This window comes from Nomascus leucogenys, chromosome 18 (genome assembly GCF_006542625.1).
Source record: "Nomascus leucogenys isolate Asia chromosome 18, Asia_NLE_v1, whole genome shotgun sequence".
NCBI classification, from domain to species: Eukaryota; Metazoa; Chordata; class Mammalia; order Primates; family Hylobatidae; genus Nomascus; species Nomascus leucogenys.
Genome location: NC_044398.1, coordinates 33,498,491 through 33,642,669, shown reverse-complemented (window position 1 = coordinate 33,642,669; position 144,179 = coordinate 33,498,491).

Below are 144,179 nucleotides of genomic sequence, written 5' to 3'. Positions count from 1 at the left end.
TTGCTTCCCCTTCCACCATTATTGTAAGTTTTCTGAGGCCTCTCCACCTGTGCTGAATTGTGAGTCAATTAAACCTCTTTCCTTTATAAAATACCCAGTCTCAGGTATGTCTTTATTAGCAGTGTGAGAATGGACTAATACACTTCTCCTCCTAGCCAGCACGTAGTTGGTGCTCAGTAAACACTGGTTAAACAAATGTTAATACTAATGATCATTCTCCAGAAAGCAGAGCCCACCCCCTGTGGCAAATATTCTATTTCTTAGCCTGGAAAGTAAAACCATAAGCTAAAGCTAATACCAGTCCCTCCTGAGCTAGCATGACCAGAAGAAAACTAACCAGCCTCCTACAGGACATTTGAGAGACACCCCAATCAAGGAAGCCCAGGACTTTCATTTGTACACCAGGCTTTGTTTATGGGATAAACAGGGCCACTAACAATGCATTCTGGCCTGGTTTAAGATGAACTTCAGGTCCCCCAGCAAGGGTGGATTTGTATTGACATGCAACACAGGGGACCCAGGTGGCCTTCTAGGACCCTGGATTGGTGCTTTGTTTGGGCTTCCCCCAACCTTACACTAGCCCTGTAGATATCCAGATGGCTGGAGCCTGGCTTCCATAGGGTCTCACCTCTCAGGGGCTCAGCTAAGAGCTGTGTGGGCTGAGTTGCTGAAGGCAGTGAGAGGAAGGAGGCCCAGGTACTACAGGGGCTTGGATGCTGAGGTTCAGCATGAAAGATTCTCCTTCTGCACCAGCAAACATTTGCAAACCTCTTTCCTTTATAAAATACCCAGTCTCAGGTATGTCTTTATTTAATTTGCAGGTTAATTATTTTTCTAAAGAGCAGCTTTCATCCTCTTCCACCCTCTGCCATTTTACCCATCTGTGTGAACTACCAAGTTTAAGGGGAAAATAATGCTAAGAGCACAGGAACAATGCCATCTCCAAAAGGAGTGGGCTGCAATTTTAATATACAGATGCTAAATAAAACCTCAGTTTTTCAGGACATAAGGGTTTCCTGAGCTTCACAGCTGTTAGCAGAGATGGCCAGGCATTTGTTTCATTTAATTGTGCAGTCCAGCTTCTTACTGCCCACTGACAGCCCATTAAAGGAAGCTGCACCTGCATTTATTAGAAGAGACAGAAGGAAAATTCCAGGTCTCAGTGCCTTCACTGCCAGGTGGAGGAGCTGGACTCTTAACAAAAGAAGCTGAAAACAGGCTAACAAAGAGAAGGGCTCACAGGCTAGTGAGGGAGGGCCAAGGGCATGGTGAAGGCTTTTACAGAGCACCTGAATCCTGAAGGGGATGCGGAAGTAATAGGAATTGTACCTTATGTTCCCTTGGGTATTTCAATTATCACGGCAACATTATAAGGCAGACATTGCAAGCACCATTTTTCAGATTACAAACTGAGATCCAAAGCACAGAGAATTTGTCTGCAAACTTCATGGCAGAGCCTGGACTCAAACATTGCTTCGTGTGATTCCAAGTTCGGTATTCATGTCCTCATGAAACCGTCACCAGACGTCTCCCATGTGCCTGATCTGCATTAGGTACCAGTTGCATGAAGAGGTGAGACCCCATCTCTGACCTCAGGGGTTTCTGGTCTAGAGAAGAATGATCTAAATACCCACACTATGAGGTTGGGGCTGGGAGCTTGGAGCTGGGGCCTGGGATTTGAAAGATGCCTGGATATCTGCCAGGGGACTGCGGCAAGGGCACTTGAGGTTTTAGACACAATTCATGAGCAAGGTCACAGAACATGGAGCTGGACTTGAGGTGGGGTGAGGAGGAGGAGCATGCATTTGGGATGGGTAGAGAATAATGAGAGCTAATCTTTACTCAGAGCTTGTTATTTTCCAGGCATTGCTCTAACTGCTTTTCCCATGGTGGCTCCTTGAATCCTCACAAACCTCTCAAATAGTGACTGTTATTCCCTCATCTTCATTCATACAGGGCCTTGCTCTGTTACCCACGCTGGAGTGCCGTGGTGTAATCATAGCTCACTGAAGCCTGATCACAGCTCACTGCAGCCTTGACCTCCTGGGCTCAAGCAAACCTCCTGCCTCAGCCTCCTGAGCTGGAATTACAGGTGCCCACCACTAGACCTAGCTAATCTAAATTTTTTTTTTTTTTTTGTAGAGATGGTATCTCACCATGTTGCCCAGGTGGGTCTCCAACTCCTGGCCTCAAGTGATCCTCCTGCCTTGGCCTCTTATAATGTTGGGATTACAGGCATGAGCCACTCTGTCCAGCCTCATTCCCTCTGCTTACTGCTGGTGGAGCTAGAGGCACACAGAGATAAGATGACTTGCTAGATTAGGTCTCTCTGCTAGTAAGAGAGGGAGCCAAGATTCACACCTGGGTGGTCTGGCTTCTGAGTCTCCCCAGCCCTGTGCAGAGGAGAAAGTATGTCCAGGAAGGGCAGCATCCACCAAGCATGAGAGCTGGCCAAGACACAGCACAGGGGCTTGCTCATTCTGCAGTCAATGAACATTTTCCAGTCTAATGTGCCAGGGGTTGTGAAAGGGAAAAACAAAGGAAAATAAGTTAAACTCTAGCAGAGAAGAAAGTACTTTCAAGAAAAATAATGACAGAAAGAAGAATGTGAATAGCAGCTTGAGGGAGATAGAAGAGGCGCCCACACCATCAGACCCTTGTTTCATGCTCATTGTTTTATTTATCCCAATTCATTCCCAGGCTCTGTTTACAAACTCCCTGTTTTTCCAGAGAAATTCTATGCCTCTCTGATGCTTGATACAGTGCATTACACCAATAACATTTTTTAACAAATGAAGGCCTCTCTGAGCACCCTCTTTGCACACTGAGGGGAAACCTGCCTACCCAAGACTTCTGCACTAACCCATGCTGCCCTGCTTGGGACCACAAGAATCAGCCAGGCCCCTTCCACTTGGCATCCTGTCAGATGCTCAAAGAATGTGATCCTCTCTGACTACTATATAAGCTAAAAAATAGAGCTTCCTCCTCTATGGCATCGGTTGAACCTGTCTGTGGAGTCACACCCATTCGACTAGGTTTCTTTCTCTTGGCCACTGCTTCCAGTCTCTTCTGCAGGTGCATTTGCCTCTGCTCAGTCACTGCATGACAGATTTCTACAAGATGAGGCCTGATGCCTCCTAGATATTTACTCTATTCTTTCTGCCTGGGAGATTTTATCCATGTTCATAGCTTTAATGACCACCTTTAAATATGTATCATCCAAATTTATATGTCTAGTCTGAGCCTTTCCCCCTTTGCTCCAGACATATATACACCTGTATCCTTTAAAGCATTTCTTTCCCCTCTGGAAAATTTTAAGCACATATCAAAATAGAACAATTTAAGGAACCACTAATAATTAGAATCTAGTTTCAGCTACTCTTGACTTTGTGCATTTTGTTTCTTCTATCTCCCTGCTCCTCCTCATCCTCTGCCTGGTTGTTGTAGTTTGAAGATGATCCAAATCATCACACCATTTTGTCTGTAAATACTTCAGAATCCACTAGCCTTCTAAATATTTTCCTTTGGCTTTCTCAAAAGTATCTGAAGATCAACTCTTTCAAAATCAAATGCAAGGCTTTCCTCTTTAGAATTGGTCGTCTTCCAGTGTTCTCCAACTCAATGAACATCACCACCCTACATCCTGAGAATTATCCTTGATACATTCCTCTTCTCCCTACCCACTGTACATCACCAGCTTCCCTTATCTTGAGCTCTCCCTCTCTATCACCTTACTCCAAACCATTGTTTCTCACCTGGACCATTTGTGATAGTCTTCTGGCCATCTGCCTTTCTCCACTGTGGTCCTACTCCATTTATTCCCCTCCACATTACAGACAAGCGATGTTTTCTTTTTTCATTCAGCAAATATCTACTGAATACTTACTGTGTCCTAGGTATTATAAACAAGATGCTGGCTATGTATTGGTGAACAGGAACATTTCTTGTTTATGAAACACACACAGACACACACAGACAATAATATATGTAATTTGAAGTGCTATGAAGGAAATAAAGCTGGGGCTAGATAGTGATAGGGTGCTGTCTTATATAGAGTGGTCTAGAAAGGCCAACTGTGCAAAAACTGATGAATATGAAGGCATTAATCACACCCAAGTACAAGGGTAGATTATCCCAGCCAGAGAAAACAGCAAGTACAGAGGCCCTGATATATCTTATCTAGCAACTTAGTTTTTTTCTTGTGAGAGGGAGTTCCTCAATTTTTTAAAAGACTTTACTTTTTTTAGAACAGTTTTAGGCTCAGCAAAATTGAGAGGAAGACACAGAGATTTCCTACATACCAGAGACTTGTGTCTCTGGCTCTGACCTTGACCCAATTCCCCACTGTGTTCCAGGCATATGGGCCTGTCTCCAGGCCTTTGGGCATCCTTCTTACTACCACAGAGGCCTTGTACAGAATCCTTGCCTCTGTTTGGCATATTCCTTTTCCCGCTCCTGCTTCACCTTGTCCTAGTTCAGGCTTCGAATCCTTGGTTCCGCCTGTTTTAATTGGTTCAGGCTGCTGTAAAAAAACACCACAGACTGGGTGGCTTATAAAAAGCATACATTTATTTCTAACAGTTCTGGAGGCTGGGAAGATCAGGCTGCCAGCATGGTCAATTCTGGTGAAGGCCATTTTCTGGGTTGCAGACTGCTGACTCCTCGTTGTATCCTCATATGGCAGAAAAAGGGTGAGAGAGCTCTCTGGGGTCCCTTTTATAAGTGCACCAATCCCATTCATGAGGGCTCCATGCTCATGATCTAACTACCTCCCAAAGCTCTTACTTTCTAAGGAGGTAAAGCTTTCAACATAGGAACCTTGGGGGGAACACAAACATTCAGACCATAACACCTCCTTAATAATTACTTCCTTAGTAAAGTCCCAGCCCCCGTTCTCCTCTCTCACCCCTCCAATCCTGGTTAAACTTGCCTTGCTATAGCCACCATGGCCTTCTTTTGGCTGTTCAAATGCACCAGCCAACTTACCACTGTCAGCCTCTGTTTTGGGTTTACCCTGCCTGCAATGCTCCTTCTCTTGACCTCACAGCTGGCACTGCTCAGACCTCAGTTGAACTGCCTCAGAGCAGCCATCCAAAGCCACCTAGCCTAAAGTGGCCATGCAATCTCTCCTTCTCATATCCCTCTTTTCTAGTTCTCTGCTAATATTTTTCTTGATTGACTGATTTGATTGATCTCTCCCACTCCACCCCAAATATAAGCTCCAAGACAGAGGAATATTATCTTTCTCCTTCATCCTGCATCTCCAGGGCCTGAAGTGCATGGTAGGTGTCTAACGACTGTTAAGTGAATGAAGGCATTATATATTTGTGAATGGGGAAGTACAAGATGAAAGTGATGCTTAAGGAGGACTACAGATCAATAACATTCAGGGGGATAAAGGAGAGCTTAGGTGTAGAGAAAGGAAACCGAAGGAGAATACAGTTCATGGTGTTTCTGTCAATTAACATCCCTCCACCACTTGAATGAGTACTTGTGAGGGTGGGGCCCCCACGTACGTATATTTTACAAGCTCCTCAGGAGATTCTGATCCTCAGCAGGGCTGAGAACAATGAGGCTAGATGAGATATAACGGTGCTAGTACTTATAATAAAAAAGTAAAGAAAAATCCAACTTGGTAAAATTAATTTTATAGTATATTTTATTTAACCCAACATAATCCAAAATATTATTTCAGCATGTCATAAATATAAAAATTATCAATGAGATAGTTTGTATTTTTTTCATTAATAATCCTTCAAAATCTGTGTGTAGCTCATGCTTATAGCACATTGCCATTCAGATTGGCCATAACCTAAGATCTCAGTAATCACGAGGGGTCAGGGTCCTGTACTAGATGGTGCAAAACCACAGGTCCCTTCTGGCTCTGGTGTCGAGCACAGTGAGGAGACTCCTGTAATTCCCAAAGCAGCCTGGCATGTACTGGGGATCACATTTCCCCCTTGTTCTTATTAACATCTCTGTTCTCTCAAGATCTGCTTTGTCTTGACTCTGGATTAATTTCTCTTTGCTATCTGTTGGTAAATGAGAATCCCCAGCCTAGATCAAAGATATCTTGCTAACCTGTTTCTTTTCTTGAGTGAATATGTTGCAGGATCTGATTTTTAACCAGTGGATGTCACTGTTTACTCAAAGAGGGTCGTTGGAGGAGACAGTGTAATCCAGGGATGAATGTAAAAACAGTAGTCATTGTCTCATCTTCCCTTCTATTAGTGTTTCCCTTCTAATTTGAAGCTGTGTTAGGTTTTTAGGAAGGGAAATGTAAGTGGTTAGTGCTGGTTCACTTGTGCTGTCTAGAGCGTTTGTTGGTCTTAGAGATTTGAAACCTCATTTAATAAAAGCTGCAGTCTTTTATTACTGCATAATTACATGGCAAATAGTAACAAAGTAGGCTGGGTGCGGTGGCTCATGCCTGTAATCCCAGCACTTTGGGAGATCAAGGTGGGAGGACCATTTGAGCCCAAGAGTTTGAGACCAGCTTGGCCAATATAGTGAGACCTCATCTCTGCGAAAAAATCAAAGAATTACCTGGGTGTGCTTGCATGTGCCTATAGTCCCAGCTACTTGGCAGGCTGAAGCAGGAGGATTGTTTCAGTCCATGATATCGAGGCTGCAGTGGGCTGTGATTGTGCCACTGCATTCCAGCCTGGGTGACAGAGTAAGACTCTATCACAAAATAAATACATAAATAAAAAAACTGGCCTGGCACGGTGGCTCATGCCTGTAATCCCAGCATTTTGGGAGGCTGAGATGGACAGATTGCTTGAGTTCAGGGGTTCAAGACAAACCTGGGCAACATGGTGAAACCCCATCTCTACTAAAAATACAAAATAATTAGCTGGGCATGGTGATGTATGCCTGTGGTCCCAGCTAATGGGGGGCTGAGCTGGGACAATCACTTGTACCTGGGAGGCGGAGGTTGCAGTGAGCCAAGATCACACCACTGCACTCCAGCCTGGACAACAGAGTGAGACCCTGTCTCAAAAAACAAAACAAAACAAGATCCTAAGTTAATTATAGTAAAAAAAAAAAAAAAATCCCTGAACTGCTCTTTTAAAAAGAGGAGTTCTGTATTTCTGCAAAGCAGAGGTCACAAACAGCCTGTAGCCAAGTCTGCTGCTGTATGACCAGCACAACGTTTGAAAAACAATTGAGCTAACATTTGCATTGGAGGGCGATGCAAACATTTGACTTCTGTCTTTGCCTCAAATATGAAATCTGGCCCTGTTAGACTTATACCCTACAAGGCCACAGCTGGGATGATGCTCAGTTGCTTCTTGTAAATTGTCATGTCCTCTTTTTCCCACAGGCCTCACCACTCCCAACAACTCCCCAAACCAGGTCACTTCATCCATTCAGGTTGGCAGCCCAATCTCTGTTGGCATTTGCAGTTTTGATTGCTGTTAAAACCTGTTTCTTGGAGTAGACACAAATATGGAGGCATTAATTGTTTTAGTAGGCATCTGAAGGGTGGGATGATTTGGAAACAAAGACAACAGAAGATTGGTTTTATAAGATCTTTTTCTGACTTTAGGTTTGGAGTTGAATAATTCTTGGCTCAGGTTAGGACTAGCCAGCCTGTTGCTTGAACCTACCTTCAGAATTACAGATGTCTGTCGTCATGAGCTCTCCAAGGTAGCCCAGGGTATGGGAGATGGAAGGAAAATGGGTTAGCCAAGGTAGGACCTTTGATGCCACTGTTGGGGGTTGGGTGAGGATTGACCCCAATGGCCTCCCCTCACTTTCAATCCCATAAGTGGCAAGCCAGGATCCTCTTTACCTTTGTCTAAGGTGATAAGTCTCAAACTTGAGTGAGCCTCAGAGTCACTTGAAGGGCTTGTTAACTACAAGCTGGGCCCAACTCGCAGAACTTGATTCAAGAGGTCCAGTGTAGGGCTTGAGAATTCACATTTCTAACACAGTCTCAGGATATGCTGCTTCTGTTGATCCTGCAACTACGCTTTGAAAACACTGGTTTCAAAACACTGGCTTTTGAGGTCAAAGTGAGATTGTTTCAAAGGCAAAAGAGGTGTGTGTGTGTGCGTGTGTGTGTGTGTGTGAGAGAGAGAGAGAGAGAGAGTGAGAATAAGACAGAGGATATATTGAAAACAAGCTCTTGATTTCTGTTCCAGAATACATGTGATACAAGAGTTAGTACATTCCCAAAGACTGAAGAATGAATTCAGGCACAAGCAACACTTCTGAGAAGGTCCTGGCTTTTTCTTATCAATGCATTTGATACACTTCTCAAGAAAGAAGACACTACCATTGGGCAGCCTCTACCTCTAGGGCTGATTACCTGACAGTGAATGAAGTGACCTTTTTCTTAAAAGGACGGCAAACAGCAACCACTGGCTGGTCTTCTGCTGCTTCTGCCACTGCCTCTGACAGTGCTGCTTCTGCCACTGCCTCTGACAGTGCAACACAGAGGGAGGGGGCGAGGCTCTGGAGCAGGATGAGTTGACATTTATTGAGTGCTTCCTGTCTGCCAGGAGCTCTGCTATATGCTTACTTGCAACATCTCATGCAAATCTTCAAACCATTCCAGGAGATATGCACTGTATATCATCCCATTTTATAGTTGAAGAAGCTGCCTCAGAGCTGTTAAGTAACATCTCTAAAGCCACACAGCTGGTGGGCAATGCCCAGGGTTTGATCCAGGACCATTTGACTCTACAGCTGGAGCTCCCAACCATGGCTTCTCAAGCTAGAAAAGGCTTGAAGTGTAGGAGTGCCTCTAAGAAGCTGTGGGAAAGGATAACTTATTTTCTCCTTTGTGTCTTTAACTCCCTCTGCAGCAACATGGAAACAAGAATACTACTTCCTAGATTATTGTACAAATTAAATAGGGCACGGTCTGTATGTCATCAATATATCTCTGTGTCGATGAGTATTAATATACTTCCTTCTTTCCATCCTTGTGTCTCTTGAGTGATTTGCCCTAAGCCTCAAAGCATGCACTCATTGCACATTCTTGTGCACCTACTGTGTACCAGCAGATGTGGTCCCTGCAGAATGTTGGCAAGAAGGAGCCACAGATTGATAAGCCAGTGGTCAACTGTTCATCTCCAAATGCAGATCTTCCAGGTTCCTCACATTCAACTTGCCTCCCCACCTGTTACTCTCCATAGATGCTGGTATTCCCTGTTTTGACTGGCAGTGCCACCTACCATTCTATGAGCTAATAGCCTGCCTGCAACCCCTCACCACCATACATCTCCTTCAGATATCAAACTCCTTATTTGAGCAGGACTTAAGTTTTATGGAAAATTCTACCTGAACAATCTCTGCCTCCTATGGGATGGTCTATTTCTCTGCCAGTCTTGATCCTTCCAATACAGTCTCCATGTGGCTCTGAGAATGAGTGTTCTGTTCTGAATGCACCTTTGCACCCATTGTCACCTGTGCCAGGTTCTACAGCAGTTCCTTCCTGATCTCAGGCCCGTGCCCAGCCTCCAAAACCCCCAGCCTCCCAGACACACATCCTCAGTGGTGCCCAGCCCTCTCTGGCCTCACTCTCCAGTGACATCATCTCATTTCCTAGCAACCTCAACCCCTTGGAACCTGTCTGCTCACTTTACTAGCTTGTGCCTCCATGAATTTTCTGAGGATACTGTCTTTGTCAGGAATGCCCCACCCAGCCCTGTCCTTGGCTCACTCCTACTCATTCTTTCCCAGTAGCTCAGGAGCCTGCCTTGGCAGAAGGCCTTTGGACTTCCCAGTTTGGGTCAAGTTCTTCTGTGCTCCAGACATGCCTTTATTTCTACATTCAAGTTGAGACTAATCAGCCATGGCCTGGGCTCCCAAGAGCTGGGCACATGGAAATGGGCAGGGGAGCTGGCTGGGTGGAGGTCTCCTGGGGTGTGGGGGGGGTTTGGAGCATTTACAGCTGCAGTGTCATGCACCTGTGAGCACCTCGGCTCGGCAGGAGGGCCTCTGGGGTGGCCTTTGGTGCTTCAGGGCTCAGAGGCTTAAAAAGCTGCAGGAGAGGTCAGCATCTTTATTTCAAGACCTTTCTCTCTGACATTTCTACCCTGAAATGCTGCTTCTAATGCACCACATGGAGACACATGTCCAAGGGGGCTTGACCTACTCAGAGTCCTGGTGATCCATCAGAGGGAGGCGAGCTGATCCTGTCTTCCAGATGGGGGCCCCTGGACAGTAGCGAACATCGGCTGCAGGCCTGTGCTTGCCAGCCCTGCTTCACCCTGCCTGCTTGCTGGCCGTTCCCTTCTCCCAGCTCCCTCTCTTGCACAAAGACAAGCCATTAATTAAACCAGGACCTTTGTTTCCTGAGCCCCTCCCTCCAGCTCCTTTCCTAGCAGGCACCTGAGGGGTCCCTTGTGGCTCAGTGGGGGTGCTGGTGACAGCACTGGGAGTTGGGGATGGGGTATGATGGGGACCTCAGCAGTGGCTCCTGATTCCTCTTCTATATCATGGGCTTCTGGGCCTCTGAGACAGACTGGAGGGCTTTCTTATTCTTAGAGATCTGGGAAACGTTGGTATATTTGTTTGACAGGGGTTTCAGGCCCCACAGTCAAGTAAAAATGGCCCCAGGACTCCTTGTAGGGAACCAGGCAGGGTTGGGAGAAAGCTCTCTTTCTTGAAAGGGTATATATATATATTTTTGAAAGCAGCTCCCTGCTGTTTTGTATCCTGTTAACAGAACCAAAGACGATACCCATTGTAGACTGAATCAGCTCACAGCCACGTTTTTCCATCTCTCACTTAATTTGATTCTTTACCAACCCTGTGAGATAGAGGGGCAAAGACAGGCCATAGGCTCCCTCCTTTACAGATGAGGAAACTGAGGCACAAGGAGTAATATTTGCTGAGTGTTTGCAATTTGCTAAACATTTGCATGTAAATAGTCACATTTGATTCTTACAAACCAGACTCCAAGGTAAGTAAAGGATATGTTAATAACATCTTCAAAAACTATTATTGCATTTTTGTATATGCTTGGCACCATTTATGATAATTAAATATAATGTCATTAGGCAATAATCTTATTGGAGATGTTATTATCCTCAACTTGGCCAGCACTCACTTAGACTCTGATAAATAAAATAACTACCTCTGTGACACAGGGGGGTCTATGTCAGAATTGGGACAAGAACTCAGACTACCATGTCTTCACTGTAAAAGTCTGTCTACTACTGGTCCACAGCCGTGTGCTTGAGCTCCCTTCTAGAATTCTTTCTGGTACTTCTTTAGTCTTTGAACATGAGCAGACTTTCAGTTATTGCAGGAAGAGGATTCTCTGCCCCCCAGTCCCCGACTCCACCCTGCTAGAAGGCTGGGGAGGAAGGTCGATGGTGCCTGGGACAGAAAGACTACACGTCCACTCCTATGTGAGAAGGAGGTAAAATCTGGACAACACTCCCAAATGTAGGAGGGTAATGTCTCCACTGAGCAACTCATTTTGCCCTGGGAGATACTTTAGTTTTTATCCCAGGCCTTTTCTGGCTCCCAGATTTGTTTGCTGGGAATTAATATTTGTTAAGCACCGAAGCCATTGCAACTTCATTTTTAACTCGAATTTTCTGCTGAGACAAGTAATATTATCCTAAACTTATAAATTAAGACTTTTGAGATGTAGATAAGTTAAATAATTTGCTTCAGTTCATGCAGCATGTTAAATCTGTATGTTGCATAGCAGGGATTTGAATCTCAGCCTTGTTGACCTCAAAGTCCCCCAGATAATCTACTTTGTTATATCACTGAGGAGCTGAAAAGCTTGCAGTCTATACTATACAGTGCCTTTGAGCAAATTAGGAAAAAGTGTCACCCCTGGGCACATGAAATTAGAAAATAGGTGTCAATTCAAGGCACATCCCCAGGACATGTGGGTCAGGGAGCCAAGGCAGAGGCATCTCTTCCAGGCCCAAAGCACAGCATGAACCGGAGGGATGGGCTAGATTTCCATCTCACTGGCTACCTCAGCAGGTGCCACTGTGTACTGCATAACCTGTGAACTGGAGAAAATGGTTCCTTCTGGAGCCTTAGCCTATAGTGGTCAGAGATAGAAGGATCATGCTTGCCTTCACACAAAGGTGTTCAGGCATCCTGGGATATCATCAAACTGGGTTTGAATTCTGGCTCTACAGCTCTTCGAAGTCCTGCCAACCAGGATAAATCATTTAACCCTCTGTACCTCAGTCTTCCTCCCAGAGCTGTTGTGGGATAAGATGATGTGGGATAAGATATCCTCCCAGGGCTGATGTGGGATAAGATATCCCTTATCATGTGCATGCTCCGTGCAGGCCACACCAGCTCTCAGTGTTTGCTGTCAGCATAGGAAGCATTGTCTGGGGGGTCCTTTCAAATCAGTTACCAGTGCTTTGTCAATGAGCCTGCTTTCCAGACTTTCTTTTCATCAGCTGCTTTGGCATGGTAATCAGAGGCCCATGAGGATCTAATTGGAGACGGATAAACACATCAGGGAAAGAACAAGACACTCATTGTTGGTGAGTGCACTCAAAGTTTTCATGAAGCTCAGCTCTCCTCTGTAGGTACAAAGCACAGATGGAAGTATCTGAGAAGTGAGTTCTTCTGCCTCCTATCTCCATAGGGAGCTTCTATTCATCCTTCCAAACCCCAGCTTAAATGACTCATCCTTCATAAAGTGTTCCATAATCCCTGATCCCTTTGATACATTAAATCTTCAGTTCTACTTTAGGACATTTTTGCATATACATCTAACATTTATTTATTTATTTGCTAATTAATTCAATTGTTTATGCAACTAGTACTTAATGAGTATAATGAGCATAAACTACCACTACTACAAGTACTACTACATAGTACTACTATGGGTATTTAATGAGTACCTGCTATATGTGCAAGGTATGGGGGATGTTCATAGGTGAAGAACTTTGGATCCTCTTTTTTCTTGTCATTTTGGCCCCTGGCTATCTTAGGTAGAATGCACATTCTGTTCCTGAACCTAATCCAAATCTTGGAACTCGCTCATCACTGCCCTCTCTCCTGCAGTAACTTCAACAGCATAGCTGAGGATACCAGAGGAGCCATGAAATGAGAGTGACCATCTTACTGGTCGAATTCACATGCAGGAAGCAGCAGAGGCTGGCTGCGAGGTGAAGACTGAGGGAAAATGGGCACATGAGCCATGCTGGGAAGGCTGGCAGTCCATGGCAGGGGCTCAGACCTGAGGGTCCATGGACCAGGGCTGTGAGTAGGGCATACAGCAGCTGATTGTGCCATCCCCACTCCCCAAGTGTTAGTGCTTCCCCTGGCTGGGAAGGCTTTAGTGCAGCTGCTCTTATGGCTCTGCATGTAGGTGTCTGTGTAACAAGGAAGAGAAGCAGGAAGGAAAAAAACCCCACAAAAACAGAAACAGCTGGTGAAGGAGGCTAGCTCAGCAATAAGGGCATCGCTGAAGCAACCAATAGCCTTGACCTACAAGGAACATTAAACCATCTTGACAGCGACCATTTTGTGCTGCAAAATACAGAGAGACACTGGAGAGAAGGCAGCTCCAGGAGGGGCCTGGGGCTAGATGGGTGGAGAATTTCTGCATATCATCAGGATTTTTATTAGTAATTACCTTGCAAGGGAGAGTACCAAGGACAGAGGCAGGCCAAGGAAGGCCATTTGGGAAAGTCCATAAAGACAGCAGTCCGATGTGGTAATAACTAGCCCGAGATGAAATCTCATTTCATTCTGCAGACAAATCTCCATGGAACTGAGTCCCAGCTTTGCTCTCATTCACAATAGAACACACCTGGTTTGAATTCCAGCTCTGTTCTCACAAGAGGTGGGATCCTGAGCAAGTTATTTAATCTCTCTGGAGCTATTGTTTCTACCTCTGCAAAATGAGAGTCCTAATAGCTGTACGGGATTAGAGACAATATATATAAAACATCTTGCACAGTGTCTAGCAGGGAGTAGCCACAGCTCAATAAAATGTAGCTATTATAATTTGTGAGAGTAATAGTGGTGTTAGTATGAGTGTACACTAGCTGTTGGAACAAAGAAATCCCAGTCTCAGTTGCATAAAACAAGAAAAATCTGCTTCTTGCACATGTAACAATTCAATGCAGGACTGAAGGTCAGAGAGTGTTTTCTTCTATGTATTGACTCAGGGACCCAAGCTCTTTCCTTTTGTTGCTCTACCATCAGATCCCATAGCCACAGCTGGTCACATGGCTTCTTGGAGAAGGGGTGGGAAGCTTCAGCAATGACTGAGAACTCCCTCCCAGAAAATACTGCATACTGTTGAAGAAGGTGCACATATTTTGGGTGGATTGTTAGCTGGCCCTGCACCAGTAGTAGCAGAAGAGTGACAGTTTAGGATGAAGTAGATGCCTTAGGACAGAGCCAGGCTCAAAATTGTAATTGATTGGCAAACCCCCCCAACGATTCTGAGTAACCTGGCTAGGATTAGCTCTGTGCTAAGGCATCGGCTTCATCCTAAACTGTCACTCCTCTGCAGAGCTAATCCAACAACATTGACATTATTCAGGACCTTGTTTGACATGCAAAATCTCAAGTCCCACCCCAGACCACCTGAGTCAGAATCTGCATTTAGGATCCCCTACAGAGATTCTGATTTAGGAGGGCTGATGTGGGATTCTGCCTTGTTTCTAACAACCTCTCAGGGGACACCGATGTTGCTGGTGCATGGTTACACTTCAGTGGCAAGCACGAAAAGGAACTGATTACAGAAACTCAACTTCTCCCTGGACAAAATGAGATTCTCTGGTGGTTATATGGAGGTGAGAGGTGGGCCTCTCACCTCCCCTCCTTGTGCTTGTGGTCATCTACTATGCTAGGGTGGGTGGCATTTCTGCAAAAAGAGGGTTAAGTAGTATTCCTAGTTCTTGTTTTGTCTAAGAGAGGTGGAAATCCTGAGACCACCCACAGAAACCCTGCAGCTATGTATTTACTCTTATCTGGTGGCTGAGCAGAGAGACACTCGCTCTTTTCAGATGTATAGTTAGAATCCATCTCTGATGGACATGAATCTCTATCTAGCTGAGATTTACTTGCAATTGTCTGTAGTGAGAAGTGTTAGTTAATGAAGCCTGTGCTACAGTCACACAGGTAATCACCCTCTTCCCTCTTCTCACTCTTCTTTACCCCCACGACAGTTCATTCTTTTGGAAAAATTCATTAACCTGCAGTAACACTATTCACCAGTGACAACTCTAAGAAAAAGCAGGCTCATGTTTCTTCTTACAGAGTATTCTCTCAGCTCGCTGAGAATTGCACACATTTTACAAGAAAAAAATATCCTTGACTTGAGATCAGTGCTTCTCATGTAAATGCTGCCTAGAAGTCATTCTGGCCTGTATTACAAGCTGAAGGCCAAAGTTTTCACCCTGAAGCTGCAGGGTGAAGGGTAGAGAGAAACATAATTTACACCCCTCACACACTGTTGCACCATGCACTGTACTTTGAACATGTAGCTCTCTAATCTTCTAAATTACCCTGCAATTAAGGGAAGGGAACTGATATTTATTTTACTACGTACTCTGCTTTGTGCTAGGCACATTGACCATCTAATCTGTTTGCAGTTCTAAGGACTGGACATCTGTGTGTGTGTGTGTGTGTGTGTGTGTGTGAGTGTGATCATTTATTTTATAGATGAAGAAAGTGAGGGTTGAGGTTTGACTAAGTAAACTACAGATCCAGGGTTTAAACCCAACTCTACCCACACCGAAACTCACCTCTCTTTTGACTTCATTACAATGTCACTGTAAATAAAGAACAAGCAAAGACTTTTAGAAGGGTGGGTTGCTCTTCTGTAGTTCCCAGATCCATGGGACTACTCAGCTTAGGGGTCTAGGAGCAGTCTAGTATGGCAGCTAAAATTGTGGACTCTGAGTCAATCCAACTGTGTTTATAATAATTCCTGCCTCAACCGGGAGTTATAATCAAATCCTTTAACCTCTCAGAGCCTCGGCTGTAAAATGGGAATAGCAATAGTATTGCTGTCATAGGAATAATGTGAGGAATCATGGGACATCAGCTTAAACGTTTTAGTGTAGTGTCAGATACAAAATAAGAGCCCAGCAAATGCTAATAATTGTTAATAATGTTAGTATGATTAGAGTCAAGGTCCTTTCACTGAAAGGGACAGACATCACTCAATTCAGATCACATGACTAGGGCAGGGTTGCTGCAGAGCCTGCATGGAAAGTTGGACCTGGAGGCTCCTTTGCCCATTTCCCTGGGGTGCATGTCATCCTCACATCTGCATCTCTCAGATCTGGGTCACCCTTCTCTTGGCCAGTGTCCTCTATTTACTCCCCTTGCTCTATGTCCAATAAGGCTGCCTAAGTCCTAAGTCTATGTACCATGTTATCCTCAGTACCTGCCATCAATTACTTATAGATTTCCAGGATGTAATTTAAAATTAATGAGAACATCTGATTAGTCAAAGGCCAGCCGATACATCGACATCTTCGGTCTGGGGTTTGCTGGCTGTGTTGGATGAGGTTTACTCTCTGCTCTACGGACTGGCTCCCCATGAAAGGGCTAAGGGTGAGGTGAGCAGTAAAGTATCTAGCATAGATATATGGATTATTTCTTTCAATGTGTTCTGGAATCTTCTATTTTCTTTTTTCCTGTCCTTTAACCTATTCCTCACTTTAACAATTAATTGGCTTATTGAAAGATAAGAATTTGAGGTAGTACCTAAGGTATGAAAACCATTTTCCCAGAAATGATGACTTACTAAAAACAAGCATAGAGGGTATTTGCATATGTTTGGGCTTTTACTAGAAGGACTGACCTGTGCTTTAAGGCTTAAGTGACTTCTTTGGAACATTAGACTCTGTACATTGTCTGGGCAGACCTCATAGGTGATTCTTGGTTTCTGTCAGTTTCTTAAGACTTTAGACATAATTGCTGATATTTTTCATTAAAGAAGAATTTTCTTGGAGAAAATTACTTTCTTATCGTTTTGCCTTTTTCATGACCTGAAGGTCATTGGCACATTGTGAATCCTGAATTTTGTTTTTCAGTTTCAGGACCTAATTCCCTGACTGAGATTAGAGGGTAGAGCATTAGAGAATAAACCATGCGAGGTTAGCTGATATTTCCAAAATTCAGGAGTGACTGATTAAGGAGCTCCAGTTTTTGATCTTAAAGGAAAGGAGCCAGCCATGTGGCTAATCCTAAATCTTAAACTAGGATTTTCTATTTCCTTCTATACCCACTAGGCTATGTGAAATGGCAGTAGCAATTTTGATATTTAGAATTCTGCTACTAAAGGACACTTAAGTCTCTGAAGCCTCAGAAATTATGTTTAGTTATGCTTAGAGTCAGCATCATCATTAAGAACTTGGGCTTTGAAGTTGGAATTTTTGGGATTGCATTTTCACTCCACAGTTTACCAGCTCTGTGACTTTGGGGAAGTAGCCCATCTTCCCCATATCTCACTTTTCTCATGTTTAACATGAGGATGATAATGTGTCCATGGTAAGTGATAACATGTGCTCAGTTTAGTTTTGATTTGTACTTTGACCCATGACTGACATGCAGTGAGTTCTCAGTAACCATTAGCTGCTGTTTGTACCGTTATGAACATCATTCAGCACAGCTCTGGGGAGTTTCTACTCCTATTGAAAAATTGTTTATTATAGTACACAATTTCACATCTGTGGCTTTGAATAGAGATGACACCATTTGCTCTGTCCCCTGCCACCATAAAAGGCACAAACCTGTTTCCAGCCACAGACTTCACTGAGTACTGTGGCCTCTGAGAAACTTCCTTCAAATGTAAGGAAATGTCTTCCTGTGCCTACTGCCTAGTGTGTTTGTTGCTTTGTGAAAATATGAGGTAAGGAGTTTTTTCTCCATGGAGCTTTGACTGTTAATTTTAAGCTCACCCATACCAACCTTATTAATACACATAGCTGATTTACTTTGTTCTTTTGTTTTTAAGTCTGTGCGTTCCCTGTTTATTTTTCATTAGCTGTCTTAGTCCGTGTTGCTATAAAGGAATAGCTGAGGCTGGGTAATTTATTAAAAAAAGAGGTTTATTTGGCTCACAGCTTTGCAGGCTGTACAAGAAGCATGGTGCCGGCATCTGATGAGGGACTTGGGCTGCTTCCACTCACAGGCAGAAGGTGAAGAGGAGCCAGCGTGTGCAGAGATTACATGGCAAGAGAGTAAGCAAGAGAGAAAATGAGGAGTTGCCAGGCTCTTTTTAACAACCAGCTCACACAAGAACTTAACAGAGTGAGAACTTCTGAATCCCCTCCCAGAGAGGGCCTTAGTCTGTTCAGGAGTCATCCATCCCCATGACTCAAGACACCTTTCACTAGGCCCACCTCCCCACACTGGCACACTGGGGATTAAATTTAACATGTGATTTAGAGGGGTCAAGCTTCCAAACTATTGCATTACCCTTTCACAATTTAGCTTACATTTACAGAATGTTTGCTACAAATTAGCCACTGAGGTAAGGATGGTTTAGGCTTTATCTCATTTAATTCTCTCCAGAGAACTGTGAGGAAGGTGTTAGTATTGCCTTCTTTGCAAATGCAGAAACTGAAGCTCAGAGAGATTAAGTATCTGGCTGAACTGGAACTTGGTCACACTCAAATACTCATGTCTTAGCCCCTTTCCAAACTCCCTGTTAATAGTACAGATGTGCCTTCTGTAAACCTTCCCAACCTTTTAGGAAAGAGTTGGCTTTATGTACTTTTCACCAAAATAACAACACAGTCATTTGATTTTACTGCCACTTCTGCTTTCCATCTTTCTGTTCCTCTACATTCCTGCTTCTCCTCCATGTTCGTCCTTTCTCCTGCTCTTTGTTTCTTGGAGGAAGTCTACAATGACACACGACCAAAACAGGCAGAGCCCCCACTGCCCTGAGTATGTGCCATCCCTCCCAATTATCATCTGACCTCCTGGCACCAGTTGCTGTGTCTACCACCTCTCACTTCTCCAAAGAAATGCTCATCAGTTCACCCAGAAATATTTTGGTTGACCAAGGAGATGGTAGTAACATTATCATGGCACAGCTATTGGTGAAAATGTGGAAAGAGCCAAAAACTGAGAGAGATTTAAAGCTGGAATTATAGTTTTCCAGGTTTGAGGGCCAGACTGACAGTCATATAGACCAAAGTTTGACCCAGTGATTTTTCAGTTATTTGGCCTTGGTCAAAATTCTTTACCTGAGTGATGGGAATGTCAGCAATGCCTGCCTGGAAGCCTTGAGGGGCACCAATAAGATGATTATCAGAAGAGGCTGTCACAACTCCACACATGCTATTCCGTCTGCACCCCTTAAATGCTGAGGAGCACTTTCTCTGGGAAGCAAACTCCATTATCTTTGTATTATAAAAACTCAGGATATTAACTCAAAGGTGCTGGGTCAAGCACAGCACTGGATCACCAACTGTATGCACTTGGTCAAACTGTTTGCCTAGTAAGCTTTGGTTTCTTTGTGTATTATGTGCCTAGAATAGAATATTGCACAACCTACTTACACAAGGCATTTTAGAAAACCCCCTTGACATGGTTAAAACATAATATTTCTCTTTGGTGTTACCAAGAAATGTATGCAAAAGTTTTTTCTGATACTCTTCATACCATTCCATCCCTCATCTTGTCTCAGATTCCCATCCTGTGTATGTGTGGAAGAGGGGAGAGAGGGTGAGTGGAGATTATTAACTATGAAGTAAGGCTCAGGAATAGGGAGAAGATCTCTCTTTTTTTAAATACAATTAAATAATAAATCAAAACTTTGCTGTGCAGAAGCCTTTTAGTTTGATGCAGTGCCACTTGTCTATTTTCACTTTTGTTGCTTGTGTTTTGGTGTCACATTTGAGAAATCATTGCCAAGACCAACACAAAGAAAACCATCAAGAGTGAAAAGGCAACCTACAGGATGGAAGAAACTATTTGCAAAATGACATATCTCCTAAAGGGCTAATATCCCAAATATATAAGAAATGAACTCCTATGGCTTGATAGCAAAACCCCAAATAACCCAATTTAAAAAATGGGCAAAGAAATGGAATAGATGTTTATCCAAAGGAGATATACAAATGGGAATATGTATATAAAAAGGTGCTTGACATCACCAACAATTAGGGAAATGCAAATCAAAATTACTATGGGGTATAACCTCATATCTGTTAGGATGACTAGTATCAAAAACATAAAAGATAACAATTGTTAGTGAGAACATGGAGAAATTGGAACATTTGTATGCTGTTGGTGGGAACATAAAATGCTGAAGCCACTATAAAAAATCGTATGAAGTTCCTCAAAAAATTAAAAATAAAACTACCATATGATCCAGTAGACCCACTCCTGGGTATATATCCAAAGGAAATGAAATCTGGATCTTGAAGAGGCATGAGAGCTTCCATGTTAATTGCAGCACTATTCACAACAGCCAAGACATAGAAGTAACCTAAATGTTCATCCATGGATGAATGGATAAAGAAAACGTGGTATATACAAACAAAGAAATATTATCCAGCCTTTAAAAAGGGAAATTCTGCCATTTGCAACAACATGAATGAATTTGGAGGCCATAATATTATGTAAAATAAGCCAAATGCAAAAGGACAAACACTGCATGATTTCACTTATATGAGATATCCAAAAGTCAAACTCAGAAACTGAGTAGAATGATGGTGGCCAGGGAAAGGGAAAGGGGGAAATGCAAAGTTGTTCAATGAGTACAAAATTTCACTTATGCAAGATGAATAAATTCTAGAGATCTGCAGTAAAACATTGTGCCTATGGCCAATAATACTCCATTGTGCACTTAAAAATTTGGTAAGAGGTTAGATCTTATGTTAAGTGTTCTTACCAAAATAAAAACAGAAAAAAAATCCTAAAATATTAGCGATTACTTTAAAACATTAAAAAATATCTCCTTGTCAAAATAGCAGCATTGAAGATGTTGCAACAAAGTCAGCATAATAGCTATGTCGTGTCCATGGATCCAGTTTATAGAGTTGTATGAAGATATGAGAATAAAATGAGACCACCTGTGGTACAAAGTGTCACAGCAACTGCGAAGTGTTATTGTTGTAAGCCAGTGTGCCTTTGCTTGAAAAATACTGTCATTTGAAACCCACTACCATGCAATATCCTAATCTCTCTAAGTTGACCAGTAAACTGATTCCATACAAGAGGGTGGCAGGATATGGAGAAAATTAATACGTGCCATATGGAATAAGTCAAAGACAGCTCTTGTGAGGAGGTGAGCCAGGTCTCCCAGGCAGTGATCAACATGGACTAGCAGAGACAAGGGGGTGAAGAGCTCTCGGGGCCGGAGGTGGACCTGGCAAGCCCCGGGCAGGACCTGAGCATCTGATCGGTGTACTCTTCTGCTGCTGGCAGGAGCGCCCTTTGCTTTTTGTGAGAGAATGTGAATGAGTTCTATTAGTTCAGCTACGTGGGAAGAGCTCTTACCCTACGATCGATCTCCACGCTGTCAGCAGGCAACGGAGATGTTTGAAGCAGATGGGCAGCCAGCCCCTCTCTCTCTATCCGCCTCTGCCTTCATAGTCAAGAACCGAAAGACATCCCCTTCCATAAATCATCTGCCTGGCCACACCCACATGGAAAGATTGGAGCGTTTTCTCTTTTCATGATTATTTTTTTGAGCCACTCACATTATCATGTTTTGTAAGCACCCTTAGATTTCAGAGAGTAAATCATTAATATCCAATTTGGGAAAGTCAGTGGTATGTAGCCGCAGCATTGGCAAAGCAAATGGAAAGTGGAAGGCTATGAGCGGGGTATTAATTATCCTGTGCCGCAGAGTGCAGGCAGGTGTTTACGGGTTCCATCCAGCCGGCTGCCATGGCTGTGCTGGCTGTAATCAGGGAGATTCATGCCTGTGGGGCACATCTTCCCGTTCCCCGCTGAGCAGCCCCCTAACTTTGCATTATGTTTATTGCAAATTCAGAAAAAAACGAGTCTCTCTTGCTTATGATACGTGAAGGGGATAGACCCTTAGAGAGTCACATGTCTTCCCCGCAGGCAGGTTTCGTTAGCATGACCATTCTGAACATGTCTCAAGCACACACTTAAGGGAAAATGAGAACAAACATCACTAGGGAATTCCATCAAATGGATCTGGAATGGCGGTCTCCCCTGCTTACATGGGGATCACTAAATGTATTCTCGATGAATGAATAGTAACCTATATATGAAATGATGAGAATTTAAAAAATCAACTCTGAGATAATTGGTATCCTCACATCTTTTATCTTCCAATCTGGACCTGTTGATTCTCAGTGTTTTCCTAATCGTGCTAGGCTCCCTGGCAATTTTTATTCTCATTTCAAACATTTAACAACTGCTATTGTTATTAAAGATGCTTTGTGAGTAGCATTCTTTTGATGTTATTGTACTGAAAGACCTCTTCCACCACAGTAGGGGTGGGGAGAGGCAAGGCCACAGGGGGCCCTGGGGAAAGATCCTGCTACTCTGCCATGAGGAGTCTCTTGGGCTTAGGAAGTGGGAGTCATGAAGACCATCTCAGGGCTGGTGATGAGGCTGCGTCTTCCTGCTGGCCCTGGGCAGACCTGGCTTTATAGCTGTGTGAGTTGAGGTTGACAAGCTTTTTTTTTTTTGCCAGAGACAGGCTGCTGTCCTGGGAGATGGACTCGAGGGTCTGGGACAGGGGTGGCCAGCTCCCATTTTTAAGGGAGCCTACTCTCCTTTCAGCCATACCTTCGTTAGGCCTGCAAAGGCAAACTCCTATTCAGTGAATAGTTGGGCAAACACCTAGACATGGCATTTATAGAGTTGCTGCACTGCATCACGTGACAGTGGCCTGTGTATTTAGAAAAACAAAACAAGCAAAACAGAACAAAACCTCTCTGGGTTAACAGGATGTACACTCCTAGAATGAGGATCACAGCCTTAAATGAAGCAATATCAACATGTGTAGCTACATGCATACACATCTTTTTTTAATTTATAAATTTACTACTTTTATTAGCAGTTGTAAAAATAATCTTATATGAGTGGAATAATTAGTAATTTATTTAACCATAAAGGAATTTTTAGATGTCAACTAAATACTTCTTCAACACAATACATGTTAGTGCCCAAAATATTTCTACAAAATCATGACAAAAAATTCTGAAGGATAGTAATAGGATAGTCTCTTTCTATTTTTTTTGACTTGAAAATAAATTTGTTTTTTTTTCTATTTTCATTGTAATAAGATATACATAAAATTTACCATCTTAATCATTTTAAGTGTACAGTTCGGTAGCTTGCAACAAAGCTCCAGAAGTCTTTATCCTGCAAAGATGAAATTCTGTACCCATTAAACAGCAACCCTTTATTGCTCTCCCCTGGACCCCCTGACAACCACCATTCTGCTTTCTGTGCCTATGGTTTTGACTATTTCAGGTTCCTCATATGAATGGAATTATATAGTATGTGTCTATTTTGCACACACATCTTGCTTCTGTTATCTACTTCAAGAACAAAGTGGTATTTTCTGACTTAACCTGGCATAGGATAAAAAGTATAATATGATTTTATTTCCTTTCTTTCTGTATTTTCTACTCCATCTCTCCCTTCCCCATCACATTCCTTGAATTTGTTCAAATAGTTTGGGTCTTTAGATTGAGATTATCATTAACACATTTATTTCTTTGTAATGATAATAGCCAACCATATCCAGACACTGGTCTAAGCATTTTATGTTTAATACTCAAAACAAGATTTACTTTTGACTTTTAGCTTTGTAATCCTATTAACAATAATTCTTTGGAATTATTGTTCTACTGATTTTATTCTTCTTGTATGCTGCGACATCCCCAGTTCTGATTTCCTGGTTTCAGTTCATCTTTTGGCCATGTGGAGTGTGCCTATTTTCAGAAAGTATGAGACATACAACAAAGAGACTTGGGACGGCTGAGACTTTCTGTTGTCCTCTTATATGAATGGAAGCTCGTCAGAATCTTTAGTCTTAAAAATCACATACAATTAATTCATTGTTTTAGGATTTTAGGGAAGAAGTCATCATCCAGTCTGGTTTTTGTTCCTTTAAAGTGGTATGTTTTATCTTTAGATGCTCACAATTTTTTTCTTTAGTTTTGAAATTAAAAAACAAAAAAGGTCACTAGGATAGTCAGGTGTGGTCATTGTTTTATTATTTTAGCCTTTCATTCAGGGATACCTTTTGATTTTCTGACTCCAGTTAACATTAAACAGGCAGATAGTTGGCATTTTTCCACATGAGTATAAAGGAGGGAGAGAGGTAAAAGAGATGAGGACCCTGCCAGGGAGTAGTTATAATCATGAACTATGGGAACCAAGTTGGGCCAAGCAGATAGTGAGACAGAGGGTGGGGGTAATGGATAATGCCACAATGGAGGGAGTCAGTGGTTAGAGGCCTTGATGAGGATAAACAGTTTCTTCATTGGGAATGCTAAAGTAAAGAACTAGAAGACGGGAAGGACTGCTGAGAGAGTGGAATACCTGCAATTGAGATTGTGTCATGGTCCCATTTCATGCCTCTGGGATGGTAGGGGTGGAGATGGGATGGAGTGGGGGATGGTGTGGAGGTCAAGGAACCAATAGGCTAGATGGGATCTGGGATAGGTTATCCATTCAGATGTTAGATTCATGATGAGGATGTTGAGAGCAGAGGTGGAGAGATAGACTATGATTCTAGCAGTCTAGAGGGAGTGCACGGTGTGACTGGGAGATCAGGAAACTATATGCTTGGGAGAGGTGGACAGCTGCAGGGCATGGCCTCTAAGCAGGGTGGAGAGGAGACTATTTGGAAGCACAGTGGAGGGTGCGGCGAGGAGGACACCTACTCCTATCTCACCGGGAGAGGTGAGAGGAAAAGGCAACAGCCTCAGCTTGACAAGGCTTCAGGTGAGGCAGTGGCCCCAGGGCACAGCTGGGTTAAACGAGAGGAAGAGGAAGTTTATGGGGGAGGGGGATCTTTCTGGCTATAGTTCATGTGCTCCAGAGAGTATAGTTCAAGGGTGGGGTGGGCCAGAGTTGCAGATGTTAAGACTAATATAAGGGTGATGACCTGGGAGGTGTTGGATGATCAAGGAAGTGAGATTTTGAGTAGTCACCAAGGTAAATAGGGGCGAAAAGGAGGCAGGGCAGGTTTCATGGATGCATGACCTGTGCAAATTACACAAGGTTCCATGATTAGAAAGGCTCCATGCTTGGTTTAATGCTCTGCTGTTACCCTTTTACAATTCTTAATGTTTTTTGAATAAGGAGCTCTGTATTGTCATTTTTCTCTGGGCCACATGAATGATAATTTGGTTCTGGGAAAGGGTTTAGTTGTGGCTGTCCTTTGAAGGGGAGTGCAGTCCCCACACTGGCTGACTGCTTGGGGTTTCCCAGGTCTCTGTTCCCTGCCCAGCAATGCTGGTGCAACTATTTTTGTCAATCAACTGTCCTAAGACCCAGCCTCACTTCCTTCCCATGCATCTCCCAGTTAAGAGTATTTGAGGGCGTCTTTTATTCTCTTTGTGGCTAATTGGTGGAAAGGAATGGGGCATATCAGTCTTTCTTCAATTCAGACTGTTCTATGAGATATCTTATAGAAGTTTGTAAAAGTTTCTAACAAGAGAATGTCCCTATTTCTTTGTTTCCACCAGTGATAATAGGTTTTCCTCTAATATTATATATACTTTGACCACTTAATGAGGACTGGGGGCAACAAGGAAGAAGAACTATAGTTGTATCTGATCAAATTGCCCCTATAAGAGAAGATTTTTCTTTCTCTCTCTCTTTTAAATGGGATAACTCTTTTTAACGAATCAGGGCATATATCCTTGACTTCCAAGTCCTTTTTGCTTTGAGAGACATTTGCATCATTAGACATAGCAGATAGCTGAGTATATTATTTAATTTTGGTAAGTTGCCAGTGCTTATTGCTACCCAACTATTAATACAAGGATTCAGAACTATTGACTACATGAAAATCAATTCAGGGTTGATGTAGTAGCAACTTATATAGTATCAATAGGTTACTTCCTCCTGAAAAGAAATTACTTTTTCTTTCTTTCTTTTCATTTTTTTCTTTACAACCTCTATTGACCACGCACTCTTCCAAACACCGACATCATCCATTTATTGCTGTATTTCACATTAAGTGTGTGAGGAAAAAAAAAACCTCAACATAGCAGAGATTAGTTTCCATGCATTCAAAATGAGATCTAAATAAGCAAGACCTATGAGGAAAATGACCTTATTTATCTTGTTCATTCTTCACATTTTATCTCACTTAAGGAAGAAAAAATTCAAATTCTTTTTGCTTTCTGACATGCAGTGTGGCCTGCATAGCCCATGACAGTTATGTATATGAAGAGGAGGATGTGTGGGGGCTTTTGAATGTCATCAGCTCAGCCAAATACCATGGCTTTCTGTTTATTTCAGCAGAGAGCGTGGATGCCTAATAAAGATGCTAGCAAAATATTAAACAAATGAGCCTACTATTGGAAGGGAATGGGGGTCAACGGAATTTATTACACACCTACTGTGTGTTAGCTGTCAGCTTGCTACTTTCGTTTGTTATCTCAGTGGATAAAATGACAGCCCCATGTAATTTATTTCTCATTTCTTATATAGTCACTCACCAGCTAATGATGTTTTGTCAGCTTCATACTGCATATATCAGAGTGGTTCCATAAGATTATAACACTGTATTTTTACTGTACCTTTTTAATGTTTTGATATGTTTAGAAACACAAACACTTACCATTGTGTTACAGTTGTCTCCAGTATTCAATACAGTAACATTACTATACGGGTTTGTAGCCTAGGAGCAATAGGCTATATACCATAGAGCCCAGGTGTGTAGTAGGCTGTACCATCTAGGTTTGTGTAAGTACACTCTGCGACGTTCTCACAGCAACAAAATCACCTAATGATGCATTTCTCAGAATGTATTTCTGTTGTTAAATGACACATGGCTGTGTAAGGAAACAGACACAGAGACATTAGGAATGTTGGTCCAGTGTCACAAATTGTGGCCAAGCAGGTCTAGAAATAAAGCGTGTGCTTTCTCCAGTTCTCTTATATTATATTCTGAATTCTGATATGTGGGGATGGAAGATCAAGTTCCATGGTGGAAATGGATGTTGAAGCAAGGTTTTTGGAGAGATCCTCTGGCCATCTGGAGGGAGGTGCGAGCTTGAACACCCACGAGGAGAACACTTGGCATGTTGAAGGACCACTGTATAATCCATCCTGCCCTGCTGGTCTTCCCCAATATTTCTCTCCACTCCAATTCCTATGTGTGTTTAACTTTCAGGCTTTGCTTGTGTTAAGTGATGTGTGTCTCTGTGTGTGTGCTGTGGCTGCACAAAAATGAAAATATTTATTATTTGGCAGATAAACATTTCATCCATGGGCATTAAAATTGTCATTCTCCAGCAGGAGTATGAACCCCAATCTCTGTCTTAACAACCTTTTAGTTTTTTCTTTGTGGATAAATGAGAATATTGAAGGAAAAAATATGTGTGCCTTATCTTTCTTAAAAGCTTGTTTTTTGTCCCCAGCAAATTCTCTTGGCTACTCTACTCTCTTCTCCATCCAGATCTCTTGATCAGAAGGTTTGGAACCACACTTCCATTGCTGTGATTATCTCCCGGGCAGCCTCCCTTTGACCCAGGTGCACAATGGGGGATGCATCTTGGCATGTTGATGATGGTATTATCTTACCAGTGGCCTTTTAACCCTGTTAAGCCTGGTGGAATTGGTTAAAGGTCTTAGATTTGTGGGACAATTATAATTTTCTAATAAAACACCTGGCTTCAATACACATGAGGCAGTTGCCTAATGTGTTGGAAATTCCATTTGCTGTTCAGAAAGGTTATATTTCCACAACATCCATTTTCCCTGACAGCTTAGAATTCTGTTCACCCTAACATTATGGGATATCTACCCACATAAAGGATATAAAACATATTACTTGTGCTTTCTGCACAGACTATCTTCTGAAGTTACAAACTAATGAACTTCCTTCCTTTCTCCCTTCTTTCCCTCCTTTCCTTAATACTAGTGAGCAAAGTATTTATGCCAGAGCTAGAAATTCAGAGACTAAGAAGACCCACTGTGACATTAGGTAGGGAATAGGCACGTAAAGTACCAATTATAACAAAATAAAAAATTATTACAGGTCAAAGGCATTAGAGAGAGTCTTACAAAAGATGTTCTCTTTGAGTAAAAGCTAGACAAGTGGATATAAATTTTCCATGCTGAGAGGGCAGGAGAAAGGGCGCTTCAGGTAGAAGGGGTCACATGAAAGGGTTTGGCTTGGCTGGGAAAGAATATACTTGGGGCTCAATATTGACTAAGAATATGGGGAACAGCAGGAAGTGAGGTGGAAAAAATTATGGGGCTATTGAAGGCCATAGATCTTAAATGGCATGGAGAGGAGTCTGAATGCTATCCTCTAGGTGATATGAGCCACTGACAGTTTTAAACAAGAGGTTTGCCATATGCAGATTTGTATTTTAGACTAGAACAATGACGTGTCAATGGTGGATTGAGCTGGATGGGGATGAAAAGGGACACGAGGGCAGGAGAACACAGCTGAGGCTATTTTGCAGGTCTAGCTAAGCACCTGTGTTAGGTAACTGATGATGAGAGTAAGGAGAAGCAGTATACTTAGGTGACATCGTGGAGACTGAGGGACAGGACTTGGTTACTAATTGGGGTCTGGAGACATGGGAGGAGTAAAGCATGAATAATAGTCCCCGATTTCTAGCTTGGACAACTGAGGCAGATGGTAGCACCCTTTAATAAGGGGAGGGAGATAAGAAGAGGAGTGGGTTTGTCCAAGGGATGGTGAGAAGGAGAAGGACATGTTAATTTTGAGGCACTCCCCTTTTTTCAGCACTGGTAACATTCAGTGAAGAACAAATATACCCCAGGGAGAAGCTCGTGGAGTTTTCCCTCCGTTTCCACTGACCCTCCAGGCTCACCAGCACACTGCCACATAGGGAGGTATGGCATCTTGAGTTCTTCATCTTAACCAATGCAGGCAAAGCTAATCAGCAGCATTACAGATCCATCGGAGGCAGCAAGGGGGTGTTTGTGGCTCAGGCTGAATGACCAAGGCAAGCCAGAACTTTCTCTAATGCAATGTGACACAGTATCAGGCCAAAGCTTGCTGTTAATAAATTTCAGCATTGTCCCTAAGTCACAATCACACAGTATGCAAAAAAAGCTACCTACAAGCAGCTTCTAAACCCAAGCCGAGTGCTCAGAGCCATTAGGTGAACTCTCTCTTGATGGCGATTTGCATTTCTCAGTGCCTGGCATTGCCACCAGTGATTAGAGGACTGACAATATCCTGGCCAAAATGTTCTCTTGGGGAGTCACTCTGCACCTGTCTGGGTAAATAGATGTGGGGAGCAAAGTAGGCAGATATGGGCTGCCTGACCAAACACAGAAGATATAGAATGGAAACTCTAAAACTTTGTTGAACCAGAACACAGTATGAGGAGAAAACACATTTTCTGCTAATTATAAGCTCTGTTTTATGCAAGGAGCTTATATTGGCCAACTCTTTCAAGAATGCTTAAAGTGCGTGCAGAAAGCAGTCAGGATTGATGAAATGCCCTGACGGTGTCCTCAACCACTTCTTGGGGGTCAGGGAATGTAATAGAAAATAGTTATTGTGTGCCCCCTATCTGAAATCATTAAGCAAGCTTCTGGAGGGCCACCCTGTGCTTGGCAGGTCCTGCAGTCTCCCATCGGCAAAATCTGGGGAGGAAGCTGAAAAGAAGAGGCATGAATCATGGGTCAGGCAAGTTCAATCCCCACTCTCTGAAACATGGAGCTCCATCAGCTCCCCATGATCCATAACATCCCTGCCTGTCCTCTGCACTCATAGTTACTAATGAGAAAGGAGGCTTTGCAGTTGACCGGCCCAGGGCCAGCACAGCCCATCAAATTTTATCTGTGTTCTCTGTGTAAGGAGAAAATTACCAAGCAGAAATCCAACTGAAGGCAGGAGCAATTAATGTGGAACATGCACAGCTGAATAAGCTATTTAAATGTATGGCTACAAATTCCCAGGTCTGCCCATTTGGAGGGGGGCCAGCAGCAGAGCCCCCATCAAATGTTCCAGGACTGGCTGCCAAGCAGATAGCTAAGTGTGAAACCCCAGAGAGGTTGTCAGATGTTTATGAAATATCTTTATGAAGAACTTGTGAGGCTCCGTGGTGGAGGGCTCCAAAGATGATCCAGGTGGACAGGTAGAATACTGGAATTTAGGGAAGACTTCATCATTCCCCAGTTCCCCAGATGGAGTTTAATTTGGCCAGAAAGTGTTTACAACACTTTGTAAACCAAACCTGAGCATTAGCTTAGCCCAGCTTGGATTCTTGGTTTTTTGATTGCCTGGGTAGTCTCTGAATAGGCCAGTTACATTCATCCTAAATGTCAGGGGAAGCTAAAACAAAGCAGGCTCGAAAACGTAATGTTCTTTCTTCCTAGAAACCTTTAAGGTCATGTCATATTGCATGATATAGGGATGGCATGCTATTTGTAGTGATATTCAACTTTGAGTAAAAGTTGGAAGGAGACTGGGAAATTGGCTGTCTTAGACTAGCGGAGACCACAATTACAACTGTTGACTTGGAAATTTTCCTAGATACATGAGATAAAGGAAATAGTTTTATCAGCTTCTTTCAGGAAATCCCTTGAAGTTCATGAATTTTGCTTCCTTTATTCTAGACTAAGAATCTATCATGTTATTAGAGGGCACAATTTTTCAGATCATGGCTTTTCAGATTATTCAAAATCAAGGAATCTCTGTATTAAAAAATTATTCAAAATATAGAAAATTTGATGATCCATTTCATGAAGTTGTCCTCTTTGATTCCTCACACAGCCCTGGATTCAACTGAGGAATAAACACCCTGTTATAGAATTAGTACAAAATTATCATTAATAAAAGAAAACCCTGATTTGGAAATATTGCTTCACAATCTCCGTATATGAAAAAGAAAATTTTTAAAAAAACTTAAAAAAAACCCAACAAAACTCCTGCCAGCTATTTCTTATCTTTGTTTGGGAATCCTTTCCAGAAGTTTTTAGAGATGTAAAATGCATTGGAATGGAAGTCAAGAGGCTTTATCATTAACGTACAACCTTGGGCAAATCACTTAAGCTCCTGGCTTCCCTTTCCTCATCTGTGTAATGAGGTTTGATGGAGTGATCTCTAAGGGTTGGTTTTCATCACCTATCTCTTACCAAATGTAACTACTGAAGGCTTAAACTTTGCTACTCAGGTGCTCATGGTGTGTGTCCTGGGACCAGCATCATCTGCGTCACTTCCCGGTGCTTGTGCAAAATGCGGTATCTCAGCCTGCATCCCAGACTTACTGAATCAGAATCTACACATTAAGAAGACCTCAGGTGATTTATATACACAGGAATATTGAGAAGCACTGATCTATAAACTGAAGCCTCCTTTCTTTTGCACCCAGTGCTCTTGTTTGTGTCTACCAGCCTCCTTATCCCTTGCTGTGTTAATTTGGTACTGGCTCTGAGAACTGCTTCCAGCGTTCTTGTTTCAAGGGCAGACATTACCAGACAATTATGCTATGATTATATGGTAGTTGATTTTCAGTTTTCAAGGTCAGGATTATGTAGAATAAATATAGTGCAAACACAACATTAGAGTTTTTAACCTTTTTTTTTTTCTACTGAAAGAGAAAATCATTTTCTCCTGAGCTTGCTGAGCCAGCTCTCTGCACAAACAGAGGCCCTCTCCTGTTATCAGTCATTGCTGGAAATGGGAGAGGAGGCTGCTGGACCACAGTGGGTTTGGCTACCATCAGAAATGGGACCTCAATTAGCCTGAGGACGGCACTCTTTTGCTTGATGAGTTCAGATTGATATCAGGAATAATTTGTATAGGATGGGAAAAAAGAGGAGGAGGCCCAGGACCAAGAGGGTTTGGGTCCATAAGAGAACACTTGTTTTGGATGAGAGACTTTGCCGTATTCACAGTTAAGAGTAGGATAGCCAGACTCTCTAGGAAGACAGCTCTAAGATTGTGAGGCTTCCCACCTTATATCAGAGATCAGCAAACTATCGCTCTGCCAGCTGCCTGTTTTTGTAATAAAGCTTTATTGGATCACAGCCTTCCTCGTTCATTTACACATTGTCTATAGCTGTGTTCATTCCAACAGAGGCCATATAGCTGCAACGCCTACAATATTTACTATCTGGTCCTTAACAGAAGAAATTTTCTGACACCTGCCCCATAACCATTTTTATTCCTGAGTTTTAAATATTGTGGGGGGAGGGATGATGAGGGATTCCAGTTAAGATCAACAATTTTGATGAAACCTACCCTGCTTTACTGCACACTTTTTTCCTGAACAATAGTTGAGAAGCCCCACGGGCTTAAGGCCTCAGTAAAATGGCCTGCTGTTCTGATGAAATATCTGGCAATCCATCCTTCAAACACATTGAGCTTCTTCAGTCACACCTTACAGCCACCGCAGAACTTCATTTTTTGGTAACAATGCAGCATACAGCCATTCTCCCCCTCTGGTCTCTCCCGGTATACCCAATTACTGCTTTCTGAAGTTTACGTATTCTTTGGTTACCTTGCTTACATTTGGCACAAGTCTAACTTCTACTTTCTGGCTTCTGGGCACTGTGTACCCAGTAGGGGTAGGGGCATGGTGGTGGTTAGGGGGTGGGAGGTGAGCCTTGGAGCATCACCAGGTCCTATGGTCTGAATGTTTGTGTCTCCCCAAATTCATATCCCCAAGGTAATAATGTTAGGAGGCGGGGCGTTTTGGGAGGTGATGAGGTTATGTGCATAAGTGCATGAATGAGATTACTGCATTTATAAAGAATGCCTGAAGGAACTTCTTTGCCTCTCTCACCATGTGACGATGCAGCAAGAAGCCACAGTTTATGAGCAACAGGCCCTCACCAGACACTGAATCTGTTGGCACCTTGATCTTGGACTACCCAGTCTCCAGACTGTGGGAAATTAATTTCTGTTGTTTATAAGCCACCCAGTTTATGGTGCTTTGTTATAGCAGCCGGAACGAACTAAGACATCAGGGAATCATGGAAAACAGCACTGCTGTGTGTCCTTCTGAATCACTTTGAGGTCACTCAGATCATAAGCTCAGAGCTCAGACCTCCTGTGGATTATGTACACGGCTCTAATTGCAGACAGTTTGTGTCGATAAGAAGTCCTCGCTTTCCACTAAGGCTGCAAGAAACATTTAATATTTTAAGTAGAGAAAGAGCCATCAAAATGGCACTAAAGAGAACTACAAAACTCTCTTTTTTTCTTTTTCCTTTTAAATTTAGAAGATAAAATATACAGTAGGTCTTTGAAATTCTAATTGTCAAAATTCCAGGGGATGTTACCTTGTTATGGTTTTATTAATTTAAAGTCAATTAAAAAATTGAAATTCTATTACAGATATTTCTAGCTTTTTGGTTTCTAGCTTTTTGGTTTAGACATTTTGATGTGAGCACTGGAAAAGATTAGGTGAGGTCTCCCTCCTCTTTCTTTATGAAGAGCAGAGGGGGAAAGTGTTAAGAAGACATCCTGGAGGAGACCGTGGATGGCAGGAATTATTTTCAATATTTCACTTTGCTGACTCCTGAATCTCAAAAGCCTTTAATATGCCATTGCCACAGTGTAAGGCAGTTAAGAGTAGAAAGCAACCTTTCAATTGTGGCTTGGGAAATTCCAGGTTGTATGCCAGTAATTATATTATGATAAGCCTCCAGATTCAGATTCTCTAGGTCAAAAACAACAAAACTCTGATTAGTGCCAGGGACAAGTCAAAGCAAAGTTAACTTAAACACAGTTGGCCTTCCTTATTGGTGGGCTCCGCATGCACAGATAAAACCAACCATGGGTCAGAAATATTCAAAAAATAAAAATTACGCTATTCTGAACTTGAACAGATTTTTTTCTTGTCATTATTCTCTAAGCGATGCAGTATAACAACTATTTACATAGCATTTACATTGTATTAGGTATTATAAGTAATCCAGAGATGATTTAAAGTATGTGGGAGGATATGCATAGGTTATATGCAAATACTGTGCCATTTATATAAGACCTGAGCATCTGCAGATTTTAGTATCTGAGGGAGGTCCTGGAACCAACTCCCCATGGATACCAGAGGACGAATATACACATTTTTATTTTTAAAAATTTTCTAATTTTGTAAAATTTTTATAGATTTTGGGTACAAGTGCAGTGGTGTTACATGAACATATTGGGTAGTGGTAAAGTCTGGGCTTTTGGTGTAGCCATCACCCAAATAATGTACATTGTACCCAATAAGTAGTATTCAATCTCCCACTCCCCTCCTATCTTCCCACTTTTCAAAGTCGCCAATGTCTATTATTCCACTCTGTGTACACACTTTTAAAGGAATAGTTTTTAAGTTTTTCTTTTGATTTGTTTGTTCCTCCAGAAGATCTAGGTTGTTCCTCATCATAATAAAACAATTGAATAATTGCAAAGAACTGGAAAGAGCAGTCTTTAGAGTCAGAAGAGGTTTTAGTTCCTAGCTCAGTGGCCAGTTCACTATGATCTCGGACAAGTTAATTCATCTCAGTCTCTGTTTCTTCATCTGTAAAACAAGTTCAGCAATAGCAACCTTTTGTGTTAATAGATGACGGTAATTCAAAAAAAAGAAAGAGGAAGGAAGGAAGGAATGAAGGAAAGAGAAAGAGAAAGAATGAAGGAAAGAAAGAAAGAGAAAGAAAAAAAGAAAGAAAGAAGAAAGAAAGGAAGAGAAAGAAAGAAAGAAAGATTTTCTGCCCCTGCTCTTCAAAAAGAAAGAGGCAGGAGACCTCACCTAATCTTTTCCAGGGCTCAAATCAAAATGAATGAAATAACATCTTTAACATTTCAAGCCCTATCCTGCACATTGGTAGGTTAGAAAATTACTAAAAAGTAAGTTAATAGGTTAGTGAATAGCTTAGTAAGTTTTTAAAATCATGTTTATCCGAATACTTAAAGGAGAGTTAGATCAAATTCCGTGTCATTTTGAGTCCAAGCAGCAGAACTGGCTGCCGTCTTCATCTGAAGAACTTATTTTTAAGCTGGATGGTTGTTTTGAAAACTAAGCTACTGGAGGATCAGAATAGTGAGAAATTAAATCATGGTGTAATTTCTGCCTGCCAGATACATCTTATGCACCTCCCTAGATACACGTGCACCTGCCTGCCTCTTGGGCCTAGACTGATTCCCTGGAAAGCCTGGGCCAGTGTCTTTAGCTCTTTGATTCCTGACACTCCTGGTTGTCTCAGCTCCTCCTAGAGGCCAAGACTGGGCCTCAGCAATTGCCCGTTGCCATGGTAGCACCAATGTCAGGTCCAGCTTGACCAGATACAGAGATGCAGAGGCACCTGAGTGACACAACCTGGAAGCAAAGGGTGCTTTAACCAATAAAAACGTTCCACAGGAGATGGTAAGGAGTCAGCAGATAGATTATTCACTCTTCTTCCCCCTGAAGGATGTTCTGAGACACAGTGAGTTTACACAGACTCTCCAGAGACATGCTAACTGACGAACAACCAGCTGGTTTTTCTTATGAAATTGTTTCTGGTTCTATAATAAACTGCTTTGTGTTTGCTTCATGTGTTCTTATCTTTGCTTTCCATTTTCCTCACTCATGCTTCCCTGGGATTGCATATCCAAGTAAAGAATTGGCATGCAAACTTGGCCTCAAATTCAGTTTTCTGGGACCAAGATGATTGGTACCAGGGGTGACTCCAGAGGGCAGACCTTCTGGATAGGATTCTGGAGTGGGATTCCCCACGTATCTGAAGTCCACATGGAACATATTGCTGGGGTGCCAATCATACTTGGCATATGGTGGTACCACAATGACTACCAGCATGAGGAGCTGTGTTGGGGGAAAAAGTGACCAATGAATTTGATTATTTGGGGCAATGATAATGACAAGGATTTTGGTTTTAGTTTGCTGTTCATGGTAGCGTTAGAGACCTTGCAAATGTAAAATTAACCAAAGAAAGAAAGTTAAAATTTAATTGAATGGGACTTTTAACTGTCACCTTAAGGCACATTCTGACAGCTACAGGCTGTCTATGGCACTTTAAAAGGAGACGGTCATATCTGGCAGCTTCACTGTAGAGTATGCTGGACATCTGATTATGATTATGGCAGCAAAGGAGGCCAAGTATACAGTCTTGACAGGCATCCCTTGTCAGAGTCAGTGCTTTGCAAGGGAAAGATAGGAGGTCCAAGAACTAAGCATACTTGTTTGGATAAGCCTAGAACCTTAAAATCCCAATTTTCCAGAACCTTCTTGGCTGGCAGAAGCAGTCCCTTCCTGTTTGCCAGAGGAAAAGAGTCTCTCCATGCCTGTAGATCATGCAATCATGCCTCACCTGAGGCAGGTATCTCATAAGATGATGCTTGTTCTGTTCAAGATCTGACTGCATCTCCACAGATGTCTCCAGGCTAACAGCAAGGATCATGTCTCAGCAGGACTTGAGCAAAGGAGTACAAACCTTGCTATATAAGCAAAAGTCACACAGCAGAGGAATTGCAGGGACTTGCTAATCATGCCAGCGGGAAACAGGAGAATACAAATGGAAGCAGATCCTACATGCAAGAGACCACGGTGCATGGAATATGTCGAACAGGGGAGGGCATATTGGCATGAGGTCCTTAAACACTTCTGTTAAAGTCACTGAAACCGACCAACTGGTTTCCTGGAATGGCTTATTGAAGCTTGGACACAATATGGCCTGTGGTGAATGAGGTGGAGATGCCAGTAACTCCTTTGGCTTATTGAGGAAGGAATCAGAAGGATTAGGAGGTAAGAACATTAGACTGGGTTTACCATAGAAGACCTGAGAACCCACCACCTGACTGTGTTCTCTAGGAGACCCCAGGAAACAATGAGAGAAAAAGAAATGCCCTGTTGTGAGGTGGCTGGCATTGCTGAGAAGGGTAGTGGTAGCTGATGGCTGGTATTAACAGTAGGAATTTTTGCCATGCAACTGGGATACTCACTGACAATAGAGATAATGTGATTCTGGAATGACAAAAGCCAGGTGGTGTGACCTAATCATCAAAGGCCAGGGGGCATAATTACAGTGAAAGGTCAGGGACCCGGAGGGTATCTTGTCTTGTAGGGTGTGTATTGATCCATGTAGATAATAGATCTTGGTTTTTACAGGGGTGAGGTAGATGGCCAGCTGACTACAAATATCACTCTATTAGAATAATAAACATTTTGAGGGCTGAAGAAGAGACAGTTTATGCCAGAAAGCACAGAGGAAAATTGTATTTCCTTACCCAATTTCCAGATTAATGTCACTTCACTAACTCAGAGCCCGTTGATTAAAGTCAAGTCTTGTTCTTTAGGGCAGGACCTTGAAATACTATTGCAAATATTCTTCAAAGGGATATCCTTCCTCAAAGGGACCTGTGGCAATCCTTCACCAGAATCTGAAGGTCTAAATATTTAATTGGTATACACACACACATATATATATATATATATCACATTATATATGTGTGTGTGTATACACATACATATACACCATATACACACTCAGATTGTATATGCTGTCAGAAGTCTCACATTGTAAGGGCTTTAGTATATAAAGCATCAAGTAAAAGCCATGAGCTGCCCTCTCTCTAAGCCAGATGATAAATCAAAGGCAATACTATATTCCATGAGGAATGAAGAGAATAATGCCACTGTTAAAAACCTGAAGTTGCAAGGGTGTTTTTTTAATTAACCCTGACTTCTGTGAAATAAGATGGATTACAGCAGATAGTGATGGGCTACTTAAACATAATCAGATGGCAGCCTCAACCAAAGATGCCACAATGGGAACATTTATTTACTGGAGAGGAGCTACACACTGTGCTTTGTTCCTTTGTATGAGGCTACTGATTTGGTAAATGCTTTCCTCTTGGTCCCATTCAGTTTACATTTACATGACAAGGGCCACAGTGTACTTTTACTGTCTTACCTCAGAACTATGCAAACCTTCCTGTGTTCTAATAAAATGGTCTGTAGGGACCTTGACTGTCTTGACCCTACACAGAACATGATGCTGATCCATTATCTTGGTGTTATCAGGTTAACTGGACCTTGCAAGCAAAAAGTTGCAAGTGCTTTAGGTGCCCCAGTAAGTGCATATGTATTAGAGGGTAATATAAACCCTGTGAAGATTCAGGTGCCTGCCATATTGGTGATTTCAGAAGTTTAGTGGTTTTGAGTATGGTGAAACATTTCTTCTAAGGTAAAAGAAAAGTTGTTATATCTCCAATTCCCATCACTTATAAAGAGACACTCTCCTCAGCAGGCTTCTTTGGATTTTTGAAGAAGCATGTATTATACTTGAGATTATCCAGTGACTAAAAGGGCTTTCAGTTTTGAGTGGAACCTAGAGTAAGAGAGGACTCATCATTTTGTCTGTCTCCAGTAAAAAGTAGCCAGCAGATGTGATCACGCTGGAGTTGTCTGTGGTAGGGTCTCTGGCAAGTCCCGTTGTTGCAGCAGAGACCCTTAGGTTCTTGAGAGGCCATAACCTTGGTTGCAAAGAATTGTTCTTTGCTTGAAAAACAGGTTCTGGAATTCTACTGGCCCTAATAATGACTGGACAAATAACTATGGGAAACCAAGAGACTTTGCAGTTAAACGTGTCTATTAGACATGATTTTTATTGGGCACATTATATGTTGAATGTGGGACTTTAGAGATCAGACCGGAGCAGGACTGGAAGACATAAATAAACAACAACCCAAACAGGTAGCCCAGACCCATATGTCACCAATTCATCTCTTTCAGTTTGCACCTATGGACACGTCAGGGGCTCCCTACAACCAACTGGTATGAGAGGAAAGACTTCAACCAGATTTACAAGTGGGTTGTGGTGATATGTTGGAAATGGACTCCTGCTACATTTTAGCTGCACTCACTGGTTGCCCTGAAAGAAAATTCTTTTAGTTGGTATAGTATGCTTGGTCAATAACTTTGTATGAGGGAAATTTAGGCAGAGGTACCTAAGTTATGGCTATAGACTAATGCCCAGTCAAGTCGAATGACTTGGTAGTTTTGTCAGGAAAAATGGTAGATCCATGGCAGGGAGCTCTAGGAAAGAGACATGTGGATGGAAAGACCTATAGGGAGTAGACCCAAAGCATGAGCATTTTGGTGTCTCACTCAGTCAACACCCACCAGGGTGCGCACTAAGAGGGCTTTTAAACACCAGGCAGACAGAATGGTTCATCCTATCTACCAAAATCAGCAGCTTTTCTCCTTGGCTGTTCCAGAACTTGCCCAATGGACTCATGAAAAATTGCCCTTGGTGCTAGGCAAGGAGGCTATGCATAAGCACAACAAGGTTGCCCTCTTGTCACTGTGGCTTCTGTAGCTAACGTCGCAACTGTGTGTTCAACTAATGCTGGGCTCTTGAACGTGACACCGTTCCTTGGGGAGGTCAATTATAGCAGGCCATTTAAGTAAAGCTTTAAAACAAGTAATGCCATATGTATTTAAATAAATGTATGTTTATATGATATTTATATAAAGTGAAATATTAAGCCTGAAATGGGAACGATAAACAACAAGTTCAGTATAGTGGTTATCTCAGGAAGTGAGGGAAGGGCAGTGGTATTAAGGAGTGCTTCAACTTCATTCATAATTTATTTTTCACACTTAGTGACATATTCACAAGTTTTTATTATATCATTTCCTTTTTCTTTTTACAGGTATAAAATTTCATATACAAAAAGAATTGTGAAGATAATGTTAACTCTAGTTAGTAAGACAGGCAATAATTTTACACAATAATAAGGAGGTTCAATGTGAGAAATGAAGAAATGAGGTAAAGTAGAATCATAGAGGCTTCCAGAGGTAGAGCCAGGCTTGCATGTGGATCTTCTTCATTGAAGCCCTGAAGTCTGTCATTGCAGGACAATTGTGCTCTTAGCCTGCACTCTGTAGAGGATGTGCACTGTAACACAGCATCCTATGAAGCAGGGGTTGGGAAACTTTTTCTGTAAAGGGCCAGAGAGTCAATATTTTTGGCTTTGCAAGCTATGTGGTACCTGTTGCTACTACTCAACTCTGCTGTTGTAGTACGAATGCAGCCATACACCATACATAAACAAGTGGGCATAGCTGTGCTCAGGACTGACTACATGATGTGTGGGGGCCAGTGCAAAGTGAAAATGTGGATCTTCTGTTTAATAGTTAAGAACTTCAAAATGGCAACAGCAGTTCATTAAACCAAATGTGGGACCTTCTTTTTTTTCTTTTTTTTTTTTTGTTTGTTGAGATGTAGTCTTGCTCTGTTGCCCAGGCTGGAGTGCAGTGGTGCAATCTCGGCTCACGGCAAACTCTGCCTCCTGGGTTCAAGTGATTCTCTTGCCTCAGCCTCCTGAGTAGCTGGGACTACAGACGCCTGCTACCACACCCGGCTATTTTTTTAAATTTTTTAATTTTTAGTAGAGATGGGGTTTCACCATATTGGCCAGGCTGGTCTTGAACTCCTGACCTCGTGATCTGCCCGCCTTGGCCTCCCAAAGTGTTGGGCATTACAGGCATAAGCCACCATGCCAGACGAAATGTGGGATCTTGTAAGTGTGAGGCCCTCTGTGATGACACAGGTTGCACGCCCATGAGGCCAGTCCTGCTGGTGTCCCAATAAAATTTTATTTTCTCAAATAAGTGAAGAAATGGATTCAACCCAGTGGCATATTTGCTGCCCCCTGCTATACAGGATCAAATAACAGCAAGTATTTTTGACTGACAAAGAAGATTCTGAATAGGTATATGCCTACAATTCTACTGCTCAGCCATTCCTCAATTTTCTCACATTTATATGCTATGGCTCAAAGTCCATATACTGGTCCTTGACTTAGAATAGTCCCTTAAGGAAGGGTGGTCCTGGCCTTAGAGGTTAGCAGACCAACAGCAATAGCCTCTTTTCTAAGTGTTCCCAATGCTGCTGTGTATTAGTCCGGGACTGGACTAATCAGATAGATGTATACATGAAGGGGAGTTTATTAAGGAGTATGGACTTACATGATAACAAAGTGAAGTCTCATAATAGGCCATCTGCAAGCTGAGGAGCAAGAAAGCCAGTCTGAGTCCCAAAACCTCAAAAGTAGGGAAGCCGACAGTATAGCCTTCAGTCTGCGGGTCTGTGGCTGAAAGCCTGAGAGCCCCTGGCAAACTACTGGTGTAAGTCCAAGAGTCCAAAAGCTTAAGAGCTTGCAGTCTGATGTTTGAGGGCAGGACACATCTAGCACAGGAGAAAGATGAGGGCTGGAAGACTTAGCCAGTCTAGTCCTTCCATGATCTGCCTGCTTTGTTCTAGCCTCGCTGGCAGTTGATTAGATGATGCCCACCCAGACTGAGGGTGGGTCTTCCTCTTCCACTTCACTGACTCAAATGTTAATCTTCTTTGACAGCACCCTCACAGACACACCAAGGACCAATATGTTGCATCCTTCAATCTAATCAAGTTGACACTCAGTATTAACCATCACATGTTCCTACCTGGTTACTTCTGGGAAGATGAAAGAAGCCTTTTTGTTTTTGTTCATTTTTACTCCAGGTAACTTTGTGTTGACTGTCCCTGGAAGTGTCCTTGACTTCTGAAACACCTTCAAAGACCACTTTTGACATAAACACACAATGATCTTTTTAGAAGCCTGCCAGCCTTTGATTAGCTCTTGCTGACTTTCTAAGAACATGTCTCGTCACTTTTGAGTTTTCAGGGAGGCCTTTGTAGTGTCTGGAATATTATTTTTTGTACGTGTTTTCACTTCCCCAAATCAGGACTGGGCTTCTGGTGAGTCCCTGAGCTGGGCCTGCTGGTTTCCGTCTCAGCCTGCCTTGGTCTTTCCTGCTGGAGAGACCTCAGCCCTTTCCGATGCTGATCTTTCTCCAAGTGGCTGTAGACTTTTAAAAACTCCGTGGTGACATTAGTAGGGCTACTACCTGGAGAAATAATTTGGTCTGTATAATTGGAAAGAACACCTGGGGCTTATTCCCATTGCCTATCTTTGGGATTTGCTTTTATATTTGAGGCAAGACATGGATTCCTCTGACGGATTCAATGTGATATGAGAACATTGAACAAAAACATGTGCTAATGGGAAGCTCCAAGATACACAGCTTCTGCGAGGCACATAGTTGTTAAGTAGAGTTCATATCAGGCCTGGATTGATCTATCCATGCCTGGGAGAATGACCTCCAACTTGTCTCCTCTCAGCCTGATTCTCTTAGAAACTATGAATTCAGGGTAAATTTGGAATGTTATATCTGCTTTGTCTGCAGTGGGGAACTGTGCTTGGCTTGGGGAGCTATGAGCTGGCCTGCTCACGTCTGTGTGGCTGGAAAGATTGGTGAGAAACAGCATGCAGCCCTTCTGCATCAAGGTCATTCCCACAGAGCTTGGCCCTTGTCCAGGACAGTGGCACCTGTGCCATGCCGGTGAGGATGTAAAGGTAGTTGCTCAGCCTTCTGATGAGTTGAGTACTTGCTGCATCTCTTGTCTGGTGTCCTTGAATTACCCTGTCAGTCTAGCATTAGAGTAAAGCCTATTGTGTCTCTTAGGTCTGGTAGCCAACCTGAACTCATAATAACCACTGTGGTGGTAGATTTAACACTGACCACCTTTAGAACCAGCATAGCATTCTGATTAAACACTGGAACTTTGAGTGATGACCTGAGTTTGAAAACTGACTCCATCACTTACTTGCTCTATCTCATTGGAGAGGTTATTTTACTTTTGACCCAGTCTCATTTGTAAACTGGGAGTGGATAGAAGGGGTTAATAGATGATGGATCACAGAGCTATGACTAGCACAGAATGGGGTAGATGGAGCTGCTTTGTTAGTACAAGTTACTACAGTTATTACTGAGAATAGCCTGTTTCATATGTGAGGTTTCTTGTCAAGAATATCTTCATCATTGTCACATATAAATGAAAGTTTGGATTGATACAGTAGTCTTTATTCATTCATTTCTCTTAATAAATATCTAATAATAGTATTCTATATATATATATATTTTTTTCTCCTTCTTGGCCTTTGTTTTTGTGTATTCTATATTTTCACGCTGATTTCTGTATTATAGTTTTCCTAGAACCCAGTGAATCACTTAATTTTTCGCTCCATAGCTACTGAGGTATCATTGACAAATAAAAATTGTATCCATTTAAGGTGTACAATGGAATGTTGCATTTTAACTTTCAGTATCTCTTCCTTTTTAATTTCTGGAATATTTTCTCCACTGATACGTTTTGATAATGATTCTGTTCCAACTGACATACGATAATTTAAATATTCAAGAATTTAGCAATTCCTCTTAATATTTCTCTTTCTTCATTTTCTTTTTTCTCTCATTATTCTTTTTTCTTTTTTTTAGAGACAGGGTCTCTCGCTGTGTTGCTGAGGCTGCTCTTGAACTCCTGGGCACCAGCAATCCTCCCGTCTTAGTGTCCTGAGTACCAGGGACTATGGTGGCGCACCCCCATGCCTGGCTTAATTTCTTTATTATTCTGTTTGTTTGAGTTGGTATTTTATTTAATAATCTGAACTTCTGCAGCTCTTTTATCACTTTTAATTCTTGTTTTTTTTTTTTTTTTTTTTTTTTTTTGAGACGGAGTCTCACTCTGTCACCCAGGCTGGAGTGCAGTGGCACGATCTCGGCTCACTGCAACCTCCAGCTCACTGCAAACTCTGCCTCCCGGGTTCAAGTGATTCTCCAGCCTCAGCCTCCCGAATAGCTGGGATTACAGGCATGTGTCATCACGCCTGGCTAATTTTTGTATTTTTAGTATAGACAGGTTTCACCATGTTGGCCAGGCTGATCTCAAACTCCTGACATCAAGTGATCCACCCACCTCAGCCTCCCAAAGTGCTGGGATTACAGGCATGAGCCACCACACCTGGCCTAGCACTTCTAATTCTTATTTGTTCTCCTGGGGAAATAGTTTTTTATTCTTTTCGTTTTATGGTTGCAAAGCCCCTTTTGGTGACCAAATAATGCATGACAGTGTACGACAACTTTCTTTTTTATCCTGATATTTGATACAAGATACATTTCAAGTGTTAGGGTTATCTGAGACCCTTTCCTGCCTTTTTAAATCAGAGTTGTTAAACTTTCTGATTAGGATAAGTCTTCTTATTTCTGTTTACTTGTGGTTTTTGGTGGATATTTTGGACATTATCAGGGAAGGGGTGATGGGGACGTTAATATACGTTCCATTCTCCCCGTTTAGTCAATTGCAGGCTTCCCAACTTTGATGGTGCAATTCCAGCTGTCTGGAAATAATAAGCGTACTGGAGGGAGGTTCCTGACAGAGTGCTTCTCCTGAACGTGGGTCTGAGAATTGCACCATGTGGAGATGGTCCCACAATTTTTCCAAACTACTCAAACCTCATTAGAAGTAGAAGTTGATCAGTGAGGGTGAAGTATCCCACTTCAGCCTTGCAGGCTCTGGCAGAGGGAGCCAGAGGTTGAACATCAGGCTGGTTGGGGGCACCTTACTCATGCAGGGACTGTAAAGGCTATCAGGTTATATGCATGATTAACACAAGTGCCTGCAAGACTGCTTTGCTTGATGTGGAGGCAGAAACACTGCAGCACAGCTGCCTGGGTCGGACTGGGAATCCAAGGGAATAGAACCAATATCTGAACGAACACTCAGCAAGAGCACAAAGAAATAGCCCTGAATTCCAGAGGGAACATGCAGTGCCATGACAAGGCACATTTGCAAGTCAATCTGTGAACCGGGTTAGAGATGTTATTACATTTGTACTCCCTAGACACTCTGGATACAGCAGAGGTAAATTTTTTCTGGCTGCTGCTGGGTAGCTCTGGGTTTTCCTGCAGTGGACAGCTTCTTGCTCTTTGAGGATTTTTAATTTGAGTACAGACTGGGCTGAGAGTGGAGAGACAGGACTCACTCAAGATTACTCACAGAGGTGAGACAGGTTTCCTTTGAGTTTGTAGGACGACGTCATGAGAGGAACAGGGCAGAGGGGATCATGCGCTGCATATTTGCCTTCCTATCAAGGTGCATGAGGGTGGCAGCCACTTTACATTTGTAAGTGATGGGAGGAAAGACATTCACTTCAGAGATGACAAAGCAGGCTTGATGAATAGGTTCTCCAGCCCTGTGATCCAGAAGGAGTGGTATCATCAGTGTCCTCTGTCCTTGTTCCACCAGAAATCTGTAAGTGGTAGCCATGTCAGAAGTCTGACATGATCAAGGGTTAGCACAACTGCATCGTCTGAGTGCTTCTTCAACCAAGCAGGCACACAGCTGGCTGCTAGGATAATGGGAATGGGGATGGAAAGGGATGGCATGGAAGCAGCACTTGGGGACATGTGGGCAGCAATGGGAAAGGCCTGAGAAGCTAGCTTGGCATCCATGCTTAGCTTGTCTTTAAGAAGGGCTAAAGGGACCCAGGATTGTCCAAGGAGGATACTCACATCCTTTTTCTAGAGTGCACCTAGATGAGGAAGATGGACACATGGCTACTCATGCCAGGACATAATGGGAAAAGTACTTCTGGACAATAGGCTTGGAAGGTTGAAATAGAAAGAGCAGCAGCAATGGAGTTGTGATCAGCCTTTCTACATCCTCTGGAAGCATTCACCTGGACCCTTCTTGTCCCCTCTTCTCAGTATCCTGAGCAGAGTTTTGCAGAGAATGTCATCAAATCATCATCAAAACAATTCCAATATTGTCAACATTCTACCATTTCCGTTAATAGACATGTTTATGCATATGTGGCAAATATGTTTTAAGATACGGAGATAAGATTTTAAAGGCATGAGAGAATATGACAGTTTTGTTCTCCTCTTTAGATCTAGCTCTGCTTCATGTAGTGAAAAACAGGTGAGAAACAATATTAGAATATCTAACAACAAAACATACAATAATGGTATCAACAATAAGAGCTAACACACACACACACACACACACACACACACACACACACTCTTTGTCCATATGAATTTGTCTACTTCAGGTATCTCATATAAGTGGAATCATACAGTATTTGTATTTTTGTGACTGGCTTATTTAATGTTGTAGCATGTGCCAGAATTTCCTTCCTTTTTAAAGGACAAAAATGTTTTCCATTGTATGTATCTAGCACATTATCTTTATTCATCAGTTGATGGATATGTGGGTTGCTGCCATCTTTTGGCTGTTGTGAGTAACTGTGCTATAAACATGGATGCACTAATGTCTGAGTTTCTGCTTTCAAAACTTTGGGGTGTATGCCCAGAAGTGGAATTGCTGTATCATATGGCAATTCTTTTAATTCTTTGAGGAACTACCATAATATTTTCCACAACGGCTGCATCATTTTTACATTCCCACCAGCAGTGCCCAAGGATTCCAATTTCTCCACATCCTCACCAAACTGAAATGGGAATTTTGAAGGTTACTAATAGCAACTGAGATATATTTGCCTCTTCATTTAGAGGAAAGAAAAGGAAGTAAGATGCATTATGTGTATCCTCACAAGTCCTGTTGTATAAAAGCCTGGAGTGGGTGAACTGTTTCCCTGAAGAACCTTGCCAATGAGCCTAGGAAGTTTTTGAGTCAAAGGAAGAAGGAATGTGGACTTGAGTGGGAAGACCACAGTACTGGCCCTGCTTGGCACTATGCACAATGTGACACTGCATAGTCACTTCTCTCTCTGGGCCTCTGTCTCCTCAGTGGTAAATAATAGGGTTCAGTCTGGAGGATCCCTTCCTACTTGGAGAATGGATGTTGTCCCTGTGAGAGATTGAGAGGTGGGATCTCGTGAGAATTGGGGTTGGACACTGGCTTGAAGACTAGAGACCATCTGAGTCCAACAGCAGCTGTCAGAGCTGCCTGTGAGACCACATAGAGCGGGGGCAATGGCAGATGGGGGACAGATGGGCATACCCCTTCTAAGGGAAGCAGCTGCTTCTTTCATCTGACTGACTGCTGCCTCGTGGGAATGTTAGCCCAACGTGGCCAGATCTGATTTTTCAAGAAAGTCCAGACATCCATATTTTTTAAGTGAAAAATTTCAATTAGTAAGTGTTGGCAATGAATTCAAAACTGAAAAAATAAAACCACTGTGAGAGTTAAACAAAATATTCTCAGGCAAGATTTGGCCAGCGGGTCATTGTTTGTACCTCCTGATCCCAAGTAGTGGGCTACAGATGCTGGTCTGGGGACCCAGGGAGAACTGTGAAGAGGCTTCACTGACCTCAGACGTTATTCACAGACAAGTCTGTGACTCCTGCCCGAGCTCCAAACGGTGCAGCTCACAGAAGCAGTGGATGTATAGTGGTCTCCCAGCACCACCCCCCCTACCCTTTTTCCTTCTTTGACAGGAGAAGCTGGAAGACATAGCCAGCCACCTGGAGGTTCTGGTTTCTTGGCATAGTTCAGCTTCCCCAGAATATTTCAAATTGAGCAAAATAGCATGTGTGTTTCCTCAATTTTGATGCTATGTACATTGATTTTTTTGGTCAATATACCCAAGTGTTTTGACAACGGCTATGATGAAATCAAAATGCTGGCCCAAATTGACATTCCAGTGCCACTTCCTGCTACATCATTGAACACACTCCCCAGATGGACAAACCCATTAGCATTTGCTTGATATGTACATCTTCTGTGTCTTTGTTTTTAACATCCTTTCTCTTTTTCTTTACAGTGTGTCACATTAGCAACATATATAGCTGGATGTTTTTTTTCAACCCAACCAATGAATTAAGGGGGAAATAAAGCCAGTCAAAAAACTGTGTTATGATTTCCAAAGTTTAAACTCATTCTGCCACCTTGTTTTTTCTGTCTGTCATTTTTTCTCCTGCTCCCTTTTAATCCCCCTGACTTGATTAAGTGTTCCTTGCCTCATTTTCCCCATTTTGGAGCTGTGTCCTTCAGAATCTTTAACTCCCTGATAATCCCTCCCTAACATGACGTTTTTCTTCCTTCTCTTCCTAGCCTCATATTTCATTTGAGATTACCCAGGATTTCAGTTTCGTAGAGTTATTTGTTAACTCTTTTTTTCCCCACATTTTGGATCAATGGTCATTTATACTTAACTACAAGTTTTAGTGATTCATTTTCATTTATTTCTTATATTTCACATAATTTTTTAAATTTGTCTTCATTTTTCTAGTATATACTCAATTCTTTCAGAGATATTCTGTGAGGAGATAACATTTATGGATCCTTGCCTGTCCAGATATACCTATGTTTTACTTCCTTCTTCAATATTAGTTTGGCTGGATATAGAATTTTAGGTTCAAAATAACTTTCCTCAGAATTTTGAAGATTTGCCTGTTTATTACTATTTTCTTTTTGGTATAAAATGCTTCCAATGAGAAATCTAATGCCAGTCTGATTTTCATTCCACTCTGGGTGAGTTTGAAAAAATTTATGGAATTTTTTGATGAATTTATATTTATTTATATATGTAAATACATACATATATTTATATCTATATCTAAATATCCGAAATATGACCATTGTGTTGTAGGTATGCGTTTTTTCTTTCCAAACTGCTTAGTCTTCAGTGAGCAACTTTAATATGAATATAATCTTTCTTCAATTACGAGAATTTTTCTTTTTATTTCTTTGGTTACTTTACAGTCCCCACTTCCCCTGCCAATTCTCTCTAAATGCTATTTCTGAAACTCATAGGTATAATCTTCTGGTTTCAACACTGCATGCCCCTTATTTTCCATTTTTTTCTTGTAGTTTTTCCACATGACAAACTACTGCAAAATTTAGCGGCTTAAAATGACAACAATTTATTATGACTCATGATTCTGAAGCTGCCTTGGCTGTTTCTGCTCTATGTCACCTTGGCTGGGCTCCTTTGGGCACCTGCGTTCAGCTGGGAGCTCAGCTGGGGCACCAAGTTTCCCTTTCCTGTCGCTTCTTTCTCCACACAATGTCATCCTTCAGAGCCTCTCCACGTGGTCCTTTTCTCCAACAGGGTTGCCTGAATTTCCTTACAGTGGGGCAACTGGGTTTTGAGAGAGGGCATTCCAAGAGTTGAAGCCTCTGCATCAACCCTGCTAATGTTCCATTAGCCAAAGCGAGTGACATGGCCAAGCCCAAATTGGGAGGTTATTCTGCAAGGGTGTAAAAGCTAAGAAGTAGGTGTTTTTTTTGTTTTTGTTTTTTTTGAGATTAACAATGTAATAGTCAACCAAAGTTGGGGTGCTAGTGGCTCATCTTTTGAATGAAAGATTTTTACTGTCTCCTAGGAGGCTTAATTCCTACCGGAGACACTGCCCAGCTTCTCTTAGAGCCCTCATTCTCTGGTCCAGTCTTTGGGGGTTGGGTGCTCACCTTCTTAGCTGCCCTGCCTTGAGCTTCCCAATTAATCTTCCTATTGAGTGCTTTGTAGTTCTCTTGCTCTTCTGCTGTCTTTTGTTTCTTAGACTCACAGTATCCCAGTCTTTACCTGCTTAGTTTTAGGCACCAGTGTCCTTTTTCTTAGCTGTACCCATCTTAATCTTCTGCCCTCCTTTTCTCTCCCACTGGAGACGTGATGCTCCTCTTTGAGAAATATAAATTGGGTTTTCTGCCAGAAATAGGTTTACCTTTATCTCTTTTTCCCTAAAAGGTGTGTCGCTAAGTCTTTGTGATTTAAATAATCACGTTTAAATTACATTTAGCAAATGTTTGCTGAATGGCCCAATTAATATGGAAGAATTTCTTGGTTGGGCTTAATGAAGTCTGTTATTGCAAGCATTAGTGATGACAGCACCCTGGGAGGTCACCTAGACTCTTAAACATTGCTTAAATCCATCAATGGCTTCTCATGGCACTTACAATGAAGTCCAGCTTTCTTGGTATTTCACAACTGACCTTTTCTGGTGTATAAAGTGCTTAATTCCAAGGCCCCATCTCCTACTCTCACTGATTTCCTCTTTCATTTCCCACTGATCTTTATTCAGCTCTTCAAATGCATCACTGTCTTTCAATTCTGGCTTTCTGTACATGGAATGCTTTCTACTCGGAAGGGTCTCCTCTCTTCAGTAGCTAGTTAACTCTAACACATCCTTTAGATCCAGTGTTTCTGAAACATCAGCCACGACTCCTCCACATTGCCAATGCTGGGTTCAAATCCTCTCCGATAGGCTATAAAATCCTCCTGTTGGAGCACTTATCATACTGCATTGTAACTGCCTATGTCTTGCCTGGCTCACCCAACTGGCTATACATTCTAGGAGGTCAGAATCTGTGCTGGGTGTCCAGCCTGTAGCACATTGTTGAATACCCTGTGTATTACTGTGCCTGGCACATGGAAGACATGTGGGAACTATTTATTGAATGAATGATTGCATTAATGTGCTTCAAGCGACTTTTACAAAATTTGGAGAAAATTTTGCATTATTAGCCTACAGTTAAACATCATGAGGAACCTCTGTAATGCCTTCATATACACTAGTTTCCCCTTACCCATGGTTTTGGTTTCCACAGTTTCAGTTACTCAGGGTATAGTACAATAAGATATTGAGAGAGAGAGAGTGCACATTCACATAACTTTTATTACAGTGTATAGTTATAATGGTTCTACTTTATTATTAGTTATTGTTGCTACCCTCTATCTGTGCCTAATTAGTAAAATAAATGCAATCATAAGTATGTATAGGAAAAAACATAGTATTATCTGCAGCTTCAGGCATCCACTGGAAGTCTTGGAATCTACCCCCCAAAGATGAAGGGGGACTACTGTACTAGGGTTTGAAAAAAATTTCCAATTGAAACAGAGTTCTGTTATTAAAAGAGTTTGAAAATCCTGGCCTGGAATCATGCTTTCATTTCACAGATATGGAATGGATTCCAGTACAGGAGTGACTTACAAAGTCTCACATCCTCATGAATGGGAGAGTTGAAGCTAAGCCGTCATGCTGGCTCTTCTGTGACAGAGTCTTTTTGATGGGCTGGGTAGCATCACTGCCCCATCTGATGCCCCCTTTTCCTGAGATGCAGCCTTCAATATTCAGCCCTTAGCCCTCACGGTGGTACCCACGCAACCCCCATTCCTCCCTGACCCAAGCAGGAATGAAGACTGTTTCCGAAAAAGTTCTCTTATCAGTGCTATTTTTTAGGATGCCTGATCACCGAATCTTAATGGGGCTTGTCCAGAAAAAGCTCAGCATGCCTACCAATTTCATGTTAGTACTTTGAAGAAGGCTTGTTCTCTGTGTAGCGGATTCCAAAGCCCTTGCTTTGAGGGTATCAGACATCTCATGAATATCCCACCACAGATAAAGAGAGGCAGGAAGCATAGTTTTTCCCATCTGTTTTATAGTTAAGGAAACTGAGACCAGATGGGTGATGTGAGCTGCTCAAAACAGGACACAGACAATGAAGAGAAGAACCAGGAAAGAACAGGTATACATTAGCATCCTTCCTGGGGCTTGTGCTGCTGTTAACTGATCAGCTTAACAAGTACCTGATGTTCCTCTTCACAAGAGGCGAACTACAACAGAAATCAGCACAATACAAAAAGTGCTTGTTTTTTGGAGAAGGATGTTAAATGGGCCTTCCCCATTTTTGACATGCAGTGGGAGATATTGTGGGTGCTGTGCTGGGGTGCACCACTCAGGCCCCCTTCAGGACCAAGGCACTCAGTCCCCCAGCTTCCTTCACAGCAGCATCCTTCTCTGGAGACTCCTTTGGATGGAGGGAGCTTCCTTGTTCAAGTTTATGTCTCCTCCCTGCGGACAGCCTGCAGCCAGGGCTGGTGGATGCAGGTGTACAGAGACCTGTTTCCGTGGCCTTTGTATGGGAAAAATCCAGTTTGAGAGCTCCTTGGGAGATCAGCTGAAAGATGATGCAACTGCACAGAAATATGATTCTCCCTTTGCCCAATCCTGCTCTTTCACTTCTTCTAAAATTTAATTCACTTTTAAAAATTGTACATATTTATAATGTACAACATGTTGATATGATGTATGTATACATTGTGGAATGACTAAATCAAGCAAATCAACATATGCACACACTTATCTTTCTTTGTAGTGGAAACATTTAAATTCTACTCCACAATTTGCAAATATACAATATGTTGTGGCCAGGCAGTATGGCATACACCTATAATCCCAGCACTTTGAGAGGCTGAGGCAGAAGGATCACTTGAGCCTAAAAGTTTGAGACCAGCTTGGGCAACACAGTGAGATCCATCTCTACAAAATATGCAGTACACTGTTATTAACTATAATCACCATGTTGTACCAAAGATCTTCTGAACTTATACTTCCCGCCCAACTGAAATTTTGCATCCTTTGACCAACACCTCCCCATTCTTCCCCTCCTTTTTTAGAATCCAAATATACGTGAGATTATGCAGTATTTGTCTTTCTGTGGCTGGCTTATTTCACTTAGAATACTGACCTGACCTCCAGGTTTACTCATGTTGTTGCAGATGACAGCATTTCCTTCTTTTTTAAGGCCAAATTGTAACCTGTTGTGTATAATACCACATTTTTCTTTACCTATTTATCCATTGATGGACACTTAGGTTGATTCTATATCTTGGCTATTGTGAATAATGCTGCAGTGAACATGGGAGTGCAGTGTCTTTTCTACAAACTGATTTCATTTCCCTTGATTATGTACCCAAACGTGGAATTCCTGGGTCATATGGTAGTTCTATTTTTAATATTTTGAGGGACCTCTGTACTGTGTTTTCATAATGTCTGCATTAATTTACATGCCCATCAACCATGTGCCAATATCCTCTTTTTCCCACATCCTAGTCAACATTTGTTATCTCTTGTCTTTTTGATAATAACCATTCTAACAGGTGTGAAGTGATATCTTATTGTGGTTTTATTTTGCATTTCCTTGATGACTAGTGATGTTGAATATTTAAAAAATATACTTGACCATTTGCATAGAAATATCTTTTCAGGTTCTTGGCCAATTTTTAAATGGGGTTTTTTGTTTTCTTGCTATTGAGTTGTTTGACTTCCTTATGTATTTTGGATATTAACCCCTTAATTGAGTTCCTTATGTATTTTGGATATTAACCCCTTATCAGATGTGTGATTTACAAATATTGCCTCTGTTCTATAGATAGTCTGTTCACTCTGTTGGTTGTTTCTTTTGCTGTGCAGAAGCCTTTTCATTTTATGCAATCCCATTTGACTATTTTTGCTTTTGTTACCTGTGCTTTTGGGTTCATATCCAAAAAAAATCTTTGCCTAGACCAAAGTTATGAAGGTTTCCCTCTGTGTTTCTCCTTTACTTCCTTACACGAGTCATTCCCCAATAAATATCCTTATTGAAAATCTTTAATTCAGGGTCTATTTCCTAGGAACTCAAACCCCACAGAGGTGCCAACGAGCTGGGCATTGCCCACCCCCAAAAGGGAGTTTTTCTCTATTACCAAGTCAAGAGAAGAGGAGCTTCAAACAATCACAAAGAGGACACTGGATGTTGGAGACTGTAGAGGCTGAAACCTAACTTACAATTGGAAAAAACTTACAGGTGGGAGGCTTTCTGGGGTTGTCCCAGATGGCTGTACAAGGAGATAGGAGTGGGAATGAGCTGCAGATGTGGTTCACTGGGAAATGAGACAGATTTTGGATATGCTGAAAGGTTCTTCACCCAAAATGCTGGCCTCGAGGGGTGAGGTGACCCCTCCCTTGTGGATTGCCTGTGCCAGGAGCTTAAGGCTTCATTCTACTGGTGAGCTTGAAGAGGCAATATCCATACCAGCAATCTGCAGATGGGAGATCTCACCTCTGGCATTGAGGGTCTTTGAAGAATCTCCCAAAATGCCCCCACAGGACAAAGGAGCCAATAATTGGGTGTTTGCCATGACTAATGGAATTAAAAAACCCAGAAAAGACCAGAGATAGCACCAGGCATAAAAGACACTTTGACTTTCTTCACTTCTCTCATTGCTCTTCTCTCTTTCCCACCATCAGAAGAACCAGTAGCAACGTGGTCCATGGGAGGAAGAATCAAAAAGCCTGTGAGAACAGTTAAGTAGAAGGCAAAACAAACAAACAAAAACCTCAAACCTTCCAAAGACTTTCCCACCATGGACTTTCTCTCTGGTCTCTAATACAGTGGTCTGGGGAGAAAAGTTTTAAATTGGATGAGAGATTTAAGTTTTGGTATTCAAGTTGATTGGCCTTTTTTTGCCCCTGAACATGAGGATGCTTGCTAATTCCTGACACTGGTTGAGAAAGTGCTGGCATCTCCCTGGGATTTTATTCGGGGACAGAGATGTATTGTTTGGCTGAGCAAGTATAGAAGAGATCAGATGAAAAGGGAAAAATTTGTTTCTTCTTGCACTGTGCTAAGTCCAGCTCATTCAATAAATAGCTTACACTTAGCTTTCTTTTTTTATTAATTTTCTGCTGAGATCTTACTGAGAGCAGAAGGCAGTGTGTAAATCTTTTGATCTGTAAAGTTTTTTAATTTTTTTTTTTTTTGAGACAAAGTCTCACTCTGTTGCCCAGGCTGGAGTCCAGTGGTAAGATCATGGCTCACTATAGCCTCGACCTCTCTGGGCTCAGGTGATCCTCTCACTTAAGCCTCCCAAGTAGCTGGGACTACAAATATGTGCCACCACACCCAGCTAATTTTTGTATTTTTTTACAGAGAAAAAGACCCCCTTTGTTGCCCAGGCTGGTCTTGAACTCCTGGGCTCAAGTGATATGCCTGCTTCGCCCTCCCAAAGTGCTGAGATTACAGACATAAGCTACCACACCTGGCCTGGAAGGTTTTCTTAGAGCAGTATTTCCCCAAGTGTGTTCCATATTCTGTCTGACATTAATGAGTATTAATTGAAAAGAGTTCTCTAGGGCCAAATAATCTGGGAACCACTGGGCTAAATAAAGTTCAGTGGTATTCTTATCGCAGGCCTTCTCAGAGCCTTTAAAATAATAACATGCACTGTGATTTAGGATAGGATTCTCAAGAGAAACTCATTCGATAGCTAAATCATTTATCTGGTGAGTGTCTTTTAGGCCCACTGTTTCTGGAAACACTTAGGAATAGATAAATTTTAGGATCATTCTGTTTCCTGTACTACTAGGTTAGAGCAGTGCTTTCTGGTAACAATTGTGTTGCAGTATAATATGTTGAGACATTGCCTTAGTCAGTTTGGCCTGCTGTAAAAAAAATACCATAGACTTAAATAAAGACTATTTATGTCTCACGGTGGAGACTAGGAAGTCCAAGATCAAAGTGCTGGAAGATTCTATGTCTGGTGAGGGCTTGCTCCACAGTTCCTAGATGGCCATCTTCTCATGGTGGCCATGTCCTCACAGGGTAGAAACAGACCTCTGGGCTGTTCATCCCTTTATCAGGAAACCAGTCCCATTATGTGGGCTTCAGCATAATGACCTAATTATCTCTCAAGGGTCCCACTTCCGTATACTATTTATTGCATTGGGGATTAGATTTCAACATATAGACTTTGGGGGGACATAAATATGAAGTCCACAATAAATATTAACTGAGAATTTCAGCTTTGTTTATCAGCCTAGGCACTTCATATAGCAATTTTGAGTCTGCATTTTTTTTTTTTTTTGAGATGAAGTCTTGTACTGTTGCCCAGGCTGGAGTGCAGTGGTGTGATCTTAGCTCACTGCAACTTCCGTTTCCTGGGTTCAAGTGATTCTCCTGCCTCAGCCACCTGAGAAGCTGGGATTACAGGTGCCGGCCACCATGCCTGGCTAATTTTTTTGTATTTTTAGTAGACACAGAGTTTCATCATGTTGGCCAGGCTGGTCTTGAACTCCTGACCTCAGGTGATCCACCTGCCTTGGCCTCCCAAAGTGCTGGGATTATAGCTGTGAGCCACGGCGCCCAGCCTGGATCTGTTCTTAACTTACCAGCCTGGGCATGGGGGCTTCCTCTAGACGGGGCCGCCATCCATGTTCTCAAGGTGTGCACTGCAGAGGATTCATGGAAACATGGGTGGGAAGGGCGCCACTGGAGCTGGGCAATGCATAGCCCATTTCCCTGTGAGGCTGTCCTGTGGAGCTCTTTCTGGAAACTGAGCAAGTCCTGCTTGCTCTTTCTCCCCTGAACATGTTCAGGGATTCTCTGAGCCCTCCACCAACCTCTGTGCCATCTTCTCCTCTTCTGATCCTCTTCCTCGAGTACACTGTCTAGGTTCTGAAGTATAGTCATGTGGCCTTTTAGTACAGACTTATTTGGGGTGGGGGGAGTGGCTTAAGGAATTAAGCAATTTTGTTACAGGGCTCCAAACCTTCTGGATTCAGGCAAAGACAGAGACAAAACTCAAAGAAAGTTGAGCATGGACGAGAACACTCTGTCACTGAGATACAGAGCCTGGAGGAGAAAATATCACATGACTAAAAATTCTTTTCAAGTTTCAACTTATTATTTCCTCAATCCCACACATGTAACTTTTGCCCTTGCTGTAGAAATCCTACTGATTTATAATAAGCCTCTGCTCATGGAAGGGAAATGAGAGCGCAGAGCACACGGCTGAGTGATTGTGCTTGTTGATAATATTTGGTGCAGCTTGGGAAATTACTGCGGAAAGCTTGCTGCCCCCTGTGCGCTTTGGGGAACTTCCCAGAAGCCAGAGCTTGCAGCGGCACCGCCCTCATCCCTCCACTTAGTGTCTCACTTCCCCTGAGGTGCTCAGGTGCTCCCAGAGCGCTGGGAGCCCTAGGCTGAAGAAATTATGGCGTGATTTAGAGGAGTTAAAAAATAAAAATCCTGAGTGCATCTCAACAGAAGAGGGTACCTACAAAGCAAGCAACATCCCTTTGCCTTAGATTTTGCTCCAACGCAGAACCATGATCTCCAGAAGCTTAAATGAGCAAGGTCATGACCCTAGAATTCTGTGTTCAGCTAAATTGTTATTGATGTGTGAAGCCATAAAAACAAACAAACAAACAAAAACACTTAGGGAAACGCAATGGTGTAGAAAGTATGCCGCTTTCTTATGCTTCCTGGAAACTGTTCTAAGATGTATTTCACCTGACTCATAGATAAATCAAGGATTCAAAAGTCGATGATGATATCGTATGCTGCAAAGAAAATCTCATTATGTTCCAAAGAGTAAAAATGGCACAAGCCACATTTTCTGACTGGGATATGATAGAATGAAAAAATTATAAAAACCTGTAATAAGTGGAATAAGAAAAAATTTTCAGAAATGACTATGGAAGGAAGATGAAATAAAAATTCAATTATAATATGTTTAGAAAATGAGAAATTTGATACAATGAAAACATTTCATAATTTAATCATCATCATTTCATTTGTGAATGAGAAGTTATTATCTAGGGTGACTCTTGTGCCAGAGGAAAGGACAGGATCAGGACAGGAGTCTGCACCCTCCCCTGAGAAAAGGGTCACCCACCAAGAGAAACTTTCATCACCTGAACTGCCCCGCAACAGGGAGCCTTCAGGGAGGGTAGACGAACTCATTTGATAGGAGTTAGCTGAGGAGGAAGAAAAAGAACCTTAGGAATGTCTCCCTTGAGGGGAAAGAGACAAACTGGAATCAAAGGCAGCAGCAAGATAGAGCCAAAGAAATGTCAGCGGGCCTCGAGATTCAAAGATTCCCTCTCGAAATCCCGAAATCCCTACGCTGGGCTAATTCACCTGAATGGTAAGTGACCTTCCAAGAAGCAGACCCACCTGGTGGAGCAGCTGAATTGGCCCTTGGCTGCTGCCTATGCCACCTGCTTAAGGACATTGCCAAAGTCTACCCGAAGTCCCTTTGGAGCGCCTCTGACCCATTCCTGTGTCTAAGGGTAGGAAGCCCTGGGGAGTGTATGAAATGCTGCTACAGAGGCCCCAGGTCTATGCTAGTCCTCTCCTGGCAGGCTGCTGTCTGCAGCTCTGCCTGCTCTAACCAGCACCTCATCCCAAAGCTCACTGGGCAGGGGCCACGTTTCTGCCCTACACCACATTATTCCTTTTCTCACCCTGCACCCACAAGGCTGTGCTAATCTGGCAGTGGCTGCGGTATGCAGGGCTGGCAAGAGCCCCTACAGGGAGGTTTGGGCAGTCTTGCAAGATGAAATACTGAGGCTGATTGATGCTCAGAATGTGGCCATGTCTCCCGAGGGAAGTGCTGCTGCCTGCAGGGTCATCCAGGGAGGAGAGCACCCTGGCGTCCTGAGACACATTCACACAGGCGGAGCTCCTAGTTGCACCAGATGTGCCAGCTGTAGAAGCGCATAGTCTCTGGGCACATGAGGCCAGAACCCCAGCTCCAATCTACCCTGCCACTGCAGGGCCCCACGTAGCCATAACCACTGCTAGGAACTGAGTTGAGTCCCCTCAACATCTGTAAGTTAAAACCCTGACCCCCTGGCTGGGCGCGGTGGCTCACGCCTGTAATTCCAGCACTGGGAGACAGAGGTGGTGGATCACCTGAAATCAGGAGTTCGAGACCAACCTGGCCAACATGGGGAAACCCCATCTGTACTAAAAATACAAAAAATTAGCTGTGCGTGGTGGCACACGCCTGTAATCCCAGCTACTTGGGAGGCTGAGGCAGGAGAATCTCTTGAACCTAGGAGGCAGAAGTTGCAGTGAGCTGAGATCATGCCATTGCACTCCAGTCTGGGCAACAAGAACAAAACTCCATCTCAAAAAAACACACACACAAAAGCAAAAAAAACAAAAACAAAAACAAAAAACAAAAAACAAAAAAAACAAAAAACCAAAAACCAAAACAAAAAAAGCAAAACAAACAAAGAAAAAACTCTAACCCCCAATGTGACTGTATTTGGAGATAGGGCTTTTATGGAAGTAATTAAAGTTAAATGAGGTTACAGGATAGTGGCCTAATCCAATAGGATTAGTGGCCTTATTAGAAGAAGAGATACCAGACTTCTCTGTCTCTCTCTCTCTCTGTCTGTCTCCCCATGCACATGTATGGAAGAAAGGCCATGTGAGCACAGTAAGAAGGTGGCCATCTGTAAGCCAGGAAGAGAGCTTTCATCAGAACCTGACCATGCTGACTCTCTGATCTTGGCCTTCCAGCCTCCAGAACTGTGAGAAATAAATGTCTGTGGTTTAAGCCATCTACTCCATGGTATTTTGTTATGACAGTCCAGGTTGACTAAGACAGCCACCTTCATCTGCACCAGAAATTTAGTGTTTTTTCACATGTGGGCTTTATGGTAAGAGCTTCACTATTCTGACCTTATTTTTTTCCAAGCCTTGGTCCCAGGCTTATCTGCTGATACTAAGGGCCTCTCCACTGTGCCTGTCACTGTGTCATGAACCATGCTTTCTGCTGCATACGCCTCTGTGCTCACACTGAAAGTGAGCCACTGAAAATTCTACTGAGCTAGCTCTCATCTCCACTCCTTTGACCAATGGCAGAAGCATAAATTCCACACCGTCAGTGGCATTTGAGACTCCTCTGAATGCATTTTCATGTATTATTGTGCATTGGCTATTTGTGCAGGCATTGTCATTAGTCCCAGTGAGGCAGCCATGAATGAGAGGAATGAGGTCCCCGATTTCATAGAATCTATGTCCTGGTGAAAGACACACAGGCACATGCACACAAACATGTGAACAGGATAACCTGGATAGTGTTAAGTGCTAAGAAGAAAAAGAATTCAGGTTGTTGGATAAGCTCTCCCTGAAGAGGTGACATTTGAGTTATCATCTGAATAAAAAGAAGGTGCCAGCTGAGCCAGAGTCTGGAGGAAATGGTCTGAGGGAAGTAATAGCAACTGCAAATCCTTGAAGGCGGGAATGAGCTGGAGAAGCTTGGGGCTAACCTTAGCCACAGTGTCAGCAGGGATCCTGCCTTGGCTGTGCTCCTGCAGGACCTGGGATTGAAGACTTGATCTGCTAGCTCCAGCTGCTGCCAAACTTCCAAATGGATGCTGAGTAACGACAGCTTGCCCCAACCTAGGCTCTGTGGAGGCTAAGAGTCCAAGTGCAAGGATGGGAACCCTGCAGCAGTCACAGGCGTTGGGCTCAAATACATGGCCTCAGGCAGACCCTGTGTTCCTTCTAGGGCTCTGAAAGATATCTGCTCAAAAAGATGATGAGATAAGGATAACTTCAAAGAAATGGAAGAATTAACTAGTCTCATCTCTGAGGAGATGATTAATGAGTTGGGCTATCACTTCTTGTCTTTGATATTGATCAATACAAATATCTGGAGCACGCAGAGCCAAAGGTGAGAGTTGAGACCATGCCTCTAAGGAATTTCCATGAATACCTGAGTTTTTCAAAGCATGAAGTGGGCAGATTGCCAGTCTCTGTCTCCTGGCTTCAGCCAGCTTCATATACTGTGTTCAGAGGGCTCCCTGTGAGGGGGTCTCTGAGCCAAGGAGAGCCCCATCTTGCATTGCATTATATTTCAGAAGACATTATAGAAGTTTATGGGGGAGCTGAAGATACTTGCTCTCCCCGCTTTGATATCCGTTTCACCAGAGTGACATGGGCCACAGGGGACCTGCAGGAGCTTTGCCCTGTCTCCCCCACAGCTAATCTCTAGCAGGACAGATTTTTTCCTGCCTGGCTCCCTGCTTCCTCACTTAAGGTCCATCTCCCTAGAAGAACAGCATTGCAGTCCTGAGCCCAGCAAGATCTGAGCATCACCATCTTCCTTGGTTTTGTAAGAACCAGACACCGTTGAGGGGTCTTAGAGAGGCAGGTTTGAATTTCATCTCTGTAATTAACTGTGTGACTTTGAGCATGTCACTAAACTTCTCAGAACCTCAGTTATTTTTTTTTTTTTTCTGTCAATTAGGTTGCTATGAGGATTCCAAGAAATTGAGTGTGTAAGCCACCTAGTGCTGAACCTCACACAGAGCAGACTAGATGTCCAGGTCTTCTCAACACTCTGCTTGCACTGCTAGGACAGGCCACTGCCATGACACCTGGCCCTCCCTGCTAACTGCTGAGAACACCTTCCGTTTCCCTCAAAAGAACCATCAGCCTGATCAGAATGTGGATTACCTACATCCCATGGATCTTATGATGGGCCACACTAGCTGTTTCCTACAGAACACCAGACTCACCTCCCCCTCGTCGCTGCTCGGTACTTGCTGCTTGCTGTCTGGGGAGAATTCTGCTGCCAAATCAGGTGGCTTCCCTGACAGCTCAGTCCTGTGACTTGGGGTCAGAAACCTCTGGATCCTACCCTTCAATGCAAGGTGAAGTTGGGGCTGAAAGTTAATGGGATCATGGCCCAGCATGCCTCTTCTGAGGCCCATGGCTATCATTAGTGCATGGGGCTGCCTAAATATTGGGGGAGCTAGCTTTCCCCCATTGTCTGAGAAGATCAGAGTGAGCCTGTCGCCTATGGTGACATTCAGGGCTGGCAATTACCCAACACAGTGCCCATCCATCCTCAACTTTAATACAGAAATCAGGTGTGTTGTGAAAGGGCTTGAAAAGGCTTTAATTTTCTCAGCCGTCTAAGGCTCCGTGCTGATTGAAGTGTCCCTGGTACAAAAGCAGTGTCCATCATGTTCTTTGCTGAATACAACACTTAGCCCAGCTGTGCAATCTTCCCCGACAGCTTCACAATGGGGCTCAATCAAGCCTCAGAAGTTCTCCTCCCACCCCCTCAGACCGCCTCCCCCTTCCCTCTCTCTAGGACAGAGAACAAGTGTATTGCTGGGTGTTTCTCTGATGCTTATCATTGGACCACAGGAGGTATCCGCAGATGCCTGTGACCCTTGACGCACTGCTCCTTAACCTTGCAACCCAGTTTTCTTGGCAGAAGGGTTAATAGGCCATCACGTTCTCCACTCGGTTCCCCCTTCTAGCAACTGAAACAGCAAAGCTGTTCCTTTGGCAGATTTGGAAATTTCTGCTTAAACTGCCAACCTGTGAGAGGTTGAGGTCTATTAAGTCTTTCCGCTAGTCCCAGAGCTGAGTAAGCTGGGACTCAGCTCCACAGGTATTAACTGGCAATCTGAACTTATATGCCCCACTTAGAGAAACAGCTCCATAGAGGCAGGCTTGCTTTGCAGGCTGCCACAAGTAAATCAAGGAAGCACTGAGCTGGTGTACGTTTCGGACCTCCCTCAGTGGTGTTTGGGGAGTCACCAAAGGAAGTGCTTAAAAGAAAAGAGGTTTCACAATGGATCCAGGTGGGCAAATTTTGTTGTTGGGATGTTTCACTTTCTGCAAGAGTTGTCACAACTTTGGTGGCTTTGCTGCAAGGCAGGTCACTGGGCAGCTAGAGGAAGCTGGTATGGGGGCTTGGAGGACTAACTGAACTTCAGAGCAGTTATCCGAAGTGGGGTAGCCAGTTGTCCACTCTAGAGAGATGCAAAGGGGCGGGAGGACTCTGGCCCCACCCTGCGAAAGCATCCAGGTCAGACGGTGTGTCTGGTACATGCAAGATGCCAGGCAGGAGTTGAAGTGGGGCCGGGTCCAGCTCACACAGGTGAAGGGGTGCTAACTTTTCAATGGGATGTAGAAGTCCAAGACATGAGGGCAGTTGTCCCAAGCTGGGTTGCTGGACACACAATCAGATGGACTGAATCTTCAAGGCGTGGAGCAGCTCTGGGACGTGGGGGCTTACAGAACCCAGAGCCCCCAAGGCTGGTGAAGTCCAGCTTCCTGATAACCGGGTGTCTTGAAGAGCATTCACCAGGAGGCTTTGTGAGGCTGATGCTGCAGGCCAAAGAGGGTCTGGGTAGGTTGAGTCTGGCAAAAGAGAAAGCTGTCTTTGTTGTATAGAAAAAATATATAACGTCCAGTTGGTACTTCCTTGGAGAATAATCTCATACCTTCATGATATGTGATGATAGCAGTTTACATGTGTTACTAGCATCCAGAAATTGGTTTGCAGTATAGATAATTAGTCCTTAGAGGCTAATATTGTTTCTTACCGTTCACTTTCCTTTTTACATTTTGGCTGTGCCTTGGGGTCATGCCTAACTCTGCTGCCTGCAGTGTCTTGCTATTAAATGTGCGTCTTTCTCCTCTATTTTGTCTTTTATTTTTACTCTGTGTTCTGGTTATTACTGAAGCATAACAGACTACCTCAAAACTCAATGACTTAAAATGACAACCATTTACATATGTGTAGTATACTATAAGAGACATATTGTGACTATAAGAATAATGACAGCCATAAGGCCCTTGCAAATGTCTTGTAGGGCCTACCCTGTGTGTCACTTAGCAGTGTCATGCAGCCTGGACTGGAGATTTCCAGGAAGCAAGACCACCTCAGCACAGATCCAACTATCATGAACCTTAAAACAAAGCTTCCCCTTAGAAGAACAGCTTAGATTCCCTTTATGAAAGAAATACCTGGTAACTGACTTGGATTGAACACAGGAAGAAGAAATGGGGAAGAATCTCCCAAACTCTGAAATTGGTTTCTGTACAGAAAATCTCTCAGTCTGGAGGTCCTCGGACCCCTGACTGTATCTGGCCTGTGCCACTGGCCTGTTCCTGTTGTTCATGCTGTGAGAGCACTGCCAGCATAAACTGTGTGAACATCAGACACTGCCTAAGACTCATCTTTGTTGTGAATGAGACCCAAGGGGAAAAGTCACCCTGAGAAAGCTGGTTAACTGGGACCACCTGAGGCTTCCAAACAAATGCGACAAATGGGAATTTAGAGAGGATGCAGCCTGCGTGGGTTTTCTTTGCTCTATGATATCTAAGGCCTCAGCTGGAAAGACTTGAATAGTTGGGGGGTGGTTAGAATGGCTGGGAGCTGGAATTCTCTGGAAACCTCTCCATGTCTGACACCTGGGCAGAAATGGCTGGAGGCTGGGCTCAGCTGGGGCTCTCATCTACTGTGCCCATGTGAGGCCCATCCAGTGTGGCATCTCAGGACACCAGGAATAAGTGCTTGAGCACAGCCACTATGGTCTAGCCTTGGAAATCACCCTGCACCCCTGCTGCCATAATCTGTTGGTTGAAGTGGTCACAGGCCTGCAATTTCAGGGGAATTGAACATAGGAAGGAGTATCCCAGAATTTGTAGCCATAATTCAAAACAACAGTGCCCCTGGAGTTTGCTTGACTGTTGTTCCTTCTAATGCTTCACCTGCCTTCTTTTCTCTCACCCTGCTCAAGCAGACTGCTTCCCTACTTGAGAAGAACACTGGATCTTGTCTGTCTGAGCCTTGATGCTTATTTTTAGTTTGTTTTGGCTGCATGGTTGCAAGGATGGTGTTATTCTTTATCTACCCCTCAGGAAAACCTGTCATTGGGCTGGGCTTGTAGCAATGACACCAGAAAAATCATGCCCAAGGAACCATTATTCATGGTGTTTCTAAGATGCTTCTGGTTCCTTCTCTTCTCCCAGTGGTTTTTATCAAAGGTCATTCCTTTATAGGGAATAGATACTACAGAATAAATCATTAAGTCTTAAGTGTCTCAACTTTCCCTGCACTCCAATAGCTCTTCTCCATGCAAACCCATACAACTGAGATTTTTTTCCATTATCGTAACATTTTTTTCTGATTGTTTGAAAGTGTGCTGGTCTAAGCTCCTAGACTAGATTTAGAATTACTACGGATAGGAGAACATGTGTTGCAGTTTGTTTATACCCATCCCACCAACTTCAGTGTCAGTAAAGCAGTCTGCCTCAACCTTTATATATATGCTAGAGATGAAGTCTCACTCTGTCACCCAGGCTGGTGTACGGTTGTACCATCCTAGCTGACTGTAGCCTTGAACTCGTGGGCTCAAGCGCTGCTCCTGCCTCACACCCCCAGGGTAGCTAGGATTACAGGCTAGCTATTCTGCCTGCACACGGTAGAGTAGAGTACCCCCAGGGTATGGCAGGTAAGCCTGAATATGACCTTTCTAAATTAATATCTATTATCTTGAATATGACCTTTCCAATTAATTCATATCTATTATTAACAAAAACTGGGCTGGGCGCGGTGGCTCACGCCTGTAATCCCAGCACTTTGGGAGGCCGAGGCAGGCAGATCACAAGGTCAGGAGATCGAGACCATCCTGGCTAACACGCTGAAACCCCGTCTCTACTAAAAATACAAAAAAATTAGCCGGGCGTGGTGGCGGGTGCCTGTAGTCCCAGCTACTCGGGAGGCTGAGGCAGGAGAATGGCGTGAACCTGGGAGGCAGAGCTTGCAATGAGCCAAGATCGCGCCACTGCACTCCAGCCTGGGTGACAGAGCAAGACTCCGTCTCAAACAAACAAACAAAACAAAAAAACCAAAAACTGAAGTTTTTGTTGTGTTTGTATGTTTGATTGGTGTGACGAAGTAAGTACACAGTATAGGTGGAAATGGGTGACTGAGAAGGAGGCCATGAGTCTCTTTTCGAAAAGGACAGTCACATCATGTGAAAGCAATGCAGATTGATGATTTGTGGCATTATTTATGGGACACCTCCATGGTTGTTGTCTGTTGTAGGAGGAAAGTAAAGAGCACTGGACTTGGTGTCAGAAGATGAGGATGGAATCTCAACTTTGCCACTAATTAGCACCATGACCTTGGTAAGTTTAACTCAGTCTCCTTAGCTATAAAACGATAGTAACAGAACCTATTATTTAGAATTGGGATTAAATAGTGCCAGTTTTTTATGGTGAGAATTAAATAAAAAGAAGTTATGTGAAAGTGTTTGTATAATGCAGTTATAAAGTCTTGTGATTTCATTAGTGGACTAAGTCAGGGTTTGTTAACTCAAGGAGCCAGACTGGTGATTTAAATGGCTCAAGAAGCTGGACCTAAAAGAGAAGGAGAGTGGTGCAGGTGCCGGGTCAGCGGAGGGATGCTCCTAGTCACCTGCTGCTGGCTGTTGCCAAGTTCAGGCCCAGGTGACCAGATTTGATTTTCTCAGAGAATCCAGAAGTGTGGACTTTTATGAGGACCCTTCTGATTTTAAAGATTTGTTATTGATTCACAAGTGAATACATACACACATGTAAAGAAAACAAACAAAATGCTCTGTAACTCTTCTTTGTCTTACACACTGCCAATTTAAGATTTGGTTCAAACGTGATGCTGAGGGCACAAAGATGGCATAAAATCTTTTCTCCTGCTCCTCTCTGCTAAGTACAACTACAACCCTGGAAACGGTGCAAGAAGTAACCAAAAGAGAACTCTGAATAGAGGAAGGTGGGCTGGTTGGGGGCCCCAGGACAGGAGGAACAACATAGTCGTGGGCATCTTGACACTCCCCACCCAATGGCAGAACGAGACGCGGGCCAGGTGTCTCTCAACCCCTAACCTAATAACAGAAGGTGAGCCAGTTAGAGTCATTCACAAAATATCCTTAAGAATGGCTAGAGGAATTTCTTCAAAAAGAAAGGAAATTATAAAGGAAAGAATTTTGGAGCATTAAGAAGGAAGGAAGAAAGAACAGTAGAAAGAACAGATACTGTATATGGATAAATCAAATAGACTGTCCTCACAAGTTTTATAAGTCATATGCAAGATTGAAATAAAAATTACAATCCTAATGCTCAAGACAATGATATTTAAAAGTGGGGTAGATGAAGTGACCTAAATGGAAGTAAGGTTTCCATACTTCAATTCAAGTGGCAAAACACTGATACCAGTAGACTGTGATAAGTCATAAGTGTATATTGTAACACGCAGAGCAACCACAACAAAACTATACACACCAATATACATGAAACACAATAAATGAGTGAAGAATGACTTCTAAAAAGTGTTCAAGCAACTTACAGAAAGGCAAGAATTGAAAAAGAGAGAATTAAAAATCAGAGGGCAAATAAGTACATGAAAAGATATTCAGCATCATTAAACATCAGGGAAATTTAAATGGAAACCACAATGCACACCTATAGAATGCCTAAAATAAGAAATAGTGACAATGCCAAATGGTGATGAGGAAGAAGAGATGCTTGATTGCTCACACATTGCTGGTGGGAATGTAAAATGTTACATCCACTCTGAAAACAGTTCCACGTTTTTTTATAGAACTCAACATGCAATTACCACATGACCCAACAATTGCACTTTGGGGCATTTATCTCAGAAAAATGAAAATTTATCTTGTACAAAAGCCTGCACATAAATATTTGTAATGACTTTATTTTTAATATCCCCAAATGCAAAACCATCAAGGTATTGTTCTATAGATGAATGGTTAAACAAACTGTGGTATGTTCATACCATATAATACTTCTTAACAACAAAAAGGAGGATATTATTGATTCACACACCAACTTTGATGAATTTCTAGGGAATTTTCCTAAGTGAAAAAGTGCCAATCCTTAAAGGTTGCAGGGGGCAGGTGTGAGAGAGGAGTAAAAGGCAACACAAGGAATATTTGCAGTGACAGAACTATTCGATTTGTTGACTATGCTGGTAGATACATGAACTTACACATGTGATAACATTTTGTAGAAATACACGCACACACACACACACACGCACATAAGTAAAGCTGGGAAAATCTAAGTAAGATCAGTAGACTATATTAAAATGAATATTCTGGTTGTGATATTTTACTATAGTTTTGTAAGATGTTACCACTTAGGTAAACTAAATAAAGAGGGGGTCTCTATTATTTCTTATAAGCACATATGAATCTACAAGTATCTCGAAATGAAAAGCTTAACTTAAAAAAATAAGTGGTGCTGAGGTAAAAGATGCAGAGCTGGTCTCATTCATTTTCCAACATTTCTGTGATTATATCCAGGCCTAGAATCGAACTCTGTATCTGAAAGCAATAAAATTAGAATAAGTTAAAAATTGCCTTTGAAATGAGCCTCAATTATGACCTGTGATAAGGCTCAGGTTTTGCAATAATGTAAATATTTTTTTTCTGTGCTGCTGGGAGATTGGAAAGTTTTTTCTCTTTTGATTTCTCACAAGTCAATTCAGTTATTCCTCCTTTGGAACTTATGAGCTAGGACTCTATTTCTGAAAAACAAATTGTGCATTATCTGTCATCTCAAGATACCTTGGTTTGGACAAATTACAGGAGTGAGTCTCCTTTCCATTTGAATGCTAGAAACTACTCGATGGGGAAGGAGGAGGCACGGAGAAACTATTTCCTACCAAATTTGCATTAAAGAAATGGCTTTTCCATCTTCTGTCCCTATTGAAGGCAAATAGCAGGATACCGGTTTGGAAACCTCTGTGGCTCAGTAGAACCAAGAATTGAAAGCAATACACGGATTCATATAAGGGAACAGATTGAGGCAGACCCAATAATTTGTGGCATGTAGGTGTTTTCTTTCACCTACACTTTGTAGCAAATGCTACTCTATTAGATTTCATACCTAAAAAAATTGTACACACATTGCTCCATCTCTTTACATGCTGTATGACTTCATCCTTAAAAGAAACCTTTCTGAAGGTGTCAGCTCAGAAGGGTGGTAGAAGGGAGGTAAGAGAGTGAATGAACAACAGAAACATCGATAACCTGATTTTACATGGTTTTATTTGTTTGATTTTGGCATTATTTAGGTCCTCCAAAATCTATAAAGAAGCAATTTTTAGTATTAATTGAGTGCCTCCTGTGTGCCAAGCCCTGTGGTATTTGCTAAGGAGACTAGAAGGAGTAGAAATAAATCCTTAGGTAAGGTAATTTACAGATTACAAAATGTTTTCAATTGCATCATCACCTCTGGTTCTCACACAAACCCTGTCAGGCAGTTACTATTACGTGTCATGATTTTATAGGAGATAAAATAGAATCTTGGATAGATTGAAGGAATAACCCATGTTAAGGTTGCTTTCAAGCATAGAGCTTGAGCTGTCTGTTACTTATTATTTCAGCCCCTACCATCTTTTCACTGTAGCACACTGCAGGACCTTACCTCCTGGGGAAATGTCTAATACCTGTTAAAATGTGCAAGCTTGGTCTCCGTCACTCCTTTCCCACTGCCCCACCTCCCCCTCTCTGTTACACACAGGCACACACACCACATACATTCCAAGAGCAGGGGAGTCTTTAACTAGCTAAATGGTCAAGCATTCCATGTAGTCACTTGAGAACCCAAGATGTCATGTGTTTCTGTAGAAGTTGTCATACTATTTACACAACATGGGATCTACCCAGGCACTCATAGACTTTGTCAATATATTCAAGGCAACAGAAGAAATTTTGAAAATTGCTTACATTCAAATATTTGTATTTTACACAATAAATTTATATTTACCACAAAAACATTAGATTTTACAGATCAGTATAAAGAAATGGAAGAAAACAAAAACGACTAAGCAAACCTTAGCCCACTTCACAGAGTTAAAAAGAGGTCAGTTTTAAAGAGATTTCTAGTCAATTATGAAGAGATTTCTGGATTTTCTTTTCTTTCTTTTTTTTTTTTGGAAACCAGCTCAGGTTTAGTTGTGACATTTTAAAATTGTACAAGTATTTTGACATTTGCCCTCCAAATTTAATTTCTTAAAATGACAGGAAGACATCAAATAATCACAGGTTTAATACATTTAACCCTTCAGTTCCTATTTGCAACACCCAATATTCCTTTGAAATATGAAACAGACCTGGCAGTGGCCAACAGTAGATTTCTGCCTGCTGCCTTCCCACCTTCAACAGAGTTGAAAAGTTCAGGTTTAGTGTTGTTGCAGTGGCACTTGTTCAGAATTGGTACCTGCCCATAGTTGGGAGACTTTAAATGTACCAGTGAAAATAGCTTTTTCCCCTTCAAGGGGAAGGAAGAAAATCACTCCCCAAAACCCAGCAGATCTGGCTGTGAGGTCTTTCCTCCTGTCTCATCTCTTCAGGATTTTTGTTTGTTTGTTTGTTTGCAGTGGAGCAAGAGAGATCAAAACCTAACCTGAGTTACAAGAAACAAGACAGTAACGGCTATAAAGGGAGTGACCAGGAGCAACTGGGACACTCTTTACCTCCCATTTCCAATTTATGTGCTTCACAGAAAAACAACAAAAATAACAAATCCACAAAATACAACAGCTAGAATTACAAAATCCATTCATCCAAGGGTGGTAGAAAGCAGGAGGGAAAGGTGGGAGGGTAAATGGCACACGGAGAAAAACAAAGTATTCAAATCAGTCCAGGCACAGGGACTGGAAAATGCTAGAAAATCGCTGCAGAAAATCCTGTGGTCCTTTCAGACTGACGGTGATGTGAAAAATCCACACACTGGTGTCAGGGAACATTCCGCTTTACGTGCACCAGAGACAAAAATTCCAATTCCTCAGAGAGAAGGGAATACACAGAGGACCCTTGGCAGAGAGGGTCCTGCCTTCCCTGGCAGGGGGAGGTGAACAAGGAAAAGAGCTGCCACAGCCTCCTTCCAATCCCGCCCATCCCCTTTGGATGGCAGGCAACTCAGTGGCCTGGAGCAGCCTTCAGTTTGGCAGAAGACGGATGCGGTGAAGGGAACTTCTCTGCAGAAGTGGAGCTGCTCAGGGCAGACTGCAGTTTCTTTCCTTCATTCTTTTTCATTGAAAAAATAGCATCACATAGACAGCTTCATAAGCTCTATAATTTAATAATAATAGACACAGATGTACAATAGACGACACATAGATGTACACAGATGTACAATAGACTCATACGTGTACATTAATTAATTTAATAAGTTCCCTATTATTGAATGTTGACATTGTTTTGAATTCAGATTGTTTTGAATTTTCCCTGTTACAAATGATATGGGTTAAAAAAGAGTAATTTATTATTAATTGACATCAAAATTATTCTAAGGAGGGAAAGTATCTTTTCCTGGAATAACATTTTATTAAATTACCCAGTTTGGAAAATCTAATTCTAATGCTCTGTAAGCTAGCAGTGTTCTGAGAAAGTTGTTCAGGTCCCAAGGAGGACATATTCTGCAGCTCCTACTTCAGATGTGACCAAGGAGAATGTCTGGAAGGCAGAATAAGGGACAGCAGAGCCCTTCTGTGACAGCAGAGTGAGGGTTTGCCAGGAGCTCCCTTCTACACCAGTCCACCCAGGCATCACCGTGTCTGCCCAGGTCAGACATTGTGTTTAGAATTGCTGGTGATTTTGGAGTTCAGAATTACTGATGATTCTGTGTCTCCATCCTTCTTCATTCCAAATGGAGCGATGATTGCTGTGAACCAGCCCATTTCACCACTGTATGATGATGCAGGTGGAAGGCAAATGACTTGTCTTTGCCATTAATAGGACCGAGGACCAAGAGGAGACCGGTCTGATGGAGAGACTATTGCCCTCACCTTGAGACCCAGGATTGTATTTGGATTCAGTGACTGGAGGTTGCTTAAGGATTTCATCCTAGGTAAAGAGGTTATTCTGTTTTGTTTCGTTTTGTGGAAGAATTAGTTGAGTACTTGATGACTAGAAAAACAGATTGTGATGGAGGTTTTCAATGCTCGTTAACATTTGGTTCTCTTTTCTTTCTGAACGCTCGGGGGGAACATACTTTCCCAGACCCCTTGCAGTTAAGCAGGAACATGCAGTGAGTTCTAGCCAAGGGCTGTGAGGGAAGGTGGCCAAAGCATTTAAGAGCAGGTTTCCATTTTCCACACTCTCTTTCTTCTATAGTGATCCAGGATGACATGCACCGGTTACTTGGTGTGACATCCAAAGATCATTGAATGTCTGTCAACCTGGTCTCCTGAGTGACTTTGTGGAGCAAAGCCCCTCACCAATCCATGTTGGACCTGCATCATTAATGAGGGCAAAACCCCCACAAACTTTTGTTCTACTAAGTCATTGAAATTTGCTTCCACAGCATACCCTGACTTACTCTGATTGAAGTATACCTTGAGCATGTCCTAATTAAAACTCATATCAACATTATTAACCTTTTATAATGCAATTATTTCTTCTAAGTTTGCCATTTGTATTTTAATTTTGTTTATAATGAAGTCACTTAAAGTCACCAGAATTGCAAAGATTGCCATAACTTTTAGTCTAAAATCTCTTTTCCTTCAGTCGATCATCACAGAAGTTTAGAGGGTTTAAGAGTCTGGGCTTTCTGAGTCTGACTGCTGTCCACTCTGTTTATTACATGTGTGGCCTATGCAAGGCACTGAGGCAAAAGTTATTCATTTCAGTAATGTTTAAAATACTGAAAAGTTTAACCAATCTAGATAGCTATCAATAACAGAATGCAATAGAATAACATGCAGCCATTAAAATAATGGGGTAGATCTACAGTTGCTTGCATGGAAAGATGTTCTGGATATATTGTTGGTTTAAAAAGAAGAATTGGGCTGGCCGCAGTGGCTCATGCCTGTAATTCTGGCACTTTGGGAGGCCAAGGTGGACAGATCACCTGAGGTCAGGAGTTCGAGACCAGCCTGGCCAACATGGTGAAACCCTGTCTCTACTAAAAATATAAAAATTAGTTGGGGGTGGTGGCGCACGCCTGTAATCCCAGCTACTCAGGATGCTGAGGCAGGAGAACCGCTTGAACCTGGGAGGCGGAGGCTACAGTGAGCCGAGATCGTGCCATTGCACTCCAGTCTGGGCCACAAGAGTGAAACTCTGTCTCAAAAAATAAATAAATGAATAAATAAATAAGTAAAAATAAAAATAAGAATGCAAAACAGCATCTGTCACACAGCTACCATGTGCATGTAGGTAAGTATATGCCAGTGGTAGTGTCTGAAAAGAATTTTAAATTATAACAGTAGATACTTCTGGATAGGGATCATCTGAGAGATTTAATCTTTCCCTTTTGGTTTTTCAGTACTATTCCATTTTAAAAAATTTACATGTATAATTTGTAAACAAACAACCATTTTGGTGTATAAGTAAAATGTTGTATATTATATTTACATTAATATGTTATATTATATTTAATATATTTACATTTTACTTTATAAATATTTAACTTTATGTTTTTAAGGTTAATTTTTATTTATAATGGCCTTCTACACCTTTGATTTTTTTAAGTTCTTTGTTAAATTTTTTTTTTTTTTTTTGAGACGGAGTCTCGATCTGTCGCCCAGGCTGGAGTGCAGTGGCACAATCTCGGCTCACTGCAAGCTCCGCCTCCCGGGTTCACGCCATTCTCCTGCCTCAGCCTCTCCGAGTAGCTGGGACTACAGGCGCCCGCCACCACGCCCGGCTAATTTTTTGTATTTTTAGTAGAGACGGGGTTTAGTTTTGAAGTTTTCATTTTTAGATATTTAAATATTTTTGCTTCAATTTTGAATGATATTTTTTGTTTATTGCATTATCAACTGCTTAGTTTCAGGTGTCTAGCAAATATTTTCTGTATATTTCTTTGATAACTAATCACTCTGCTAAGAGCTTTTGCTATAACCATTTTTTAGTTGATTCTGTTTCTAGAGTGCAATGACAACTTCTAGAAGCATCAATAATTTCCCTTTCACTGTATATAAGCTCATTTTATTCATTCATTATGTAGTCAAATTGCATTGGCTAACAATTCCAAAATATTATTAACACTAATTAATGTAGCCATTCTTCTTTTGTCATTAATTGTAAGAAAATAAAGGCCTTTGGGTTTCACCACAGAATATAATGCTGGATGTTGGTTTGAGGGAAATTTTTTTATCATGAAAAAGAAGTAATTTTTACTAGAATCCTGTGAAAATATTTTGGCCAGGTGCGGGTGGCTCACGCCTGTAATCCCAGCACTTTTGGGAGGCTGAGGCAGGCGGAACACTTGAGCTCAGGAGTTCAAGACCAGCCTGGGCAACATGGTGAGACCCTGTCTCTACAAAACATACAAAAATTAGCTGGGTGTAGTAGCACACACCTCTAATCCCAGCTATGTGGGAGGCTGAGGCAGGAGGATCCCTTAAGCCTTGGAAGCAGAGGTTGCAGTGAGTAGAGATCATGCCACTGCACTCTAGCCTGGGCAACAGAGCCAGACCCTGTCTCAGAAAAAAAAAAACAAAAACCAGAAAATATTTTGAAATAGAAATAGGTATTGACTTTATTAAAACAGTAGCTACTGAGATATTTACATAGTTTTCCCATCAAACCAATAGTATAATTAATATTAGTAGATCTAATAGTGAGTAGTCGTTATAGTTTTATAGCAAAGCTACTTTTGTCTTTTTTAAAATTATGATTAAATATACACAAGATAAAATTTACAATTTTAACCATTTCTAAGGGCATGTTCTGTGGCATGGAGCACATTCACATTGCTGTGCAGTATTTCTACCTTTGTAATAAATATACTCTATCTTTCTTGGCAATTATTTTTACATACTGTGAATTTCTACTTGCTAACATTTTATTTAGAAGGCTTTTATATTTAATCTTAAATGAGATTGCTCTGTATTGTTTACTTTGAAGTTTTTGTATCGTTTACTTTGAGGTTTTTGTATCAGCATCTTGCTAGTTTGATGAAAAGAGTTTGGAGTATTTTTACCTGTCTTAGCGAGTTTTAACAGAATAGGAATTATGTATACATTAAAAGTTTTAATAAAATGGCTGGGTGAGGTGTCTCACGCCTGTAATCCCAGCACTTTGGGAGGCTGAGGCAGGAAGATCACCTGAGTCACCGAGACCAGCCTGGCCAACATGATGACACCCTGTCTCTACTGAAAATACAAAAAATAAGCCCGGTGTGGTGGTGGGTGCCTGTAATCCCAGCTACTTGGTAGGCTGAGGCGGAAGAATCACTTGAACCCAGGAGGCAGAGGTTGCAGTGAGCTGAGATCACGCCATCGTACTCCAGCCTGGGTAACAAGAGTGAAACTCCCTCTCAAAATAAAAAAATAAAAAAATAAAAAATAGAAAGTTTGAATAAAATTATATCCAAATCATCTAGACCTACAACAGACTTTGTAGATAATTTGACAATTTTCTCTTTCCTCCCATTTTGTATCCTGTATTGGACTATGCAGTTTCTCCACTTAAAAAGTCAGTTGCCATAATTCATATCTTCTTAGAAAATTTTCTATTTCATAATGTTTTTCATACACAGAGAATACGTTTTTACTTTTCGTAATATATATTTATACATATTTTATAATAAATTGAAATTCTACTCTTCCTCATTCCTAATATTATATATTTGTATTCCACAACATCGGAACGGAATGTTTATTTGTTTTTTAATAAATTTGTGGTATGTTGCTTAATGGGTTTTACGTTTCCTAAACTCCGTCTGTGGCTTCACGATCTCTCATTGGCAAGGCCTTGTATAGAGTCTAAAAGCCTGCTTCCCAGCCCCTAGGCCCTCTGGACTGCAGCTAGCTTGCCTTTCCTTCAGCTGGAGTGTTCCTCCAGCTGAGGCCCAGGGTGTCTGCATAGGCTAGTTCTTGAGCTGGTCTTTCTCTGTTACCTTTCAGGTCTCTGAACAATATGGGCTGAAGGAAGCCTTTGCTAACCACTGAGGCTAGGTCAGAGCCCTATTATAGATTCGCATAAAAGTGCAGCTTTCACTCATGACAATCTTGTGGTATGCAATTATAGGCTTATTTATTTAACTATTTGCTTAATTTCTGTTTCTTCCAGTATCAGAGACTACGGTCTATATCCAATTTGATTCATTTATCCATAGTCTCAAGAGCAGCATCAGCACTGTGTTAATACTTAGAAAAATTATCCTCTTATGATATAGTTTGTATTTTGTTTTTCTTCCTTTCTGCTGTTTCTTGTTTGTCCTCTCCTCTTTTTATTCTCTATTTTGCTCTTTTCCAAGTTTCCTTTGACATATTTTTAAGTGACAAAAAGTTATGTTATTTTCATAACAATGACTTTTATCTCTCTTAAAACATCTACTTTTTTTTACTGATGGCAAAAATGAAACAGTATTCATTGATTCCTCCATATTATGACAAGTGTTTTGAAATGTGTTCACGTTCTTCTTATTTCCCTAGAATGCCTTTATCTTAATATAGCCTCAGTTTTTAGATCTATCTTATCATTATCTTACTGTAAAGAAAAAGGTCAGGCTGGAGAATGCAATCCCAGGGAAGTAGAAGGGAAAGAAAATTGGAATAAGGCAGAAAAGGAGAAAGGGTAAATGTGAGCGAGTGTGTTGCTGAAGTGGTCTCAGGTTCATGTCAAGTTGATTGCTTTTTCTCACAGGACATCTTCAGAGCAGCAGTAAGAACATTTTGCTTTTCTAAACAATCCATCCAGAAGAAAAAAGGGAGAATGTTATCTTTGAAACCTTATTCTGTTGGTCAAAGATTTCCCCACTCAGCCTCAACACCCTCTACTCTGAATTGGGCATTCGTGGGTGCTGGGCAGGTCCCATGACCTCTTGTGTTTTAGCAGCAACAGAGAAACCTTGAGACAGGAAACAAGTTATGTGTGGCAGAAATATGCAGATAACATGCAGTGTTAGTATATGAACAACGGAAAGTAGATGTCACAGTGGACCCCTTTAAGCCAGAGTGATGATTGCATTGGCAATCTGACTCCATGACCACCAGCAAAATATAAGAAATTATTAGGACTGTTCCAGTCAGAAAGCTAGATAAAGGTCACATATTTTGAATCTAGTAAAATTGTGGATGATACATAAATTGAGTCTCATAAAAATATTCAGTATTTTTACTTCATATCTTCTCTTTCAAAGTTTAAATTTCTACTTTGCATTATATTTTATAATTACATCAATAGTTATTTAGAAACAAACTCAAATTTTACAAATTCTATTCCTTTCTTTATTATTTCTATGTTTTATCTTAAATATAATTGAGTTTGTACACATTTTTGGAGGTTGCAGAGTTTTGCGTTTTTTTTTTAAGGAAAGATACATATGGTGGTATGTTTTCTGAGTCTTAGCAAGTATAAGACTTTCAGCTGGCCTTGTACATAAATCATATGGTGACTGGGTATAGAATTTTGGGTGGCAATGAATTTGTTATCCAAAATTCTAGAGTGCTCTGCTTCCAGCCGTGACAGAGTAACTGGCATTAGATGTTTCCTTCCACTGAAAACAACTATAAAATTAGACAAAACATAAGAGCCATTGGACAGCAAGCAGTACAGGATGCTGACTCTTGAGAGAAGGGAGACAAACAAGGTGATCCTTGTGATTGTGGTGGCTTTTTGTCTGAAGGCACTTTCTTTCTACAAAGCAGAGAAGGTGGACCCAAGTGGAGCAACATTCTCTGTGAATTGGCAATTCAAAAATAAGTGTTCTAGGATGCTGAGGCAGTTGGAATTTGCACAGAAGGGTAGCTGAGAAGAGGGAGTTACATGGAAACAGGTGGGGAGTGCCAAAGAAATCTGCATGGATGTCTTACAGCATGATTCCCTGAACAAGGGCTTGGACAGCGTGGGTCCTCCATAGTATGATCCTTGAACAAGAGCTGAGCTGCCCACACATAGGAAAAGGCTTTATGAGGCCAAGCAGAGATTGCCTACTTTGGGTCAAAAGCTGAATGGTGATATCAGAGAACAGGATAAGAGATGCGAGAGTTTTAGATAAGATAGAGTACAGAGATGCCACCAAGTACCTTAAACTTTCTATTGGAAACTTAGAAATATTACATCCGGGAGTTAAGACAACACATTCTAGGATTAAGGGTACAATCTTTAGGATTACAGATCTTACTTAATAAAGCATAAAATCATGACTCATTTGAAGACAGATTAATAGAAATTTAACAAAAATGAAGAGAACTTCAGAGAAATATAGAACAGCTTCTATGAAAATTAACAAATTTTATTAACAAATAAAATTAACAAATCTAAGAAAATTAACAAATGTTAATTGCAGTTCTAGGAGAGAAGAGAGAGGATGGGGCAAAAAGGGCTTGTAGTAATAAAGGTGGGCAAGTTCTCACATTTGGTGAAATACTCAATTTACAGATTCAGAAAGTTCAGGAAACTCCACACAGAAAAAATACAAAGAACACCAAACTTACATACATAAAAGGAAAACTGCTTAAAAATAAACTAAACCAAAAAGTGCAAGGGAACAATAGTACAAACTTAAAAGGTTAGAGTTATGTACAACTAGACTAACCTACTGTTGAAAGGTTATTCAATTTTCTTTTGTAGCGGTATAATGTTAATTATAATAGAGCCAAAATAATTTTAGAATATATATTGTAATCCTGAGGATAATTGTTAATGTAAAATATAGTGACAAAGCCAACAGAAGAATTAAAATTTAATTTTAAGGAAATAATTACTGTAAAAGAAGGCAAGAAAGGAGGTACAGAGGACCAAAACAAAGATAAGAAAAATAGAAACAATTAGTAAGTTGCCAGACTTAAATGCAATCTCATTAAAGATTACATTGTCAATGGCCTAAACATTATAACTGCAGTGTCAGCTTATATTTTTTAAAAGCCCTATCTATATTACCCACATAAGATGCAAATTAAATATAAAAGTACAGATAAGTTGAATGTAAAAGAATGAAATAAAATATATTGTGCCAAGGATTATTGTAAGAAAGCTGGAATTATTGTATTAGCATCACAAAAAATAGACTTCATGACAAAGAGTATTATCAGCATTAAAGATGGATATTTTATAAATGTGAAAGGGCTAGTTAGTCAAGAAGATATAACAGTCATAAATGCATACCTATCCAATAAAAGAGCTTCAGATACACGGAGCAAATTCTGACATAGGAGAAATAGACAAATCAACAATCGTCGTTGGAAATTTTAAAGGTCCCCTTTTCAGTAATTGATAGAGCAACTGGAAAAAAATGAAGAGGACAGAGAAGTTAGGAAAATGGGTCAGGAAGAGGAGTAGGGACCAGCAGAAGAAACTGAGAATGACTATCCAGTGACATAGGACGAGAAACAACAGAGAATAATGTCCCAGGGGCCACAATATCAAAAGTTGTTGAAAGGGTGGATAGTTAGAGGATGAATTGATCTTAGATTGGTAGCCTTGAGAGATGTTTCATTGGGATTATGGGGGAAAAGGATTTATTGATGTAAGTTTAAGAAGAAATGGAGAGTAGTGAGAACAGGTAACTTTTTTTTTTTAAGACAGGATCTCACTCTGTCACCCAGGCTGAACGCAGTGACACGATCATAGCTTACTCCAGCCTCGATATCCCAGGCTCAAGCAATCCTCCTTCCTCGGCCTCCCAAGTAAGTGGGACTACAGGCACAGACCACCACACTTAGCTATTTTTTTTTGGTTTTGATTTTTAGTAGAGACAAGGTCTGGCTATGTTGCCCAGGCTAATCTTGAACTTCTGAACTCAAGCAATCCTCCCACCTTAGCCTCTGAAAGTGCTGGAATTACAGGTGTGAGCCACTGTGCCTAATCTGCAATGCATATTTGAATATTAAAAGTTCTGAAAAGTCCTAGTGAAAGAAATCTATTAAATATTTTTTCAGCCAGTGTTCCTCAAATTTATTTCATCTCCTTTTTTGAACGTAACTTCTACTAACTTCCCATAGTGCTGGAGTGTGATGGAAATTGTTCTGGAAGATGCTGAGGTGGAAGAGGCCTCTTAATCTTCTGAACTCCTGAAATACTTTCTCTCTTCCTCTGGTAAGGCATTTAGCTCTTTCTGTTTTGTAGATATATATGTAATTCAGGTTTATCACAAAGCTGGGCATTCTTTGAGGAGAGACGGCTAATGATGAAGTCACATTTATCTCTGGTGCCCAACACTGAGCCTTGCACAGAGCAATGGCTCCCGGCATGTAGGTTGAAAGAGAATGTACATATTACTAAGGGGATTTTAATGGAAAGTTTCTAGGCCACACTGCATTTAATGTCACATTATCTTCTATTTCTATCTTCACATCCCTCCTTTCTTCTTTCCCTTCCAGCCTCTAGTATCCACTCTTTTACTTTTTACTTCTATGAGATCGATTTTTTTTTTTTTAGCTTCAAAATACGAATGAGAACATGAGGTGTTTAACTTTGTGTTCCTGGCTTATTTCACTTGGCTAATGTCCTCCAGTTCAATCCATGTTGCCTCAAATGACAGGATTTCATTCTTTTTGTGGCTGAATAGTATTCCATTTATAATGCCTTTATTCAAAAACTTCTTTAAAATAAGTTTTTTTTTTTTTTTTTTTTTGGTAGAGCCTAATCTTGAACTCTTAGCCTCAAGAGATCCTCCTGCCTCCCAAAGCACTGGGGTTACAGGTGTGAGCCATTCCACCTGGTCTCAACAACTTCTTAATGTTTTTTCTTTTGATCATGTCCACTTCTCTTTCTCAGAGAAAACATGAAATAAAATATTGCATCCTGAACACAAAATACTCCTTTTAGCAACTAAAGGTGAGTGTGAATGAATTCTGATCCCTACAACAGTTTGATGGGAAAAGTAGAAAACAGCCAAAAAAATTCCATATTTGAGTCTAGAAATTTTACTACAATGGTGGAGAAACATTTAGTTGCAGTAGATTTTCCTACTCCAATACTTTCTCTTGAGGAGTTGATTGCCGAGGCAACCGGAGGATCCAGAGATCAATACAGACAACTCCTGTTTCTTCAACAACCTTCACTGATGTCTTTACATGCCAGGTGGAGGGAAGGTGAGAGATTTTCAATACTTGTTCAACTTGCTTAGATCTTAGTGATTAAATGGCCTTTTGTCAGATAATTAAGATTTTCCTCCTGGATGCAGATGTTCAAAGAGCTTGGCTTAAAATAGTGTTTATTTCATATGAACAGGACTTGATCCTTTCATCTGTTTAGAATCACCCAATAATACTCCTCTTTCAAAAAATATTTAGCTCTCAAACTATTTTATCACCAGCTTTTTTTTTGGACCAAAGTGAGAAGACAAAACAAAACACTTTACTATGTGTTTGAATTTGTCTTCTCTTAATAAGAATGGGGAAACACAGTCCGGCCACCCTCATTCCTTTTATCAATTTGTTCACAGCTCTTATGCTATCCATAAAAGCTACATTTACAACTAGAACACTAAGGTTTTTGTCCTCAGGTTTTATCCTCTTCATGAATAAAAATGCCTCTGATCTACTTTGCAAGGTGGAAAGCAGGCTTGAACTTGTGCTTAGAGTAGGATAAAGTTTAGCTAATGTTTATGTCATTTATGAGAGGGGTTCATTTCACCTTGGTCTTTATGTCCTCTGTACAGTCATCGTTGCTCAGATATTGGGCTTCTGTTTGAGCACATCTTGTTCCTCACTTACACTGGAGTGGCCAGTTTCCAGCTAAGATCCAGCCACTTCACCATCGGCCTCTATTGTAGCATCAATCACACAGACTCAGAGCGGTGTCTGCGGCCAGTTGTTGTGGGAATGGCTTTTCTGAGGTAATGCTCTTAGTGTTTGCGTACAGCTGAATAAACAGTTTTGTTTCATTTGAAAGTTCTTGACCATGAGGTTTTTTCATTCATTTGATAGTTATTTCTTATTCACCTAATGTGTGTCTACTCCATTTTCTTCAGGATTTTTTTGTTTAGGCTGTTTTCTTCAAATAGCTGTCATTTGAAGTTGCCTTAAGTTTACATTGTGAAGATCTGTTTACAACCAAGCATGCTTTCTTTCTCCTTTCCAGCTCTGTATAAATAATCCTACGCATCCATCAAGTCTCAGCTAAAATGTTTCTTTCTGAATGAAGCATCCCCGCATCATTTTAGGTTTTAAATGTCTTGATGGCTCCATCTCCTCAGATCTCAGGTCTCTGATGCTTTGGGAGCCAATCTACACTTTCACTTCTTGTTATATTTCACATGCGTAACTCAAAGACACTGCCATTGTTACAGAACTAGAAATGCTTTCTGAAATTACTCACCATTCTTTTAAATTCAGAGTTAAGCTTACAAGAAAGAAAGCATAACTTGTATGTGCTAGAAATGAGAAGGTTTCTGGAAAGCCGACTGGTAAGGATGGAAGTTAATCCTTCAGTGGCCTTAGTGGGTGGTCGCAGGTTGTAGAATTCAGCCAGCTAGGGGTGTGAGTCTGAAAACACTCATGCAGAATGAAAGTAAGTCCTGCCATTGCACATGGCAGCATGCTGAAACTGAGACCCCTGCATAAAGCAGTGGAGGTAGAAGGACCGCGGTGGGTGAGTGGAAAAGACAACCAGAAAAAATACGCTTTCCAACACAGACACAGGCAGATGGCAAAAAAATTTTCTGTTGCTGCTTGGACCCTGGGTAGGAAAAATATTCCATAGGATAATTTGTGACTGTGGGTTTGTGTCCCCAACGGTTGAAGTTCTAATTTTTATAATTAGTTGGCTCAGGGATCCTCAAGCTGAAGGGAATCTGAATTTTAAAACTTTATGTGAGAAAAATCATAAGTAACTGCATGCTGATAAATTTGAATATTTTAGTGAAGAATCCTCTATATTCACTATATTCATCAAAATAATTTATAAAGAAATATAAAATTCCCATAAAAAGAGGTGAATCAGTTATTAGCAATTTACCCAGTTGCTCCAAATGTTAATGAAAAATAGATCCAGACTATATACAGACATCTTCTTCCAATCCTTTGAGCAATAGATAATCCTTATGCAAATATTTTCAGAGAATAGAAAAGAAGGAAAACATCCCAGTTAATTTTGTAAGGTCGTCAGAACCTTGATTCCAAAATCAGGCAAAGGCAGCATGAAAAATAAAATTTGCAGGTTAATTATGGTCAGAGAGGCAAAAGTCCTAAATGAACTATTAGCAAACTAAACCTAGGGGTGTCTGAGTGTGTGTGTGTCTGTGTGTGTGTGTGTGTGTGTTTGAAAGAGAATGGGAAGAATATCAAAACACATTCATATTATCTATGAAATAATTCATGCTATGTAGGTTCTTCCCAGAAATGCAGTGGTAGGTTTTGTTTGCTTTGTTTTTGTTTTGGTTTGTTTTGTTGTTTTTTTTTTAGATATAGGGTCTAACCATATTGCTTAGGCTGGCCTTGAACTTCTGGGCTCAAGCAATCCTCTCGCTTCAGTGTCTGAGTAGCTGGGACTACAGGTGCATGTCACCACACCTGGCTCATAGGGGTAGTTTTAGTTGAAAAAATGTAACTATAAATCTTTTAAAACAGAAATGAAAGGGAATGTCTCCTAACTAAAAATGGTATTTACTAAATGCCTGCAGTATTTATCATGCTTAACAGTGAAATACTAGAAATATGGCCTAAAAAGTCAGCAATAAATCAAGAATACCCTCTATTACTATTTCTATTCAGTATTGCATTGGAAATTTGAGGCAGTATGCTAATATTGGGTTGAACCACATAAAATTGATGATAATCAAGTATTTCTGACTGATATGGTTTGGCTGTGTCCACACCCAAATCTCATGTTGAATTGTAGCTCCCATAATCCCCATGTGACGTGGGAGGGACCCAGTGGGAGGTAATTTAATCATGGGGGCAGGTTTCCCCATGCTGTTCTCGTGATAGTGAATAAGTCTCATGATATCTTATGGTTTTATAAGGGGGAATTCCCCTGCATACGCTCTCTTGCCTGCTGTCACGTAAACGTGTCTTTGCTCCTTCTTTGGCTTCCACCATGATTGTGAGGCCTCCCCATCCATGTGGAACTGTGAGTCCATTAAATCTCTCTCTCTTTTTTTTTTAAATAAATTACCCAGTCTCTGGTATGTGTTTATTAGCAGTGTGAGAGCAGACTAACAGACTGACCAACAATCTAACTTAAGAAAAGAAAGAGAAGGCATGGAGTTTAAAAATGAAGAACTCAAAGTAACATTACTCATAGAAAATATGCTTATCTGCATAGAAAATTTAAGATATTTTACAAAAAGTTATTTGAACAAAAGAGCTCACAAAGTTGCTGGACACGAGATTAATACTCAAAATCCATTGTGTATTAATACATAGCAACAAATAATTTTAAAAAATTTAATACCTGTATGGAGACAAAACTATGGGATTAGAGATACTATATAGAGATAAAATAACAAAACATGACCTAAAGACTTAAGAGAAGAGCTAAGTTATAGAATGAGTCAACATTATAAGGATCAAAATTATCCAAAAATTATTTTATAAACAATGAGATTACGGTCAAAATTTCAACAAGGTATTTATAGAACTCAATGTTCTGATTCTAAGATTCTAAGGGAAAAGGAGGCTAAGAATATGTATAGCCAAACAATAAGAAGCTATAATAGTTAAGACAGTTTGATATTTGCATAGTGAGTTCGTTTTTGTGTTGCCATAAAGAAGTACCAGAGGCTGGGTAATTTATAAAGAAAAAAGGCTTAACTGGCTCATGGTTCTGCATGCTGTACAGGAAGCATGGTGCCAGCATCTGCTCCTGGTGAGGGCCTCAAGAAGCTTACAATAATGATGGAAGGCAAATCGGGAGCAGGTGCATCACGTGGCAAGAGTGGAAGCAAGAGAGAGAAGACAGAGGTCCCAGACTCTTGTAAACGACCAGATCTTAGCATGAATTGAGAGTGAGACCTCCCTCATTACTGTAAGGACTTCACCAAGCCATTCATGAGGGATCTGCTCCCATGACCTAGACACCTCCCACCAGGCCCCACCTCCAACACCAGGGATCACACTTAGACATGAGATTTGGAGGACACACACATGCAAACCATATGACATAGTCTTAGTCAAATAGAATAATAGTATAGAAGAGAGAACTTAGAAACAGAACTACACATTAAACTGAGCTTGATACAAGGTGAATGGCATTAAACATGGCAGAAAACAGATGGACTATTCAATTATTTTTTCTAAGACAATAGGCTAATCATACAGGCAAAGAAAAAGATAAAATCATGTACTAATTTCAAGTTTTCCCAATATAAAATCAAGAAAAACTACACTAAAATGTGAAAGAAAAAAATGTAAAGCTTCTAGAAGAAAATAAAGGAGAATATCATTATGTCATTGAGTAGGGATAAGCATTTTAAACATAAAGTACAATCTGTTTTAAAATTAAAAACCTATGTAGGATAAGATATTTAGAAAAGTGAAATCATAAAAAGATTTGTATGTAGAATATATTTGTGTGTCTACAAATCAAGAAAAAAACAAACAACTTAACAGAGGAAATATAGGCAAAATACATGAGTGAACAATTCACAGAGGAAGAAATCTGAATGGCCAAAAAAAGAGAGAATAAAAGTAAGACAAGATTTTCACCCTCTCTAGTAATGTTAATTAGAACAAACATGAGATATAATTTCCTACCTACAGAATTGTTAAGGATTATTGACTAGTAACGTGTTTGATGAAGAGGTAGGAAAGATGAATTATACATTGCTGGTGGGAGTTAAAATCAGTACAAATAATTTAGAGGACAAATTGTCAATTCTCAACAAAGTTGAAAATATGTATATCCTATGACCTGGCAATGTCGCTTCTTGCCTAGGGAAACTCTGATGTGAATAAACAAGAGACATGTGCAAGAATCTTCGTTTTGGCATTATTTGTAATTGCCAAACAGTGACAATGAATGGACTACTCTTCGGGAAGAGAATGGATAGATTCATTATGGGTTATACATCCAATAAAATACTCTTACATGGTGGTTAAAATGAATCACATAGATCTTCATGCGCCAACATAGAGGATCTGGCTAAAGATTTTAAACTGTATCCTTGAACAATAAAGAGTTCAGAGGACTTTGAGTAGGAATCATGATATGTCTAAAAGTTTTCTGGAAGCTAGTCATGTGTGTGTGTCTGTGTGTGTATGCACTTGTGTGCATGTGTGTGTGTTCTGTGGAAAGAAGTACAGTATCACTATTCTGAGAGGTTAGAAGAAGATGGAGAGAACCATGGATAAAGCTGGAAACCATCATCCTCAGCAAAGTAACACAGGAACAGAAAACCAAACACCGCATGTTCTCACTCATAAGTGGGAGCTGAGCAATGAGAACACATGGACACAGGGAGAAGAATATCACACACCAGGGCCTGTTGCGGGGTTGAGGGAAAGGGGAGGGAGAGCATTAGAACAAATACCTAATGCATGTAGGGCTTAAAACCTAGATGAAGGGTTGATGGGTGCAGCAAACCAGCATGGCACATGTATACCTATGTAACAAACCTGCACATTCAGCACATGTAACCCAGAACTTAAAGTAAAATAAAAAAAGAATAAAAATTTTAAAAAAAGAAGAAGATGGAGAGACCAAGAAGAAACTGAACTGTAACTAAGGAAGGATTGAAATTTATAAACCAGGTTGCCCAACCCTATATGAAGTCAGTTCCTACCTGACAACAAGTTAGATTTGGGTGTATCCACAGTCCATTTTGTTTTTTGGGAAATGCAAATGGAACATATTGAGCAGTAACTACTGAGACAACTGCTGAGAAACATTTTGTAAACTACAAAGTACTGTGCACATGCCAGGAGGTTTTGGTTTTCTTATGTAAACAATCAGCCAGGATTTCTTTCCCAGAGAGAGCAGATCTTTGGCAAAGCCCCCTCTGCTCCACCCAGCAGATCCTGGAGAAAAGCACCTTAACCCAGCAGTTTGGACTCAATTAAGGAATGATGGCAGCTGTCTCTAGAGCTTAGCAAACAAGCTGTGTTTTTTGCCAGCTGCATTATTAATTGCCTGGGTGAAAGAACAAGGCCGATTTAAGTCCCTGATTTCACCAGGGAGCCTTGAGCCTTTGCATGAGAAGTGAATGACATGGGCTTCAATTTCAGGAGCTTGAAGTAGGCTCATGGCTCCACTCACTGTTGCTAACCAAGGGAAATACCCCAAATCAGATTAATTGACGTGGTCCTGGGAAAGCCTGAAGGGTTGTTAATGATTCTGTCCCTTGCATGAAGAAGGAAAAAACAATCTAAAGAGACAAGGTCGTTTCTGAAGATAAAAGACAAGAGGAAAAGAATCAGGTTTTTGTTTTTCAAGCATCTGAAACAAGTGAGTTCTGTTAGACCTTTAAAAGGCCAGTTTTCAACTTACCTGCATTTGGGGTGTTTTCCTGTTGGATTCACTGCCCTTTCCAGAAGTAGCCTATAAATTTTTCAGTCCTAGTTGCCTAGGGAAAAGAAGTGGGAATTTTGTATCATAAAATGGTACAATGCTTGTGCAAGTGACTGTCAAGATGAGATGGTGTCTGATTGTGTCTTGGTGGAGAAAGGAGAAGGGCACTCACTATGAGAAAGGGCTTGGAGAGTAGGGGCTTCAAACTTCATGCTAAAAAACCTGTTCAGATCTGGCATAGTGTATGTGACTAGAAAAACAAAATCTCCAAACCAGAGCCCTTTGTTTTGAGGCCTGTCTCTATCCAAAAGAGAACTGATCCAGTCTCTTTCTCTAGGTTTTATTCCACCCTCCACTTAACAGTTTAGAACCCTGCATGCTATTCTCTGTCACAGAAAACTTTGACAGACACAAGTAAGATCCAAGCTTTTGGTTTGATGTTGAATTTCCTAATCTCTCCTTTCCCAGAAAAAGGCGAGAGATACCATCTTTGGGGCCCAAATGAAGGCATCATTAGGCTACTGAACTGAGTGGCATTGGGGGTAGTATTTGGACCCTCCAGCCATTAGGACCAGGTACTAAGTATACTCTTTTGGTCATGAATGACTTTTGCTGATGCTTTCACTAGAAAGTTTGCCTAAATAAAGGGTGAGGAGTGCAGCTAAGCTTCCTTTGGCCAGTTCCCAACTGCTAGAAAGTAAAAACAGAAGTAATCTCAATGAATACATAATTCTGAGCCATGGAGTGTTACATTTTGTGAGGCTAGTCAAAGACTGAGTGTCATGGGAGGTACTTGTGAGCAGGTGACTCAACAGGCACAGAGGCTACCCTCGTGTGAGTCTCTCCCAGGGCTGTCATGGGCTGCAGGTGCACAGGTCCTGATGGGGACATTTGGGTGTCAAGGCCTTCTTAGCTGGCAGTGTATGTTTTCTGAAACTTGTGGAATCCTAGTATAAGTAAGGAAGATGAGGTCATAGGTGAGCATGTCCAGTTTGGCATAGCTTGCCATGTGGGAAGCCTATTTGCCAAAGATACGCTTTCAGTTGTTTTCCAGCAGTGAATCTGTGTGAACCTTATCCTCATGATGAATGCCTGCCCATCCCCGCCACTCAAATTGTCATCATAATATCAACTTTCTTGATTCCAGCAGCATATGGGGGAATTATGGTAGAGCTGGGGCTACAGAGATCTTACAATTTGCGGCACCTACCCTCATGGAGTTTTCAATTTGTTTGGAAAGAGGGAGGATGAAGGGAAATATGGGGAAAGATGAAGATACTGCTCATTCTGGAATATTTAGAATGTTCCAGGCACCAGGCTGGTGCCTACTATGTTATCTCACTGGGCTCTTCAATATTCATTCTACAGATTAGGAAACTGAGGATGAGAGAGAGTAAGTGCCTGAAGTTACCCAGCTTGGAGCTATGGTGCAGGCAGCCTTGGAAGCCCAAACCTGCTGCATTGAACTCTCGCTAGCACTGCACAACACTAATGCATACAAGGCTTGACTAATGATGGATTACTTATGCCTTTCAGCAAATGGGTCATCAGGCAGTATTGTGGATGGGTCCCTAGGATGGTGCAGCTATGTGTGGCCTCTGCGTGGAGGTGAGCCTTATCTGGAGAAGCCACACCAGAGGAAGAATAGTACATTTTGGGAGATGAGATTTAAGAGCCTGGCAAGAATGAGACAGGGCATCCCTGACCTTCCCTCTAGTCCTTCCCTCTAGTCCTTCACTAGTTAGAAAACCAAAGGCCAGAGCCCTGTGACCTAGTGGAGGAAAGGCAGAGCAACTGGTGGGGTTGGAAGGGAGTAGAGGAAGCAGAGGTGAAAGGGTGATGGGGAAAGGAGGAGGCATCTAGAAGATATGAGAAGTAACCGTGTCTATAATCCTTTAATGGTAGAAAGTCATGGTGGAAGGGTTGCATGCTATTTCCAACAGGAGCTGACCTCTCTCCAGGGTAATGCTAAGTGAGATCCAGTTTCTGTTCCAAGAGAAGAGTGGTGCCCAAGGAGCTTCTCCCTGCAGGCTCAGCCATCTGGGTCCCCAGGCCAGTGCTCATCCAGGCAGGTGCATAGCAGGTGGGTTCTGCATGGATCTGGCTCCCCATGACAGTGCTTGCATTTGACTAACTCCCCAACACCTGTGGGTTGCTGCACTTGGCCCTTGCAGAGCTTGCTGGCTCTCTGGCCTGAGGGCCAGGCTGATCCAGCCCACTTGCTTGGGCTCTGACATACTACATGACAGTTGCCAGCCCAGATTCCTGGCTGGGGTCCTGATGGAAGCTTGTGTGTTCCCAGGAGCTAGGGTTTTGCTGCCAGGAGACACCTAGGGTTGTCCAGCCCCTGCCCATTCCCATCACTACTTTTTCTCACCCCAGATCCAATGCTCGGGGAAATTGGCACCTGCTGAAATCAATGCCTGAGCCATCCTCTTCTTTTTGGGCTGACATGGGAGTGGGGAAGCTACCCATCTCCTTAGAATTAGCCCTATAGCTGAGCAAAAACAAAACCAAAGCCAAAAAGCTACACTTACCCTTCTTTCCCCATCTTGTTATTCAGGGGAAATGTGAGAAATAGCTGGAAAGGAATGTAGAGGTTACTGTGAAGGAGGTGGGAGAGGGGGTAGGGCTCTAATTGTAATTAAATAGTATTTTATAAAAATACAGGGAATTATTGAAAGATTGTAAGGAGGGAAGTGCCCTGACTGGACTGTGGTTCAGAGCTGTGGCAGGTGTATGGGCAGGCAAGGGAGATGAGGGAGCCCAGGGGGCCAGAGGAAGGGCACTGGCTGCAGTCCTCGGGGCAGTGGGCTGTGAGTGTGGCTTGAGACAAATGACGGGGGTGACAGGCCCTGCAGAGGCAGGAACAACCTTTCAGCTTTGCTCTGCTCCCTCAGCCCTGTGTGTTCAAGACTGGGAGGGGAGACTGGGGTAAGTTTCTCACCACCACCCCACTCAGTGTCCAGTAACCTTACCCTTGTTTCTTGAGTGTTTAGATATTCTAGGATTAAAAAACTGGTTGTCTACTTGGAATAAAATGCATGGTTGCTTAGTTATCTTGTCACATAACCAATTGCCCACAACACATAACAACTTAAAACAACAAATATTTCTTACTTCATAGTTTCTGAGGGTCAGGGATCAGGGAGTGGATTAACTGAGAGGCTCTGGCTCTGAGTCCCTCATGGGGTTGAAGTCAGGCTTTTGGCCGGCTGGGGCTGCAGTCATTTCAACGTGAGGCTGGGGGAAGCCCTCCTTCCAAGATGGCTCAGGTGGGTGTTGGCAGAAGCCTGAGTCCCTCACTGCTGTTCCTGGAGACCCTGGTTCCTTGGAACATGGGCCTTCCCCTTGACCACCTGAGGTTCCTCATGATATGACAGCTTGTTAGCTTGTTTCTTCAGAGCATGTAAGAGAGAGAGAGAGCAACAGAGAGAGCAAGAGAGAGACAGGCTACTAAGGGTGTAAATACGAGGAGGTGGGGATAATAAGGGGCAATTTTGGAGGCTGGCTACTATGTAGGGCTGGAGCAAAACCCTATGACATTGAGGAGTGTCCTTCCTGCAGGGCATTTGGCAAAGGAAAGGCTGAATACTGCTGAGATGCCATCCACTCTGCCAAAGGGAGACTTTGCATGTAGGGGGTGAAGTCTTCTAGTGGTGACTCAGTTTCCACAGCTCCTGGGAACCTGCAGAGCGTTACTCCCAAGGCTCCTTGGCTGGACCCCCACGCTCAATTTCCTTTAGTGACACTTTCCTCAGGAGAAACCCTCAGGCTCCAGCATGGCCGCATAAGCACCCTCACTGCTTCTCCCCTCCTCCATTCTCTAACACCTTCTTAACATCAGGAAAAGTCCCATCCTTATCTCTTTTTGTCAGAACCACTCTATCTAGTTCCTTCTCTTTTTTCTCCCTTGACACTATTTTCTAGATCTTTTGTAAGAGATCTTGAAAGTCCATCCAGAGTCCAGTCACTAACAACCAGAGAATGAATCACTTTTTTCTCAAATCTGCCAGGATGTGAAGGGGTATACTCACATTCAATCCTTCGGAGCATCAGGAAAAGGGACCTAGATGGACCTCTGAAGATTTTCTATTCAAATAGTTTATGAACCCTCATCTGCAGTGGAGGGATGGGGGAGGCATGGGAAAAGGTGGACTTAGCCATATATCCAAGGAGCTGAAATCGAGGGCTACTATGGCATGAGGAAAGTCAGAAGCAGCTTGGAAAAATAAACGAATGATTTCAGTTGGCACATTTTGAATTGGAAGTGGGACAATGTAGCAAGTGGTTGATGCTGCTGGAAATCGTTTGGAGCAATGGCTTTGGAGATGTGTTTAGAGGCACTGGCTGTGCAACGAGCTTGGTTAACAGTTCTTATTGCTTCAACTGTACAATTCAGTGTGAGTTCTTACTACTATCAACCACCATGAAACAAGCCCTGCTCTGTGCCAAGCCCTGTCTCAGGTGCAGGGCATAAAGTCAGTGCCCCCATGAGGGGCTCTTCTCCCAGTGAGGGAGGCTGAGTTGGACACAGGCAAGGGCAACTCATCGTGACATGCATGCGATACGCCTCTTGGAGTTTTGGGGATGAGAGAAAACTGTCAGGGAAGGTTTAGAAAGACACTATCTGAGATAACCCAGAAAAGTAGACATAGAGGTCAAGCTTAGCTTTCATTGCTGCCATTGAACCACATTTCTCAGGGACCTATCAATGGCCACTCCAATAGAAGCTAACCCTTTTATTTCCCATATGTTTTCGCTTTTCCAGCAGAACATAGGAAATGAAAACTACTGCCCCCAGAGCCCTCATAGAGCCCCACAATATATAATCCAGTGACTCAGGCTGGCAGTCTCTACCTTCCTTCTTAGACTTTCCAGCAATTCTATCATCATTGGCTCTGAATCCCTGACCCCTGCTGAATGACTGGCTCCTTCCATTTTCCTTTGATTGCTGTCTTCTTGAGTTGCCTCATCTAATTTTATCAAAAGTTTATTTCCCCTTTAAAGCATTTGTATGTTAACGAAAAAATCTGTAAATGAAGATAGTTTTTATTTTCTGTGTTTTGTTCTAACAGATGATTTTTTTTTGTCTGGGCTTGAACAGAGAAAAGCATCAGCAAGGCTCTTGTTGAAAAATTCATCTTGTCGCTGGTGGCAAGAGCCACACTGCAAGAAATAATAAGCCCAGCTGCAGCTGCTGTTCAGATCACAGTAGAGGCGGCAACACCCCTTCCCCCAATTCTTCCTTTCTTTGCCTGCTCTCTGAGCAGCCCTCCATGAGGCTGCTGTGATTTACGTATGTTGAAATACCCTGTAAAAAACCCCATAGGATCACCCCCACTTCCCTATCTAGCAGGGCAAAGGATCTCTCCCCCAGGTCAGAAAAATAGCATCCTCCATCATAATCTCAGCTCTGTGGTCTTTGGGAATGCTGTTGGCCATTTAGTCTCTGACTGTCATTTCTTTCTTGGTTCTTACACCAGGCATCCTTTTACCAATTTCTCCCCTTTCAACAGCCACCTAGAGACACATTAAGTTGCTTTCCAGTTTTCTCTGCTCGTGATCAGTCACTCCAAACTCAAGGGAAGGATAGAGAGACAACTTCAAGCAAGACCTCCAGGGGATCTCTGGTGGAAATTGGACTTTCTTTAAGACCCAACTCTTGGGACCCTTCCCTTATGAAGTCCACCTGGTCACCAGCATATAGGTTACTGTCACCCTTATAGGCCCATATAGGTTACTGTCTTGTATGCCTCCTGATGAACACACTCATCACACTATATCACCATGCTCTTTCAATACATTTGTCTATTCAACTAAAGAGAATCCACAGACTTGGGGCACCTTTGGGAGCAGGGCAAGCATCTCCTTCTTTGCTTTCCCTGAGATCCAGCACCTGGCACGGAGTTTGTACTTATTAATTATTTTTGGATAAATCAGTGAGCTCTGAAAATACCCGGAAGTATACCTTTACCATTTGGTTCTTTTTCTCCTGGCCTTGGCTAGAGTTTCCATAGGGAGGGTGCAATTTTGGACCATTCTCTTGCTCTCTGGGCAATTGGGATTCCACTTGTAAAGGCCCTCCTGACAGCAGTGTGGATAGGGCCCATCAGGAACAATGTTTGGTGAGCTCAAGGCTTGCCCGTGAGCTGGGAGCCCCAAGCCCTCTCTGAGAAAAGAAAGGTTTGGGCACTTGTTAGTGTTAGTGATAGGTCAGGGGATATTAGATTTTATAGCTCCTTTAAGGATGCTGAACTTATGTTACCAGAGGGGTCATTTGCAAACCACAGCAGATCAATGAACAGTGAATTTAAGTAGCTGCAGACTTCTTAGTTACTATCTTCCACACAGAAGAAGAGCTAAGTGTGCCTGCCCTCAGGTTATGAGGTAAGAATCTAATCAGCTAATTCAACATTGACATTCCTCCCGTGGATGTCACCTGCATCCTTCTCAGCCAGCCTGGCACTAGGGACACCTGGAGTGCTAGCACTTAGAAAGAAATTCAATTTGTTTTCTCCAGTTCAGTGACTTTGAGGTTAGGGCTCTCATAAGAATTATAAAATAATTCCTAGCCTTTGTTTGTCAAACACCCAAGCTGAGATGTTAGGGAAGTTATCCTGCATAGAATCAGCATTCCTGCAGAGGACTCAGTCCCATGGGTCGTTTGCTGGAAGGGATTACATGTACAAGCATGTGCTTTCTCTCAGGCACTTGACAGTTCGTATTCTGATTGGGCTACATACTGGCCATGAGACCTTTGGCCAGGGACATCCACTCTCTGAGCCTTGATTTCCTCACCTAGCAAGAATAAATAATATTAATGTTCACCTCAGAATGTTATTTTTTTACGATTCAATGAGATACTCTGTAAGCCTTAGTCCTGAAACCTCGTAGGCTCAAAAAAGATGATGGTGATGCTGCTGCTGCTGCTGCTGATGATGATGATGATGATAAGCTTGGAACTAGTGATGGGCCTGGAGTCAGCCTCAGCTGTTAGATGCAACATGATCTCTGGAAATATCGAATTGCCTTTTCAATGCTTACTTACTTACGGTTGCATACTTACTTTTAAAAATTTTAGAAACATTTATAGAATAATATCCAACTGACATCAACGTATTTACTTCCATGATATTGCTCCACTTTCCACTTTCCCTTTTCCCCAATTTCAGGGAAGCTTTTTATATGTGAAACAACCGAGGCTCGGAGAGGCCAAGGTCACTCACAATATGGGTGAGGCAGAGTCTGGAATAAGGCTATGGTTTTTCTAGCTGGGCAGTTTACCACTCTTTGTTCACAAAGTAAAAGGAAAGCTCTGAAATTCCCACTGAAGTATAAATAATGGATCTCCACTAAAGGCATTATCCCTCCTACTAAAATGTTAGGCACCAGGGAGATAGGTAGGAACAAAATGCCCCCTGCCTTAGGGAAACTCCCAGGACTTTATCTAAGCTGTGAAGCTCTAAGAAAGATTAACATCTGATCCTCAGACAGGTAGGGGGTCATAGCACTGGAGAGGATGGTGAACCATGCAGTCTGGATGGCACTGGGTGGGCCAGTTTTCTGGGGCCAAATGTGGTGATTCCTAGCATATTTGGGGTGGGAAACATGAAGAAAGATGGGCAGTGAGCACCATCACTATGGTGCTGGGATGATTTCTGCCATGGGTCTCTATACATGGTCCACATCTGTTCTGGGGATTTGACCATCAGGAGCCAGAAAGGATCAATGTGAGGAGTCTGCTGGGCAGATGCAGAGAACTGTGGCCAATATATGGGTTCAGAAAGATTTTCTGAACATATGTAAATGGTGGCTTTTCAAACAATACATGAGCACACACATGCAAGCTCGAACTCACACACATACACATAGATCCCCAGCTTGGCTTCCTGGGTCCTTTTTTTTTTTTTTGTGAAGGGGAATTTTACTGTCCTTACCATTGTCACTGGATTTCTCAGAGCCTCCTCTTTTCAGGTATCCTGGGCATCTCCTTTGTACAGCTCCATTTGCGACCTTGAATTTCTCAGGTTGTCTGTGTTCTGGCTTTGCTGTGATTGCACTTTCCACCCTGCATGGCTGCTCCCCTACCCAACGTAGCTGCTCTCCCCCCTTCACCCCGTCATCATCAGAGATCTCAATGGGGAGTCCACCTATTTCAGGTGCTAAAGCCACTTAAGTCCTGACTTTGGAATCAGGGGCTGCTCTCCCTCAGCACCAATCCATCTCCTGGTGGTTTCAGCTCATTTGTTATTTCTTGCAAACTAGATGGTCACAGCATGGTCTCGACTATATTCTCCACCCCCCACTTATTAAGATGTTTCACAAGGAAGTACAAAAAGGTAGTGATGCATTTTAGTTAAAAAATGTGCTCAGCTGATCTATAATTCTGCTCCGAATGGAATTTCAGTCCCATTTCTCTTTCTGACTTTTGCTGATGTTGGGGCCCTGTCTTTACTATTAGGCTGCCTTTGCTAATGAAAAATTACTTTTTGTACATACTGAAGGCCAGCTTCATAGAAATGTGAGCACAGCTTTAGGCTGCAGGAAGGGCAAATCCCAAAGGACTTGGAAAAACGAGCACTAAGTTTAAATTTCAGGCCAATTACCAGCTGTGCAAACTTGGTCAAATTAATTAGCATTCTCAAGCCTTCATTTATTAAATGAGGGTGTCAACTTTTTGATTGAGAATTAAATGTGATGGTGTATGAAATGGTCCTGGCTCTTAGTAAATGCTTGATGAAAGCCTCATCTCTTTGCTTACTACCCCCTATGATAATGCTTACGTGTGTTTGGATAAAAATGTCAAACAATGGATGATGTCACAGACTAATAGCATCATTTCTAAAACCCCAGCAGAGTAACAAACAGGGCTTCTTCTTAGGCCTTGAACCTTCAGATCTGCTGACATAGGGAGTCAGATAGCAGGATTCAAATTATGTGTGTGCCTCAAAAAGACAAACATTACATGTTCTAACTTATTCGTGGAATCTAAAAAGTAAAACAATTAAACCCATGGATGTAGAGAGTAGAAGGATGGTTGCCAGAGGGTGGAAAGGGTAGTGGGAGGTAAGGGAGGGTAGGGATGGTTAATGGGTACAAAAAACCAGAATGAATAAGGCCTAGTATTTGATAGCATAACAGGGTGACTATAGTCAATAATAACTTAATTGTACATTTTAAAATAACTAAAAGAGTATAATTGGATTGTTTTTAGCTCAGAGGATAAATGCTTGAGGGGATGGATATCCCATTTCCCATGATGTGGTTATTACGCATTGTATGCCTGTATCAAAACATCTCGTGTACCCCATAAACCTATACACCTACTATGTACCCACACAAATTAAAATAAAAATTTAAACAACAACAAAATCAATCAAACAAACAAACAAACAAAAAACCCTGCGTGCATGCTTCGTTTGAACAAGAATCCTACCAGCTGTTCCTGGGGTGATGACAGCGTCTTATTTTGCATATGGAAAGCACCTAGCATCCATCTGGCACACACAAGGAATGCCTGGTGAATTTTAATTACTTTTTCTTTTATTCAGAGCTGGCAAGAAGTGGGTCATACAGGTGTAAACCAGCCTCGAAGCCATCGGGCTGCCTTGTGCCTCTGGGCACCTGTTGTGTGGATCCCCGGGGAAAAGGCACGGTGGTATCATTAGCTGCAGTGTAAAGCCTCTTCCACCAGATGTCGCTGTGACACAGGCTTCGCCAGCCGTGCACGCAGGGCCTCAGGATTGCCCTGTGGTTGCGGGAAGCGGCAATGCAGGCTGTGACATTTGGGCACATTGTTCATAGGATGTTTACAGAGGCTGCAGTGGGCTTCAAAACAACAAGCATGGGAGTTTGAGTTATAGTAAAGGACAATGAATAAAGAAAAAAGAGGAAGGATTTTTTTTTTTTTTCAGGAAAAGGGAAATTTCGATGTTAATGGCAGAAAGGATGACTGTAAAGGAATGCTTTTAGATGGAGGAAGAGGACACACCTAATCTGAGTGAGAGTGTGGGATCTTGGGGAAAGTTCAAATGGACATAGACATTGGATACAAACATCCTCACTCCCTATCGTCACTGACATCATTAATAGTCTCTAGTCTTTTTATGCCCCCGGAAACCCACGCTACGTTTTTCAGGGCTCTTTCCTGGATCCTTTAGAAAGGGATAAGTATAGACGTGTTTGAGTACTCCCTTTCTTTACATGGGAAAGTCTTTTCTGGGGCTTTAGAATTTGGAGAAGCTGCAGGCAGTTGCAAGATCAACTTGAATCTTAAACAGCTCTCTATGTAGGGTTTTCAATGATGTACATATATATAGATGTGTCCCTTGGGGTTTTCTATTCCCGCACGTCCTAGGTTTTCTAGTTGAAGTCACAAGCAGCTACTCCAAATTGTGGGTGTTGCAATTAGGGCATTTACTGATCAAGGCTACCACAGGATGTTTCTGGGGTGAGCAGCTAGAGCTGTAACCATGCAGATAGAAGTGGAGATCGTGGCTTCTGAGCTAACAGAATCCTTACCATGTTGTTTGTTCCTAGGATATGAAGGTTGTGGGTCTGTGCACTTAGCTTCTGATAGAGTAACTCACCTGACCCTTTATGACTACCAACCGAGCAACAACCCTTGGTCAGCCTATGTCATGGCTCAAGGCTGTGCTGGGTGGGGGAGGGCCAGGCAGAGTTCCCATGCTTAAGGAGCTTGCCTTGTCTTTAGCTTCTTGAAGTGATGAGTAAATGGGTTAGAAGCTAGTTAAAAACCACTGAGGAGACCTAAGTGGAGGCTAAATGAGCTACAAGAATCACCTATGTGCCTGGGGGGTTGGGGAGACCTGGAAATGGTGAAAGAGACTGGAAGCAAGGTGGGGCAAGGCTTTGGCTTTGAAATATGTGTGGATTTTGTGGGTGAAAAATGAAGGGGGAAGTTTTCCCAGGTGGAGATGAATTGTATGAAAGAGGCTGGAATAAGCCTGGTGTGGGTGGGACGGTGCCTAGAGCAGCCCAGCTAGGCCACTGGGTGAGGTTTGCAGAGTGAAGTGATGCTGACATCAGGAGCAAATAAACTAAAGCTTCCCATGGCAGATTAAAAAATAAAACAGATCCAGCAGCTACTTTTCCTGGCAGCATGGCACCACTGTGGAAATCCACGCTCTAGGAACTGGCTCCTGTTGTGTTTCAGCAATGTCCAAGAAAGCTTTCACCAACCCATGGCCCAACCAAAACCTGACATTGTTGGTTGACCCAGCTCTCACCACCTCTGAATCCTATGATTGATAGACCTTTGACTCCAAACGGTATTAGGGGCACAGGCTGGCAATGTGGGTTGAAATGGGAGAGGTCAAAGCAGGAAGACTGGCAGGAAGGCTCCCACAGAAAGTTAGGTATAATCTGACTTGGACCTGCCTAGGAGGCTGGGAATGGCTACAACCAGATGGGGGTCTCTCCCTGAAACACTGCAAAGGGCAATTGGAAGGCTTGGTACTGGAAGGAAGAGGGGGTGAAGCAAAGAGAGGAGTCAGTGATGACTTCCTCTAGACAAGTTTTCTAGCTTTCATGCCTGAGGGCATTGTTAGGCCCCTAAAAGATACAAGGACTTTGAAAAGCAGTCAGTTTAGATGTATATATTAGGGAAGATAATGAGTAAAGTTTCAAACATGGTATAATTTGAAACGGTGAGATTGAAATAATGGTAGAACACTTATGTGGACATACTAGGCATTTGAAAAGGTGACAGTGTGTCTCTAGAGGATGGAGGGGGATGGAGAGATAGAGCTCTGTGTTTGAGACCATTAAGGTGTGAGCCACCAGCCTGGCACGTGGTAAAGGCAGAGGGTGGCAAGAAGGCAGAGCACAGGCCATAGGCCTAGGCCTGAAGTGAAGGGCTGTGGAAGAACTTTCTGTGACCAGGATAATCTGAAAAGAGACCCCTCTCACTTCAAGATGGAATATCCCATTTTCTGCCATTTCTTTATCAGTGTCTTGAACACCTGTTATCAGGGGAGGAGATAAGAAAGTCATACAGCAGCCCCCTTGGCCCAGGAATCACTGTGCAGCTCCTCCATGAGGATTCTGGTAGGCCCCAAATGTTCAGAGATCACCTAGTCCATCTGCCTCCACGTAACAAGTGGGGAAACTGAGGCCCAGAAGTCACTGGCACGCCAACGCTGTGCGGTTAGTGAGGGAAGACAAGACCCTTAGCCAGTCCACGAACTTCAAACTTAATGCCTGTGCTTACTCCCCCTGCAAAAACAGTGTAGAGCTCAAACATGAGCATCAGGCAGGCCTGTGTTCAAATCATGGCACCCCCACTTCCTAGGTCTGAGACCTGAGGAAGGCGAGATAGGCTCTGTAAGCCTCAATTCCCTCACCTGGAAAATACAAACAATGAGATTACCAATGGCATTAGATCCTACGTGGCTTGTGTGAGGCCACACAACCAGGAGGCTGAGCACACTGCTGCCAGAGAAGCAGTCAACGTTAATTCATTAACGCTTAACTCAGGAAATAGTTATTGTACACCTATTACGCTTCTAGTATCAAGGATAAAACAGTGAGAAAAACCCATGCTACTTCTGCCTCATGGATCTTATAACCTAGAGGCGACAGACATTAATTAAAAGATATGAGAAATAATTATCGCCGGTATTAGGGACTATCAAGAAAAAGGCAGGGCACTCTTAGGAATGAATAGCAGGACAACCTGGTCTAGTCTAGGGTTCAGGAAAGAACTGAATGCTGAAGCGTGAGCAGGAATCCCTCGTGTAGAGAGAAGGGCAGCAGAAGAGCATTCCTGCCAGCAAAAGGAGTCTGCACAAAGGCCGTGAGGTGGGACGGAGGTGCAGTGTTGCTGGATATTAGAGGCATAAAGTGACTCTGGGGTGCAGTCCCTAGTTGTTAAGGTCCCCCTCTGCCTTCAGTCTCATTCTAATCTCGATCAATCCTTGCGAGGACAAGGAGACATCCCCCTCCTATTATCGGAAGGGGGATTAATGGAGTTATTTAATACTATAGACTTAGTAGGTTGAGTGTCTTGGGGAAGATCAGGACACCCTTAGAACCCAACTACCCTTGTCTCCGGATTGTTCAGTTTTCAGCTTCTGTTTAGCATCCTCTTCCCTGCTAAGTCGGAGCCCTGTCCAAACCCCAGCCTTCCTCTACAGCTCACAGGGCTGGACCCCTACATATACCCTTGGCTCCACCTGTGGTGCCATTCCTAGTGCAGTGATCCCCCAGAATGCTGAGGCCACCTGGTAATAAGCGAGCCCCATGGGGAGAGTGGGAGTGGGGATGGTGACAATGGCCTTGACACAGGAAGGTTCTTATCAGTTAAAATTGAGAGGCGTGCTGTTCCAAGACACCCGAAGACCCTCTTCCCAGGAGAGAAGCAGCCCTGTGCTCAAAAAAGAAGCCACAGTCCAGTCTGGGGAACTGATAGGAATACAGCGAAAAAAGGAAACAGCAGAGTGACCACAGGCTGTACAGCCAGGAGGAAAGAAGAGGTCGGCCTGAGTTAAGTGTTTCAGAACGAGGGCTATGAAAGGCACATGGCTGCGTGACTCCACTAGCCCCGATCCTGATCATTGCACTTGGCTGGGTACTCCTTGCAGCATTGCTTCAGGCTCCAGGTTGAGCTTTTCTGAGAGCCAGATCTGCTGGTGGTAAAGGCTGGTTATCACTCCTTTAGACACAGTTGCAGAATTGCAGGCCAAAATTACCCCAGAGGATCTGCTCCATCTCCGGCCCATGCACTTACAGAGTCCTTTTCTTCCGCATTTGCACCCTTTGCATGCCTAGTTTGAGTTTCTCTCTGAACTTCCCAATTTCCCCTTGAAGGTTTAATGAGGAAGAAGGTTTGCTCCTGAGGATGCTGTCCTGGGAGCATCCAGGGAATGGACAACTTAGGTCCTTACAGAAGCAAATCCAGCCATGGTTTATCCTCAGAGTTGCAGAGGCTAAAGCCATCCATAGGCACCAAAGAATCTCATGGCATCTTTGGATTTGAAAGGAACACTGAAGTCTTTTGTCCTGTGCTGTACCCAGTGGATTCCAGAGTTCACCTCGTTGGTGATTCTCCATATCATTTAGCTGAATAGGAAACACTAAATACAAGGAATTTTCTCACAGATATGTGTGGCATTATGTAGAATTTATTTGGAAGTTTTTGAGAAAAATGATCTTCTGAGACTCTGGAGTAGAATCTGACAAAGGAGGGTGTGGTGTGCTCCCTGATGCAGGAGGAAGGGATAGACATTTGCTGAATGTATAACAGGAACCCAGCTCAGAATTAGGCATATTACATTGATTTTTCAATGATTCTCAGAACTCTGTGGGCTAGTGGATAATGTCTCAATTTTATAGCCTATCACCCTACTTCCCCATTAAGTGGTGGAGCTAGAATCTGAAATCAAATCTGTTCAGCCAAGCCTGTGGTTCTTCCACTGAATCAAGTTGCCTTGTATTTATTTATTTATGCATAGAGGCAATGAAATCAGAAAATATTTTTCATAGGTGCTGTCTTCTGGAGTTAAAAAATAACACCCAAATGTAACACTCCTCAAGCCCTGGGTTCTTGTCATCATTCATAAACATTCCTCAACGACAGCCATTTGCACCTGTCACCCTCCTACCATGAGGAGGGGGAAGATGAGAATTTCTATGGAAGATTTATAGGCTGAGATCAAAGAAGCAGTCAGGGTAAAGTTCAAGCTCCAGTCCCCAAGGTCTCTTTTATTCCTTATGTCAATAAATTCAGTAGCCCCACTCTGAGGTCACACTGATTTGTTTTGTGCTATATTTTCTATCTTCTATGAGCTGGCACCATGATAAGCACAGTGGATGGGGGGAGATGGTCCCTGCCAAGTAGCAGAAATACAGATGTAGTTGAGTCATTACAGAGCAGAGTGGTGTGTGTCTCATAGCTGGGCACATGGGGGAGGGAGTCACTGACTGGGGCAGTAGCTACTTAGGGATGGGTCTAGTTCAATGAGACAAAACACATTTCTGTAGGGGTGCTTGGGAATGACAGGCAGGACCTGATCTTCTGGAGCCTTGTGTGTCAGGTTATAAAGCTTGTAGTTTATCCTTCGGCTATGGGGAGCCACTGAAAGTCTGGCTTGGTCCCAACCTCTGTGCACTTCTGTATCCTCACCTCTCCTCATGTGCGGGTTCTGCCCCACTTCCATTCTTTGGCATGGAGAGGACTGGCCTTGAGGGGAGGCAGGAGATTCTCAGAGCACACCTGCTGCCAGTTTAACCTGACCAGGTGTTCCTGTTGCTACAATGAAATTTCTTCCTTGGCTGGGAGTGGTGGCTCACACCCATAATCCCAGCACTTTGGGAGACCAAGGCAGGCAGATCACCTGAGGCCAAGAGTTCGAGACTAGCTTGGTCAACATGGTGAAACTCTGTCTGTACTAAAAATACAAAAAAAAAAAAAAAAAAAAAAAAAAAGAGCCTTGCATGGTGGTAGGCACCTGGAATCGCAGCAACTTGGGAGGCTGAGGCAGGAGAATCGCTTGAACCTGGGAGGCAAGGTTGCAGTGAGCTGAGATCGCACCACTACACTCCAGCCTGGGCGACAGAGTGAGACTCAGTCTTAAAAAAAGAAAAAATAAAAATATTTAAAAAATAGAGATTTCTTCCTTAGCTGTGAAGCTCCTATTCTAATCTGCCTTAGTCTGGGAATGACTCTCTACTCTCAGGAACTAGAGGCTGGCCCCTAAACGCCAGCTCAGCACCTCTCTGGGGCTATCATTCGGCCTGAATTCCTGGGCTCTGTCTGACTTTTGAGGTGCCTCCTCTGTATCTTGCGACCTCCTTTCCACCAACCTTCCTGGCCAACTTTTTGCTTGAACCAATGGCGAGTGAGAGTAAGAATTATTCCCACTCTTAATGTCTGTGCTCAACACCTGCAGGTGGGTCAGCTCTCCAGATCTCTACCTGCCCCAAGCCTGATAGTTGTTTACTTTTCAGCTTCATCCAGATGCTATTATGAATGATAGCCCCAGTCCTCTCCTTTCTTGGAGGTCATTAGAGAGGCCAGTTGAAGCTTAGTGTGGTTTTCAGAGGTACTAATCCTTGGTAAGACTTTTGTGATTAATCACTACTATGGATTTTTATATTCCTTGGAGAGACCCTACCAGGAATTTCATATAATGTTAATATCCCAGTACCATTTGGAGTATCTCGGCCATTTGAGATATGTCTTTACAATCTTTTTTTTTCCATGAAGGTTATATGGTATGACTCCTGAGACCTTTAATATCAGAGACAGTTTATATGAGTATACATTTCAGACTTTTAATACTCTCACTCAAAATTCTACAAATATTGTCACTTGGTCTTTTGATCATTAGAGTTCCAGGGGCGAATTTGTTCTTGTTATTCTGTGGAGAATCAGTTTCTAATTTATTCATCATTGATTAAATATATATTCATTGAGTCAGATCAGATTGAATTATATGAAATAGCTACCTTTACTTTTCTAGGACAATAATTGAAACCAGCACTTCTGTACGGTTCAGCTTAATATTACATATCAGGCCCTGTGCTAGTGCAAGGAAACTGTAAAATATCAAACAGTACCTGCCCTCCAGGCACACACAGCCTAGTAGAGAAGCAGGACAATGAGCAGTTATACAATAGAATGTGACAGAGGATATAAAAAAAGTAAAAACAAAACAGTGGAGGAAGGGAAGAGGGGCAGAATTAGAATCCTGGAGAAGGCAGGCTTATGTGCTTTTCTTGTGCTGTACCATTAATCTCTCTTTATGCATAAGCTACGAGCTTATTGATTTCCCTTTTCTTTCTTTCTTTCTCTTTTCTTTCTTTCTTTCTTCTTTATTTCTTTCTTTCTTTCTTCTTTCTTTCTTTCTTCTTTCTTCCTTTTTTTTCTTTCTTTTTCTTTCTCTTTCTTTTCTTTCTTTTTTTCTTTCTTTCTTTTTCTTTTCTTTCTTTATCTCTCTCTTTCTTTTTCTTTCTTTCTTTTTCTTTCTCTCTCTCTCTTTCTTTCTTCTTCTTTTTTTTTTTTTTTGGAGTTTCACTCTTGTTGCCCAGGCTGGAGTGCAACGACGTGATCTTGGCTCACTGCGGCCTCTGCCTCCTGGGTTCAGGTGATTCTCCTGCCTCAACCTCCTGAGTAGCTGGGATTACAGGTGCCCACCACCAGACCCGGCTAATTTTTTGTATTTTTAGTAGAGGCAGGTTTCGCCATGTTGACCAGGCTGGTCTCGAACTCCTGGCCTCAGGTGATTGACCTGCCTTGGCCTCTCAAAGTGCTAGGATTAGAGGCGTAAGCCACTGCACCTAGCCTATAGATTTATTTTCTTCATCCTTGATGAGAAGAGATGAAGGAGAAGGCTGCTTCAAAAAGTAGAAAGCTTGCAGTCAGAAAACTACCCTGTTTTCCTGTTCTATTGTCTTTACCTTCGAAGTCATGGGCAGCCGGGAGTGGAGAGGTCATTGTACCAACACCAAACATAAACAGGTAGGCCACAGGGTACATTTTTGAGTCTAGTCCTTTCACTTTTATATTTAGTAAACATTACTCTTATCTTCTGGCAATGTGTTGACTCTTCCAACTTGTTCTCAGTGCATTATGGAATTTTCATGTTTTTCTGAGCTTCTTCATAGAAGTTCGGATGGGACATTGGGGAATGCTGGTTCAGAGGCTCCTTGTCAGATGCCATTTTAAGCCACAGCCAATAGATGTTAGGCTGAAGCTCAGGCTTTATGCACTTCTTTGAACACTGGATATTGGACTTTGCGCTGCCCATTCTAGTGCAACCCAGGGAGTTAGTGAGTGCTTCCAACTTTAGTTCCACTTGCTTTTGGCTTACTCCCTTTTCCCAAAATACACCTGAGTTCTCTGATTTCAGCAGGCCTATGTAGGTGATACCAACATTGTTTTTCTTTCTGCCTGAACACAGACCTTTTCCAATCTTTCCTAGATTTAAACAATCTTTGCCTTCCTCTCTTGTTTTCCTATGTAGTCAGATACCTGTTTTATTTTGGAAGAAATATTTAATCTTTAATAATTAATATTTAGTTATTTGTGGGGCATGTGACTTCTTTATCAAACATATTTGAAGGGAGTCTATCAGCTTTTAGTGTATATATATATATTTATTTAAAAATTTTTGACAAGCAAGAATGTTATTGGCGCGCAGCCTCCTCATTAGGTGAGACACGGTTATGTATTCACACCATCAAGGTACAAGTCTGGCAGCCTGCCTGCCTTCATACTGGAGGAGCTGCCAGGACTAGGGTGTGCATAATTGCTTCAGCTACTCAAGCCAAATCTGTCATCTCCGTGACTTCTTGATGGCTGGTGATGTGCACCTGTCAACTAGTAAGCCTCAGCAGGTGCATCCAAGCTGGGTGCCAGTGCCCAGGCCCAGAGAACCTGTAAGCCAGCAGCATCTCTCCACAGGACGTGTTTGAATTGGTCTGGAGTAGGAAATGGGGAAAACAAGAACTTCTGGTTTCAAAATATTTCTGGGATGCTCTATGAAATTATACTTTTATTTTCATGACTTTAAATATCTTCTATATCCTGATGACTCCCAGATTTCTATCTCAAATCCAGACCTTCCTTTTGAATTCCAGACCTGTATATCCAACTCCCTACTTGACAACTCTACTGGCATATTTAAAACAGATTTTTTAATCTCCCAATCCCACCCACAAGTTTCTGCATTTTCTTCCTTTTCTATCTCAGTTAAAGCAGTTCATCCATCTTCTTGCTCAGTGTAAATTCATCTTAGTAATCTTGACTCTTTTCTTTCTCTCATACCTACATAAAAAGTCAGGAAACCTTATCGACTCTACCTTCAAAATATGTTTGTAATCCAACTACTCACCACTTCTATTCATATCACTCTGGTGTGAGCCACCATCATTGCTTGTCTGGACTCCAGCTTAACTTACCCTTGTTCTGCTTTAAACTGTTTTCCACCTAGCAACCAGAGCAAGCCTTTTAAAAATAGAATCCATTATATAAGTCTTATCTTCAAAGTCTTCTATCTTACTCAAAGTAAAAAAAAAAGATCAATGACAATTCACAACGAGACAAGTATCAGTCATTACTCTCTAAACTGAAGCAAGAAATGCAACCTGTTAACATGTGGGTAGAAGGTTTACTTATGAGACCTTGATTATGAAGTCTGTGTTTTGGTTACATGTTACATAATTTATTTTCTAAAGAACAGGAGACATTACTTCAATGAATGTGTGAAGATCATTTGTGTGCAGGCTATTGATTTATCGGAAAGAGGGATGTTATTCTCTGTTGCCTGGAAAATATTCTTATTTTATTATTATTATTTTTATTATTATTTTGAGATGGAGTCTCACTCCGTCACCCAGGCTGGAGTGCAGTGGCACGATCTCGGCTCACTGCAACCTCTGCCTCCCTGGTTTAAGCAATCTTCCTGCCTCAGCCTCCCAAGTAGCTGGGATTACAACTGTGTGCCCCCATTCTTGGCTAATTTGTTTATTTTTAGTAGAGATGAGGGCTAATTTGTTTATTTTTAGTAGAGACAAGGTTTCACCATGTTGGCCAGGCCGGTCTTGAACTCCTGACCTCAAGTGATGCTCCTGCCTTGGCCTCCCAAAGTGTTGGGATTACAGGCGTGAACCACCATGCCCGGCTTATTTTATCTTATTTTTTGAGACAGGGTCTTTCTTTTGTCACCCAGGCTGGAGTGCAGTGGCATTATCACAGCTTACTGTAGCCTCAACCTCCCAGGCCCAAGCAATCCTCCCACCTCAGCCTCCTCAGTAGCTCTCTAACTGTATCTATCAGGAATCAAAATTTTTAGGATCCAATATGGCAATAAATGTAAGGGTTTTAAAACAACATTGCATTGTAGGTTTATAGTAAATGGGAAAATAAGTATAAACAAGAACAAAACCATAAAATGCTGCAGGAAGCAGCAGCATTTTGATGACTACAATATGTACACACTAGGTGATGCATTAGCATGTATACTAAACCTGATATTTGAAGCAGGAGACCTTGGATCAATGGGTAGTAGCACTGAAATTGAGCCAGGGGCTGCGTGCTTCAACCTGTTCTTTAACTGGAGATGAGAGGAAAATGCTTCCAAAACCTAAATAAATAATGGGCAATGTCTGGGAACATTAGGTTAACTATTTAGCAAATGCCAGCTCTAGATAGATCTCTCCCCATTCAAAAGTTAATGGAAAAAATAGTCACGATGGGGAGAATAGGTGGATATCTGCTGGTGGTAAAAGATCTTTAAAATATCATTACGACCTTTAAAAAGCCTACTGGAGTGAATCCCTCACAGAAAATAACTATAAGGAATGTATATAATTCAAATAACGGCTACCTGAGGCCCCAGACAGTGAACATAGGTAGACAAGTTGGTAGTGAGTATACTCTAGGAGAAGGTGAGTTATGTGAAGCAAGTTCCTGTTTTCATGGCTTTTAGCTTGGGGCCGAATACATTTGGCAAGACTCAGAAGCTGTGGGGGTAGGGTTGACAGAGAAAAAAAAAAATTGTCGTATTTTGGCCTGGTGGATGAAAATAGTTAAGCCACAGAATCTGGCCACTGAAGAGAGCAGGAGAATCCTGGAGATTCAAGAAGTCAGATAGGGGTTTCCCAAATCCTGTCTAATAGACTCAAAGTGACTCAGGGGAAGACAAATGATCTGAACTAAGACTGGAGCTGTTGTACAAGAAACAGAGTTTGCAGCTCAAGATTATTGCTTACTAAAACAAAAGAAACAGCACTCATCAGGGAAAAATAAAGGAATCCAGAATCTCCACAACTAAACATTCACAAAGCCCAGGATACAGTCCAAATACCCAACATAAGAACCAAAAGAAAGAAACACATTCTCAGTAGCAGGTGTTGGCAAACTCTGATCTCTGGCCAAATTTATCCCACAGACTGTTTTTGTATGACTTCTCATATAAGGCTTTTTTCCCTTAATTTTTACAGGATTACAAAAGAAAACAAAACAAAACAAGGCACCACCAACAAAAAAGAGTATATGACAGCAATCATATGTGTCCCACAAAGTCTAAAATATTTACTGTCTGGTCCTTCATAGAAAAAGCTTGCCAACTCCTACTCAAGAAAAAAATACATAAAGGAGAACACTCTTCAGGCACTCCAGATGCTAGAACTACTTTCAAGGTTTTAAAGTGACTGTTATATCTATAATGGCCAAAGCAAAACAAAATAATATGCTCATCATGAATGAAAAAATTAGAATCTTGGAAGAGAAATAGAAGTAGTAAAAAGAACCAAATAGACATTCTAGAACTGAAAAATTCAGTATTGGAAATAAAAAATTCACAAATGAACCTAACAGCCAAATAAATATAGTAGAAAAAAGAGTAAGTAACTTTGGAACTTACTCAGTGGAAATAACCAAATATGAAGAAAAGAGAGAAGAAAGTTTAAAAGATAAATAATATTATCTCAAAGATCTATGAGGTAATATTAAATGACCAATTAACTGTATTAGGTAATTTGAGTCACAGAGAGATAGCGAATAGGGTAGAACAATTTTTGATACAGTAGTAGATACGAAATAGTCAAATTTGATGAAAGACATTTGTAGATACACAATTATCAGGAAATACCAATGAGAATGAAAACAAATAATCCCACACTGAGACATATCATAATAAATGATTCACAAGACAAAGTTAAAGAGCAGATCCTGACAGCAGAAAGAGGGGAAATAAAAAACATATGCCAAGTAGGGAATAGATAATTTAATTAATGGCTAACTTTACCTCAGAAACCATGGAAGCCAGAAGAGAGCATAACAATATGTTTAAAATGCTGAAATAATGTAAGTTGTCAACCCAGAATGCTACATCCAATGATTATCTTGTTCAATATTGAAGTCAATAGAAAGACACTTTCAGGAAAAGAAAACTAAGAGTATTTGTTCCTAGTAGATCCACACTACAAGATATACTAAAGGAAGATTTTCAGTGTGAGGGAAAATTATACAAGATGGAAAATGGATCCCCAGAAAGAAAAGAAGAGCATTATAAATAATAGCTACTGAGAAAATCCAAAAGACTAAATTATTTTAAAGTGTTTTCCTCTGAGATTCTTTAAAATGAATGTAACTGTTTAACATAAAAATTATATAGATAAACTCTTGTGGCATTTATAATATATCCACATGCCACACACATGACAATCTAGCCTAAAGAATAGAATATACATTACACATTAAAAATATTTTATGTAGAAGAATAATGTATTAACTCTAAATAGACTACAAAATATTAATGCAGTAAATTATAATCCCTAGAAGAAATACTAAATGTTAATGCAAAAGAACAAACAACTGAAAAGCTAACAAGAAAAGTAAAATGGAATTATAAAAAATATTTAAATAGCTCAAATTAAAAGGATAGGGAAGGAGGAAAGCGAAACCAGAAACAGAGGAGATAAATAGAAAACAAAAAAATAAAATGATAGATCTGCACTCAAATACATCAATAATTATGACAAACATTAATGTATTAAACACTCCACTTAAGAGGCAGAGATTGTCAGAATGGATAAAAAACCAATACTTCACTATATGTGGTCTAGAAATGATTGATTTTACATATGAATTACAGGTAAATTTACAGTAAATAAATAGGAAAAGATATATCATGCAAGCAATAAGCATTTAAAGACTGGAATGGCTATATTTATATTAGATAAAATAGATCTCAAGATGAAAATATTGCTGGAGAGAAAGAGGAAAAATATATAATGATAATGGGTCAGTTCTTAAGGAAGACATAATAATTATAAACTTGCAGGCAACTAATAATAGCTACAAAATATATGAGATAAAACTTTCACACTCATATGTGAAACTACTAAAAGAAACTACTAAAATAAAATAAATAGCAATGAAACTACTAAAATAATCAGTAAAGTCATGAAAAGAGCTAAACTATGAAAAACCTTGGCTTAATTATTTATAAAACATGATACCCTCAAATGGCAGAGTACATATTCTTAACCGATCTGTGATGGTAAATTTAATAGATCAATGTATCTGGGCCGTGGTGCTCAGATAGTTGGTCAAATCTTCTTCTAGATGTTTCTGGGAAGATGTATTTTGAATAAGATTAACATGTGCATCAGTGGACTTTGGGTAAAGTAGATCATGTCCATGTGGCTGAGCCCTACCTAATCAGTTGAAGCTTTTAATAAACAAAAACCAACCTCCCCTGAGTAAGAAGGAATTCTGACAGCAGACTGTCTTTGGACTCAAACTACAACTCTTCCCTGGGCCTACCTACTGCAACTCTTCCCTATTGGCCTACCCTGTGGATTTTAGGCCTATTGAACCTCCACAATCATGTGGGCCAATTCCTTAAAATAAATCTTTGTATACACCATATGTATACATACTCTATTGTTTCTGTTTCTCCGGAAAACCCTAACACAAGTTCCATATGATAAGTGTACCAGGATATACTGTACACTGTTCATGAGGAAGACTTTATAAATTTTATAAAATAAAACCAAAACAGAAGATGTTCCTTAACCACATGGTTTTAACAATAAGGTAGTTTTAAAAACTCCAAATATTTGAATACTTCTATAAAATATAAAACTATCAATAAGATTGATATATTTTTAGCTAGACTAAAATGAGAATATAAAAAAAGGCCCAAATTAACAATATTAATAATGAAAGCAGAGATATCCCCACAGATTCCACAAACATTTAAAGGAAATACTATGAATAAAATTATGTAAATAAATTTTACAACCTTGAAGAAATGAAAAAATTCCTTGAAAGGCATATTACCAAAACTCACCCAAGAAGGAATATGAAATTCAAGAGCCTATATCAATAAAGTAAGTAAGTTGAAGTAATAGTTAAAAACATTGCTACAAAAAAACTTCAGACTCAGACAATTTCATTGGTTAATTCTATAAAACATTTTTAGAAGAAATAGTACTGAATACTGAAAAATACCCTTTCAGAAAACCCACAGAAGAGGGAATACTTCCAAATCATTTCATGGGGCCAGTATTCCCCTTTTTATCAAAACCAAAGGAAGACATTATAAAAATAAATTTATATCAATATCTTTTATCAATATACATTTTAAAAGCCTCAAAATATTTTAGGGAATCAACAAAAATATGTAAGGATAGTAACACATCATGAGCAAGTTGTGTACATCCTGATAATTTAAGATTGGTTTACCATCATGAGCCTGTAATCCTAGCACTTTGGGAAGCTGAGGCAGGCAGATCACTTGAGGTCAGGAGTCTGAGACCAGCCTGGCCAACATGGTGAAATCCCGTCTCTACTAAAAATACAAAAATTAGCTGGGCATGGTGGCAGGTAACTGTAATCCCAGCTACTGGGGAGGCTGAGGCAGGAGAACAGCTTGAACCCAGGGGGTGGAGTTTGCAGTGAGCCAAGATCGTGCCACTGCGCTCCACCCTGGGTGACAGAGCAAGACTCTAACCCCCGCCAAAAAAAAAAAAAATTAACCGATGTAATTTATCCATTGATAAACTAAGGGAGAACAATTAATGTATTTCAGTAAACACAAAAAATAATATCCAGTTAGATAAAAGCCCTCAGCAAACCAGCGGTAGAAGAAAATTTTCTCAGCCTGAGTAAGGCCATGTATAAATAAACTACAGGTAACACTGTATGCAATGATAAAAGATTCAATGCTTTCTACCTAAAGTCAAGAATAAGACAAGGAAGTCTGTTGTTGCTACTCCTCCTATTCAACATGATCCTAGAAGTTCTAGCCAGAGCAAGAAGGAAAGAAAAAGAAATAAAATGGATAGCACTGGAAAGAAAAACGTGAAACTGTCTTTATTTGCAGACTGCATGTATATGTACATTGAAAACCCTACGATATTTATAAATAGTGATTGGAATGAAAAAAGTGAGTTTATCAAAATTGAAGACACAAATTCAATTGTGTTTACACAAGGGATGAACAATTCAAAAATAAAATTGAAAAAGTTCGATCTACAATAACATCAAATAATATACTTAGGAACAAATTAAATAAAAAAAAATCAAGACTTACTTCCAAATATAAAATAAATGTAAAGAAAGTGTAAATAAAGGGAATGGCATAGCATGTTTATGGATTAGAAGAGTCAGTATGATTTAAATGGGTATTCAGTCCTAATTGATCTATAATTCAATGCAATTTTCATTACAAGTCTAGCAGCCTCTTTTGTAGAAATTGATAAATGTATTTTAAAATTTTACTGGAGAACTAAAGAACCTAGAATAGGTTAAACAATGTTGGAAAACAAGAAATAGATTGGAGGAGTTATACTACCTGATATTAAGATTTACCCTAAAGGTACAGTAATCACAGGAGTGTGGCACTGGGGTAAAAATAGACATATAAATCAATGGGACACAATAGAGAGACCAGAAAAAAAAAACGACAGTTATATAGCTTATTGATTTGCATTAAAATGTTAAGATTAATTTAGTGAGGAAAAGATACCTATGCAACAATGTTTCGGAATAGCTAAATATCTAGATAGAGAAAACAAAACTTAACCCTTACCTTACAACATTCAAAATATTATCTTGAAATAGATCATAGACCTAAATATAAAAGCCAAACTTCAAAGCTTCTAGAACAAACAATAGGAGAAAATCTTTGTGACTTTGAGTTAACAATTTTTAGAAAACTCACAAAAACATAAAGGCATAAAAATATTATAATTGACTTTATCAAAATTACTTTCCCTCTTTGAAAGATACGATAAAGAAAATGAAAAGGCAAGCTATAGACTATGAGAAAATAGTTGCAAAACAATTTTTGGCTATTTATCAAGAATATACAAAGAACTCTTCTACTCAATGATTAAAGGACTCAACAGAAACTGTAGAAAAGAAGATACACCAATGGCTAATCAATACTTGAAAAGATGGTCAGCTTCCCTAGTCTTAGGGAAACACATATTAAAATTACAATGAGATACCACTGTGAACCTACTATAATAGCTAAAATTTAAAAGACTGTCATACCAAATGTTGACAAGGATGTGGGGCAACTGGAACTTTCATACTTAGCTGGTAGTATTGCAAAAATAGTACGGCCACTTCAGATAATAGTATGGCAGTGGGTATTCTATAAAGCTAAAAGTACACTTACCCTATGACACAGAAACCCCACTCTTAGGTATCTACTGAACAGAAATGAAAACATAGCTATACAAAGATGTGTGTGTGTGTGTATGAATGTTCATAGCAGTATAATTCATAATAGCTTAAAATTTGAAACTCAACGATTTATCAGCTTGTGAATGGATAAAGAAAATGTAGAATTACAGACTACTACTCAACAATAAGAAGACATACAATATTAATGCACAAAAGAAAATAGAACAGCTCCCCAAAACATTATGCTGAGTGTTACAAGTCAAACACATACAAAAACCATATACTATGTTATTCCAATTACATGAAGTTCCAGAAAAGGCAAAACTATATGCACAGAAATCCAACCAGTGGTTTCCTGGGGGCAAAGGTTGGCAAAAGGGGTAGAAAATAAGGAGCAGGAGAAAACATTTTAGGATGGTACAAATGTTCTACATCTCAATTGTGGTGGAAGATACTTGCTTGTGTACAATGACCGAAATTTATCATATTGCATATTTTTATTTGTTTTTTAATCTCCATTTTTAGACTCGGGGGGTACATGTGCAGGTTTGTTACAAGAGTATATTGTGTGGTGTTGAGATTTGGGCTTTTATTGATCCTGTCACCCAGATAGTGAACACAGTGCCCAATAGGAAGCTTTTCAGCCCTTCATCTCCTCTCTCCCTCCCTCCTTTTGGAGTCCCCAAAGTTTATTGTTCCTATCTTTATGTCCATGTAAACCCAAGTTTTAGCTCCCACTAATACATGAGGAAATGTAGTATTTGGTTTTCTATTTCTGCATTAGTTTGCTTAGGATAATGCTCTCCAGCTGCAACCATATAGCTGTAAAGGACATGATTTCCTTCTTTTTTACAGCTGCGTAGTATTCGATGGTGTATATGTACTACATTTTTAAAATCCATCCACTATTGTTGGATACCTAGGTTGATTCCATGTCTTTGCTACTGGGGACAGTGCTGTGATGAATATATGAGCATATGGGTCTTTTTGGAAGAATATTTTATTTTCTTTTGGACATATACTCAGTAATGGGATTGCTGGGTCAAATGGTATTTCTAAGTTCTTTGAGAAGTCTCCAAACTGCTTTCCACGGAGGCTGAAATATTTTACATTCCCACCAACAGTGTGTGTTTCCTTTTCTCCACAGCCTTGCTAGCATTTGCTGTTTTTTGACTTTTTAATAATAACCATTCTGACTGGTGTGAGATAGTATCTCACTGTGATTTTGATTTGCATCTCTCTGATGATTAGCAATGTTGAGGATTGATTTCACATCTTTGTTGGCCGCTTATATGTCTTCTTTTGAGAAGTGTCTGTTCATGTAGTTTGTTCACTTTTTAATGGGGTTATTTGTTTTTCTCTTGTTGATTTAGTTAAGTTCCATAAAGATTCTGGACATTAGCCCTTTGTTGAACACATAGTTTGCAAATATTTTCTCCCATTCTGTAAGTTGTCTGTTTTACTCTGTTGAGAGTTTCTTTTGCTGTCATATTGCACATTTAAAATGAATGGATCTCATTATATGTACATGATACATCAATAAAATGGAAAAAATCATGATAGGGTCTATAAAATATATTGAATTATACTTTAAGAAGACTATGACCCTATAGATTCACAGAAAGACAGTATCTCTGAAAGTAATATTTCTTTTTCACAACAAAGAAGGAATTATTAGAAACATATCTTAGTGTTTTCAAAAAGTTTCAAGAGACTGGTCTTTAATACAAATGCAGGAAATCATAATGTGATAAAAGGCTAATGTTAAGGTGTAGATGTAAAGGAAACTTGGTTAAATAAAAAATAGTTCAAGATAACCCAAAATGCAACAGTAGAAAATAAGTAGATATAAAATCCTTAGAGTGCTGAATTGACATAGTACAAAATAAATTCAGTAATATCAATTACAAACTAAAATAAATCTGTCCCAGAATGAAGAGGAAAAGACAAAAAGATAAAGAGAATGATAGATGAGAAGGACAGGTATTGAAGATCCAAACTAAGCTTTCAGTTGTTCCAAAAGAATAAACCTGAATTCTCTGAATAGAAACAATTATCAATGGTAACACAGAAGTTGTCCTTGAACTGAAAGACAGTTTGACTCTATAATTCAAATGAATTTATTGAGCAGTGGATAAAATTAATGAAAGAGACCAACTACTAGTCAGGTTCTGTCAAGGCTTTTTATTTTAAGGGGAAGGAAGAAACACATAATGGCAAAATAAATCAGTTTTGTAAAGTGAACTATAATCAGGCTTATTTTTCTCTTAAACACTTGTCTTCTCAAATATTTGGTACTTTAAACACAAAAAGAAAAGAATTCCTTGCTGAGTCAAGTTGTTCCTCATGTCAAAAGACAACAATAAGATATTCTCCTTCATCTTAGAAGATAGCTAACTGCTATTAAACTGTCCTAAAACAAACAAGTGATTTAAAGGTGTAATCCAACTTTTCCAGTCTTGAGTTTTTGCATGAGGGGGCTGAAGGACAACGTAAAAGAACAACATAAATTACATGTTCTATGTATAAGGGATTTTTTTGAAAGCATGGTTACAAATCTACATTACAAAAGCCCAAACTATTGTTTAACAAGATGATTTTTATTCCAAATATAATGATTGTATACTAATAATCTAGGTCTATAGCCAATGATATTTACAGCCAGTATAAGTCATGGAAATTGAATGATTAGATCAGACACTTTCCATTCCAGATTAGAGGAGCCTGCGGGCTGAATATCAGCTCACTACATGATTCAGGAGAAAATTATCAACTTGTGGAAATGGATGGAATAAAAGATAAAATGTGTGCACAAATATTCTTGTTATGCCTATAAAAATTTGGAAGTTGTCGTTTGTTGTTTGTTATCAAATGCAAGCTTAATTAAGTATTTATACAATTCTTAATATTAATGAGTTGAAAACATGATTTCTACATTCCAACACTATGGAATGTAAAAGCAAAAGTCTATCAAACAAAAGACAAAGCATGATAGAAATGGCAAAAACAACTTAGCATAGTGCATAAAACAAAATCGTGAAAATAGGAATGTACTTATGTGTTACTATAACAGATATCAAGGGATTAACCCTCTCACCCAATAAAAACTCAAATTCTATAATGTGATTAAAGCAATAATCAAGGTTTGTTACTTTGAATTCTACAATATTGAAATAGCAAAAGAAAAGATAAATAAAGATTTACAAATTAAATCAACAGAGAAAAAACCGAAGAGACTTTTAATGGGAAAATATGCGTATTTTCACAATGATCACAGTTATAATTTATGACAAAGTATAAACGTTCTTAATTTGTATGTATCAAACATCACACCATCATATAAAGCAAGTAGAAGGATAATGTGACATGTGTACAAGTGTAGTGAATTATCAGCTCTCTGTGTATGATCAAGTAAATAGCTATAAAGAGTAAAATGAATAACTACATTGCACTTTTCATAAAAGAATATGACTTATTTCAAACATATACAGATCAGTTGTAAACAATTGACCATATACTAACTAGGCCACTGAAAACTCACAAACAGAACTCACAAAGTAATAAACTTAACATGAAGGTAAACATAAGTGAATAATAAAACAAAAACAAGAACTAAGTATCTTCTGTTTATTAGAAATCACTGGAAAATGAAATAATAATCAAAACCTGGCATTTTTTTGTTAAAATTATGACAAGGTCTTGAAATATTCAATATATAAAAATCTCATAACAGGAATAGCTACCAACTATAGAAATATGGGAAGATGATATGTTAACATTTATCTAATATGAAATACATATAGACAAGAACTATGTAGAAAAAGTTCAAATTCTCTAATAATTATAAAAGAGATATTAAAGTCAGACAATATTTTCACTTCTCAAAATTTTAAAATATTAAAAATATATAATATTCAATATTGACAAGGGCAGGCTGAACTGGACACTTTGCCTGGTGGGAGTGTAATTGATAACAATATTTCTGGAAACAAATATTTTAGTATCTGCCTCTACACACTAATTTCTCTTTTAAGCATGTTTTCTAAGGACATTATCAGATAAATATACAAGTAATTTTATGTTAGTGTGCTCATTACCTGGCCCACCATAATAATGAAAAATTTAAACAAACCGAATATCCAACATTGGAAGAATGGTTTAATAATTATTGTACAACTGAGAAAAGTCATATTATTTAAACATTAAAGAACATATTTTTGTAGAATATTTATGGGTGATGTGGATTAAAACAAAGCAGGATATAAAGCTGCATATTTGCTACATGCCATGGCAGACACATTGGCTTATTACAAGTCCATCCTCTCCTTCCTTTATATTAGCAAAATCCTCGTAGGCATTTCTGAAAAGAAACTCATTCTTGAGAGCTAAAATAAAATTTAGGTCAAAAAGAAAAACAAAAAGTGTGGGCAGAATAGCAAATTGGGCACAGCTGACAACAAATGAATGAGCTAGATTAGGTAGAAAAATTCTCTCAGGATGTAGCAGTTTGGAAGAGAATAAAAAAAGAATGAAATAGAGGCCAAGACATACAGGATGAATCCAGAGGAAAAGGAAGGAGAGAGGAGAACATTGGAAAAGAGAGTAGTAAAATAGCATCGATTGTCAAACTGAAAGGATGCCGCAGTGATCAAGCAATGCGAACTTAAAAATATTCTTTGGGGTGGGCATGGTGGCTCATGACTGTAATCCTGACATTTTGCGAGGCCAAGGTGGGAGGATCACTTGAGACCAGGAGTTTGAGACTGGCTTGGACAACATAGTGAGACCCTGTCTCTATAAAAAAAAAATAAAAAAAATAGCCAGATGTGGTGGTGCATATCTGTAAGTCCTAGCTACACTGGAGAGGCTGAGGTGGGAGGATTACTTAAGCCCAGAAGGGTGAGGCTGCTGTGAGCTATGATCTTGCTGCTGTACTCTAGCCTAGGTGACAGAGCATGACTTTGTCTCCAAAAAACAAAACAAAACAAAACAAAGCCCCCCAAAGCTTTGGCACCTGATATAGATGGGTCTTTGCTATGGTCCTTATAGGTGTCCCCAGTTCTCCAGGATTCTGCTTGTCTGCCCTCTACCCTCAAAGCAGGGTCCCCAAGCCCAGAAAAAGACCCCCTATGGAGAATGGAGGAAGGAAAAGGAGATGCACAGGACTGGACCATGCCTGATAACACTTTCACTTACCATGCTGCTCTGTGAGCCTCACTGGTTTCCATCTCTGGGTATGGGGTGTTTTGGAAAGTCAGGACCCTCAGTACTGCTCTCACTTTTGTGATTCAACTTTCCTAAATGTCCTGCCAGTCATGCCGGGCTGTATCTTTCTTTATCTCTTCAGATCAGTTGACTTTTTCTTTTCTATGATTCTTCAGTTTTTCATCCACTAAGACTTTCCCTTTGCTCCTTTATGTTTGTTTGTTAGTTATGTTCTGTGTGGCTCTGCTTCAATTAATTTTCCTATTATTTTCATGTAAGGCAGAGCAGCCTTTTGTGTCTGTTGAACCAGCAATTTTGAAATCAGAAATCCAAGTGTATCTTTTAGCATCTTAATCAGTGGAGGATTAGTCAGGAAATACAGTGCGGGAGAGGTTGATTAAGGTAAGTGGACAAACAGGTACCTTGATCTCATGCCAGACATTATAGACAGGAAACTCAGGGCAGCAACACCAGTCTCCTGAGCATGAGAGATGCTAAGATCCTGTACCCTGATTGCAAATGGCTCAGACACTGGGTGGGGCCAAGTGCATGACTGGAGGCACCAAACATTTTGATTGAGTGGGGCTGGGAAAGCAGGACAATTGTTACTCTCTAAATGCTGTTCAGTTAACCAAGCCTGATTGCCAGTAAAGGCTGGGAGTCCTGTATTTCCCACCGGATGCCAGACTGAACAGTGGCCTTCTGGCATCTCTTTTAAAAATTTATTCTGATAAAAAACACATCACATAAAATCTGCCCTCTTAAATCTTTAAGTGTACAGTACAATATTTTTAACTATATGCACATTGTATAGCATGCAATATTTTCCTTCTGAGACTGGCTTATTTTACTCATGGAATATCCACGTTGCTGCATATGGCAGGATTTTCTTATTTTTTTCACTCTGTATAGAATTCCATCTTACCACACTTTCTTTAGTGAGTCATCCATCAATGGACATTTAGGTTGTTTCCCCTGGCTATTATAAATAATGTTGCAATGAACATGGGAGTGCAAATATCTCCTTGAGATCTCGATTTCAGTTCTTTTGAATAAATACCAAGAAGTGGAATTGCTGGATCATATGGCAGTTCTATTTTTATTTTTTTGTGAAATCTCCATATTGTTTTTCACAGCAGCTACACCATTTTGCATTTCTACCAGCAATGGTTTGTTTCTCCACATTCTTGTGAACACTTGCTATTTTATTCTCTCTCTCTCTTTTTTCTTTTTGCTAATGGTCATCCTGACAGGTATGAGGTGATAACGTCTAATTTTGATTTGCATTTTCTTGATGCTTAGTGATGCCTGCTCCCATATGTAAGTCTTCTTTGGAAAAATGTCTATTCAAGTCCTTTGCCCATTTTTAAAATCAAGGTGTTTTGTTTGTGTTTTTTGGTTTTATTTTCTTCCATTCTGTAGCTTGCCTTTTCAATCTGTTGATAGTTTCTTTGCTGCACAGAAATCTTAAGAGTAATGTAGTCCTACTTGTCTATTATTTTTTTTGTTGCCTGTGCTTTTGGTGTCAAATTCAGTAAATCATTGCCAAGATCAATATTATTAAGCTTTCCTCCATTTTTAATTTTTTTAGGAATTTTATGTTTCAGGTGTTACATCTTAATCCATTTTGAGTTGTTTTTCTGTATGGTGTAAATAAGGGTCCAGTTTTAAACTTTTTCTTGTTAATATCCAGTTTTCCCAACACCATTTGTTGAATGGACTATCCTTTTACCTCTGTGTAGTCTTGGTATCCTTTCCAGAGATTCTTTGATCATATATACATGGGTTAATCCCTGGGCTTTCTATTCTGTTCCACTGGCTTATATGTCTGTCTTTATGCTATTTTGATTATGGTAGCATTATAATGTATTTTAAAGCCAGGAAATTTGAGGCCTAGAGGTTTATTCCTCTTTCTCAGAAATGTTTTGGCTATTTAAGTTCCTTTGTGGTTCCATATGAAATTTAGAATTGTTTTTCTACTTCTGCAAAAAAGTAACATTAGGATTTTGATAGGGATTGTATTGAATTTGTAGATTGCTCTGGAGTAGTATAACAATTTTGGAAATACTATGTCTTTTAATCCATGAACATGAATGTCTTTCCATTTATCTGTGACTTCATTTCAGCAATGTTTTGTAGTTTTCAGTATACAAGCCTTTCACTTCCTTAAATTTATTCTCAAATATCTTATTGATGCTATCAAAAATAGAATTGTTTTCTTATTTTTTTGGATTTTTTTTTGTTAGTGCTTAGAAACACAACTGGTTTGTAAGTTGATTTTATGTTGTGCAACTTTTCTGAATTTGTTAGTTCTAGCAGTTGTGTGTGTGTGTGTGGTCTTTAGGGTTTTCTACACCTAGGATCACATTATCTGAGAACAGAGATAATTTTATTTCTTTCATTCTAATTGGGTTACCTTCTATTTCTTTATCTTATCTAATTGTTGTGGCTAGAAATTCCAGTATTATGTTGAACAAAAGTGGTGAAACTGCACATTCTTGCCTTGTTCCTGAGCTGAGAGGAAATTTTCAGTTTTTCATTTTTAAGTATGATGTTGGTTGTGGGCTTTTCCTATGTAGCCTTTATTATGTTAAGATAATCTTCTATTATTGTTTTTTGAGTGCTTTTATCATGGTGGTTGAATTTTGTCAAAAACATTCCCTTTGAAAAGAGGCACAAGACAAAGATGTCCTCTCTCACCACTCCTATTCAACATAGTATTGGAAGTTCTGGCCAGGGCAATCAGGCAAGAGAAAGAAATAAAGGCATTCAAAAAGGAAGAGAAGAAGTCAAATTATCTCCGTTTGAAGATGATATAATTGTATATTTAGAAAACCCCATCATCTCAGCCCCAAAACTCCTTAAGCTGATAAACAACTTCAGCAAAGTCTCAGGATACAAAATCAATGTGCAAAAACCACAAGCATTCCTATACACCAATAATAGACAGAGAGCCAAATCATGAGTGAACTCCCATTCACAATTGCTTCAAAGAGAATAAAATACCTAGGAATACAACTTACAACAGATGTGAAGGACCTCTTCAAGGAGAACTACAAACCACTGCTCGAGGAAATAAGAGAGAACACAAACAAATGGAAAAACATTCCATGCTCATGGATAGAAAGAATCAATATTGTGAAAATGGCCATACTGCATAAAGTAATTTACAGATTCAATGCTATCCCCATCAAGCTACCATTGACTTTCTTCACAGAATTAGAAAAAATTACTTAAAATTTCATATGGAACCAAAAAAGAGCCTGTATAGCCAAGACAATCCTAAGCAAAAAGGAAAAAGCTGGAGGCATCATGCTACCTGATTTCAAACTATACTACAAGGCTATAGTAACCAAAACAGCATGATACTGGTACCAAAACAGGTATATAGACCAATGGAACAGAACAGAGGCCTCAGAAATAATGCTACACGTCTACAACCACCTGATTTTTGGCAAATCTGACAAGAAGAAGCAATGGAGAAAGGATTCCCTATTTAATAAATGGTGCTGGGAAAACTGCCTAGTCATATGCAGAAAACTAAAACTGGACCCCTTCCTTACACCTTATACAAACATTAACTCAAGATGGATTAAAGACTTAAGTGTAAGACCCAAAACCATAAAAACCCTAGAAGAAAACCCAGGCAATACCATTCAGGACATAGCCATGGTCAAAGACTTCATGACTGAAACACCAAAAGCAATGGCAACAAAAGCCAAAATTGACAAGTGGGATCTGATTAAACTAAACAGCTTCTGCACAGCAAAAGAAACTATCATCAGAGTTAACAGGCAACCTACAGAATGGAAGAAAATTTTTGAAATCTATCCATCTGAAAAAGGGCTAATATCCAGAATCTACAAGAAACTTAAACAAATTTACAAGAAAATAAAAAGAACTCCATCAAAAAGTGGGCAAAGGATATGAACAGACACTTCTCAAAAGAAGACATTTATGCGGCCAATAAACATAAGAAAAAAAAGCTTATCATCACTGGTCATTAGAGAAATGCAAATCAAAACCACAATGAGATACCATCTCATGCCACTTAGAATGGTGCTCATTAAAAAGTCAGGAAACATGCTGGAGAGGATGTGGAGAAATAGGAATGCTTTTACACTGTTGGTGGGAGTGTAAATTAGTTCAACCATTGTGGAAGACAGAGTGGCAATTCCTCAAGGATTTAGAATTAGAAATACAATTTGACCCAGCAATTCCATTACTGGGTATATACCCAAAGGATTATAATTCATTCTGCTATAAAGACACATGCACACGTATGTTTATTGCAGCACTATTCACAATAGCAAAGACCTGGAACCAACCCAAATGCCCATCAATGATAGACTGGACAAAGAAAATGTGGCACATATACACCATGGAATACTATGCAGCCATAAAAAAGGATGAGTTCATGTCCTTTGCAGGGACATAGATGAAGCTGGAAACCATCATTTTAAGCAAATTATCACAAGGACAGAAAACCAAACACTGCACGTTCTCACTCACAGGTGGGAGGTGAACAATGAGAACAGATGGACAAGGGAGTGGAACATCACACACCAGGCATGTTGGAGGGTAGGAGGCTAGAAGAGCAATAGCATTAGGAGAAATACCTAACGTAGATGATGGGTTGATGGGTGCAGCAAACCACCATGCTTACATATGTTACGTTTGTTACATATATCTATGTAACAAACCTGCACTTTCCGCACATGTATCCCAAAACTTAAAGTATATATATATATTTTTGTTTCATTGAATTTTTTCCATTGTTTATATATTCTTTATTTCATTTACTTCTGTGCTAATCTTTCTTACTTCCCTCCTTCTGCTAACTTTGAGTTTAGTTTGTTCCTCATTTTCTAGTTCCTTGAGGTGTAAAGTCAGGTTGTTGGTTTGAGATCTCCTTTTTTAATGTACATATTTATCTCTATAAACTTTCCTCTTAGTACTGTGTTTGCCTAATCTCATAAGGTTTGATATGTTGTGTTTTTGTTTTCATTTGTCTCAAGATACTTTCTAATTTCCCTTTTTTTGACCTATTGTTTGTTCAAGAGTGTGTTTATTTTCTACGTATTTGTGAATTTTCTAGCTTTCTTTCTGCTATTGATTCCCAGTTTCATTCAGTTGTGGTCAGAAAGGATACTTGGTATGGTTTCAGTCTTCCTAAATTTTCTAAGACTTGTTTTGTGACCCACAGAACAGTGACTTATCCAGAGTGTTGCATGTGCCCTTCAGGAGAATGTGCCTTGGCTGCTGTTGGGTGAATGTTCTGCAAATGTTCTGCATATGTCTGTTAGGTCCCTTAGTCTCTCTCTTTTATTTTTTTTCCATGAGTGAGTACAACTTTAGAGAGATTATGGGACCAATGTGGAGAATATTGAAAATAGAAGCAGGATAAATAATATGGAGACTATCAAAACAAGAAGCTGGAGAGTACAAAATGCCTTTCGTTGATGTATGTCAGTAAACTGGAACAAGGGAGTTCAAGGTGCTGAAACTTGCAGCTCTTTCCTACCGATAACCTTCTTTTATTATCTGCGATTCAAGCCTTTTATGGGACCTCAGAACCTTCACAGCAAAACAGGCCTCTGTGTGCAGTTCAGAAGGCTGTCTCCTTTCATCTTATGGTTGAAGCACCAGCCAAGCAAAAGTAGCTTCTTGCAAGTATCCCAAAGCTGAAATCACGTAATTTAGAAGAATAAATCCTCCCAGGCAAGCTAGAAAAATAACAAGTATGTATAGCACAAGGGGATATTTGGATTTATTTCTATATCTAAAGAGATAGTCAATGTTTTGGGCCTAAGCCTGTTTTGGGAATTTCATAGAATTCTGTTCCCTTTTGCCTAGCGATTCATTAGGAGAATTTATAAAAACTTGGGGGCCTTGGCTGGATTTTGCTAGAATCTCTGCAGCATGTCAATAAAGGCCCCCTTTCTGAAACCGTATGCAAAGCACAGAGGGGACCCCACAGGAGCTTCTCAAACAAAATTTCCATTTTTCAAAACTGACATTTTAGTTCCCATGATCATTAGAAGATTTGCCTAATGGGAAGAAGCTAAACAGCTTCTTCCCCTGATGTTTCTTTCCTACCAAATATACAGGCAACGGAATGGATTTCTCTGGGGTGCTTGGGGTGGCTCAAATATATATGAATGTGCACCATTTGCATTCACTTTGTATATTGGATAATAGCTACATCATTAGTGTCTGGGTTAAACACTAATCTCTTCAAAGGCAGAGACACCAGCAGATTCCAGTGGACTTTGGCATTTTTGTGGGCTGATTCCGTGAGGGAGGTGAGAAACATAGGAAGCAGTTAACCAACAGTGACAGCCTGTGCTTAGGGGCGCCCTGTCACAAGACGCTTTGATGAGAGGAATCCACAGGTCTCTTGGCTCAGCTTGCGCTCAGCACCTGGAGAACAGCTAACAGGCAGTGGCCTCTGGATTTTTACCAGCAGCTCTTCTTTTATGACAAGTTTCTGAAAAGTTTCTTACCAAGGAAAGTCAACTTTGTGGGGCCAGCTTTAGGTCTCTGGTGATCCATGGTGGCTGAAAGCACCTGACCAGATTTTTTGCTCCCACCATGAGGGTCCCCTAGTCCCTCGAAGTCCCAGATTGGAAGCAGCCTCACCCAACTGCAGCCACCAGCTCTGTCTGTGCTTCTCCCCCAGTGGCTGCTGTCTTGGGCCCACGGTGGTGCCTTCTCTGGATTGGAACTCCTTCCCGTTTTGCCTACATGTGTCTTTTCTTATGCGTGCCTGTGACTGTTGCAAAATCTCAGAAAGGATAATGAGTGATAAACATGTTGGCAGAGTGTAAAATCTGGTGTTTTTCATTCTACTGCACCATCTGCCATGGCCTGGGGTGGGGTCCTGCTACAACAGTTTCCACTGGTAGTAAGATGTCCTGGAGTACATCAGGGCTGGGTCATTTCTGTGTATTCTAAAACTGCCTTTTTAGGTTTCCCTCATAGGGCCATTTTCCCCTTAATATTAAAGTGTGTCAGTTTAGCCTCTAGGAAGGCAGTGGTTGAATTACAAGTATGAGGCCATCCCTCCTCATACGCTCAGACTCATTTAGCCTGTGTTTGTGCTTCAGTGGTTTTTATACACTATTGAACTTCATAGCAAATTCATGGGGAGTATGGGAAAATATTTTTATCCGATAGAATGGAATGTATTTAAATAAAATCAGCATCCACCTTACCTTTGGCAGGAGTGGTAATGCCATCTGGAAGGCAGGGTTGATGGGAAGCACTCAGGCAGCATGCTCACACTCTCTGGCCTTGGCATTTGCTCACTGGGTTGCAGGGGGAACTCAGATGAGTTCCCCAATTCTAACATTGTGTACTTTCTTATTTGAAATTCTGATAGGTTTTCAACATTAAAACAATTCCCATCCTTTTCTAATTTGGAAAATTCTTTCATTCATGCTACCTCAGGAATCGTTATTATCTTTTTATAGGTAACTAAATTCAGAGGGGTCAGATGGCTTCCTCAAGGTCATGCTGCTAAGAAATGAGAGCTGAAAATTTTTTATTTTATGTTCACTGCTCTTTTGTAACGTACATTTATGGATTTGAATCTACCTGACAGAGCCTAGCTAAATCCCAAGGTAGAAACTGCACAGAGATGGTCAGACTGGAGAGTTATTTACAACTGATGGAATGTTTTTTATTTCTGACTTAAGATTGAATAGACCTTTGTCCATCCATGATGCAGGTCTTCAGAAATCAAAAACATGTTTCCACACCCTCCCATATGTACTTTCTACTGAACTGTATTTTCCTGGTTAATTATGAATTCTTTTATAAATTTAAAAACCTATTAAACAAATACTGTGTGCTTGGCCCTGTCCTAGGCACCTTGGGTAAAGAAATAATAAAGGCAGGCATGGTCCCTGGTTTTTATAGAACCTGTGGTCTAGTGGAGAAGTCAAATATTGAATGGAAAGTACACAATAGCAGTGAAGAAATGAGCGTTGGTGACTTGTGACAGCAGGACTTAAGGTGGTCTGGGGATTCATTGAAGACATGCCCCAGGGAGTGTCTTTGTTGAAAACCAGGATAGGCTGCACATATAGCATTGTATGGGAAAAAAGGCACTTGGGGTTTTCTTTGAGAAACTAGAGTTCACTGTGGCCAAAGAGCAAAGAGAGCTAGGAAGAGTTACTGACATGAGGTAAATCATTCTTAATGTAGAGAACATCTTGGCTTGTGAGGAGTCACCCAGAGTGTTCATAAGGTTTTTTGATGCCTGACTCAAGACAGTAGCATCATACTAGAGTTTCCTGTGGGTGAAGAGTGTTCCCCATGGCCAAGACTAACATTTTGTAAGATTGGCTTGAACATTGGTACAATAGAGTTGGCCAGCTGAGGATTATTGGAGTTCACAGGCAAGGATTGCCGTGGACCATTGCTAGGGTACTGAAGACACTGGAGTATTCCTTGGTTTTAAATGGCCTTCAGTAGTTTCCATTCCTGTGTTTGGCTTGGGGAAATGTTCCTCCTTGAAAAAATACCCTAGCAAGAAGACAAATTTGCATTTTGGTCTATCCAGTTGTGATAAAAAAAATACATACAATTTTAGCTTTTTTGTCTTTATAGTTTCTTAGAGTATATATGTAGCAAATACCCTTAATGAAACTCACATCTAAACTTTTCTTAGAGTTCCTACGTCTCATTACTTTATGCAAATTTTAAGTAATGCATGACCTTGAATACCTTGCAACATGGTGGCTCATAATTAGGCAACCTTCTTGGTGGATGTGATTAGGTATCCACTGCCAAAGGGAAAGGAAATATGAAAAATATTATTTGGGGTCAGAGTTGCAAGTTCTCTAATTGGTCATTTCAGCAGAAGTAGCCCAGGACTGAGAATATAGGCATTCTATGTACTGGTGATGAGTTGAGGAGATACAAAGTCAATAATTGTTGATTGATATGGCAGCGGTGTATCTCTCATGTTATGGTGTTTAGCCCCTTTCATTTGACTAGCTATGTGTAGGAACAACTAGAAATAAAATAAAGCACACAGTTGGCCAACGGAACTGCAGCTACTATTGCCTACCTCATTCAATCTTTAAGGGCTGCTTTTCTGGATTGGTTAGATACTAGGACATTGTATTGGGCCATAATTCCAGTGGTGGAGCTTTCAAAGAAAGTGAAGATCTGTGTGGTCTCTTGAAGTGGACCTGTGGACATTATTCCTTCCAATAATCAGGAGAAGACAGCCTTTCTGTTGCTGCTTCTCTTAGAGAAAGCCCAGCCATTTGTGATTTTCTCTTTGTTGCCTCACTCTGAATGAGCTCTCTTCCAAAATAACTAATTAAAATAAGCACCTCTTACTTGAGAAAGGCTAAGGCTTATGGCCGATACTCTGAGTCTCCATTGACTCTTTTGCTTCTTGTTGGCTAATGTGTTTTTCCCTTGTTGTAGTCATGAGGCCTGTGACTCAACTATGGGCTGTGCAGTGGGAGTATACTAAACAAGCCTTTCTAGATTCTGTAGGATTCTTTAGCTTAAGCAGAGAGTGTCCACTTCCCTCTGTGGCCTGCATTGAAAAGCCTGGCTCATTATGGTTAGATCTAAGCCCAACAAATATCCAGTGTTCTTTGTGTCATTTTCTGATCATGCATTTCTCTTAGGGACCTTAAACAAGGAAAATGGACTGAGAGCAAGATTCGGGTATTCCTGGGTACCTGACCTATTTGTAACATAATCTCTCACTTAATTTAACCTAACTACATTTACAGATACCATGGCTTGACTTTTTTTCGTATAAATTTTCTATTAAGAAATAACTACCTCCTGCTAAATATAAAATTTATTAGATCAGAGTACAAAATCTTAGAAAACCTGCTAAATATAAAATTTATTAGATCAAATGGTTGAGAGGAAGACCTTAACAACCATCAGTATCATTAGACATACTGAAGTGATTTCTCTTGACTTTGTAATTGGCTGTTTTTTTGTTGTTTTGTTTTGTTTTGTTTTTGTTGTTGTTGTTGAGATGGAGTCTCACTCTGTCGCCCAGGCTGGAGTGCAGTGGTGCGATCTTGGCTCACTGCAGTCTCTGCCTCCCAGGTTCATGCCATTCTCCTGCCTCAGCCTCCCAAGTAGCTGGGACCACAGACGCCTGCCACCACGCCCGGCTAATTCTCTGTACTTTTAGTAGAGACGGGGTTTCACCGTGTTAGCCAGGATGGTCTCAATCTCCTGATCTCATGATCCCGCCCCCCTCGGCCTCCCAAAGTGCTGGTATTACAGGCGTGAGCCACCGTGCCTGGCCTGTAATTGGCTGTTTTATGTTGGGAAGTATACTCAGTATCTTTACTAGGACCACAACCCTTTTCCACAATGCACTTCCATAGTGGTGGTTATTCCGGCTGCAAAAGATTAAGATGAACTCATTGACTCTATAGAATCTCTTAGGTGACTAGAACAAAGTTCCCATCCATAGATTTCTATTTATGTACAAAGAAGTAAAATAACTGTGAGAAAGAAGAGCCACTGAGCAGGGCCAGAAGGCAGCTAAGGTCCTTGTAGACTATTATTTGGTGATATGTTTTCATTTCAGGTAAACAAGTTGGATTAAAAAAAAATAAAAAAATGTATTTTACTTCCGCGGGATGTTTGCATTATATAAGAGGAAACTAGAGAAGTTGACTATTTCTGGGTGTTAACAAAGCATCTTATGGGTGTCACCTCTCAGCCCAGTTACAGGTAACCTATTTTATTGCAGTAAGGTGGAGTAGACTAGGAGGGCCCAGGACTTGGAATCCGACCTGACTCCTGATGGGGGATCCTAGATAACAGATCCAGCCTCAGACCCTGGGAAGATGTCCAGCCAAACAGATAGGTGAGAGTGTCCAAAGGGAAAAAAGGCAGTCAAAGAAGAGTCATGAGTGTGGTCTAAGGAACTTGCAGGGAGTCGAGACAAACGCATCGTGGATGATCTCAGAATTGTTTCTATCCCAAGTCCAAGTGGACAGTAGAAAACAGAAGAGTGTTCACTAGACAGCAGTGAGCACTCAGTTAGGACCAAAAGGCAGGACTTCGTCCCCTGGCAGGAAGACATAAAGAACAAGGCCAGGCTGATGCTTAGAGGACTGGATCAACAAGAAAAGAATGACGACAAAGATGCAGACCAAGGGAGAGAGGTGGGGACACAATTATGATGAACAGGCCCAAGGGGGTGAAGAAAGCAGAGTCCAGTTTTACCATGGACACTGGATTAGATTCAGTGATGGAACTGAATCTGTTGAATTATACCATCTTTTTAAGAAATATTTATTGAATATTTTCTATATGCCAGGTACTATTCTAGGCATAAGGGATACAATAGTGACCAAGACAGGCATGATATCCATCTATATGTTATCCTTATTAGATTAGTACAATAATAAATGAAGAAAAAGACAAAGTATGTTTTAACTTCTTTTATTTTTTTTTACAATCGAAAAAACCAGTTGAATTGAATATTGAAAAAACAAATAAGGAAAAGACAAAGAAGTAGAAACAACCATAAAGCCAATACTTAAAAATTCCAGAAAGTAAAAAGTATAATTCTCCTGCTCCCCTCCACCCCAAATATGGTTTATCCCTTTTCGATCGTTCTTAAATAAATGTCTAAAGATATTTCTATATACCTATGCATTGTGGTAAGCAGTTTGGCTTTATTACTTGACAATACGTTATGGACAACTTTCCAACTCTGTAAATATAAATCTGCCCCATTATTGTTAATATTTGCCTGTTACCCATAGCATGGATGTTCCATAACATATTCAACAATTTCCTTCTTGATAGGCTCTTTATTTCCAGTTCTTATAGACAATTAATGTTGCATTTTGTGTCTTTTCTGTGTAAAATCCTAACTGGTTCCAGAGCATAGGCACACACCCAAAGGCTGGGTTCAAAAGTGGGAATCACATGGGAACAGAGACAGCAAGGAGGTTGGGAAAAGGCCTCTGAGAGGCACATGGAACCTTCCTTCCCATGTCATCTCACATGGACAATCAATAAATTGGACCATGATTATTGATTAAGCTCACTCTCTGGGATTGTGCCCCTGTTTCAGATGTAAGAGTCCCTCATTCTGCCTGTGGTTTCTTTAAGAACCAGGGGAGTACCTTTGAGAAAGCTTGGTGGTCGTGGCAGGAGTCGTCTACCAGAGTGAAATTTCTTGGTAGGAGAGGAATGTACTTCAGTGAAAAGATAGAAACGGGAAGAAAAAAAGGAGAGGAAACAAATATTTTTACAAGGTTAATAAGAATAAGCTTTGAAAAAGTTTGATGCCATAACTGAAAGCACTTAGTTTTCCATTAAGCGAGAAGTTCATGAAAAATGTCTTTTTCTGGAATGTGAGAGCCAATTTCTGCTTATTTTCTTTCCAAGTTCCTTTTAAGAGAGGATAGCCTGTAGCAAAAATTAAGCTTCAGGATTCCAGAAATTGCATGCCTGTCTCAATATTCCAGTCCTTCCATTCCCCAGCAGATCACCCTCCATGGTACAACCACATGCTTGACAGATTTTTCTTCTTCTTTTTTTTTTTTTTTTTTTTTGAGACGGAGTCTCGCTCTGTCGCCCAGGCTGGAGTGCAGTGGCGCAATCTCGGCTCACTGCAAGCTCCGCCTCCCGGGTTCACGCCATTCTCCTGCCTCAGCCTCCTGAGTAGCTGGGACTACAGGCGCCCGCCACTGCGCCCGGCTAATTTTTTGTATTTTTAGTAGAGATGGGGTTTCACCGTGGTCTCTATCTCCTGACCTCGTGATCCGCCCGCCTCGGCCTCCCAAAGTGCTGGGATTACAGGCTTGAGCCACCGCGCCTGGCCAGATTTTTCATTTCAGATTTTGAATATGTTTTCTGAGGGAAAAAAGTACTATTTTATTGCAGAAAATGTTAGCAAGGGTGGTGCTCCAAGAATCTCTGAAAAGGCAAGATAAGCCAGTCTCATTATTTTCCTATTATAGCCGTCTCACTATCGGCTTTTTCTTCATGCTCATTGTCATTTAGGTCATCCTGATACTCTCCATACCCCCCACTGTATTTTATTATCCTCTTGTGTGACTTTTAACATTTGGCAAGCAAGAGGGTCATTCATCATCCCAGGGTGTCAGCAAGAGCATCAGTAACTGTACAAATGTTACCTGCTGGAGCGTGGTCCTTTACACATCGTTTTCATTTGTACTTTGTTATTGTTGTTGTTCATTTTGCTACTTTCTCTTCTTTACATTTCAAGCTATTGGATAGATTCCATGAAAGTCAGCCTAGAATCCCTCACTGTGTCTCACATGGAGCTATGATGAAGGATAAATTCAGTAAATGTGGGACTTTTAAGCATGACCTTCAGAGGAATTTGAAGCAAAGAAAAAAGATGGGGACAGAACACGGGAGCATGAGACTCTACCACAGACTACATGTGTGGGTGGGGTTGTGTGGCTCACCAGGAAGCCCACTTAGGCAGCAGCCTCATGTTCATGAAAGAGCTCAGATTTAGTCTTTGCCATCTCCAGTGTGAGGATAATTATAGAGACACATTATACAGAATAAAGAGGATGCAACTTTTAAAGCTTATATCCTATTATGAGGCTGTATCATCTGCAATGGATACTGAATTTTGTAAATAAAATCGTATTAGGTTGGTGCAAAAGTAATTGTGGTTTTTGCCATTGAAAGTAATGGCAAAAACTGCAATAATTCCATTTGCACCAACCTAATAATTGTCTTATGGTCAGGGTAATTATATTGCATATGTGTTTGTACTTTTTTTGTTTTGTTTTGTTTTGAGACGGAGTCTTGCTCTGTCACTCAGGCTGGAGTGCAGTGGCATGATCTCGGCTCATTGAAACCTCTGCCTCTCGGGTTCAAGTGATTCTCCTGCCTCAGCCTCCCAAGTAGCTGGGATTACAGGTGTCTGCCACCACGCCCGGCCAATTTTTTTGTATTTTTAGTAGGGATGGGGTTTCACCACTTTGGCCAGGCTGGTCTTGAGCTCCTGACCTCAGGTGATCCGCCTGCCTTGGATTCTCAAAGTGCTGGGATTACAGGTGTGAGCCACTGTGCGGCCCATGTTTGTACTTTCAAAAATAGCTTTATTGTGGTATAATTGCTGTACAACACTGCACATATTTAAAGCGCACAAAGTACTTGTATGGACCTATGCTTTTATCTCTTGGGTAAAATACATAGGAGTGGAATCGATAGATCATATTGTAGATGAATGTTTAATTTTTAAAGAAACTGCCAAAGTTATTCCAAGTGGTTGTATCAATATCCAACACTTTGAATGATTAGTTTTCTTTTCCATTCTAATATATGTATAGTAATAAGGATATTTACATTTTAAAGGTATATGAATCATTAGCAATGATTAACATATTTTCATTTGCTTATTTGACATCCATATATCTACTTCAGTGAAACATTTTTTCAAATATTTTTCTCATTTAAAAAATATGTATTTGTTTACTATTGAGTTGTAAGAGTTCTTTATATTTCTACATAAAGTCTTTTTTATCAGCTATAGGCTTTGAATATATATGTGTGCATATACACATATGTGTATGTTATATACATATGTGTATATAACATATATGAGTATGTAGATATATGTTATACATACATATTTGTCTCTGACTTGTCTTTAACAGTATCTTTTGAATAGTAGAAGTGTTACATTCTGATGAAGTCCAATTTATAAATTTGTTCCCAAGACCACCCCAGATTTGGTGATTTGCTAGGAGAACTCACAGGACACAGGATGCAATTATACTCATACCAAAAACTTATTACAGTAAAAGGATACAAAGTAAGATAAGTAAAGAGAAAGGTATGTAGCCAAAGTACAGAAGAACTAGACATAAGCTTCCAAGAGTCCATTCCCCATGGAGTAACTCAGGATGCACTTAATTCCTGCAGCATCAAATTGCGACAGGTGCAAAGTATTGCCAATGAAGGACACTCTTTAGAGACTTAGTGTTCGAGATTTTATTGGAAGCTGGTCATGTGGGTGCCTTCATCCTAGCATGTACCAATAATTCCAGACTCCCAGAAGGAAAGCAGGTCTGTTCAACATAAATCATATTGTTTGTAGAAACAGTGTAGGCTCAGTGGGCTACTCTTACCAGTTGGGAATGGTGGAAAGCCTCTTGAAGTCCAAGTTCTGAGGCATCAATCATGAGCCATGCCTGCAAGCAGATCTTTCTAAGGAGAGCAGTCTAAGAAAGTCTATCCTTTCTAAGGATATAGTCCTGCTATATTAACTCTTTTCCGTATGGTTATTTTCTAGATCATACTTTTGGTATGATATTTAAGAAATATTCTCCTAAGCTATGGTCACAGAGATTTTCTCTTATGCTTTCTTCTAGAAGTTTTATGGTTTTCATTTGTACATTTAGGTCTCTGATCTATTTTGAGTTATTTTTTATATGGCACTAGATAGGGATGGAAGTTCACCTGTTTATGTATGAATTGCCAACTTTTTTAGTACCATTTGTTGAAAAGACTACCTCCTCTCCACTGAATTGCCTTTGCACCTTTACTGAAAATCAGTTGCCCATATATGCATGGGTATATTTCTAGACTCTCTGTTCTGTTTTTTTTTATTTTATTATTATTATACTTTAAGTTTTAGGGTACATGTGCACAATGTGCAGGTTTGTTACATATGTATACATGTGCCATGTTGGTGTGCTGCAACCATTAACTCGTCATTTAGCATTAGGTATATCTCCTAATGCTGTCCCTCCCCCCTCCCCCCACCCCACAACAGTCCCCCGAGTGTGATGTTCCCCTTCTTGTGTCCATGTGTTCTCATTGTTCAATTTCCACCTATGAGTGAGAATATGCGGTGTTTGGTTTTTTGTCCTTGTGATAGTTTACTAAGAATGATGATTTCCAGTTTCACCCATGTCCTTACAAAGGACATGAACTCATCATTTTTTATGGCTGCATAGTATTCCATGGTGTATATGTGCCACATTTTCTTAATCCAGTCTATCATTGTTGGACATTTGGGTCGGTTCCAAGTCTTTGCTGTTGTGAACAGTGCTGCAATAAACATACGTGTGCATGTATCTTTATAGCAGCATGATTTGTAGTCCTTTGGGTATATATCCAGTAATGGGATGGCTGGGTCAAATGGTATTTCTAGTTCTAGATCCCTGAGGAATCGCCACACTGACTTCCACAATGGTTGAACTAGTTTACAGTCCCACCAACAGTGTAAAAGTGTTCCTATTTCTCCACATCCTCTCCAGCACCTGTTGTTTCCTGACTTTTTAATGATTGCCATTCTAACCAGTGTGAGATGGTATCTCATTGTGGTTTTGATTTGCATTTCTCTGATGGCCAGTGATGATGAGCATTTTTTCATGTCTCTTTTGGCTGCATAAATGTCTTCTTTTGAGAAGTGTCTGTTCATATCCTCTGCCCACTTTTTGATGGGATTGTTTGTTTTTTTCTTGTAAATTTGTTTGAGTTCATTGTAGATTCTGGATATTAGCCCTTTGTCAGATGAGTAGGTTGCAAAAATTTTCTCCCATTCTGTAGGTTGCCTGATCACTCTGATGGTAGTTTCTTCTGCTGTGCAGAAGCTCTTTAGTTTAGTTAGATCCCATTTGTCAATTTTTGCTTTTGTTGCCATTACTTTTAGTGTTTTAGACATGAAGTCCTTGCCCATGCCTATGTCCTCAATGGTATTGCCTAGGTTTTCTTGTAGGATTTTTATGGTTTTAGGTCTAACATGTAAGTCTTTAATCCATCTTGAATGAATTTTTGTATAAAGTGTAAGGAAGGGATCCAGTTTCAGCTTTCTACATATGGCTAGCCAGTTTTCCCAGCACCATTTATTAAATAGGGAATCCTTTCCCCATTGCTTGTTTTTGTCAGGTTTGTTAAAGATCAGATAGTTGTAGATATGTGGCATTATTTCTGAGGGCTCTGTTCTGTTCCATTGATCTATATCGCTGTTTTGGTACCAGTACCATGCTGTTTTGGTTACTGTAGCCTTGTAGTATAGTTTGAGGTCAGGTAGCGTGATGCCTCCAGCTTTGTTCTTTTGGCTTAGGATTGACTTGGTGATGCGGGCTCTTTTTTGGTTCCATATGAACTTTAAAGTAGGTTTTTCCAATTCTGTGAAGAAATTTATTGGTAGCTTGATGGGGATGGCATTGAATCTATAAATTACCTTGGGCAGTATGGCCATTTTCACGATATTGATTCTTCCAACCCAGAAACATGGAATGGTCTTCCATTTGTTTGTGTCCTCTTTTATTTCATTGAGCAGTGGTTTGTAGGTCTCCTTGAAGAGGTCCTTCACATCCCTTGTAAGTTGGATTCCTAGGTATTTTATTCTCTTTGAAGCAATTGTGAATGGGAGTTCACTCATGATTTGGCTCTCTGTTTGTCTGTTATTGGTGTATAAGAATGCTTGTGATTTTTGTACATTGATTTTGTATCCTGAGACTTTGCTGAAGTTGCTTATCAGTTTAAGGAGATTTTGGGCTGAGACAATGGGGTTTTCTAGATATACAATCGTGTCATCTGCAAACAGGGACAATTTGACTTCCTCTTTTCCTAATTGAATACCCTTTATTTCCTTCTCCTGCCTAATTGCCTTGGCCAGAACTTCCAACATTACGTTGAATAGGAGTGGTGAGAGAGGGCATCCCTGTCTTGTGCCAGTTTTCAAAGGGAATGCTTCCAGTTTTTGCCCATTCGGTATGATATTGGCTGTGGGTCTGTTCTGTTTTATTGACCTAAGTGTCTTTTACATAAATACCGTATAGTCTTCATTGCTGTAGCTTTACAGTAGATCTTGAAATCAGGTAGTATTGTCTCTCCAAATTTGTTCTTTTTCTAATTTGGTTTAGCTTTTCTAGATCCTTTGAATTTCCATATAAATTTTAGATTCAATTTATCAATTTTAATTTTAAAAACTTTGTGGTATTTTGATTAAGATGATGTTGAATTTATTAATTAATTTGAGGAGAATTTACATTCTAACAATATTTCCCTTTTGACCCATGAATATAATGTATCTCTCCATTTATTTAGTTTTCTTTTATTTCCCTCAGTGGTGTTTTACAGTTTTCACTGTACAGATCTTTCACATTATTTGTCATACTTAACTCTAAATATTTCATATTTTTGATGCAATTGTAAATGGTATTTTTAAATTTGATTTTTTGATTATTTTTCCTAGTATCTAGAAATAAAATGGATTTTTGTATATTGGTGTCCCTTTCTGTGAACTTGATAAGCTCAATTCTAGCTTTTGTAGATTCTTTCAAATTTTCTACATAGATGTTTACATTATCTGTGAATAAAGTAAGGAATATACCCCAACTTATTCTCATTCTTCAATTTGGTGTAGAACCTCGAATATAATGTTAAGTAAACCTAGGTAAAGTGAACATCCTTGTCTTATTTCTGGGGTTAGCTTAACATTTACATAATACTGCATGCAAAATAGCAAAATATACAGTCTCTTCAAGAGCATAAGGAACATTTACCAAGGTGGAACATGCTCCACATTCTGGGCCATAAAAACAAGTCATGAGCTTAAAAGGATTCAAGTCACACAAATTATATTCTGTATATACAAAATGTAGACTGTATATTCTGCTGTTTTGGATGAAGTGCTATGTAAATGTTAATTAAGTTATTTGGGTCTTCAATATCTGTTTCTATTTTCTGTCTAATTATTTTATTTATTATTAAAAGGGGGTATTGAAATATCTGTCTATATTTTTAATTTTGTCTATTTTTCCTCGTAGTTCTATCAGTTATTGCTTCATGCATTTTGAAACTATTATTAGCTGCATAAATGTTTAGGATTTTTATGTCTCTTTGATAAATTTCCCTCATTATCATTATGAAATGATCATTTGTTATCTTCAGTAACGTTATTTGCTCTGAAATCTTCTTTGTCTGATATTAATGTAGCCTGTGTAGCTTTTTTTCATGTTAGTGCTATCTTGGTCTATCTTTTCCTATTGCTTTTATTTTAGTTATTTTTTTATTTTTATTTTTTTGAGATGGAGCCTTGCTCTGTTGCCCAGGCTGGAGTGCAGTGGCACAATCTCGGCTCACTGCAACCTCTGCCTCCTGGGTTCAAGTGATTCTCCTGCCTCAGCTTCCCAAGTAGCTGGGATTACAGGCTCACACCACCATGCTCGGCTAATTTTTGTATTTTTAGTGGAGATGGGGTTTCACCATGTTAGTCAGGCTGGTCTCGAACTCCTGACCTCGTGATCCACCCGCCTCGGCCTCCCAAAGTGCTGGGATTACAGGCGTGAGCCACCGTGCCCTGCCGCTTATTTGTATTTTTATATTTGAAGTGCATATTGTGAAAGCAGTATCTATTTGAGGATCCCTGCTTTATGAAATCTGACACTGCCTTTTAATTGAGGTATTTACACAATTTAAGTTTATTGTCATTATTAATGTAATTATGATTTATACACACTGTCTTTCTATTTGTTTTCTATTTGCTTTAACTGTTGTTTTTTCTATTTTACCTCTTTTTCTGCCTTTTTTGGATTGATTCAATTTTTTAAAATAATTTTCTTTTATTTCCTTTTTTGGCTTGCTAGATATAGTGATTTGTTTTGTTACTTTAGTGGCTGTGTTAAGGTGTATGGTATATACTTAAACTTATCACAATCTACCTTCAAATAACATTATACCCCATAATGTATTGTGCAAAGAACTTTACAACAGTTATACTTCCATTTATCCCCTCATTTTCTTTATGCTGTTGTTTTTATACACTTTACTTCTATAGTTGTTTTAAGCTCCATGCTATATTATTATTTTTGTGGAAACAATGCTCCTTTAACAGCACAACTAATTTTAAAACTCATATATTTACTTATTTAGTTGTGGGGTTCTTCATTCTTTTGCATAGAGCCATATTACTGTTATTATTTTCCTTCCACCTGAAGGGCTTCCTTTAACATTTTTTGGTAGTGTAGGTCTGCAAGTGATAGAGTTCAGATGCCAGATGTCTAAAAAAGCCTTTATTCTTCCTTCATTTCTGAAGAATATTGTTTATTGGGTATAAAATTTTAAATACACAAGTTTTATTTTTTCTTTTAGTACTTTAAGAATGTTACTTTACTGTTTTCTCACTTGCATTGTTCCAATGCAGAGGCGTCTGCTGCTTTAAAAAAAATCTTTGTTTTGTTGTATGTAACAAGTCTTTTTTCCCCTCTCTTGGCTTTTAACATTTTATCTTTATCACTGATTTTGAGCAATATGATTATGATGTGCCTTGGTATAGCATTCTTCATGCTTCTTGTGATTGTGCTTCACTCAGCTTCTTGGATTTGTGGGTTTATAGTTTTCATCAAATTTGGATAGTTTTCAAGTACTTCTGGGAGTAGATTTTCTGGGCCCAGCTTCTTTGGGGGTTTCAATTACGTATTAGGCCTCTTGAAATTATTCCACAGCTTACTGATGTTCTTTACATTAAAATGTTTTTCATATCTATATTTCATGTTGGTATGTTCTAGTGCTGCGTCTTCAACTTTACTGATCTTTTCTTCTGTAATGCCTAATCTTCTGTCAATCCCCATTCAGTGTACTTTTTATCTCAAACCTACCTATGGATTTCATCTTTTGTAGTTTGATTTGTGTATTTTTGAAAAAAAGTCCTCCATGTTTCCACTTACTTTTTTTGACATTCGGTATAGACTTATAAGAAATTTGTTAAATCTAACAAAGTCAGTTTTGGGTTGGTTTAAATTGGTTTATTTTCCCGGCATGTGTTGTTTTATTTTCTGCCTCTTTACACGCCTAGTAGTTTTTGGTTTGATGGCAGTCATTATGAATTTTACTTTATTGAATGCTGGATTTAAAAAAATTAATATAGATACTATTGATTTTTTTCTTCTAAAAATGATATACAGTTAAGTTACATGAAAACAGTTTGATCCTTTCAGGTCTTGCTTTTAAGATCTGTCAGGCAGGACCGGAGCAGTGCTTGATCTAGGTTTTAGTATTCTCCATTGCTGATGCAAGACCTTTTTGTTTGCTTTACTCAGTGTGTCTCTTGGCTCTTGAGGTTTCTCAGTCTGGAAGATGGAAGCAGGAACATTCCCCAGCCCTGTGTGAAGTCCAGCATTGTTATCTCTAAACATTTGGGGTCATTTTTTTTCCATCTTTGAGTAGTTTTCCAGTTTTCTCCCTGAAGACCTTCAGAGTTCTATCACTGTGTAGATCTCTCCTCCTCAATACCCTACTTTGAAACGTCTACTACCTTGGAGTCTCCAGACCCTTGGTTCAGTATCTGAACTTAGGGAGAAATTGGGTTTTCCTACCTTGCATTGTGGCCTAGAAACTCTGTCAAAAAAATAGGCTGCAGCAATTTTAGGGAACTTTGTTTATTTTCTGTTTATCCAAGATCACTGCCCTGCCTTTCCTGATGGCCACTGTCTTGTCAATGGTTTAATATACCATGTGTATGTTTTTGTTGCTTCAGGTGGGAGGGTGAATCTGGCCTTAGTTCATTCATCTTCACTGGAGGCAGAAGTAATTGCATTCAGGAATGTTTGGATACTTCCAAGTCTTAGTTTGGCCTAAAGCAATGTTAACAACAATTTGTAAATATTATATCCCTAAATTATTTATTAGCAGCTCCTTTATTGAAAACAAGAAATGTATGCTTACTTACACATGTTTACTAAGGGTAGAAGAGAGGGTGGACTAGCTCACAGTGAATCTATATATTCAAGAGATAATCAGAAGGAATTTAGAGAATAAAGTCAGTAGCTGGGTGATGGCAGGAGGATGCAAATGGGTTACACAGTGAATTAAAATGCAAGGATAAAAGGGGAGAATGCTGCTTGGAGAATCCTTTGATTGATATATGGCATCTTCCTGATGCTCATTTTATTATAGAAGTTCCAAAGAACCTAGGTGGTCTAATGCAATCCAGTGAAATAAGGCATTCAATATTGATTGAACAACTGGGATGCCTGGAAAGGTATTAAGAACTCTGGAGTTTCAATACGTTTTGATGCTTTGTCTAGATCCTTTAAAATAATCTGCAATTTACTTAGCATGCTGCCTGGCCAACTTTTAAAGCAGAGTGAGGGCAATATTGTGGTTGGAGGGTCTAGGCTTAAGTCGCTTGTACCACTGAGTGTAAATCATGTCTCTGGCATTTATTATCTGCATGGTAAAAGGCAAGGCGTTTTATCTCTATAATCTTAATTCCCTCTTCTGTATTATGGAGATAATAATACTTAAAATGTTGTATTAAATGATACACAATGCATTAAGTGCTTACTATGTGGCTAAGCATTATGTAGTATGTTTGTATTAATCACTGTTCCACAGAGAAAGAGAACCAATGGAATGTGTATGGAATTGGCTTGCATAATTATGGAGTCTGGCAGATTCATAATCATGTGAGCCAATTTCATACATATTCAGCTTCATTCAGCCTGCCGTAGACACTCATACAGCAAATGGAGACAACCACTGAAACAATTAGTGAGCAATATGTATGTATTGATATGTGTCATAAAGGAAATTAAATCATGGTAGAAGGATAGAGAATGACTGGGAGGGTGGAGTTCCTCTTGTCCTCTTGAATCTCGTGGTTCAGGCCACAAGAGTTCAAGAAGATAAGCTAGCAGGCTGGTGACCCAGAGAAAGCTGGTGTTGCGTGTTGAAATGCAAATACAGTCAGCTGGAGGACTCCCTCTCACTTGGAGGAGGTCATCCTTTGGTTCTATTTAGGCTTTTAACTGACTGGATGAGGCTCACCCACAGTACGGAGAGCAATCGACTTTACTCAAAATCCAGGTATTTAAATGTTAATCTCATCAAAATCACCTTTATAGACAAATCCAGAATAACATTTGACCAACTATCTGGGTACTATGGCCCAGCCAAGTTGATGCAAAAAATTAACCATCACAGTGTTTATATACATTCATTCATTTAACCCTCTCATCCCTTCTGTGGGTTAGGTGTTGTTTTTCCAGGTTTATATGGAAACCGAGGCCCAGGGAGATGAAGTAGGTTGCACAAAACTAAAATTTGAACTCAACTTTGTCTGTTTAAAAAGCCTATGCTCTTAAGATCTTCATTAAAATGAAACCCAGCAGAATACCTGTAAGATAGTAGGTGCTCAGTTAAGGTTAGCTCTCAGTTCTTGCAGAGTGGAGTGCTGGTTTCAATCCCTCTCTCCGTGACTAAGTTGTGAGCAACTGAACAAATAGCTCCAGGATTTTTGTGGCCTTATATTGTTAATGCTTACTAAAGTATGTGGTACACAGCAGGGACTCAGTAAATTGATGCTTGAATGTAGCCGGAAATACTATTTTGAACCTTTTACTCTCTAAATGAAATAGTATTTTTTTTTCTGGAATAATGACCTTGTGCAAAGGGCCAGGAGCTGGGGAGAAAAAAAAAAGCCAGATCTGGCCTATATCTGCCCTTAAAATTTTAGTTTCATATTGAAGGTCAGAAATTTATTTATTCATTCAACAAGTATGCATTCATTTCCCACTCTGTGCTAGTCATTAGCTTAGAAGCTGGGAATAGTGGTGAACATCCTACATTAGTTTTCGATCACTGTTGTAACAATTTCACACAAACATAAAACAATCTGTATTAGTCAGGGTTCTCTAGAGGGACAGAACTAAAAAGATATATGTACATATGACTGGAGTTTATTAAGGAGAGTTGACTCACATGATCACAAGGTGAAGTCCCATGATAGGCCATCTGCAAGTTGAGAAGCAAGGAAACCAATAGTGGCTCAGTCTGAGTCCCAAAACCTCAAAAGTAGGAAAGCTGACAGTGCAGCCTTCACTCTGTGGCTGAAGGCCCAAGAGCCCTTGGCAAACCACTGGTATAAGGCCAAGAGCCCAAAAGCTGAAGAACTTGGAGTCTGATGTTCGAGGGCAGGAAGCATCCAGCATGGGAGAAAGATGAAGACCAAAGTTAGGGATCTATTTTCTCCAAGTCAAAGGCCAGACCTGATGGTGTTAGAACAGTGCTGTTTAGTGGACAAAGCATCAAGGTTTACATGGGTTCTGCATATCTGGAATTTGGGTGGAACTGCCAAAGTCAGGAGCAGAATCAAGGCCAGGGCCAGCTAAATGGCCGTGCTGGGAGCCAATTGATTGGTGCCCACCCACATTGAGGGTGGGTCTTCCTCTGCCTGTCTATTGACTCAAATGTTAATCTCTTCTGGCAACACCCAGAAAAACCCAGATACACCCAGAAACAATACTTTGCATCCTTCAATCCAATCAAGTTGATACTTAATCATCACACAATACAATTTTGTTATTTTACAGTTTGAGGCAGAAGTGTGAAATTAGTTGTGCAGGGTCAGATCAAGATTTGGCAGGACTGGTTCCTTCTGGAGGTTCCAGAGAAATCTGTTCTTTGTCTCCTCCAGATTCTAAAGGTCGCCTGCATTCCTTGGCTTGTGGTCCCACTCACAGCACAAGACCCTTAACTTAGTCACACCTGTGAAGCCCTTTGCCATGCAATGTAATACATTTGCAGGTGCTGAGGATTAAGGCATGGGCATCTTAGGGGGCAGGAGCTTTATTCAGCCTGCCATAGATCCTCATACAGCAAATGAAGACAGCCACTAAGGCAATTAGTGAGCAATATGATAGTATGTATTGATATGTGTCATAAAGGAAAATAAATCATGGTAGAGGGATAAAAAATGACTGTGAGGGAGGAGCTCCTCTTTTGAGAGGTTTGTCAGGGAAGCCCTGTCTGGTGAGGTGATATTGAGCTGAGGCATAAATGAAGTGAGTGAGGGCCTGGGACAGGTGTGTCTTCTGAGGGGACTGAGGGCTAAGGGTGGGGTACACAGGGAGCTGTGATGAAAAGCATTGAGACTCAGCTGCAGGCAGTGGGAAATCGCAGAAAGCAGGCACAAATCCAGGTGGAAGAGGTCAAAAGCTGGTTTATAGAGGAGGTGGCATTTGAAAAACTCCAAAAGCTGAAGCATGGTCTAGGCTTGTAGAGAACAACAGTGTGCATGTTGACCCCCGTGGTTCAGGCCACAAGAGTTCAAGAAGCACACTCTGGGACTGCAGAGGTGAAGAAACCTGAAGGGAGAGGGTGTGGCTCTGGCTAAGACCCTGAAGTGTGTGTCTTCCTTCCCACAGGATAGCTGTCAGGCCCATTCTTCCAATTCTGTATGACCAGGGGAGGCAAAGAGGCTCCAAGCAAAGCATATCTCGGGAAGTTTTTTGGGACCTTCCAGATATGCTCTTCTTTCCAGACTTCCCTCTCTTCAAGTTCTGCATGGAAGGGCTCTGGTTACCTGGTTCTTGGGTTCAGTTTTCTATCATAATGGGTCTCTCTCTTTAGCTGGCCCTGGACTTGATTCTGCTCCTGACTTTGGCAGTTCCACCCAAATTCCAGATTTGCAGAACCCATGTAAATCTTGATGCTTTGTCCACTAAACAGCACAGTTCTAACACCATCAGGCCTGGCCTTTGACTTGGAGAAAATAGATCCCTAGCTTGACACAGAATATACAACAAAACACATTTAGTTTCTTATTTTCTATGGTGCCTTATAGTTGATCCCCATCACTGGTAAGAGGGTCCCAGGAGACCAACAGAGTCTCCTTGAACCATGCCAGTTTCTCAAGCCTCCTCAACCTAGGACTTCATTATCGACTAAGAATTCTCACTTACTCATTCCTTTATTCTCTCAACAGTTTTCAGAGTCAGTATAGCATGATAATTGGGCTCTAAAGTCAGAGCTTCTGGGCTTAAATCTCAGCTGTGTCACCAGCTGTGCGACCTGCAAGAGAAGTTACTTACCTCTCTGTCTCAGTTTCCTTATGTTTAAAATGGCATAGCACCTTTTTTTTAAGAAGGAGGCACAAAGAGTTAATCTATGTAAACTCTTAGGACGGTGCTGGGCATATAGAAAACCTTACTACTATTTTGGTGGTGGTGGCTGTCTGGTTGTCCTTGTTGCTCTTTTGTGGGTAGCATGAAGGGAAAGAGTTCATGCTAGGATGACAGTCAGGTCTCTGTGCCAGCCCACTTTGCTTCCCAGGCTCCTCGCTGTTTGGTGGACAGACCTTTCCTTTCCAACAGCACCCCTCCTTCTCTGCATCT